Below are 142760 nucleotides of genomic sequence, written 5' to 3' on the forward strand. Positions count from 1 at the left end.
TAATGGAAAAACCCAGACCAGGTGCCTCGCCCAGCTGGCACTTCAAACAGGATGTCTATGGTCACCAGAGCAGTCATGGGACCCGGATACTTGTGTCTGTGATCACCAGAGCAGTTATAGGACCCGGATAATTGCTGAAGCGTGCCAGGGTCTTTCATGTGGTAATACCGGGAAACCTAGTCCTTAGCAACTACCCCTGCCCCCAAGATGAGACAATGAAATGCCTGTTGCTATGCTGATACTTATGTAACCATTAAAACTCTATAAATACTGTGCTCCCTGCAAGCCTGGTATGCTCTGCACCCATGTTGCAGTAGCATCTGCAGGCGCCTGTGTACTCTGTGTAGCGTTGGTTCCTGTCCTGGCACTCACTCTGTAGAAGCTGGCCTCAAACTCACAGAGATCCACCTGCCTCTGCCTCCCAAGTGCTGTGATTAAAGGCGTACACCACCAATGCCTGACCCCATTGATATTTCTTTATAGGATGAGAATTATTATAAGTAGGGACTGTGAAGGCAATTTTTCCCTGTCCTTTTCTTGTAAATGTAGAGTGAAGAAACAGTCTTAAATCAATCATTAAAATAGATCTTCCTTTTGGTAATAGAGAAGAAGAAGAGTTCCAAGCTGTAGAGTACCACGCCCGCTGCGCAGCCTGTATCCGAGAATATGGCGAGGGTGTCGGGATTGATGATACAGAAACAAGTCAACGATGTAAAGAAAACTTTAAGCAGACCCCAAAAAGGCTCAAGAAAACTTCCCAAGAAAGGCCTCCCTCCAGAGAAGCTTCTGCTCTCTCCTTACCCATGGCTGGTTCTGCCCTGACACCAGAAACTGACTTGGGTGTGTCAGAAGAGGCGGTTAGTCTTTGGAAAAGGTCGAGGTCAGGGCAGTTCCCGTGGGCCAGCCCTTTGCAGGCAATTATTGCCCCAGGCATTGTGTTGTTTTTAATAAACATGTTTTTAGTAAACATTGTCTTACAGCTGCCTACTCCCAGGGGAAGTGGGTCTCTGCCCAAGGTCTGGTATCCCCACAGTAGAGAACCCATGGGCTGAATCTCCTTGTTAATGGCTCTTAGATCTGTTACCACTCTCTATTATTCAGAGTTCTTTCTTTTTAGTAACAAATACAGGAGAACTCCAAGGATTGATAGATTCTTCAATATGTTGAGCATTTAGATGCTCCTGTAGCAGCTGTTCTAGGGCCTGTAATTTTTCTGATGGCAAAAACCATTGTTCCACTTGGACAGGGTTTGTCAGTTAATCATTTTAAAGATAGGACTTGACTGCTGGTAACTTCAAAAGATCAACAGCTATTGTGCCCATTTTTGTACAATATGAATCATCAGTAATTGCTAATTATAACATCTTCTAATATTTTCCCCAGAAGGATATGTCAGTTTATGGTTTATTACTGAGATTGGAGGAATGTTAATCTGGGTATTCCATTGCTGTAACAAATTACATCCCCGGACATTCATTGTTATGACTTCAATTTTCTTCCCTGTTCTTCTGGCCCTATGCATTCGACCCATCTCATGCTCTGTTTTACCTGAGATTCCAATACCTAAAAGTTGAACATTTATTCCCCAAAGAGGCTAATTTGAATGCCAAGATTCTGTTGAAATTATTGCTACATCTTTCCTTGTGTCTATAAAAACCTTCAATTACAATGGCATTTATTTGCATTTTTGGCTTTGGTCTTTGATGATTTATAGAAGTTTGCCAAAACATTTGCTTTATGACTTCTACTGAAAAATTTGTTTTATCTTCTAAAGCTATTCTATCATCCAGAGCAGTATGGTTTTTTTTTAAAATTATTTTCATTTTATGTTCTTTGAGGATTTGCTTGCATGTATGTCTGTGTGAAGGTGTCAGGTCCCTAGAACTGGAGTTACAGACAGTTGTGAGCCACCATGTGAGTGCTGGGAATTGCACTCAGGCTCTATAAAGAGAAGTCAGTGCTCTTAACCACAGAGCCATCTTTCCAGCCCCAGAAGTATGTTTTTTTTTGTTTACAAAAGGCATTAGGTCCTTTAACTGCTCTGTGGAGGAGTTTCCCCCACAGTGACAGAAAACAACTGGACCAAATTTGACATGGGGGCCTGTGAGAGGCTACCCGCCCCAAGGCATCTCCTGATGGCAAAGGGTTACCTTGTCTGTCCCTTGTTGACCTGCATTCATTGGTTCAATAATGGCCTTTACCAGACAATCTGCATATGGCACAAGGGAGGGTCCTTCTGTTTGGATTATTCCTAGAAAAAACTTTGTTTCTAGGAATGTCCTGACTACAATCCATTTTTAGGTGACCTTATTTGCCACAATTAAAACACCTGACATTGTGATTTTTCTTCAAGCCTCTGAAAATCACCTCTCCTGTCCAAGTATCATCATGGTTATGACATTCAATGTTGACTGTGTGCATGTGTGTGTGTGTGTGCGTGTGTGTGCGCCTGTGTGTGTGTGTTTGTCCGTGTGTTTGTCCGTGTGTTTGTCCGTGTGTGTGTGTGTGTGTGTGTGTGTGTGTGTGTGTATGTGATCCATCCCTCTGTGGGTGATGATCTTGCCTTTAAAGCCCTAAATTACCCTTTTTCATTGTAAATTAGCATTTCAAAAGCTAAATTTTCAATTATTTGTGTAGCCTCTGAATTTTGTATCATTCTATTTATAGCTGAAGTCAATGTTTGTAAACACACACACACACACACACACACACACACACACACACACACACAAACCCCAAAAACTAATGAAGGTTTCTTTTGGGCCCTATACAACTTTAGTAAACGACTCAGTTCTCTTTATGACTTCTTTAATTCTGTCACAAGCATTCAAAGCTACTGCACGGCATGGAGCCAGGGTGTGGTCATCACATACAGACTGTCTTTGTGCATCAGCATAAACGCCCTCTCCAAGAAGCTGATCTTGGGAAATTTCAGGACACCTAGTCTTACTTTATTGTTCAATGGTCCTACTTCATATTTCCACCAGGTCCTCCCCTGTCATTGGGGGCCAGGCTCCAATACTGCTGTACCCAAGTCTCTCCAGTCTTGTGGGACAATTCTGTTACTAGCTGACCAGGAATTTAACATCTGCTTCACAAAAGGTGAATGCACACCATATGAGATTATCAGTTTCTTACATCTCCTCAAATCCAACACTTCAGCAGGAATCCGGTCAGCCTTATACAGCCTTGGGGATGCCTGTCATTTGGCAGTTGTTCCTGTAAGGTGACTGGATAAATTAAGGTTGGTTGTTGATAACCTTGGGGTGCTCCTCTCTAATTCCATAATTCCTCTCTAAATTCCTGTGTGTCTGAATATCTCTAGTATCTGTTTAATAAGTTTTTGTAAGGCTTGTAACTGATCAGTCAAAATTCCATTATTTTCTTTAGTAATTAGTTGTAGGCATTGCATATTATCAGTAGTAACCTTTTCTAAGACCTGTATTATATGAATAACAAGTTTTTCTAAGGTTTGTATCTTAACAGGCATTTTCTCCTTTTGGCACTGATATCAACCAACTTTTTAAAGGGGAAAAACAGGAATTATTAAACTGTAATGATTATAATTGACATTATGTAAATCCTAGATAAGTTATTTTTCCCTCATTTAATTGTTCTCTTTTCAAACCATCCTAACCCCTCCATCATAATAGTGTTTCCCATTGTTTTTTGTTTTTTTGAGACAGGGTTTCTCTGTATTGTTTTGGAGGGCTGTCCTGGAACTCACTCTGTAGACCAGGCTGGCCTTGAACTCACAGAGATCCGCCTGCCTCTGCCTCCCGAGTGCTAGGATTACAGATGTGCGCCACCAACGCCTGGCTTGTTTCCCATTTTTTAACATGGGAGAAAAGTCTCTATCTATCTCCCCCCTCCCTCCCTCTGTCTCTATTTCTCCCTTTAAGAATTCTCAATTGTCTCATGAAATCTGCTGATGGTGATAGAGAGGTGTGTGGCTGACTCCTGCTGTATAGCATGTCTGAGCAGAGAACAGGTGATGCACAGCCTGTCTGAGGATAGCTGCAGCTCATTGTGTGACAGCAGCCTTCGGAGGGGGTCCAGGGAAAGCTTATAACCCACGGGGGCTGGTCAGGAGCCAAAGAGCCAGCCATCTTTATTGGGGAGGGTTTGATGTGTGAAAACATCATGTGTGAAGTAAAAACACAGAGCTTCCTAAAGGCAGAGCTGGCCAGTCGTGAGGGGTTAACTCTAGCAGCATTTGGAGCCCAGGTACATGTGCAGAGTGGCTGCAACAGAAAATTCCAAGACTTGCACAGAGCGCTTGGAGAAATGAAGGAAAACCAGCAGGCAGGGCAACGACATTGGCTGGAGTCTCTTCATGCAACTCTGGTGTGTGCGGTGGGGGGCGGGAGGGGGCGCGGGACTGCAAAGTCACGGGCAATTGGCTTTTTCACGAATTTGTGCCCCAAAAGCTGGACATCATATGAAGCATAAATCTAATCTTATCAATAAAAACCAGGATTCAGTTATAGGGGTAATAAACAGATAATTTGGAATTTAATCAGAACAACCTTCGAGACACATTTAATTCAATGTCCACTTAGCATTTATGGCTAAGATGGAGTCTAGCCAGGAGGAATTTTCCAAATTAGCAGGGTCAATTCAATCTGTGTCTGACAATAATGACCATCAAGCAGACCGAATATGTTTTCTGGAAGGAAAAATAGATGCCTTTGGAGTTTTTAGGGAGGATGGTATGAAAAGCTTGGAATCACGCTTAACTGAACAGTCCAAGGACTTGGAACAATTTTTAATGCAGGAAATTGAAGACCTCAGAGATGACATGGTCACAAAATTTCAATCTTTAGAACATACATAGTCTGAAACGTCAGACGCTGAGGCAACAGATGCTAGGCTACCAGGAAATGAAAGAAGCATAGCTACTAGACATCCAAGAGACCTTCCTAAGGTGGCCTTTCCAGTACCTATGACAGAAAGACCAGCATCGTGGAGGAACCAAACTGGTTCCACTACACATAAATGGGAACCTAGTCCCATGAAAGAAATGAAGGGGATAAAACAAGCTATGGTAGCTTATGGGGTCCACAGCCCTTATGTGAAACAGTTATTAAGCACATGGGCAACTGCTACTAAGATAACTCCCTCGGATTGGCATGATTTAATATCTGCGGTGCTTGACCAGTCTTCCCAAATACAGTGGAAAGCTTTGTGGAGACAGGGAGCCAAGGCCCTAGAACTTCAAGGTTTGAATGACAGCCTTGAAGCTTCCCAAAGTAAGATTATTGGGGAGGGAGAATTTGCTGACCCACAGGTGCAAGCTGGCTATGATGAGCATACATTTCATTTGTGCCAAACAGCCGTGCTGAATGCTGTTGAATGTTGAATAAGGTTCATGAACCAGGAGAAAAAGTTGAATCATATTCAAAAGTGATACAGGGTCCGAGAGAAAGATTCTCTGAATTCTTACAAAGATTATCCAGAGCAATAGACTTACAGATAACTGATCCTAATATGAGGCAACTTCTTACAGAATCTTTGGCGTATGAGAATGCAAACCCACAATACAAACAGATACTGTGGCCATTAAAGATCAGATCAGCGCCATTGGAGGAATGGGTCTTACATACAAGTAATATTGAGTATGACAATCCAGAGACAGGAACCTGGATAGGAGAGGCCATTTCTAAAGAAGAATCAAGATGAAAAATGGCCTAACCATGAGGAGATACAGACTTGAATTGGGGAAGCAATCTCCAGAAGTTTCAAAAGACATCAAAACCCTAGATGTTTTAATTGTGGTAAAACAGGGCATTTGAGTAGGAATTGTAGACAAAGCATTCCTAAAAATAATGCTTCTACAAGAAATACTTCACACAGAAGGCCTCAGCCTTCTGGTCTCTGCAAGAGATGTGGCAAAGGAAGACACTGGACCAAAGAACGCTGATCAACCACAGACAGACAAGGTAAGCCTTTGCAGCCAGGATACGCATCCAGGGGTCTCCCCATAGAGGCTCCCAGATCAAGGGTGATTTGGTCTTTCCCAGTAACAGTGGAGGACAGCCTCTCTCAGGACAATTAGAAAGTCCACAGCCTATTGTAAAGACTAATGGCACTGTGGATAACAGATTAGTTATTGAGGAGGAGCTAGTTGATACTGGAGGAAACAAAAAACCTATATTCTGGCAAACTTCTGTACAAGATCGTAGACCCAAATTAGCTGTAATAATGAAAATAAAGTATTTTATGGGGTCCTAGACATTGGAGAAGATGTAATAATGATAACTCAGAAAAACTGGCCTGTAGGTTGGTCCTCAAAAGAAGTAAATGTTCAATTTCTCTGAATTGGGACCTTATCTCATGTGAAACAAAGTGTTGGATGGATAGAATGTATTAGACCAGAAGGGCAGAGAGGAAGTTTGAGGCCATATGTCACAGATATTGCTATGAATCTCTGGGGTCGTGATATATTACAGCAATGGGATACCCAAATTAGCATTCCTCCTGTATCAGATATGAATCATAGACAAGCTCTTGATGGTAGAAAAATGTTGTAAGGCATTACAGAAAACAGATACCAAACATACAGGCTGTACAGAAACAGGATGCTAATGCCAAACCTACAGAGCAAACAAAAGCTCTACCCTTAAAATGGCTAACAGATGAACCTGTCTGGGTAGGTCAATGGCCTATGACATCTGAGAAGTTAGAGGCTTTAGAGAAGTTAGTTCAGGAACAGCTAGATGATGGACATATTGAAGAATCAACTAGTGCATGGAATTCACCTGTTTTTGTTATCAAGAAGTCTGGTAAGTGGAGAATGGTTACTGATCTTAGAACCATCAACAAGGAAATTCAGGCTATGGGCTCTTTACAACCTGGGATGATACTACCTTCTCTAATACCTAAGGATTGGCCAATTATAGTTATAGATTTGAAAGATTGCTTCTTCACTATACTATTACAAGAAAAAGACAGAGAAAGATTCACCTTCACTTTACCTACTTATAACAATTCTCAACCAGTATGGTGATTCCAGTGGAGGGTGTTGCCACAAGGTATGTTAAATAGCCCAACTTAGTGTCAATATTTTGTGCATAAACCTCTAGAAATAATTCATAAACAATTTCCACATTCGTTAATATATCATTATATGGATGACATTACTGTCTGATTCAAATAATGATACTTTGGAAAAGGTGTTTGAAGTAGTAAAGGAAAATTTACCTCGCTGGGGATTACAAATTGCCCCAGAAAAAATACAAAGAGGAGATTCTATTAATTATTTAGGTTATAAAATAGACTCTCAGAAAATTAGACCGCAAAAAGTACAGATCAGAAGAGATCGTTACCAGACTCTTAATGATCTTCAAAAACTACTGGGAGAAATCTCTCAATTACAGACAATTATTGGAGTAGAAGGGCATGATTTGAAACATCTGAAAATGGCCTTAAAAGGAGATAAGGACCTAAATAGTCCATGAGTACTATCAGCTGAAGCTGAAAAAGAATTAGAATGGGTAGAAAAGAGAATATTAGAAGCACATGTGGACCGTGTAGCTCCAAAACTGGACTGCATTCTAGTTATTTTACCATCTTGAGAAAACCCCTCAGGAATATTAATGCAGAGGGAAGACATCAAACTAGAATGGGTATTTCTGCCACATAAACAGAATAAAAAATTAAAAACATATATAGAAATGGTCTCCGATTTGATAGTAAAAGGTAAGTTAAGACTTCGTCAACTGACTGGGAGAGACCCAGCTGAAATTATTGTACCTTTAACTAATGAGGAAATTTGCTCCTTAGGGAAGGATAATGAGTATTGGCAAATAGCTTGCAGTGACTTTTTGGGAACTATTAGTAATTGTTAAGAGAAGCTTTTTCCTTGAGAGGAGCCTTCCGCCCGCCTGGTTCCAGAGCCGCTTTCCCGCCAGCCTGGTTCTAGAGCCGTATCAGTCCCAAATAAACACACAAGAGGCTATATTCATTATGAAGCTGTTGGCCGTTTGCTCCGTTTGCTTTTTTCTTACTGGCTAGCTCTGACTTAAGTATTTACCCCATAATTGTTAATCTAAGTATGTCTCTTACCGGAGAGGTTTCCGAGCTTCCTACCCCAATGGCGGTTACATCTCGACTCTCTTGTCTTTCTCCTTCCCAGAATCCTCCTGGATTCCTAGCCCCACCTATCTAGATTCCTATTGGCCAGACAGTGCTTTATTAGCATAAGACTTCCCCAACAAGTAATAACTATCCCAAAACAGAGAGAATCATATTCATAAAGAAAACAATTTGGATTCTCCCACATATCGTGAGACAAACACCTATTTCTGGAGTTCTTGCCTTCTACACAGATGCAAACAAATCAGGTAAGGCAGGGTATAAATCAGGAAATATAAGTAAAGTTGTTCAAAGCTCTTACAACTCTGTATAAAAGGCAGAGTTGTATTTCATTCTCATGGTACTTAAAGACTTCACAGAGCCTCTCAATATAGTCATGGATTCTCAGTATGCAGAGAGAGTTGTCTTGCACATTGAGACTGCAGAATTTGTTCATGATGGCACTGAGTTAACCTCATTGTTTTTACAACTACAGGAAACCATCAGAAACAGAACTCATCCTATGTATATAACACACATCAGATCCCATACGGGTCTGCCAGTTCATTTAGCACAAGGTAATGATGAAATTCATCATTTATTAATAGGTAATGTGTTGGAAGCTTCAGAATTTCATAAGAAATACCATGTTAACAGCAAAGGTTTAAAGAAGGATTTTCTATCACCTGGCAACAAGCCAAAGAAATAGTAAGAAATTGCCCCAGTTTCTCATTCGACAATCAAACTCCATTACCAGCAGGTTGTAATCCCAAAGGTATTCACAGAAATGAACTTTGGCAAATGGATGTATTTCACTTCCCAGAGTTTGGCAGTTTGAAATATGTACACCATACCATAGACACATTCTCAGGCTTCCAATGGGCTACTGCCCTCAGTTCTGAAAAGGCTGATTCTGTTATTACACACCTTTTAGAGGTGATGGCTGTTATGGATATACCTAAAACAATAAAAACTGACAATTCTCCAGCATATATCTCCAGCAAATTGGAACAGTTTTTCAAATATTATAATATAAAACATGTAACTGGAATACCTTACAATCCTACAGGACAAGCAGTAGTTGAACGATCTAACTGAACCTTGAAAGAAATACTTCATAAATAGCCAGGGGGAACAAAGACCCCCAAACACAGGTTACATAATGCTTTCCTAACGTTGAATTTTCTTAATGCTAATGAGAAAGGACAAACAGCTGCAGAAAGACACTGGACTACAGAGAGAACTTCTGAGCTGAACCAACCGGTGTATTTTAAAGATGTTATGACCTCAGTCTGGAAGCCAGGGTATGTGTTATGCTGGGAAAGAGGTTTTGCTTTTGTTTCAACAGGAGAAGAAAAACTTTGGATTCCATTAAAATTAATCAAGATTCGATCAGAACAGAAGACGTCTCAGGAGGAGGAAAGATGACAGCTCATCTACAAGGTCATATTCTACCAGGTACTGCTATGTGTAAGGAGACCTCATAAAAGGAAAGAGAAGTGTTCTATTTTGTCTTTACAGGAAAACTCAGCTCTGAACAGCGAAAAAATACTGGACATATGGATACCTGAAGAAGAAAGGATAGCAGGACCATCAAACATGTAATAATACAACACGTGGTATCAATGTCTGAATCTCTCTATTTTGTTATTATAATTTCCATTTCTCTTTGCTTCTTAATATGCCTTAGTCCCAATTCATCTAATTAATGCTGGCTTTGAGTTGGATTGGCTCTCCTGCTTTAAACCCAAGCATATTGTTAAAATACAATTCAGAATTTCTGTATTATATCAAAGAGCCATTGATATAAGACAGAAGAAAACAAAATTAGTGACTGTCATCTGTGTATACTTTGTTCTTTTTCTAAAATTCTAATCTCCTTCATGTTTATTATCTTCCTTAGGGTTGCCTTTCCAAGTATGCATACATATAAAAGTTAAAAATTTCTGTGCTAACATTAATGTTCGAGTTTTGCAGAGAACAAGGGATTTCCTGACAGCAATCTTCAACTGCTTCGGAAAGAGAATGGGGATCCTCTTCCTCGAATCTGCCTGATTAGAACATCTGAACTGTCCCACATCATTGACTCCACCTGACAAGCACCATCCTGAAACTCGACACAACTCCAGAATAAGGAACTGATACAATGCTTCTTCTACAATCTGACCAGAGCTTCGATAAGAGCATCAATCAAAATCAGAACTTCAATCAAGAACTTCAATCAAGCATCTCCTGCCAAACAGAGACCAATTAACCTACTTAAGACTCTAGTTACACTAACGTTTTCTTCCTACAGGTCCCCATGATTGTCATCGTCCCACTTCAGCAGGAAGTAAATTTGAGAATTCCACGTCCCTTCTCCCTACTATTGATGTTAGACTATAGTTTACACCTGTTAGTGTTAGTTTTCAATTATTTTAGGGTTGGCATTGGAAGGAGGTGTTCAGACTTGGGCATCCCTTTCAGATAAGTTTAGAATTTAGGTGGAATGGATATGTTTATCTTAGGATATAAGTAGATTATAACTTACTTATCACCCTCTATGTATATATGTTATATAACTTTGAGTTTGTATCGAATTTAAATCTTTAGCTTAAAAGGGGAAATGTAGGAGTGAACCCCACAAATCTATCCTCCCATGAGGGTGGGGACAAGTAAATTAGCACAGGTAGAGATAAAAGGAAGTGAAAGGATAAAGGACCCCCTCTTTTGGAAGCCGGCCATGCTTCTGATTCCCAGCTTGTGTGATTCTCTCTCTGGTAAATAAATTGTATTGTATTCCCTATTGCATTGACTATCATCATTACACACTCAGGATGGTTTTTTTCAGTTCTGACCCTTTGCCTGCAAATTTTAGGAAGCCATTGTTTCTTACCACTGAGAAATATTCCATTATGTAAATATACCATGTTTTCTTTATCCATCCTTCAGTTGAGGGGCATCAATACTGTTTCCAAAATCTTGTTATTACAAATAATATTGTTATGAACATAGCTGAGCAAATGACCTTATGATGTGAATGTGTCTCCATTGGGTATATGCCCAACAGTAGTATTTCTGGGTCTTGAGGTTAGTTGATCCCTAATTTTCTGAGAAATCGCCATACTGATTTTCCACAGCAGCTGTACAAGTTTGTACTCCCACCAGCAATGGAGGAGTGTTCCCCTATCTCCACATTCTTTCCAGCATATGCTCTTTTTATTTTTTATTTAAATTAGAAACATGAATGCTTCACATGTCAATCCCAGCTCCCTCTCCAACCCCTCCTCCCTAGTCCCTCCACCAACCCCCCAGCCCCCACCCAATCCCCACATCATTCCCCAGGGAGGGTGAGGCCCTCCTTGAGGGGAATCTCCAAAGTCTGTCATTTCATCCAGGGCAGGACCTAGGCCCTTTCCCATGTGTCCAGGCTGAGAGAGCATTCCTCTATTTGGAATGGGCTCCCAAAGATCATTCATAAACCATGATGAACACTGCTCTACTACCCAAGGCTCCAGTGATTTCTGTGGCCTCCTCACTGAGACCACATTCATGGAGTCTGGATCAGTCCCCTGTTGGCCTCTCAGGCGTCAGTCTGGGATTCAAGAGCTCCCCCTTATCCAGTCATCTGTCTTTGTGGGTTTCCCCATCATGGTCTTGACCCCTTTGCTCATCAGTGCTCCATCTCTGTCACTAGGTTTCAGGAGTGCAGTTCAGTGTTTAGCTGTGGGTATGTGTCTCTGTTTCCATCAGTCATTGGATGAAGGTTCTAGGATGGCATATAAGGTAGTCATCAACATTACCATCAAGGAGGGCCTATTAATGTATTCTCTCCACTATTGCGTAGTTTGCTAGTTGGTGTTATCCTTGTAGATCTCTGGAGATCTCACTAGCGTCAGCTCTCTCCTCAAGCCTATAATGACTCAATCTCTCATCCTGCTCTCCTCTATTCTTACCTCGACTCAACCTTCCTGCTCCTCCATACCTTCTTCTCATGTCCTCTTATCTCCCTCTCTTTTTCCTGGCTCCCTCTTCCCTCCCCTGATGTTCCCAATCTGCTCAGGAGATCTTGCCTCATTCCACTTCTCTGGGGTATCATGCATCTCTCTTAGGAACCTCGCTGTTTCCCAGACTCATAGGCACTGGGATTGTAGTTCGAGACTCCCCTGATCCATATCTAAAATCCATATATGAGTGAGTACATACCATGTTTGTCTTTTTGTGTCTGGGTTACCTCACTTAGGATGGTTTCCTCTAGTGCCATCCATTTGCCTGCAAATTTCAAGATTCCATTGTTTTTTTTTCCCACAGAGTAGTACTTCATTGTGTAAATGTACAACATTTTCTCTATCCACTCTTCAGTTGTGGGACATCTAGGTTGCTTCCAGGATCTAGCTATTACATATAATGCTACAATGAACATAGTTGGACAGACATCCTTGTTATGTGAAAGGGTGTCTTTTGGATACATGCCTAAGAGTGGAATTGCTGGGTCTTGTGGTAGACTGAGTACCATTTTCCTGAGGAATCTCCACACTGATTTCCATAGTGGCTGTACGAGTTGGCACTCCCACCAGCAGTGGAGGAGTGTTCCCGTTTCTCCACATCCTCTCCAGCACAAACTATCATTGGTGTTTTTGATTTTAGCCATTCTGACAGGAGTAAGATGATATCTCAGAGTTTCTTTGATTTCCATTTCCCTAATGGCTAATGATATTGAACACTTTCTCAAGTGTCTCTCTGCCATTTTATACTTCTCTATTGAGAATTCTCTATTTAGTTCAGTCCCCCATATGTTAATTGGATCTTCAGTGTTTTGGAGACTTACTTATTGAGTTCTTTGTAAATTTTGGAGATCAGCCCTCTGTCAGTTGTGGGGTTAGTGAATATCTTTTCCCAATCAGTGGGGTGTTGTTTTGTCTTGCTGACTATGTCTTTTGCCTTACAGAAGCTTCTCAGTTTCAGGAGGTCCTATTTGTTAATTGTCGATCTCAGTGTCTGTGCTACTGGTATTATGTTCAGGAAGCATTCTCCTGTACCAATTCATTCAAAGGTACCTCTCACTTTCTCTTCTAGCAGGTTCAGTGTGGCTGGATTTATGTTGAGGTCTTTGATCCATTTAGAATTAAGTTTTGTGCATGGCGATAGACATGTATCTATCTGCAGTCTTCTACATGCCAATATCCAGTTATGCCAGCACCATTTGTTGAAGATGCTTTTTTCCATTGTATAATTTTAGCTTCTTTGTTGAAAACCAGGTGTTCATAGGTTTGTGTATTAATCTCAGGGTTTTCAATTCGATTCCATTGGTCTACTTGTCTATTTTTGTGCCAATACCAAGCTGTTTTTTTAGGACTATAGCTCTATAATAGAGTTTGAAGTCAGGGATGGTGATACCTCCAGATGTTGCTTTATTGAGCAGGGTCGTCTTGGCTATTCTGGTTTTTTTGTTTTTCCATCTAAAGTTGAGAATTGTTCTTTCAAGGTCTGTGAAGAATTGTGCTGGGATTTTGGTGGGGGATTGCATTGAGTCTGTAGATTGCTTTTGGCAGTACTGCCACTTTTACTACATTGATCCTACCTATCCAAGATCATGGGAGATCTTTCCATTTCCTGGTGTCTCCTTTAATTTCTTTCTTTGAAGACTCAAAGTTCTTTTGATACAGGTCTTTCACTTTTTTAGTTAGTGTTACCCCAAGGTATTTTATGTTGTTTGTGGCAATTGTAAAGGGTGATGTTTCTCTGATTTCTTTCTCGGCCCTTTTATTGTCTGTATATAGCAGGGCTACTGATTTTCTTGGGTTAACATCTGCCACTTTGCTGAAGGTGTTTTGTGGAGTATAGCTTTTCAAAATATGACCTGATGATTCTCTGGATTTCCTCACTGTCCGTTGTTATGTCTCTGTTTAATTTCTGATTTTATTAATTTGCATGTTCAAACTCTGCCTTTTGGTAAGTTTGGACAAAGGTTTGTCTATCTTGTTGATTCTCTCCAAGAACCAACTCTTTGTTACATACATTGATTCTTTGTATTGTTTTCCTAGTTTCTACTTTATTGATTTCAGTCCTCAATTTAATTATTTCTTGGTGTCTGCTCCTCTGGGGTGAGTTTGCTTCCTTTTGTTCTAGAGCTTTAAGTTGTGCTGTTAATTCTCTAGTGTGACTATTCTCCAGTTTCTTCATGTGGGCACTTAGTGCTATGAACTTCCCTCGTAGCACTGCTTTCAAATTATCCCATCAGTTTGGCTATGTTGTTCATTCTCATTGAATTCTAGGAAGTCTTTAATTTCTTTTTTTATTTCTTCTTTGACCCAGGAATGGTGCAATTGTGTATTATTCAATTTCCATGGGTTTTCAGGGTTTCTGCAATTTGTGTTGTTGTTGAATTCTAACTTTAAGGCATGATGGTCTGATAAGATACATGGAGTTATTCCAATTTTTTTGTACCTGTTGAGGTTTGCTATGTTGCCAAGTATGTGGTTGATTTTTGAGAAGGTTCCGTGTGGAGCTGAGAAGAAGTTGTATTCTTTTGTGTTTGGATGGTGTGTTCTATAGATGTCTGTTAAATCCAATTGGGTCATAACATCTATTAGTTCCTTTGTATCCTTGTTAAATTTCTGACTTGTGGTCCTGTCTAGTGGTAAGAGTGGGGTGTTGAAGTCTCCCACTACAATTGTGTGAGGTTTTATATGTGCTTTGAGTTTTAGTAATGTTTCTTTTATGAACGTGGATAGCTTTGTATTTGGGGCATAGATGTTCAGAATTGAGACTTCATCGTGGTTGATTTCTCCTGTGATGAGTATGAAGTGGCCTCCTTCATCTCTTTTGATTGATTTTAGTTTAAAGTCTAATTTGTTAGATATTAGTATTGCTACCCCTGCTTGTTTCTTGGGTCCATTTGATTGGAAAATCTTTTCCCAACCCTTAATTCTGAAATAACGTCAGTCTTTGAAGCTGAGGTGTTTCCTGTATGCAGCAGAAGGATGGATTGTCTTCAAATCCATTCTGTTAACCTGTATCTTTTTATGAGTGAGTTAAGACCATTAATATTGAGGGAAATTAATGACCATTGATAGTTCATTCTTGTTTGTTTTGGAGTGGTTGTTGGTGGTGGAATTGTATGTGGATTTCCTCCACTTTTTCTTTTGCCTGTTGGTAAAGTGTGATTATCTATTGTCTAAGTTTTTCTGATTGTAGTTAACTTCCTTGGGTTGGAGGTTTCCTTCCAGAATTTTCTGTAGGGCTGGGTTAGTGGATATGTATTGTTTCACTCTGGTTTTGTCATGAAATATCCTCTTTTCTCCATCTATATTGATTAAAATTTTGCTGGACATAGCAGTCTTGGCTGTCATCCGTGGTCTCTTAATGTTAGTAGAATATCTGTCCAGGACCTTCTGGCTTTCATAGTTTCCATGGAGAAGTCAGGCATAATTCTGATAGGTTTGCCTTTATATGTAACTTGGCCTTTTTCCCTAGCTGCTCTTAATATTCTTTCTTTATTCTGTATGTTCCGGGTTTTTACTATTATGTGTTGAGGGGAGTTTTTGGGTCCACTCTATTTGGTGTTCTGTAAGCTTCTTGCACCTTCATTGGCATGTCTTTCTTCAGGCTGGGAAAGTTTTCTTCTATATTATTTTGTTGAATATGTTTTCTGGCCCTTTGAGGTGGGTTTCTTCACCTTCTATACCTATTATTCTTAGGTTTGGTCTTTTCACAGTGTCCCAAATTTCTTGGATATTTTGTGTTAGGGATCTGTTGAACTTAAGATTTTCTTTGGTTGATGAATCTAATTCTCCTAGTGTATCTTCAACACCTGAGATTCTCTCTTCCATCTCTTTTATTCTGTTGGTTATGCTTACATCTGTAGTTCCTGACCATTTTCCCAGTTTTTCTATTTCCAGAATTCCTTTAGACTGTGTGTTTTTTAATTGTTTCTGTTTCAGATTTCAGCCCTTGCACTGTTTGAATTGTTTCTTGCAATTTTTGCTTTGTCTTTTGCTCCATTTCTTGCATTTTTGGATTGTTTTTTCTTCCATCTCTTTAAGGGATTTTCTCATATCCTATTTGAGGGCCTCTGTCGTTTCCATGAAGTTGTTTTTTATGTCATTCTCTTCTGGTTCATTTGTGTTGGGGTGTTCCAGTCTTGTTGGTGTAGGGTCTCTGGATTCTGGTGGTGTCATATTGGTTTTTCTATTGCTCCTTTGTTGGGGGAAGTCCTGTTATTTGTCAATAAAGCACTGTCTTGCCAATAGGGAATCTAGATAGGTGGGACTAGGAGTCCAGGAGGACTCTGGGAAGGAGGAAACACAGGAAGTCGAGATGTAACTGCCATGGGGTAGGAAGCCCGGAACTATTCTCCGGTAAGAGAGATACTTAGATTAACAATTATGGGGTAAATACTCAAGTCAGAGCTAGCCAGTAAGAAACAAGCAAGGCCAACAGCTTCATAATTAATACAGCATCTTGTGTGTTATTTGGGGACTACAACACGGCAGAGCCCAGGTGACCTACGGGTGATAAACCAAAGCGGCTGGCAAGGAAAAGACTCTCTTTACACTCCTTGTGTTTTTGTATTGTCTCTTTCCCATCCATTCTTTCAGTGGGTTCCAGAGGGTGCTTCTTCCTCTCCTGGTGAGTGTGGGTCTGGGGTTCCCTTCTGGTAGGTGTAGGCAAGTTCACTGTTGTGGTAGCTCTCCCCTTCCTGGTCTCATGGATGGAGAAATGGACTAGGATGCTGGGGTGCTTTGGATCACACTGGGATGGATGGGGGCCCCAGTGGTATACCCCAGGCACAGGAGTGTGGCCTGGAGACAGGCCCTGATAGTCTTAGTCATGTGGGTGGAGCAGGAGACTAGGATGCTGGGGTGCATTGTTTCCTGCTGCTGGGATGGAAGATGCAGCGGTGGGCCCACGCGCAGGCAGCCAGTCTAGTCCTAGTTCCATGGGTGGAGCAGGAAACTATGGTACCTTGGCTCCTGCCTCCTCCGCTGGGATGGAAGCCTCAGTGGCAGAGCCCAGGTCCACAGCATATGCTCTTATCAGTGGTTTTGTTCAAAGCCATTCTGATTTGTGTAAGACAGAATCTCAGGGTCATTTTGATTTGCATTTCCATGATGACTAAGGATGTCGAGCATTTCCTTAAGTGCCTTTCCACTATTTGAGATTGTTTTGTTTAGAATTCTCTGTTTAGATCTGTGCTACATTTTTAAACTGCATTACTTGGTACTTAGATGTATAGTTTCTTGAGTTCTTCTACATTTTGGAGAGCAGCCCTCTGTCAGATGTGGGGTTGCTGAAGATCTTTTCCCATTCTGTTGGGAGCTGTTTTGTCTTATTGACCATGGTCTTTGCTTTACAGAAGATTCTTATTTTCACAGGTCCCATTTATTAATTGTTGCTCTCAGTGTGTGTGTTACTGGTGTTCTATTTAGGAAGTGGTCTACTATGCCTAATTTCTCTTATATGAGGTTCAGTGCAGCTGGATTTATAATGGGGTCTTTGATTTATTTGGACTTGAGTTTGTGTATGGGGATAGATATGGCTCTATCTGAATTCTTCTACATATTGATATCCAGTTATACCAGCACCATTTGTTGAATATGTTTTCTTTTTTCAATTTTACATTTTTAGCTTCTTTGTAAAAAATAAGTGTTCATGTGCTTATGGATTGATATCAGGGTCTTGGATCCTATTCTTTTGGTCTACCTGTATGTTTTTATGCCAGTACCAAGCTGTTTTCATTACTATAGCTCTCTATTAGAGATTAAAGTCTGGGATGGTGATGCTCCTAGATGATCCTTTAATGTACAGGATTGTTTTGGCTATCCTGGTTTTTTTGTTTTTCTGTATAAGATTGAATATTGTTCTTTCAAGGGCTGTAAAGAATTGTGCTGGGATTTTGATGGGGATTGAATTCAATCTGTAGGTTACTTTTGGTAGGATTTCCATGCTGATCCTACCTATCCAAGAGCATGGGTCATCTTTCCATTTTCTGGTATCTAATTTCTTTCTTTAAAGACTCGAAGTCCTTTTCATACAGGTCTTTCACTTGTTTGGTTAGAGTTACCCCAAGATATTTCATGTTATTTGTGGCTACTATAAAGAGTGACGTTTCTCTGATTTCCTTCTTAGCCCATTTGTCATCTGTATATAGAAGGATTACAGATTTTTTTATTATTTTTTTTCTTTTCTTTTTCTTTTTATTAATATTTTTTCCATTTTAAATTTAGATAAGAAACAAGGTTGCTTCACAAGTCAGTACGAGGTCCCTCTCCCTTTCCCTCCCCTCCTCCCGTGCCCTCCCCTCATCCCCCCCCCCCGTTATCCCCTCATTCCCCCAGGGAGGGTGAGGCCCTCCATGGGGGTGTCCATAGTCTGTCATTTCATATAGGGCAGGGCCTAGACCCTTCCCCAAGAGTTCAGGGTGAGAGTGCACCTCACATTGTTCTATGGGAGTCCAGAGACCGTTTGTATACTTGGGATGGGTACTGATCTGCTGTCCAAGGCTCAATAGATTACCTAGGCCTCCTCACTGACACCCAGATTCGGGGGGTCTTGATCAGTCCCATGCTGGATTCCCAGGCTGATGCCTGGGATTCAAGAGTTAACCTTTGTCTGGTCAGCTGTTTCTGGGGGTTCAACCAGCCCAGTCTTAATCCCTTTGATCATCAGTCCTCCCTCTCTGATACTGGCTTTCTTGAGTTCAGCTCAGTACTTAACCAGCCAGTAAATGAAGTTACTGTTTCCCAGACTCTCTGGCCATAGGATTGTAGGCTGGCACTCCCCAGATCTATGACTAAAATCCATATATGAGAGAGTACATGCCATGTTTCTCTTTTTGTGACTGGGTTACCTCACTCAGGATGGTTTCTTCTAGTGTCATCCATTTGCCTGCGAATCTCATGATTCCATTATTTTTTTCTGCTGAATAGTACTCCATTGTGTAGATGTACCACATTTTCTCTATCCACTCTTCGGGTGAGGGACATCTAGGTTGCTTCCAAGTTCTGGCTATTACAAATAAAGCTGCTATGAACATAGTTGAACAGACATCTTTGTTATATGAATGGGCATCTTTTGGATATATGCCTAAGAGTGCAGTTGCTGGGTCTTGTGGTAGGTTTATTCCCATTTTTCTGAGGAATCTCCATACTGCTTTCCAAAGTGGCTGAACCAGTTGGCACTCCCACCAGCAATGGAGGAGTGTCCCCCTTTCACCGCATCCTCTCCAGCATAAATTGTCATTGGTGTTTTTGATTTTAGCCATTCTGACAGGAGTGAGATGGTATCTCAGAGTTGCTTTGATTTGCATTTCCCGGATGGCTAAGGATGTTGAGCACTTTCTCAAGTGCCTCTCAGCCATTTTAGACTCCTCTATTGAAAACTCTCTATTTAGTTCTGCAGCCCACTTCTTAATTGGGTCCTTTGCTGTTTTGGAGACTTGCTTCTTGAGTTCTTTGTAAATTTTGGAGATCAACCCTCTGTCAGATGTGGGATTAGTGAATATTTTTTCCCATTCTGTGGGCTGCCTTTTTGTCTTGCTGACTGTGTCCTTTGCCTTACAGAAGCTTCTCAGTTTCAGTAGGTCCCATTTATTAATTGTTGATCTCACTGTCTGTGCTACTGGTGTTATGTTCAGGAAGCTGTCTCCTGTACCAATTCGTTCAAGGGTACCACCCACTTTCTCTTCTAAGAGGTTCAGTGTGGCTGGATTTATGTTGAGGTCTTTGATCCATTTGGACTTAAGTTTTGTGCATGGCGATAAACATGGATCGATCCGCATTCTTCTACATGCCAGTCTCCAATTATGCCAGCACCATTTGTTGAAGATGCTTTCTTTATTCCATTGTATATTTTTAGCTTCTTTGTCAAAGATCAGATGTTCGTACATGTGTGGGTTAATACCCGGATTTTCAATTCGATTCCATTGGTCTACCTGTCTATTTTTGTGCCAATACCAAGCTGTTTTCAGGACTATAGCTCTATAATAGAGCTTGAGGTCAGGGATAGTGATGCCTCCGGACGTTGCCTTGTTGAACAGGGTTGTTTTGGCTATCCTGGGTCTTTTGTTTTTCCATACAAAATTGATTATTGTTCTTTCAAGGTCTGTGAAGAATTGTGCTGGGATTTTAATGGGGATAGCATTGAATCTGTAGATTGCTTTTGGCAGGATTGCCATTTTTACTACATTGATCCTGCCTATCCAAGAGCATGGGAGATCTTTCCATTTTCTGAGGGCTTCTTTAATTTCTTTCTTTAAAGATTCAAAGTTCTTACGATACAGGTCTTTCACTTGTTTGGTTAGCATTACCCCAAGGTATTTTATGTTGTTTGTGGCAATTGTAAAGGGTGATGTTTCTCTGATTTCTCTTTCAGCCCTTTTATCATCTGTATATAGTAGGGCTACTGACTTTCTTGAGTTGATCTTGTAACCTGCCACTTTGCTGAAGGTGTTAATCAGCTGTAAGAGTTCCCTGGTAGAGTTCTTTGGGTCATTGATGTAAACTATCATATCGTCTGCAAACAGTGAAAGTTTGACCTCTTCCTTCCCAATTTGTATCCCCTTCACCCCCCTTTGTTGTCGTATGGCAATAGCTAGAACTTCAAGTACCATGTTGAAAAGGTATGCAGAGAGTGGACAGCCTTGTTTTGTTGCTGATTTTAGAGGAATTGCATTGAGTTTCTGTCCATTTAGTTTGATGTTGGCTGTTGGTTTACTGTATATGGCTTTTATTATGTTTAAGTATGTCCCTGTTATCCCAGATCTCTCCAAGACCTTTATCATGAAGGGGTGTTGGATTTTGTCAAAGGCTTTTTCAGCATCTAGTGAGATGATCATGTGATTTTTGTTTTTCAGCTTGTTTATATGGTGGATTACGTTGATGGATTTTCGTATGTTGAACCATCCCTGCATCCCTGGGATGAAACCTACTTGATCGTGGTGAATGATTGTTTTGATGTGTTCTTGGATCCGATTTGCCAGTATTTTATTGAGTATTTTTGCATCAATGTTCATGAGGGATATTGGTCTGAAGTTCTCTTTCTTGGTTGTATCCTTGTGTGGCTTGGGGATCAAGGTTATTGAAGCCTCATAGAAAGAGTTTGGCAAAGACCCTTCTGCTTCTATTGTGTGGAACACTTTGAGAAGAATTGGTATAAGCTGTTCTTTGAATTTGTGGTAGAATTCTGCACTGAGGCCATCTGGACCTGGACTTTTTTTGGTTGGGAGACTTTTGATGACAGCTTCTATTTCCATAGGGGTTATAGGTCTATTTAAATTGCTTATCTGTTCTTGATTTAGTTTTGGCAAATGATAGCTGTCCAGGAAGTCATCCATTTCCTTTAAGTTTTCGAATTTTGTGGAGTACAGATTTTCAAAGTATGACCTAATGATTCTCTGGATTTCCTCAGAGTCTGTTGTTATGTCCCCCTTTTCATTTCTGATTTTGTTAATTTGCGTGTTCACTCTCTGCTGTTTGGTAAGTTTGGACAAAGGTTTGTCTATCTTGTTGATTTTCTCAAAGAACCAACTCTTCGTTGCATTGATTCTTTGTATTGTTTTCCTGGTTTCTACTTTGTTGATTTCAGCCCTCAATTTGATTATTTCCTGGCGTCTACTCCTCCTGGGGAAGTTTGCTTCTTTGTGTTCTAGAGCTTTTAGCTGTGATGTTAATTCTCTGGTATAACTGTTTTCCTGTTTCTTCATGTGAGCACTTAGTGCTATGAACTTCCCCCGTAGCACTGCTTTCAAAGTGTCCCATAGGTTTGGGTATGTTGTGTCTTCATTCTCATTGAATTCGAGGAAGTCTTTAATTTCTTTTTTTATTTCCTCTTTGACCCTGGGATGGTGCAGTTGAACATTATTCAATTTCCATGAGTTTGTAGGCTTTCTGCAATTTGTGTTGTTGTTGAATTCTAATTTTAAGGCATGGTGGTCTGATAAGATGCATGAAGTTATTCCAATTTTTTTGTAGCTGCTGAGGTTTGATATGTTGCCAAGTATGTGGTCGATTTTTGAGAAGGTTCCATGTGGTGGTGAGAAGAAGGTATATTCTTTTTTATGTGGATGAAATGTTCTATAGATATCTGTTAATCCCAGTTGGGTCATTACAGATTTTTTTGTTGATCTTGTATCCTGCTACATTACTGAAGGTGCTTGTCAGTTGTAGGAGTTCTCTGGTAGAACTATTGGGGTCACTTATGTAAACATATCATCAGCAAATAGTGAGAGTTTGACTTTTTCTTTTCCAATTTGTATCCCTTTGAACTTCTTTTGCTATAGCTAGAAATTCAAGTACTATATTGAATAGATATGGAAAGAGTGGACAGCCTTGTCTTGTTCCTGATTTCAGTGGGATCTCTTTGAGTTTCTCTCCATTTAGCTTGATGTTGGCTGTTGGTTTACTGTATATTGCTTTTATTATGTTTAGGTATGTTCTTTGTACCCTTATTCTCTCCAAGACCTTTATCTTGAAGGGGTGTTGAATTTTGTCAAAGGCTTTTTCAGCATCTAGTAAGATGATCTTGTAGTTTTTCTTTTTTAGTTTGTTTATGTGGTAGATTACATGGATGAATTTTTGTATGTTGACCTATTCCAGCGTCTCTGTGATCAATCCTACTTGGTCATGGAGGATGATTTTTCTGATGTGTTCTTGGATTCCATTTGCCAATATTTTTGAGTATTTTTGCATCTATTCATGATGAAAATTGGTCTGTAGTTCCCTTTCTTAGTTGTGTTTTTGTGTGGTTTGGGTACCAGGGCAATTGTAGCCTCATAGAAAGGATTTTGGCCCTTCCAGACCCCACCCTCCAGCGTCCCCAGGTTCAGGTGAGCTTGGGTACTCCTGGGACCACCCCCCTGCCACCCATCACTCACTCCCTCAATCTTCTAATGGTGAGAGTGGAGTGTTGAAGTCTCCTACTACTAGTGTGTGAGATTTTATGTGCGGTTTGAGCTTTAGTAATGTTTCTTTCACGAATGTGGGTGCCTTTGTATTTGGGGCATAGATGTTCAAAACTGAGACTTCATCTTGATGACCTTTTTCTTTGATTAATATGAAATGTCCTTCTTCATCTCTTTTGATTGATTTTAATTTGAAGTCTAATTTGTTAGATATTAGGATTGCTACACCAGCTTGTTTCTTGGGTCTGTTTGATTGGAAAATCTTTTCTCAACCCTTTAGTCTGAGGCAATGTCTGTCTCTGTAGTTAAGGTATGTTTCTTGTATACAGCAGAAGGATGGATTGTGTTTTAATACCTACTCTGTTAGCCTGTGTCTTTTTATAGGTGAATTGAGTCCATTGGATATTAAGTGATATTAATGGCCAGTGATTGCTAGTTCCTGCTATTTTTTGTTTTTGTTGCTGTTGTTGGTATTTTGTGTGTATTTTCATTTTTTGGCATTTGCTGGTGTTGGATTATCTGTTGCCTGTGTTTTTGTGGCTATAACTAACTTCATTGGGTTGGAGTTTTCCCTTTAGTACATTCTGTAGGGCTAGGTTTGTGGATAGGTATTGTTTAAATCTGGGTTTGTTATGGAATATCTTATTTTCTCTGTTATGGTGACTGAAAGATTTGCTGGACATAATAGTATAGACTGGCATCTATGGTCTGTTAGTGTCTGCATAACATCTATCCATACCTTCTGGCTTTCAGAGTTTCCATTGAAAAGTCAGGGGTAATTCTGATAGGTCTGCCTTTATATGCTACTTGGCCATTTTGCTTTGAATTTCTTAATATTCTTTCTTTATTCTGTGTGTTTAATGTTTTGATTATTATATGGCAAGGGGACTTTTTTGGGGGTCCAGTCTATCTGGTGTTCTGTAAGCTTCTTGTACTTTCATAGGCATGTCCTTCTTTAGGTTGGGAAACTTTTCTTCTATGGTTTTGTTGAATATGTTTTCTGAACCCTTGAACTGGATTTCTTCACCTTCTCTATATCTATTATTCTTAGTTTTGGTCTTTTTTCAGTGTCCCAGATTTCCTGGATATTTTGTGTTAAGAGTTTGTTGATTTAACATTTTCTTCGGTTGATGAATCTATTTCCTCTATTGTATCTTCAACACCTGAGATTCTTTCATCCCTTGAATTCTGTTAGTTATGCTTGCATCTGTAGTTCCTGATTGTTTACCTAGATTTTCCATTTTCAAGTTCTTTTAGTTTGTGTTTTCTTTATTGCCTCTATTTTAGTTTTCAAGTCTTCAACCAATTCCTTCACCCATTTGAGTGCTTTTTCTTGAAGGGATTTGTTTATTTCTTCCATTTTTTTGTTTTCTTTTCCTCAATTTATTTAAGGGAATTTTTCATTTCCTCTTTAAGGGCATCAGTCATCTTCATAAGTTATTTTTAATATCATTTTATTCTATTTCATCTGCATTGGGATGTTCAGGTCTTTTGCTGTAGAACCACTCGTATCTGGTGGTGCTGTATTGCTCTTTGTGCTGTTGAGTGTGTTCTTACCCTGCTGTCTACCCGTGTTTTCCTCTATCAGTACAGGCGGAGCCTGTGCTTCAGGGGTATCTCTTCCTCCAATTGGTGTAGTTGGGGCCTGTGGCTCCATGGACTGCTCCTTCAGTTACAGGCGGGGCTGAGCCTCGGGTGATCACTCCTCCAGGTGTAGATGGTCCCAAGGCTCACAATGGTTGCCCCTCTCGGTACAGGTGGGCCCTCAATGTCGGCAGGCACTCTTCCAGGTATAGGCAGTGTCGAGGCTCCAGTGATCACTCTTTTAGATGTAGTCAGGACTGAGTGTGAGGCTCTGGTTTTCAGATAGTTCCAAGAGGTCACTGCTGCCACCCCATACTGCTGTGGTGCTGATGCTTTTCCCCAGGGCATCCGGGGCCCACCATAGCACTGATTGCTGTCAAACCTTTCAAAAGAAGGTGGTTCTGTCAATGTGATTACGTGAAAGAACCTAGAGGGCATGATGCTGAGTGAGAAAGCCATGCACAGAAAGACAGTGCCACATGAACCCACTCAGGAGAACTCAGAATGGCTGTGGAATAGAGAGAAGAATGACAGTTACCAGAGGCTGAGTGACAGCAAGAGGGAACGGGGAGTTGCTGGCCAAGGAACACAAGGTGTCAGATAGACCAGGGGGTTAAGTTTTGAGAGGTACTACACAGCAGGTGTATTATAGTCCACTCTAATGGATTGCAAAGAAATGAACAATTAATTTCAAATTTCTTAGCATAAAAAGGTAAGGGAAGTAACAGATGTGTTAATTAACTTGGTCTAACCATTCTAAATTGCATATAGATAATATTTCTCTTAAATGTATTTAATTGTGCTTCCAGGCCCCAAACTCCAGCCATCCCAGTCAGGTGAGCTTGGGTCCCCGGGGGGACACTCCCCATCCTCCGCCCGACACCCATCCCCTAGATCTTTCGGGCCACTCCTGGCATCCAGAAGACCTGCCCACACAGGAAAGACATCAGCCCTTCCAGGCCCCAAACTCCAGCAACCCCAGCCAGGCCTCAAACTCCGGCGATCCCAGCTTCAGCTTCAGGAAGGAAGGAGACCAGTGGAGACAGAAAGACCCCACCAGCACCCACTGGAAGAAGAGATGGGAAGAAGACAGAATAAGAGCTCACTCAGCAATAGAAAGACCAACATGACTCCACCAGAATCTAGGGAACCAACGCCAGCAAGACCTGAAAAGCACTACATAGATGAAGCAGAGGAAACAGACCTTAAAAATCATTTTATGAAGATGATAGTGGCCCTCAAAGAAGAAACGAGGAAATCCCTTAAGGAAATAGAGGAAAAAACAAACAAAAAATCCATGAAATGGGGGGGGGGAAATTCAAGAAATAAACAAATCTCTCAAAGAATCTAAAGAGTACCAAGAAAAAACAACCAAACAAATGAAGGAAACAACTCAAACAGTTGAAGGATTGAAAGCTGAAATAGAAACAATAAAGAAAACACAGAACGAGGGGATGCTGGAAATGGAAAAGCTGGGTAAATGATCAGGAACTACAGATGCAAGTATCACCAATAGAATACAAGAAATAGAAGAGAGAATCTCAGGTGTTGAAGACTCATTAGAGGATATAGAGTCGTCAACCAAAGAAAACCTCAAAACCAACAAATCCCTAACACAAAATATCCAGGAAATATGGGACACCGTGAAGAAGCCAAACCTGAGAATAACAGGTATAGAAGAAGGCGAAGAAATACAGCTCAAAGGCACAGAAAACATATTCAACAAAATCATAGAAGAAAACTTCCCTAACCTAAAAAAGGATATGCCTATGAAAATACAAGAATCTTACAGAACACCAAATAGGCTGGACCAGAAAAAGAAGTCACCTCGCCATATAATAATCAAAACATCAAACCTACAGAATAAAGAGAAAATATTAAGAGCAGCTAAAGAAAAAGGCCAAGTAACATATAAAGGCAGACCTATCTGAATTACACCTGACTTCTCAATGGAAATGATGAAAGCCAGAAGATCCTGGATGGATGTCCTATAAACGATAAGGGAACAAGGATGCCAACCCAGACTACTATATCCAGCAAAGCTTTCAATTACCATAGATGGAGAAAACAAAATATTCCATGACAAAGCCAGATTTAAACAATAGGTATCCATGAATCCAGCTCTACAGAACATGCTAGAAGGAAAACCTAGATCCAAGGAAGATAACTACACTCACAAAGACACAGGAAATATATAATACCACTTTACATAACACCAAAAGAAAAAGGGAGGAGAAACTACACAAAATAACTTCACTACCAATAAATCAAGCACAAACAAGAATCATCAATCAATGGTTATTGATATCCCTCAATGTCAATGGCCTCAACTTGCTGATAAAAAGAAACAGACTAGCAGAATGGATACGAAGACAGAACCCATCCTTCTGCTGCATACAAGAAACACATCTCAACATCAAAGACAGACGGTATCTCAAAGTAAAGGGTTGGGAAAAGATTTTCCAATCAAACGGACCCAAGAAACAAGCAGGTGTAGCAATCCTAACATCTAACAAACTAGACTTCAAATTAAAATCAATCAAAAGAGATAAAGAAGGACATTTCTTCTTCTTCTTTTTTTTTTTGGTTTTACGAGACATGGTTTCTCTGTATTGTTTTGGAGGCTGTTGGTCCAGCCCAGCCTTGAACTCACAGAGATCCACCTGCCTCTGCCTCCTGAGTGCTGGGATTAAAGGCATGCACCACCACCGCCCGGCTGAAGAAGGACATTTCATATTCATCAAAGGAAAAGTCCATCAAGATGAAGTCTCAGTTTTAAACATCTACACCCCAAATACAAAGGCACCTACTTTTGTGAAAGAAACACTACTAAAGCTCAAATTGCACATAAAATCTCACACACTAATAGTAGGAGGTTTCAACACTCCGCTCTCACCACTAGAAAGGACCTCAGACAGAAACTTAACAAAGAAACAAAAGAACTAATAGAAGTTATGACCCAACTGGGTTTAACAGACATCTATAGAACATTCCACCCAAACACAAAGGGATATACCTTCTTCTCGGCACCACATGGAACCTTCTCTAAAATTGACCACATAATAGGAAACATAGCAAGTCTCCATAGATACAAAAAATTGGAATAACTCTCTGTATCTTATCAGACCACCATGAATTAAAATTAGAATTCAACAATAACGCAAATCGCAGAAACCCTACAAATTCATGGAAATTGAACAATGCACCATCCCTGGGTAAAGGAAGAAATAATAAAGAAATTAAAGACTTCCTGGAATTCAATGAGAATGAAGACACAACATACGCAAACTTATGGGACTCATTGAAAGCAGTGCTGAGAGGAAAGTTCATAGCACTAAGTGCCCACATGAAGAAACTGGAGAACTGTCATACTAGAGAATTAATAGCACAGCTGAACGTTCTAGAACAAAAAGAAGCAAACTCACCCAGGAGGAGCAGACGCCAGGAAATAATCAAATCGAGGGCTGAAATCAATCAAGTATAAACCAGGAAAACATTGAGAAGAATCAATGAAACAAAGAGTTGGTTCTTTGAGAAAATCAACAAAATAGACAAACCTCCGTCCAAACTAACCAAAAGACAGTGAGCATGCTAATTAACAAAATCAGAAATGAAAAAGGGGACATAACAACAGACTCTAAGGAAATCCAGAGAATCATCAGGGCATACTTTGAAAATCTGTACTCCACAAAATTTGAAAATGTAAAGGAAATGGACAATTTCCTGGATAGATATCACTTGCCAAAACTAAATCAAGAGCAGATAAACAATCTAAACAGACCTATAACCCTTAATGAAATAGAAGCAGTCATCAAAAGTCTCCCAAACAAAAAAAGCCCAGGCCCAGATGGCTTCAGTGCACAGATGGGGAATATGGCGAGGGGTGGGGGGGAGGGGAGCTGGGAAATAGAGTGGGGGAGAAGAGGGAGAGAGTGTAGGTCGTGGAGGAACAGGAAGGTTGACTGGGGGGGTAGGATAAGGGGAAGAGGGAATCATAGGTTAGAAGACAGATCAGGCACCATTGTGACCTCTAGTGATCTAAAGGGATGACACCAATTGGCAAGCTAAGCAATAGTGGAGAGACCGCCTCGAATGCCCATTCCTGATAATGAACTTGATGTCTATAACCATCCGGGAGCCTTCATCCAGTGACTGATGGAAGCACAGGCAAACACCCACAGTTAAATACTGAACAGAACCCAAGGAACCCAGTGACAGAGAGAGAGGAGCGATGAGCAAATTGGCAAAGCATGGGCTGGCAAAACCAGCAGAGATAGCTGATCTGAACAGGGGAGAGCTCTTGGACCCCAGACCAACAGCTGGGAGGCCAGCATGGGACTGATCCAGACCCCCTGAATGTGAGAATCAGTGAGGAGGCCTGGGCAACCTATGGGACCCTGGGCAGTGGATCAGTGACTATCCCTGGAATACAGTCATCGTGTGCCCATAGCACAAAGAGGGATGCTCTCTCAGCCTGGACTCTTAGGGGAGTGCCTGGACCCTACCCTGAGTGAAATGACAGACTCTAGATATCCCCTATGTGGAAGGAAGTGGCGATAGGGTGGGAGGATGGGGAGGGATGGTGGAGGGGTGTGGGAGGAGGGGAGGGAGAGGGAACTGGGATTGACATGTAAAACAAGCTATTTAAAATTAAAATAATAAAAACATTTAAAAAACCAAGATGGCTCATTTGGTAAGAGTGCCTGCCATACTGCTCCCCAGTCCCTACCCCCAGATGCCACACACAAATAAATAAATGTACAACCAAATTTGGACCGGTCAAATGGCTTAGCAGATAAAGGGCTTGCTCATCCACCTAAATTCAACTCCCAGTCCCCAGAGACCTGGCTCCCACAAATGGTCCTCTGACTTCCACACATGGGCATGGACACGCACAGAAAGTGAATAAATAAGCAAATGTAGTAAGAAACTCAGTGCAGGTCCTTCCTAAGTATGGACTTTGTATTTATGGATCAAACAAACTACTTGGAAAAAATATGTTTGCTATGAAAAATGTTGTTTCCTCCTGTCCTTGTCCTGTATTTGACACAATAAGACTTGACTCTGCAGTATTCATATTAGGTGTTAGAAGTAATCTAAAGAAGACTTGAATGTTTGGGAAGGTGTGTAGACTAACATGAATGTTTGACTAGATTCTGAGAGTTGACTGTGTGTTCGACTCAGACCCTAAACTCTGAATCACTGTGTTTCCATTTGCTGCATTGGGATCTTTTGTTGTTATTGACAGGGTATCACAATGTAATCTGGGCTGGCCCTGTAATCCTGTTCCCTCTGCCTCTGCCTCTGCCTCTGCCTCTGTCTCTGTCTCTGTCTCTGTCTCTGTCTCTGTCTCTGCCTCTGCCTCTGCCTCTGTTTGTCTCTATGTCTCTCTGTCTGTCTCTGTCTCTGTCTCTGCCTCTGCCTCTGTCTGTCTCTGTCTCTCTGTCTCTCCCCCTGTCTATTTCTTTCTCATCAACAGGGTTCACTACGTAGCCCTGGCTAACCTGGAACTCACTACAGTGACACCAAGCTGTCTCTGCCCTGCTGTGCTGGGGTTAAAGGCATGCGGCACTATGCTCAGCTTGCTTGGGGTTTCATCATGAGATGAACATGCTTCCAGCACCACGCTGCCTGGATTTGCATCTTGAGCCATGTTTTTCTCCTTGTGACTTTTACCCATTTTGTACACTGTTGATAAAGAAATCATCTCATCCCAACACTACAGAGTAATAGGGGATTATGTCAAGCTGGATTGGATCACTCCTCTTGGAACTGACTGGATTGGAGACCTCACATTCATACTCCCCCGAATATTCCATCCTGAAATGGTCTATGCAGAGGGGCTGTTGTTCTCAGACAGCTTCATCCTGTACGTGAGCTTCAGATCCTTGCCATTGAAGAGCCAATGGATGAAGATCCCAATTTCGTTTGAGTCGCACGTCAGGGACACAGATTCCAGTTCTTTGAATGTGGTGTTGGTGACTTGGGTGGAGGGCGAGGTCACAGGCTCTGTGGATGAACAGTGGAGGGGACCAGCTGAGAGTCCTTCACCCTCAGAGATCTCCGCCAGCTCACAGGGCCCACAGAATGAAGTGGCCCTCTGCAAGATCGCATGATTGTGTTCAAGATATGGTCTGTAAGGAGGGAGCTGAATCTTCCTGCTACCCAGATCACCCACAGTGACCCCTGACTCGGGGCGTGTGTAGAGGCCACACTCGGAGCCTCTTCAGCCCACGTGTCCACAAATCTCATGGGGGATGTTTTTTTCCATTGATTTTTGTGCCAATTCTTGTCTCACACTTTGTGTGAGTGTGAACAGACAAATCCCTACATTATAAAATGGCTTTCTATTTCTTTTTCATTAAATAATTTGCCATGGGTTAAGATGGCCAAGCTAATCTTAGAGGTGTTAAAGCCTAGACCTCAGGACTGGGAGAAATCCTAAACTGAAGAATTTCAATCTGAAAATTTTTATTTCCTGCCCAATGAATGTGGATTAATACCACAGAGAAGAAATGCATGGCCTCAGTGTTGATAACAGCCAGCCACTATAATTCTTGAAACTGATTTTGTTTTTTTTGAGACAGGGAATCATTGTACAGTCCTGGCTATCCTGGAAGTTGCTGTGTAAACCAGGCTGGCCTGAAACTCACAAAATCTCCCTTGCTTTCCCTCCTTAGTGCGGGCAATAAAGGCACGCACTGCCAACATTTGTTTTTCATTTTTGTGCTTTCTTAACATGCATAGCCCAGGCTGGCTTGAAACTCATGATCCTCCTGCCTCAGCCTCAATCAGCAAATCCTGTCAGCTTGTGCCACCACAACTGGTAACATTTGCTTTTTAAACCTTGAGAAGAATAAGGGAAACAGCATCATCAAATTGTGAGTGACATGGTTCACCCTGACTCAGAGCAGGGCTCCCAGACACATTCTCCACCCACTCTTTCCATCCTATGGAGTCAGCTGAGCCAGACACCCAAGAGACAGGAGCTGAGTTGGGAGCAGAGCTCTGATCTGCTGTCCCCATCTGTGCAGAGTTTTCTCCTCACATTTGGAGAAAGAGAATGTGAGTATACTTGAAAGACCTGGGTGTTCCTTCTAGGTCATGGAGACCATAAGAAGAAAATGGAGGGGACAGGAGTGCTTGTGTTAGTGACAGAAAGGTATCTTGACCTTAAGACCCCTGGGAGGTCCCTCACCCGGGCTGAGGCTTTCCAAGGCTGGGAGAGCCCCCTCCTCACATTCCAAGCTCCATCCCTATCAGCCAGGGGAAGTCAGAGAAGCAGGAGACCATTAGACATAGGGATGGAGCAGGAATCTCGGGGAGGATTGAGTTTTGTCTATTCCAAAGACACAGTCTGGAAGTTAAATCCCTCTGCATCTTCCCAGAAAGCCAAAAGACTGCACTCCACACCTGGTGCTGACATTACAGAGATCCACTTACCAAGGACAGTAATGTTCTTGACTGTGGTCCTATTGAGGCCAGTGACAGAGTTATGGACGAGGCAGGTATAGGATCTGCTATTATTAGTAGTGATGTTGGGGATAAAGAGCTCTTGGGAGGATGCCTGGAGCTCTCCATTGACAGACCAGGAGTACTGTGCGGGTGGGTTAGAGGCTGCGTGACAGGAGAGGCTGAGGTTTGTCCTTGACTGGAAATGAGTATCTGAGGGGGATATGATGGGGACATCTGGACCATCTGGAGCAAACAGAAGAAAGCCACATGTGATGTCAGCAGAGGGAAGGGGAAATCCTGGTCTGCAGAAGGCCATGGAATCTCTTTAGCTGTGCTATAACATTAGATGAACAGCTACCACCCAGAGCTGGGTGTAGATTAGTCGAAGAGTATTCATGCAGCATGCACAAGCCCTGATCCACCCTAAGCACAACACACAGACAGCCCCACTGTACACTCGTGTGTGCACTGAGCCTGAGTCTGAGCTGTCCCCTGTCTCCATCACCCTGAGTCTCTCTAGGCAGAAGAAGTCCCTCCAGCTCCTTCTAGCTAATGCTAGGCCTAGCTGTATGTGCTTGGGCTAGCCAAGGATGCCCTGGCCAGCATAGGTGTATGTGTGGTGGGTCTGTGTTGTGAACCCAAGGGTCCTGAGTATCCTAGCTCTAGCCATCTGTATTTAGGTGTTGTAGCCAGGATGAAACAGGCAATACTCACAGGTAATGTTCAGAGTCAATGGGTCACTTCGGGAGGTGCTCACTAGATTCCGGGTTTCACACTCATAGGGTCCAGTGCCAGTCCTCACAACAGTGAGTAAAGTGAGAGTTCTGTTGTCGATGGACAGCTTCAGCCTGTCACCTTCTGAGAGGCTTTGGCCATTTATCCTCCACAGGTAGACTGTATTCTGAATCTCAGGCTCACATATTAAAGCTACCAAGTCCTCACCCTCCATGGGATTAGAATTGTTGCTTGTGATGTTGGGCTTGGGTAGCGGTGCTGTGCAGACAACAGAGAGAAGATTGCCCTGTCTGGTACCTCTGACTCTTGCAAGGGCCTGTCCCAACCAGAGACAGTCTCTTATCTCCATGCCTACCCAGATCCTTAAGGAATCAGGCAGGAAGCAAATGCCAGGCAGATGGAGTAGCTGAGAGCTCAGAGGTCATGGGGCCTCCTGAGATGTGTATGGGAGAGGCAAGGGCTTTCTCGTGAGGGAATTGAGTGCAGTGTGTGGGGATGGACAGACTCAAGCCTTGGAATCAGAGACCTCATTTTATCTCCTGGTCCTCACTGACCCATTGCAGGCCTTGAGACGCAATGTGTGAGTCCCTCCAGCTGCACTGACCTCCACTGCTCAGTGTAGACCAGTGTCCTCCAAGCCTCTGCTCTTCAGGGCTGTCCTACACATAGGTCATGATTAGTCTTCCCATTGAGCTTCCCTGAGAAACCTGACAGCCTGTCAGAGATCTCACACAGATCAGGATCTGGCTGGCATTCGGGTGGGGAGGAACAGAGGTGGACCATTCTTGTCAGTTGTTTGAGTCTACGAAATGATCTAGAAGACTGAAGGGCACCTACTAAGCTCTCCATGGTTGGGAGGCCAGAGATGTACTGTGGACAGGTAGCTTGTGCCACCCATGGCCTGTGTGACGCTGACTCAGTGACTGTGTTTCCTGTTCCATTTTCCCTATAATAGGACACAAGTTAAATGATCATTGCCATGCCTGCATGCTAACCTTAAATGTGAAGTGACCTGACCTTCCATCAAGCAGTATCTTCGACCATTTGCCTGCAGGAAATAATCCCTGGGATGGACCTGAGGAGGGCAAGGGGCTGCCATTCGTACACTTTTCCTCCTGTCTCTTCAGGGCTCTTGACCTTCCTGTGAGGTCTCAGAAGACCACAGAACAGCTGGCTGACTGCCTCTCACACCTCCCCACCTATGCTGAGCACCCTGAGATGCCCGGGGACCCACCTCAGACATGGCTCTCATAGGCTGACAGTCAGCAGGCCACCAGCCTACAATCAATCATTGTCCCCTGTCAGCTCCAAAGGGAGGTCAAACTCCAACCCAGTCTACAAGCTTCCCTGGGTTTCCAGTCCAGTCTGGGATGGAGGTCTGGAACAAAGCTTCCGGTGCTCATCTCTCTGTGAGACTCTGATGGTTTCCTCAGCCAGGCCCTGCCTGAGTCCTGAAGCATCTTTCTCAAAGCTGTGTTCATGATGAGCATCTAAGACCCTGGGCAGAGTCTGTCATGCCTGGGCTCAGGTACCTCACGCCTCTTCTCTGAGCGTGGATTCCAGAGAGCCATCCTGATTTATTGCTGTTTTCTCCCCTCTGTGTCCTTTACTAAATGATTGAACCACAATGTGGGGACCATAACACAGAGTCATCCAGGACTGACAACCCTGTGTGTGGAGTAGGATCATGTCCCCCCACTTCCCAGAGGTTACAGATAATTAAATTGAACTGCACGGGTTCTGTCGGATTATCAAAGTTTTCCATTAGCATACGTAATGTGTAGGTTCCTGTGTCATTCTTACTGACACCCTAGAAGAGCAAGAATCCATTCTGGTATGTTCTCTCTCTGCCTCTGTATGCAGGCCCTGCTTTATTTGTATTGAGAGGTATTAGAAATTGTGCAAAATCATTATTCACAACCAAATCCTTCCTCTTGTGCCAGGGGAAGAGGCTTTGAGAGTCGCTGGCAGATTGTGGACCTGTAGAAGAACGTTTGAGGAACTGCTTCAACCGTGACTTGGCCACTGACAGGAGAGTTCCAGTAGGTTAGAAGTGAGGCTAAGAGGGAAGAGAGAAAATCTATCAACCATAGGATCTTTGCATTTTCTAGAAATGTGAAACCAGCGTGCGCTCAACTCTCAGCCTTGGTGTGTGGGCGTCCTGTTGTGGGAGGTCAGCAGCATCACCTCCATCCCTCAGAACCCCCAAATCTGTCCCCTGAATGACAGTGTCTGCTCGGGTGTCTACACAGCTCACCACTCACTCCCTCAGATCCCTGCTCACACTCAGAATCTATGGGGAGTGTAGGCATGTCTTCTCTGACCTCCTCCTCTACAGACTCTCTGCCTTCATTTTCTGCCCTTTCCCTGCTCTGTTTCTTCTGAAGTGCTTGTCACCCCTGAGGCCACCTTCTAGATGTCCTTGCTGCTGTCTTCATGGCCAGTAGCACTAGGCCTTTGTGAGGAGGACTAGTCTGATTTTGGTTTAAACCCCACTGCCCGGAACATCTCAGACACCTGTGAGCAGTCAGTGTCCCAGAGCCTGGGGTTTATTTGCAGATTTCTCAGGGTCCTATGTCATGTTGCTGCTTACTGACCCCAGTTTGAATTTTACTTGGAGAGTCACCTGACAGAGTTGTGACCGTCAGTCTTCAGGACACAGGGGCCAGTGCTGATGAACTTACGAGGGGGAACAGCTGAGTTTCCCTCCCCACTTAGCAATTAACTTTCACTGTGAGCTTCCTGTTGCTCTCAGGCTCCAAGCAGAAGCCAGATGGCCCTTCTCAGGCTCTTTCTCTCTCCCAGGGACCCCACCCCGTCTCTGCTCTCCACCCCCAGGAATGTCTCCTCACCTGCCAGCAGGAGACCCCTCCAGGGGACCTGCCCTTTGTGGAGAGGGGCTGAGGTGAGCTCCATAGTCTCTGCTGCCTGTTAGCCCTTCCTCTGGAGAGGTTTGTCTCTCAGGCTGCTGTCAAGCCTGGCAGCTCTGCTGTCTGCTCTGCTTATCTTCCCAGGCCTGAGCCTCCTCCCCGAGGAGGCACCTCCTGGAGTCACATGGGCTGGGGTGGAGTCTGTGTAAGTTCTGCCTCCAGTCCTATTCCTTTCTGGTTCAGTGTTCTAGAACACACTTTGAGTCACAAGACTGAGAAGTGTCCCGTGTTCCTAGAAACAACAGCTCACACCAGGGCTGCCCTCTGCTGTGTCCTGACCTTGTCTGTCAGCACCAGAGGGAGTCCCTGCACTTCTACAGCCAAGAGTGTGTTTCCTTGTGATGCAGAGACCCAGTTGAGCCCAATCTGCCCTGTGTTCCCAAATCTCTGGGAAGGTGGGAGTTACTCTGGGCAGGGGGTGGAGTTGTCTCTAGTGATTGGAAAAGGTCTACTGAGTGATGACTGTTGAGGGCCCGGATCCATTGTCATTGGTGTCACCAGTCGCCAGTCTGATCCAGGCATACAAGTTCTGTCAGGGGTTGTATATCCTGGTGGGCAGGAGGAGGTGACCTGTGTGTCCTAGAAAGAGGACTGTGTGCTCCTGCTTCCTCTGGAGGGCACGGGGAGACACCCTCATCCCCCAGCCTCCTGTGATGACTGAATGTGATTCAGGTCTGCCCATGCCCTCCCTGACCTTTCTGGATACCTTGTTCTCGTTGCTGATTGCCCCGTGATCTCCCCTATTTCCTCACAGATGAGGTGAAGAGGGAGAGAACTACATGGGGTCCTCTTGCAGAATGGGCTTCTCAGAGACACAGGAAGTGATTATGTGAGGGAGCTCCAGCTGTTGGAATTGGGATGGAGACAAGTTTACAAGATAGCTTCCCACCTCAGGGAGAGTTTTCCCTGTTGACATGTGGTGTATTGCCGCCCCTGGTGTTCATGAGGAGACCTGCAGCTCACGTCTGGGCTGCACAAGGATGGCAGCCAAGCTCCAAATGCTGTCAGGAGCTGAGCATCAAGTTTCCCAGGAAAGGTCCCAGTGTGCAGCTGCCCTTGAGGATCTAGTAGATCTGTGCTGAGGTGAGACTGTAACAGTTGAGGTTTTATACCAACTGCCACTTGATCTGCAGCTCCACAGAGACTGGTGATGTTGAACCCCTTTCCAGTGTTTTATTAGATTTTAGTGCATTTAGTTCTTGGCCAGGAGTATCCAAGTCTTTGTTCACTCTAAAATAGTTTCATTCCAGCTTTTAGATTTTTTTTTGGTTTTTACGAGACAGGGTTTCTCTGTATTGTTTTGGAGGCTGTCGGTCCAGCCCGGCCTTGAACTCACAGAGATCCGCCTGCCTCTGCCTCCCGAGTGCTGGGATTAAAGGCGTGCGCCACCACCGCCCGGCTCCAGCTTTTAAATTTTAAAGCAAAGTATGTTCACTGACTAGCAAGAAGATATTTTAAACTAAAAGTTCATCAGTGTTAGATCTTGGACCCATTGCCAATGAACTCATATATTATCCCAGTCACACCATTGTCACCTGTATTCAGGGAGTCTAATTTGGTCTTATGCAGGTTCCCCATTTGTCAGACCTGAGTCAGTGATCTCTCACTAGCTCGGGTCAGCTGATTCTGTGGGTTTCCCCATCGTGGTCTTGACTCCTTTGTTCATATTATCTCTCTTCCCTCACTTCCATTGTACCCCAGGAGCTTGGCCCATTGGTTAGTTGTGGATTTCTGCATCTGCTTCCATCTGTTTCTGGATGAGGGCTCTACCTTCTCTGGGGTTGTGGATTGTAGGCTGGGAATCTTTTGCTTTATGTCTGTTATCCACCTATGTGTAAGTCCATACTATATTTGTCTTTCTGGTTTTGGGTTACCTCACTCAGGATGTTTTTTTCCAGTTCTGTCCCTTTGCCTGCAAGTTTTAGGATGTCATTGTTTCTTACCACTATGTAGTTCTCCATTGTGTAAACATACCACATTTTCTTTATCCATTCTTCAGTTGAGTGGTATCTAGACAGTTTCCAAAATCTGGCTCTTACAAATAATGTTGCTATGAACATAATTGAGCAAATGTCCTCATGGTGTGAATGTGTCTCCATTGGGTATATGCCCAACAGTAGTATTCTGGGTCTTGAGGTAAGTTGATCCCTAACTTTCTGAGAAATTTACATACTAATTTCCACAGCAGCTATACAAGTTTGTACTTCCACTAGCAATGGAGGAGTGTTCCCCTTTCTCCACAGAATATGCTGCCATTAGTGGTTTTGATAAGAGCCATTCTGATCTGTATAAGATGAAATCTCAGAGTCATTTTGATTTGCATTTCCATGATGGCTAAGGATGTTGAGCATTTCCTTAAGTGTCTTTCCAACATTTGAGATTGTTGAGAATTCTGTTTAGATCTGTACCCCATTTTTAAACTGTTATCTGGTACTTTGATGTGCTTGAGTTCTTTTATATTTTGGAGATCAGCCCTCTGTCAGATGTGGGGTTGCTGATGATCTTTTCCCATTCTGTTGGGAGCTGTTTTGTCTTGTTGACCATGGTCTTTGCTTTACAGAAGATTCTTATTTTCACAGGTCCCATTTAGTAATTGTTGCTCTCAGTGTCTGTGTTACTGGTTTTCTATTTAGGAAGTGGTCTACTGTGCCTATGTGTTCAAGTGCATTTCCTAATTTCTCTTCTATGCTGTTCAGTGCAGCTGGATTTATGAGGTCTTTGATCCATTTGGACTTGAGTTTTGTGCATGGGGATAGACATGGCTCTATCTGCATTCTTCTACATATTAACAGCCAGTTATACCAGCACCATTTGTTGAATATGTTTTCTTTTTTCAATTTTACGTTTTTAGCTTCTTTGCCAAAAAAATAGGTGTTTATATGTGTGTGGATTGATATCAGGGTCTTGGATCCTATTCCTTTGATCTACCTGTCTGTTTTTATGCCAATACCAAGCTGTTTTCATTACTATAGCTCTATAGTAGAGATTGAAGTCTGGGATGGTGCTCCTAGATGATCCCTTAATGTACAGGATTGTTTTGGCTGTCCCGGGTTTTTGTTTTTCCGTATAAAGTTGAATATTGTTCTTTCAAGTGCTGTAAAGAATTGTGCTGGGATTTTGATGGGGATTGCATTCAATCTGTAGATTACTTTTGTTAGGATTGCCATTTTTACTATGCTGATCCTACCTATCCAAGAGCATGGATTCCATTTTCTGGTATTTTCCTTGATTTCTTTCTTTAAAGACTTGAAGTCCTTGTCATACAGGTCTTTCACTTCTTTGGTTAGAGTTACTCAGATATTTTATATTATTTGTGGCTATTTTAAAGGGTGATGATTCTCTGACTTCTTTATCAGCCAATTTGTCATCTGTATATAGGAGGGCTACTGATTTTTTTTAGTTAATCTTGTATCCTGCTACATTACTAAAGGCGGTTATCAGTTGTAGGAGTTCTCTTGTAGAATTGTTGGGGTCACTTACATAAACTATTATATCATTAGCAAATAGTGAGAATTTGACTTCTTTTCCAATTTGTATCCCTTTGATCTTTTGTTGTATTAATGCTATAGCTAGAACTTCAAATACTATGTTGAATAGATACGGAGAGAATGGACAACTGTGTCCTGTTCCTGATTTTGGTAGGATTTCCTTGAGTTTCTCTCCATTTAGTTTGATGTTGGGTGTCAGTTTACAGTATATTGCCTTTACTATGTTTGGGTATGTTCCTTCTATCCCTATTCTCTCCATGAACTTTATACTGAAATGTTGAATTTCGTCGAAGGCTTTTTCAGCATGTGGTTTTTCTTTTTCAGCTTGTTTATATGGTAGATTACACTGATGGATTTTCATATGTTGAACCATCCCTGCATCTCTGTGATGAATCCTGCTTGGTCATGGTGGATGGTCTTGGATTCAGTTTGCCAGTACTTTTTGAGTATTTTTGCATCTATGTTCATGAGGAAATTGGTTTGTAATTCTTTCACAGTTACGTCTTTTTTTTGGGTATCAGAGTAATTGTAGCCTCATTAAAAGAGTTTGTCAATGTTCCTTCTATTTTTATTGTGTGGGAAAATATGAGGAGTGTTGGTATTAGATCTTCTTTGAATTTCTGGTAGAATTCTGTACTGAATCCATGTGGGCCTGGGCTTCTTTTGATTGGGAGACTATTGATAACTATTTCTATTTCCTTAGGTGTTATAGGTGTATTTAAGTTGTTTATCTGTTCTTGGTTTAATTTTGGTAGGTGATATCTGTCCAGAAAATTGTCCATTTCCCATAAATTTTCCACTTTGTAGAGTACAGGTTTTCAAAGTATGAGGAAGGGTAATTTTAAAGAGACAATCTTTCCTAATAAGCTCACATACATGCTGTACTTTGTATGGGTCCTCTGAATGCTCTCTCAACATGTAACAGAGTTTTCATGTAAAACGGGTCCTTAGCTATTTCCACATGTGACTCTATGCTACCACCTCTCTGGGAGGCCCAAAGGTGAAGACTTGGTTTCATCGTTTAAATGTCCCTGTACAAGGCAGTTCTTGTAAGTATTGCCAACGTAGGGTGCATTATTATTAAAACAAGAATTCTACCTATAGAAATTATAGCGAGGAAGGCCAGAGCTTTAGGCATGGAGCAGTGTCAAGGCAGCCAGGAGCCTCAGGCCCCCAGCAGCAACGAAAGCTGGTCCAGCTTCAGGCCCCCAGCAGCATCGAAAGCTGGTCCAGCTTCAGGCCCCCAGCAGCATCGAAAGCTGGTCCAGCTTCAGGCCCCCAGCAGCATCGAAAGCTGGTCCAGCTTCAGGCTCCCAGCAGCATCGAAAGCTGGTCCAGCTTCAGGCTCCCAGCAGCATCGAAAGCTGGTCCAGCTTCAGGCTCCCAGCAGCATCAAGGGAGCTAGGAGCTCCAGACCTGGGAACAGTGTCAGAGGAGGTCACAGCCTTACAGAGCAGATCTCATCTTCCCAGCCTCTAGTTGGAATTTTCTTTGGGACACCAACCAGCTCCCAAATAAAGACATGGAGACTCATTCGTTATGAATGCTCGGCCTCAGCCTAGCTTGTCCCACTAACTCCGTTACCTTGATGTAACTGTTTCTATTCATCTATGTTTTGCCTCAGGGATTTTTACCTTTCTTTCATCCTGTATCTCCTATTTCCCTGCTTCCTCCCTGTCTGTCTGTCTGTCTGGCCCACGGCATCTCCTTGGTGTCTCTCTTTCTTTCCCGAGGCTAAATTCCCCCTCCCACTTTCTCTCCCTGCCCAGAAGCCCCAGCTACACCTCCTCCCTTGCTATTGGCCACTCAGCTTTTTATTAGCCCAATCAGGTATCTTGGTCAGGCAAGCTAAAACAGCAACACATCTTTACATAGTTCAACAAATAATTGCGCAACACCAGCCTTCAGGTCTGTAGGTCTTCACCGCCTTCCCAGCCACGGGAGACCAAGCCAGTGCTGAAGGGAGACTCAGTCCACCTAGGCTAGACTGGCCTGAGGGAACCACGTGTCCAGGAGTAAGTTCCTCACACTAATGCCTTCCTCAATACATGTGAAGGTTGTGGTCTTTCATCCTCCCTTTCGAGACTCTCTGCTGCATGTGTGCCATGGGCCACTGTGCTCCTCCTTGTCATAGGAGCATGTCACTGATAAACACCACTGAGGAGAGGATAATCAAGGCTGTGTGAACCGGGAGATCTCCTGAACTGAATAATCCAGGTCTCTGTCCTTGTTGCCTCTCCTCCTGTCCTAAGCACCTATGTCTGCAAAGCAGACTCTGTAGGAGGCAAATCCTCTAACTGGCCATGGGCATCACCCGCTCAACTCCACCCCACATCGGCCACCACCTCCTGCCACCTCCTTCAGCTGCAAATCAAAGTCTTAGATCACTTTGCACTTCTGTGTCCTGGTGACACTTCTCTGGCTTCCCCAGGTCATAGCAAGCCCTCCCCGTCTGTGTCCTTAGTTCCCTGGGGCAGACGAGGGCTTCCCCTCTTTCACCCTTAGCCTGCTCACCTGCATCTGCCCACTACAGAGTCTAAAGGTGTGGAGGAGCTCACCACTGTGTAGCTCCCAGCACAGACCAAAGGAGGAGGAGCCACGCCCTCTCCCTTGTGTCTCATGTCAGCCTGCTCTGGCCTTCAAAGGAAGGACTCCATTCTGATCAGTCTTCTCAGGTCTAACCTTTTCAAAGTGTTAGCTCCTGTTGGTAGAGTTGAAGGCATATGGCTGGGAAAACTCTTAAGTCTCCTCTAGAAAACAGTGAATAGATCATGCAAAACAATGTGCCAAAAATGCACCATGGAGTTTTGGATATTGCCTTCTTAAGACATACAGGAAATGTGGAGGTGGTGGCCCACACCCTTAATCAGAGCACTTGGGAGGCAGAGGCAGGCAAATCACAATGAGTTTAAGGCCAGCCTGGTCTACAAAGCCAATTCCAGGATAACCAAAGCTGTTACACAGAAAATCCATCTTGAATCTCCCCCCCCCCAGAAAAACCCTACATAAAACAGGAAATACTTTGGCTTTTTATCCTGTGGTAATACAGCCATGCTGGAGTCTCTCAATTCCATGATCCCATTAGGGATACTGGAAGATGAAATTAAAACAGAAAAAACTGGGAGAAGAGGACTGGGATGTGGGCCTGACTCCTGTGACCCAGAAAGTCCTAGGACTGCAGTAATCCTCTGAGGGCACAGTGATACTGGCAAATATTTCCATGATGTCACTAACCAAGATGAGGGCCACGTCACATGAGTACTAGGTGACCAACTGAAGTGCTGTCATTTGGATCTTCATTTGATCTCTCAGCTCTTAGGTAGAAGGTAGGATCCACAGTCCCTCTGTAGGACATTTCTTAGCAGTCATTTCTATGTTTATATATGCTTCCTGCCTTTGTCTCTCTATACCTGTGGTGTGCATGCCTGCGTGTGTGTGTGTGTGCGCGTGTGTGTGTGAGTGTGTGTGTGTGTGTGGTGATGGAGGTGGTAGTGGTGATTGGTGGTGGTTTGCCAGCATTTATGTCTGTACATCATGTCTGTCTGGTACCCACTGAGACCTGAAGATGGCATCAGATCCCCTGAGACTGGTTACAAAAGGTTGTGAGCTGTGTGGTTGATGGGGATCCGAGTCCTCTGGAAGAGCGTCCAGTGCTTGTATCCACAGAACCACGTCTCCAGCCCCATCCCTGGCCCCTCTCCAGCCCCAGCCCTGGTCCCTCTCCAGCCCCATCCCTGGCGTCTGTTGAGTACTCTCCACTGTATGAAGTCAGGTGGGGACGGACTTGGAGTCTTTTTGCTGATGCAGCCTTTTCTGTCTCTGCTCTCCCGCACAGGGGTGAGGCGGAAGTGTCCAGGAAGACAGACAGAGTGAGAGTGGAGGATGACACAGATGGGTGGTGACAAAGGGGGAAGTGGGATCAAGAGGAGAATCTGGAGTGTGACAGGACCCTGGACAGCTCCAGGGAGCTGAGGTGGCAGTAGTCCCTGCAAGGGAGACCTGGGAACAGAGTGGGCAAACATCGAGGACGGCTTCATGTGCTTGCTGAAGGCCTGGCCACCTAGCTTTGTGGGACTAGGGAACAAGTCACAGCTGAGAGGTGACCTGGAATCCCCCATGGACATGCATTGGAGCTTGTAGCTCTCCACCATGGACCTGCAGCTGTGACCAACCAGGACGGTACCTGTTGGCAGGACCTTGGCTTTCATGGCCTGCATTTTGTACAGCAGAAATGCCATGACAGGAAACAGGTGCAGAGTGGCTCCGACTGGACTCCTGAAACTGTACACAAGCCTATCTACATTGTCACCCTTCTGGTGGCAGAGACCACATGCCGGGAACTGCACACGTGGTCGTCTAACTGTCAGAGGACTTTCCGCAGTGGAGGCCACCCCCTACCACAGCCCGTTATTCTCGACACTGGCAGTTTTCTGGTTCCCCTGCTACAGTGGACTCCATAAACTACTCTTGCTGCTGTGGTCTAAAGGTGCGGTCCTTCACCCACAATCCCTTCCCTGTATCCCCGGCCACCGAGTCCGTTATCTGCCTTTCTCTCTGCTGACTCTGAGGCCTGGGGCTGCAGGGTTGTGTCAGTGAGGTTATCTCCTCCTCCACCCCCCTAGGGAGGGTCAGGAGACTGGGAATAGATGAGCAGCACAGCTTCCGGGACGCGTCCCATCCATGTGTTTTTACTTTGGAAGACGGTTGCTGTTGCTGGAGGAGATGGGGAGCCTGAAGTTAGTGCTTTGGGTTGCCAGGCATTGATCTTCAGGAAATAATATGAAGCTTCATCCATCTGAAAAATATGATCGTTACAGCCAGTCTGAAAGACAAAGTGAGAGACAGACAGACAGACAGACAGACAGACAGACAGACAGAACACGTGTGCATCTCAAGGACAGCATGCAGCCCGGGTCTGGGTCTCTTCTTTGACCTCTGGATCCCTGGATGCAATCAGGGATCACATTTGTAAACTGCGCTTTACCCACTAATCTGTCTCATCCACCTGAATCCAGGTTTTTGTGTTTGTTTGTGTGAACCAGCTCCCATGTAGGCCCATGGCACACATGCAGCAGAGAGTCTCGAAAGGGAGAATGAAAGACTACAACCTTCACATGTATCAGGGAAGGCATTAGGGTGAGGAACTTATTCCTGGACATGTGGTTCCCTCAGGCCAGTCTAGCCTAGGTGGACTGAGTCTCCCTTCAGCACTGGCTTGGTCTCCCGTGGCTGGGAAGGCGGTGAAGACCTACAGACCTGAAGGCTGGTGTTGCGCAATTATTTGTTGAACTATGTAAAGATGTGTTGCTGTTTTAGCTTGCCTGACCAAGATACCTGATTGGGCTAATAAAAAGCTGAGTGGCCAATAGCAAGGGAGGAGGTGTAGCTGGGGCTTCTGGGCAGGGAGAGAAAGTGGGAGGGGGAATTTAGCCTCGGGAAAGAAAGAAAAAGAGACACCAAGGAGATGCCGTGGGCCAGACAGACAGACAGACAGGGAGGAAGCAGGGAAATAGGAGATACAGGATGAAAGAAAGGTAAAAATCCCTGAGGCAAAACATAGATGAATAGAAACAGTTACATCAAGGTAACGGAGTTAGTGGGACAAGCTAGGCTGAGGCCGAGCATTCATAACGAATGAGTCTCCATGTCTTTATTTGGGAGCTGGTTGGTGTCCCAAAGAAAATTCCAACTAGAGGCTGGGAAGATGCGATCTGCTCTGTAAGTCAGACAGGAGACAGTGGCTGGTGTTCAGGATGCCAGGGAAGGACAGGTAGGTGGTGGAACCTTCTGGCTTCCCTAGGGTCAGTGCCTTTACTTACTGTGAGTGGACGGTGTCCGATTGTCCTCACTGAGAATGTTCTTACATCTGGTTCTAAATGAAGAGGAGAGACTGTCACCTGTGTTTGGTTCTGAGTTGGGAAGGACCCTGGGAGCCGATGATAACTGGGAGCCGCGAGGTGTCCTTGCTGTGTGTTCACACCATGGCTGCCACTCCTCTCTTACTGCTGCCTCCTTTCCCAGTCTCACGGGGCCCCTCCTAGTGTCTGATCCTCTCACCCTGTCGTGTCTGCTGTCTTCCTGACTGGTGCTGGGGGTCCCACGGGGGAGTGGGACATCCCGAGTCCAGACATCTCTTCTTTTCAGTGCTCGGCACATTCTGTCTTCACACCATACCCCCTTTGTCTCCCACTGGCAGGAACTTTTTTCTCACTGGTTGTCCCTGGGGATCCTGAGCCTTCTGCCTCCACTAGGCTGCCTCAGTCTGTCCCTCCACCCTGTTGCTGTGTTCACAAAATATAGAGAGCTTACCTTCTTCTTAGCCTGTTCCACTTTGTGGGTGTCTTTGTGGGTGTCTTTGTGGGTGTCTTTGGGGGTGTCTTTGACGTTGCTTGGCTTATCATCTGCTTGTTTTATGTCATCCTTCATTTGATTTACGTTTTCCTCTTTACCCGGCTTCCTGTTGAAACAGGAAGACAATGCATTTTTAACCTTCTCAGGGAAAGGAGTGACCATGACCCACAGACAGTGGTGTAGAGGACACAGGAAGGCGGTGATGTGAGGACCATAGACATGACTGAGAAGCAGACAGCAAAGAGAAGAAGATGGGGCCCTTAGGGCAGGGGGAGGAAGCCCTTCACTCTCCCAAGCATGGAGGACATGCAGGTATAGCTAGAAGAGTGTAAGTCCCTGTACCTGCCACGACTGGTTGTTGACAGGAAAACCACGAGAATTATTAGCGCAGCCAGTGCCAGCAAACATTGAGCAACAATGCCAATGGTACTCCCCAAGGAGAGCTGAAATTTCTTTTTTTGAGGTTTATCTATCATGGAGAGAAAAGATAAAAGCATCACAATAAATCCATCCTCACTGGGCCCCTGGAAAAGAACTCTGTGATGTTGTGAGGTATCTGTGTGCTCCTTTGGGGATGCACTTCCTATAAGAAGTTAGCTTAGGAGAGGAGAGGCAATCAGCAGGGTTTGCTCTCCCTGTTTTCTCATAAGTACTGGGTTTCTAGGTTGTCCTTGCCTGTGGAGGGAGAAGGAGGGTGCGTTAGCCTGCAGCCTAAGTCACGTCTAGTCTGGCAGTTCTTGGAGCCCCTCAAGATGGGGGAAATCCATATAGCTTTTTATGTCAATATTAGTGTTTTTAAGTGTGCTAATCATTTTCTCATTGTCCTCATTGTGGTGGATGTGAGTAGTCATCTTTCTGGTTTCTTGTGGCCAGGAGTTAATTGACAGAATGTCAAGACTGAGTGTACTCTAAATGACCACCTTTTCCTCTCAGGGACTCTGTCTTAGTTACTGTCTCTGTTGAGGTGATAAAATGCCACAATCCAGGACCACCTCCCCAGGCTTGGCAGTATTGCCAGGGAGGTGGACCCATCCACATCAGTCCTTTGAAGGAAATGTCCCCAGGTTTTCCACAGGTCAGTCTGGTGGAAGGCAGCATCTTCTCAACAGAGGTTTCATGTCCCCAAATGAGTTAGTTTGAGTCAAGTTGATATACAGCTTGCCAATACAGACCCCCAACTCCCAGAGCTTTCAGCCAGGGGTATGAAGACAAACCTTCTATGGTGGGTGACTCTCATTCCTGACTGGAAAAGACTGTTAGGCCTGTATTGCAACAGATACCACACTCCCTTCACAGGCCTCAGAGCTGTGGATACAACCTAGGGATTCTCCAGGCTCCTCCCACCAGTGAATAATCACTAAATAGATACCGTATATAAAACTACGAAATATGATGCCATCTGTGGGGTTCCATGCCTGTAACCCCAGGAGTTGAAGGACGGAGACAAGAGGATTGCTATGAGCTAAGGATCAGGCTAGACTACTGAGTGAGTTCCAAGGCAGACTGGGTCACATAGTAACACCCCAGCTCAAAAACAACCACCAGCAGCAAAACCCAGCACAGCCACAACAAGAAAGGGCACAGAGTCAGAACATCCCTCGGTCCAGCTCTCTATGGCCAAATGATCTTTGACAAGTACGCTAAGAGTTGAGCAGTACAGCAGATGAGGAGGGAAAGGGTTGTCCGTGCCCAAGTCCCATTCTTCAACACGTTTTACAAACATTGACTCTAAGTGGTTCCAAGTCCTAAATGTAAGAAGTATCATTATAAAACGTCCAGAAGAGAGTCTGTGCTGTAAGGTCCGTGACATTGGATTTGGCAGTGACACTCTGGACTGTGACACAAAAGCAGAGGTGGCAACAACGGGCAGACAACACATTTGACCTCATGAAAAGTGAATTTTCCTGTGCATCAAAGGCATTGCCAGCTGTGTCATCCAGCTGTCCCCCTCCAGGATGTAGACAGAGCAAAATCTACATCAATCCTTTCTTTATCACTTGAAGAAGGAAGACATGGAATGTTAAGTGTCCATCAGTGGATGAGTAGTAAAAGAAATCTGACATAGAAACACACTGTAACACAACTGAGCTTTTAAAGGAGTAAATTCTGCATTTTGACACCATGATGGACATGGAGGATAATATGCTAAGTGAACTAAGAAAAATCAACACCTCATGATGTCAGGTCAGTGGGGGATGGTATTGTGTGACTTTTCCTAGGAGATGTGAAGAAACAGCTTTCACCACTGTCCTGGGGTTTTCATTGCTGTGAAGAGACACAATGACCTCTGCAGCTCTTATGAAGAAAACATTTAACGGGGTGGCTTGCTTGAAGTTTCAGGGGTCCAGACCATGAGTGCTGTGATCGGGAGCATGGGGGTGTGCCAGAAACATGGGGCTGGAGCTGAGAGTCCTGCATCTGCAGACAACAGGAAGTCAGCTGAGACACTCAGCAGTCGCCCTGACATCAGAAACCTGAAAGCCCACCCCACAGTTACACATTTTCTCCAGGGCCACACCCACTCCAACAGAGCCACACCTAATAGTGCCACTCCCTATGAGACTATGGGGTCTTTTACTTCCAAACTACCTCAACCACACAGGTGGCAACTATGAGACACCAAAGACAGTTAAAGCCTAGTCTAGCTTAGTGAACCTTAGTGAGCATAACAGTGTGGGTGACTCACAGGCAGCAGCATGGTTGTAAAGCCCATGTCAGAATGTGTTACAACTCATGAAAGACCAGAGAGACCAGCAAAGTCCCTAACGTCCTACATCAGACCCTAGACCCCAGCAGTCTCTTTCTTAACATTACTGTGAATATGGTCTTGTTGGCCTTGTGAACTAAAATTAAAAAGTTTTCTCAGGGATGTCTCTCTGTCTGTCTTTCCTGTTTTCTTCCAGGCTGTAATATTAATGGGTGAAGTTAACAGTGTCCCTAATAGCTCAAATCAGCCAATCAATCCCAGACTGCTTTCTGCCATAGTCCCTCAGGTTACAGAGTCTTGACTCAGGACAGATGGGTGGTTACATTGCTCGGTGTAGCTGACAGATGAAAAGATTACCTAATTTGTTCTAGTCGAATAAAAGCTTGTGAGTCAGACCTGCAAAATCCAAGGAAAGCAGAGTGATTTGACTGCCTGACCCTATCTCCACATTCTGAACTCCAGCACCAGAAATTCCCCCAAACTTCTCCTGAGTCTCTTCCTGTCCTCTCTAGCTACCCTGAAGTACTTTAAGGCTAATCCTGGTCAGCCAATTGCTGACTCCATCCTAGATTCAATGTGGCTTTATTGACACAGTGGATTGGCTGTAAGGACAATTCTCCTGCAACATTTTTTCCTTTTATCTACATAAAAAGGAAAGGCTTCAACTCTAACAATACAAAACTATATACAATAAGAACAGTTACCAAGTAAGAAATACATTTATAATGTCCAGTTCATTAGTATTTAGCAAATTTAAAGAAAATATTCTATTATCTATCCTCCCTTGATGAGTTCAAAGTTTTGTACCTAATTTACTTTCTATCGTGACTAAGGGAAACTGTAAGTATAACTATCTAGTCCTCAACTCCATCAGAGACCCGGGAAGTATATAACATTACCTGAGTAAGCCCGAAGTGCAGAGCAAGAAATTTCCAAAACTATAGAAACGACAGAGACATCTGTTCCTCTGCAACATTGGGCATCCATCTTCAGCTTCCAGACCTAGAATATCTGACAGACTTTTCTGTGAAGCAGGAATGTTTTTAAAGAACTGCCCTGCTCTGAGGCAGACTCTTGTTTCCTGTCTGTCCAGTTTGGACAGCATTCTGTCAGAAGTTGAGGCAAGGGCAGTTTCTTGCCCAAATTTCTAGCTTTTGCCATGAAGAAAACAGACTCCATATGGAGGTTCTTCAGTTATCATTTTATGAAGTGGATTAGTGCTGCCAGGAGCAGACATGTCTCACCATCATGGAAATCCCTGTTACTAAAACATTAAAACATCTTGTTCTGAGTCAGGCAGTGGCGGCACACCCCTTTAATCATAGCTCTCAGGAGGCAGAGGCAGAGGCAGAGGCAGAGAGGCAGAGGCAGAGAGACACAGACAGAGGCAGAGAGGCAGAGGCAGAGGCAGAGGGATTCCTGTGAGTTCGAGGCCAGCCTGGACGACAGAGTGAGTTCCAGGACAGTTGGGGCTACACAGAGAAACTCTATCTCAAAATAACAGTTGTAATCTGTAGGTCTCTAAAATGTTTGAAGACCATCTGTCTACTTAAAATATGTCTCAGTTTGACCTTGAAAACATACTTAGCATGACTGTAAGTTTGATTGTTATATATGTCTAGCAATTAACCTGTATTTCTTTATTATCCTAAATAGTTTTCAAGGACTAGAACTTTACATTTACAAATTAGCACCATTGTTTAAGGTACAATACCTTAAACAAGAAATAGAAACATATAATACAGTCTAACAAAAATAGGGTTAAATTTGTATCAATATACAAAATACCTTACATGAGTAAAAACATATATACAGAATAACAAAAATAATTAAATTTGTATCAGTATATGAAAATCCATACCAATGTAAAATATTTTAGACTAGTGGTTTTTTTAGTTTGAAAGTAGATATAATAATCTACATTTTTATCTTTTTGGGTAAATGCTCAAGAGTAATGTCACTGGGTCTAAAAACGATCATACTGATTTCCAAAATGTCTGTACAAGTTTGCATTCTCTCAAGTAGTTGAGGTGTGTTCCCCTGACTTCTCATCCTCTCCAGTATAAGCTGTCATCAGTATTTTTGATCTTACCATTCTGATAGGTGTGTAAGATATTATCTCAGAGTCATTTTGATTTACATTTCCCTGATAACTAAGGATGTTGAGCACTTCCTTAAATGTCTTTTGGACCATTTGAGATTCTTCTGGTGAGAATTCTGTTTAGCTCTGAACCCCATTTTTCAATTGGATTATTTTCTATTTTGATGTCTAATTTCTTGAGTTCTTTATAAATTTTGGAGATCAGCCCTCTGTCGGATGAGAAGTTGGTGATGATCTTTTCCCATTCTGTAGGCTGTCGTTTTGTCCTATTGACAGTGTCCTTTGCCTTACAGAAGCTTCTCAGTTTCAGGAGGTCCCATTTATTGATTGTTGCTTTCAGTGTCTGTGCTTCTGGTGTTAGATTTAGAAAGTGGTCTCCTGTGCCAATCATTCCAGGCCACTTCCCACTTTCTCCTCTATCAGGTTCAATGTAGCTGGGTTTATGTTGAAGTCCTTGATCCACTTGGATTTGAGTTTTGTGTATGGCAATAGACACGGTTCTAATTGCAATCTTCTGCATGTTAACATCCAGTTATGCCTGCATCATTTCTTAAAGAGCTTTTCCTTTTTCCATTTCACCATTTTGGCTTCTTTGTCAAAGATCAGGTATTCATAGATGTGTGAATTGATATCAGGGTCTTTAATTAGATGCCATTGATCCGCCTTTCAGTTTTTATGCCAATACCAAGCTGCTTTTATTACTATAGCTCTATAGTAGAGTTTAAAGTCAGGGGTGGTGGTGCAGCTAGAAGTTCCTTTATCGTACAGGGTTGTTTTGGCTATTCTGTGTTTTTTTTCCATTTGAGGTTGAGTATTGTTCTTTCAATGTCTGTGAAGAATTGTGCTGGTATTTAAATTGTTCATGTGGTCTTGATTTAGTCTTGGTACATAGAACCTATCCAGAAAACTGTCCATTTCTTTGAAATTTTCCAACTTTATGGAGTATAGGTTTTTGAAGTATGATCTGATGCTTTTCTGGATTTCCTCAGTGTCTGTTTGTCCCCCCTTTTCATTTCTGATTATGTGAATTTTGATATTCTTTCTCTGCATTTGGTTAGTTTGGATAAGTTTGTCTATCTTGTTGATTTGTTCAATGAACCAACTCTTTGTTTTATGATTCTTTCTGTTGTTCTCCTTGTTTCCCTTTTATTGCTTTCAGCCCTCAATCTGATTATTTTTGTCATCTACTCCTGCTGGGTGAGTTTCTTGTTTGTGTTCTAGTGCTTTCAGGTGTTTTGTTGACTCGCTAGTGTGGGATTTCTCTGACTTCGTTATGTGGGCATTTAGTGCTATGAACTTTCCTCTTAGCACTGCTTTCTTAGTGTCCCATAAATTTGGGTATGTTGTACATTCATTTTCATTGAATTCTAAGAAATCTTTAATGTCTTTATTTCTTTGTTGACCGAGGGGTGATTCAGTTGGGCATTATGACGTTTCCATGAGTTTGTAGGCTTTCTAGAATTTGAGTTATTGCTGAATTCTACCTTTTGGCCATGGTGACCCAATAAAATACAGGGTGTTATTCCATTTTTTTTGTATCTGGTGAGATTTTCTCTGAGTATTGTAGGGAGAGATTTTATGTATTGGTAGTGCTAACCACTCCCATTTGATTGAAAAATCTTTTCCCAACCCTTCGCTCTCAGGAAATACCTCTCTTTGAAATTGAGGTGTGTTTCCTGTATGCAGCAGAAGGAAGGATCCTGTTTGTGTATCCATCCTATTAGCCTGTGTCTTTTTATAGATGAGTTGAGTCCATTGATATTAAGGGATGCCAATTCCTGTTATTTTTTGGTGGTGATATATGTGTGTTTCCTTTCTTTCAGATTTGCTTATGTGGGATGACTTATTGCCTGTGCTTTCCTAGGGACCTCTAATCTCCTTGGAGGTAGAGTTTTCCTTCTAGTGCTTTCTGTAGGAATGGATTTGTGGATAGGTAATCTTTAAATCTGGTTTTTATCATGTTATATCATCTATCAGGGAATATTAAGCTACACAAGGTACACAGGGAAGGGATGTCTTATGATACTTTATTAGGGAGAAGTCAGTTAATGAGAAGCCGAGAACCTGAGGTCAGCACTCTGCTGGTCTCTGAGACTCGTCCAGAACCCCCAAGAGAGCTCACGTCTCCTTTCCCCCAGCTCTTATCGCTCTTCCCTACAAAGTGCCTATGACCACGCCCAAGTGGGCATTGTCAGCAGGACAGGTGCCTAAGATCTCTCCGTAAAATCTTGTTTTCTCTGTCAGGGGTCTCCAGCCATCAGCCAGCTACGGCTGCCTCACATGCTCATAGAAAAGTCGTGACTCAACCCTCATAGAGAGTACATGACTTTGGACCACCCTGCAACCTCTGCTAAATTCCAGAAACAGGCCTGCAGCTTAACTATCCATTAAAGATTAGCTCAACAGAAAGCCCCCAAGTCTGCCAGAAGATAGGTTTAGACAATAGGGAAAGATTGAGATAGATAAAGTAAGGACCTACAGTCAGGTTACCTAGCAACACAGCAGGTTCTACCCCCGACCTTTTGCCCTGCGGATTAGGCAACACAGAGGGCTACCTCTCCCACTGACCTTTTGCCCTGACAACTTCCTTGAAGCTGCTCCTCTTCACTTCCTCCTCCTAGCCCTTAAATATACCTTGGAAAGAATAAAGTTTTGTCGCCTTGATCAGAATTCTGTCTTGGCATCTTTTCTCATCCCTCATCTTTCTCCTAGGTGCCCTCCAGCCCCCACGTTGAGTGTCCTGCAGGTTGGGGCATTTTTGGCACCAAACAGAGCCCTACATGGCCAGGGGAAAGATGCACAGATCTTATGACCAAAGTAAGGGATGGGATGGGAAATTTCTTGGCAAAGTCTCCTTATTTCTGGGCTCAAAGAAGCCCTCAAGATACAAGGAACACAGGTTAAAAAACAAAGGTTTAAAGAGGTTGTAACTTATATTGGAGATGTTTGTCCCTAGAGAGGAAGATAAAAAAAAAGGTGACGACCGCCTTCAAGCTTATTAAGAAAATGTATAAGACAGAATTATTGGCCAGATGATCGTATATTTACTTGTGTGTGTTTTGATAGCCAGGAGAGCTAAAATGAAGCAAAACCGCAGAGGATTTTAGAGTTTAAGAGTTTTGAGGGGATCCTGCCCCCTTGCAGAGGCCACAGCAACTGTATCGGAGCTGCACTGGAGCTTGGGGCAAGGGAAGGTGTGGCCGCACATACGAGAGGGAACAGCTGCCCCTGAAGTGGTCAGCGGAGACCCCCATACCTACTGAGGAGTGGCCAGATCAAAAAGTACATACAGGGCAGAGAGATTGGGAACTAGAAATACAGAGAGGCAAAAACCTAGTGGTGAAGTTCAGCAAAAGCCAAGAGGCTTGAAAGATTTAGCAAAATCACTCTCACGGGAGATAAGAACTTTTCAAGTTTCCTCAGATCAGAGAAGGGTTCCTTTGTCTAAGGCAGCCTAGGGGCAGTCACCCCTCGGGTCATGGCCGGCAGCCGCGGCAGGTCCAGTGTCTCCAGTGCAGGTTAGTGTTGGAGAAGGGGAGAGAGAGAGAGAGAGAGAGAGAGAGAGAGAGAGAGAGAGAGAGAGAGAGAGAGAGAGAGAGAGAGAGAGAGAGAGAGAGAGAGAGAGAGAGAGAGAGAGCCCAAAACCTTCCTGTTTGTTATAAAGGGCTCGCTAGGAAGGACAATACAAAGATATAGATCAGCAGTTAACTTTGACAGCAGTGTATGGGCAGTTTGGACCAGCAGCCAGGAGAACTCCGAACATGCTTTCAGCCACCAGGACATGGGCTGGAGGCTTTGGAAAGAGCAGGCAAGGACCTGAGGAGTTATTTCAGAATTTTGTCTCTAGGCTAATGCAAACATCATCCAAAATAAGGGGAGACATGGATGTTAACCTTTTGATTGAGACAACTAGCCTGTGAGAATGCTAATGCAGCATGCCAAGCCATGCTAAGACCTTGTAGAAAGGAAGGCGGCACAAATGAGTCTATTAAAGGTTTGTGCAGATGTCAGACCGGCAGGAACTTAAAAAAGCCCAGGATGCAGGAGAGAGAAAAATGGCCACAGGTAACCTACAGGCTAACCCAGGCCCAAAGGACAGGGGCAAGGAAGGCCCGGGCCGGAGCCTAGGGGGCTCGCAGCCTTGAGAGCTGCTGCCGTGGCTGACGCCCAGACAAACATATAGAAAATGTTATTAATACAGCCAGTCAGAGACTGTTTTAAGACCTTATTAAAAAAACAAAAACAAAAACAAAAATAAAAGACAACATAGATAAATTTGGATTTGTTCAGATTTTGGATGCTCAAGGGTTGACTATAGCTGTTGTGTTACAAGAGACTTCAATTAAGGATGTTTCATTTTAACTAACTAATCATAACCTGGGCAAGAGGAGACATGAGAGATCTGTGTATGGTCTGTGTGTATAGGTGTGTGTGTATAGGTGTGTGTGAAGTATAAATGCGTGAATGTTGGTGAAAGCAACTGTTCTAATTGCCTTGGATATGATTAAAAGGATACTTGAATCACTTTGGATATAGTTAAAAAGCTGCCATCTTTCTCCTAGGTGCCTTCCAGCCCCCATGTTAAATGTCCCGTGGGTCGGGGCATTTCTCTGTTTATAGTGATTGAAAGCTTTGCTGGGTATAATAATCTGGGCTGGTATCCATGAGCTCTTAGTGTCTGCATAACACCTGGCCAGCACCTTCTGGCTTTCGTTGTTTCCATTGAGAAGTTGGGTGTAATTCTGTTAGGTCTGCATTTATATGTTTCTTGGCCTTTTTCCTATGCAACTCTTAATATTCTTTCTTTATTCTGCATATTTTGTGTTGGGAATACTGTGAAGCAAGAGGACTTTTTTGGTTTAGTCTGTTTGGTGTTCTGTAAGCTTCTTTAGGTTGGGAAAGTTTTCTTCTGTGATTTTGTTGAATATATTGTCTGTGCATTTGAGCTGGTATTCTCCTTTTACCCCTATTATTCTTAGGTTTGGTCTTTTCATGGTGTCCCTGATTTCCTGGACATTTTATATTATGATTGTTGTCTTTAATGCTTTCTTTGACCGATGAATCTAGTTTCTCTGTGTTAACTTCAGTGCCTGAAATTCTCTCTGTCGTCTGTTGCGTTCTGTAGGTTATGCTTGCATCTGTAGTTCCTGTTCTTTTACCCAGATTTTCCATTTCCAGAATTCCCTCCGTTTGTGTTTTCTTTATTGCCTCCATTTCAATTTTCAAATCTTGGACTTGTTTTTCCTATTTTTCGTTTTTTGGTTTTCTGGGCTTTCTTTAAGGGAATATTTCTTCCAATTATTTGTTTCCTCCATTTCTCTAAGGGATTTTTTAATTCCTTCTTTAAGGGCATCCATCACCTTGATCAGTTATTTTTAAGGCCATTTTCTCCTGCTTCTTCTGTGATGGGATGTTCAGGCCTTCCTGATGATGGACCAGTAAGTTCTAGTGTTGCCATATTGCTCTTATGTTGTTGGATGTATTCTTGTATTGACATCGACCCATGTCTTCTTCCTGTTGGTGCAGGCAGTGTTGTCACCCCTTGATCCAATCCTCTCAGTCCCCTCTCTCAGCCCTTTCTCTGCAGTAGATGGCGGTGTTCCAGGAAGATGCTCTGAGTCCTTTCTGTCAGTAGATGTCAGTGCCCCAGAGAGATGCTCTGAGTCCTCTCTGTCAGTAGATGTTGGTATCCCAGGAAGATGCTCTGAGTCCTCTCTGTCAGTAGATGTTGGTGTCCCAGAGGGATGCTCTGAGTCCTCTCTGTCAGTAGATGTTGGTGTCCCAGGAGGATGCTCTGAGTCCTCTCTGTCAGTAGATGTTGGTGTCCCAGGGAGATGCTCTGAGTCCTCTCTGTCAGTAGATGTTGATATCCCAGGAAGATGCTCTGAGTCCTCTCTGTCAGTAGATGGCAGTGTCCCAGGGAGATGCTCTGAGTCCGCTCTGTCAGTTCTCTCTGTGCTGTAAATGCTGTATCCCAGGGATCTGCTGAGGTTGTAGGGAATGAGGGGATTTGGGGCGGGGTGGGATTTGTAGGTTACAGGGTCCTGGGGGGCTGTTGGTGTAGTGTGCCTGTAGGAGTCCTTCCTGCTTGCCTGCTAGTGTGTCTGAGATGGGTGGATAAATGGCCTGGAGTTTTTGCCCTGGGGACTAGGGCCTAGAGGCTGTGTGGTCCAGATGGGAAGCTGGTCACTCACCTCTCAGTTCTGTCTGTGCAGCAGATCTCCTTTCTGTTTTTTAAGCATTTCTTTTAACATGCAATTAGACCTTTCTATAACTGTTTGTCCTGTAGGTGTGGTACACCTGTAATGTGTTTAACGTTGTAGTATGCAGAAAACTGTTTCATTTTACTGGATCATTCCAGTATTAATTTACACAAGTATTCCCATAATGGCCACAACCTCTAATGTGAAATTACAGAGTCAGCTTTTTCAGAACTCAGAACAGTTGCCCATTGAAACCTGAATATGAATCCATGGTCTGGTGTACATACAGCAATTTTCCAAATACTCCTAAATGAAACATGTCCATCTGCCAGATTTCATTTCCTTGAGTACCTTAGGTACTCAAGTAGTGGAGTTTGGTTGTATGAAGGACAAGTAGGACATTTCCTTATAATTTCCTTGGGTCATTACAAAGTGGTAGAAAAATCTTCCTTCAAACCGTTGCTATCAACATGCGCTGTTTATGAAAATCTGAGGGCTCTAGCACAATTCATACCAACATCTGATCATTTTCATCATTACCTTGTGCTAGAGGGCCTGGTAGACCCATATGGGATTTGAGATGTGTGTATACAAGGGTGACTTTTATTTCTAATTAATTCTTGTAATTAAATAAGTAGCAAATTTAATTCTGAATCATCTGGAATAAGTCCAGGTGGTTCAATATATAAGACAAATCTTTCTGAATATTAAGAATCAGTAATTATATTAAGAGGTTCTGGGAAAGCTAATAATACCATGAGAATAGCATATAATTCTGGATTTTGAACAGATTCATAAGGGCTTTAAGCCAGGATATTTAAATTTCTGGAATTATAACCTGCCTTTCTTGATTTATTTGCATCAGTATAGAATGTAGGGGCTCTAGAAATTGATGTCTCTTTTAATATATGAGGGAGAATCCAATTAGTTATTTTCATTAAACTGAAGTCTCTTGCTTTTGGGATATTTGTTGATAATCTCTAACAAAAAATTCCTGCAAGCTCTTTGCCAATGTTCCATTTCTGCCCACAATGAGTAAATTTCAGCACTAGTAAAAAGTACTACAATTTCTGTGGGGTCTATTCCTGTTATGTGACAAAGTCTCAATTTTCCTTTGAGATTAAATTTGGAAACCTTTTCTACATAGGTTTTTTACTCTGTTTATGTGGCAAAAATACCCACTGTAGGATCTTCTGTCTGCATAGGAACTCCTGTAGGAGACTGTGGGGGTACAATTAAGCTCTGGATCCAAGTGACCCATGTGCATCCTGTAGTTTCTATTCTACCAAAGCCAATTCTCTCTCAGTCTCACTGACCATTTTCTTGGACTCTTTAAGTCTTTATCACCTCATAAGGTTTGAAATAAATTACTTAGTTCTTGAGTTGTCAATCCACTTGTTGGCCACAGACAGTTAATACATCCCAGCAATTTCTGAAAATCATTAAGAGTTTATAATTTCTCTCTCCTGATTTGTACCTTTTGTGGTTGCAGTTTTGTGAGACCAACTTATATCCTAGGTGATTAATTGAATCTCTTCTGTGTATTTTTTCAGGAGCAATTTGTAATCCCAAGGAAGGCAAAATTTTCTTTGTTTTTGTAAACATTAATCAGCTAATAAGGTGTCATCCATATAATGGTAAATTATAGATTGAAGACACTTTACAAATTATTTCCAATGGCTGTTGTACAAAATATTGACACAAGGTAGGGTTGTTTAACATTCTTTGTGGAAGGATTTTTATAAATAGACTGAGAATTATTATAAGTAGGTACCATGAAGGCAAATTTTTCTCTGTCCTGTTCTTGTAAAGGTATAGTAAAAGAGCAATCTTTTAAATCAACCACTATAATAGGCCACACTTTAGGTAGTAGAGAAGGCAAGGAAATTCCAGGCTTTAAAGAGCCAATTGGCTGAATCACCTCATTTATGACTCCTAAATATATTTTTTATTATTTATTACAGATGTTTAAAATTAGAAGCAAGCTTACTTCACATGTCAATTCCAGCTCCCTCTCCCTTGCCTCCTCTCACTTCCCCCAACAACCCCCCCAGCCTCCCACCCTATCCCCACTCCCTTCCCCATAGGGATATCCAGAGTCTGTCATTTCGTTTAGGGCAGGGTCCAGCACTCCCTCAAGAGTTCAGGCTGAGAGAGCATCCCTCATTGTGGGATGGGCACCCAAAGTCCATTTGTATGCCAAGGATAAGCATTGATATACTGCCCAGGACCCCATAGATTGTCCAAGACTCTTCACTGACACCCACATTCAGCGGGTCTGGGTCAGTCCCATGCTGGTCTCCCAGCTGTCAGTCTGGGAAGAGCCCCCCTTGTTCAAGTCAGATGTTTATGTTGGTTTCACCAAGCCCATTCTTTACCACTTTGCTCAATACTCCTCCCTCTCTGTCACTAGGTTCCAGTGGTTCAGTTCAGTGTTTAGCTGTGGGCATTTGCCTCTGCTTCCATCAGTCACTGGATGAAGGTTCTAGGATGGCATATAAGGTAGTCGTCAAACTCATTATCAGGGATGGGCCTTTAAGGTAATCTCTCCACTATTGCTTAGTTTGCCAGTTGGTGTCATCCTTGTAGATTGCTAGAGATCTCACTGGTGCCAGATCTCTTCTCAACCTATAATGACTCCCTCTATTATGGTATTTCTCATCCTGATCTCCCCTATTCTTCCTCCTTGCTCCCCCATGACATTCTCTCCTCCTCTTCTCCCCCTCCCCTCTCCCCCCTGCTCCCAATCTGCTCTTGAAAGCTTGCCTCATTCCACCCTCTGTGGGGTATCATGCATATCTCTCTTAGGTTCTTCCCTGTTTCCCAGACTCTCTATCAGTGGAAGTGCAGACTGGCACTATCCTGATCCATGTCTAAAACCCATATATGAGAGATTACATCCCATGTTTGTCTTTTTGTGACTGGGTTACCTCACTCAGGATGGTTTCTTCTAGTGCCATCCATTTGCCTGCAAATATCAAGATTCCATTGTTCTTTTTCCACTGAATAGTACTCCACTGTGTAAATGTACCACATTTTCTCTACACACTCTTCAGTTGTGGGGCATCTAGGTATCTTCCAGTTTCTGGCTATTACAAATAATGCTGCTATGAACATAGTAGAACAGACATCCTTATATGAATGTGCATCTTTTGGGTATATGCCTAAGAGTGGAATTGCTGGGTCTTGTGGTAGACTGATTTCCATTTTCCCGAGGAATCTCCACAATGATTTCCAAAGTGGCTGTACAAATTGGCACTCCCACCAGCAGTGAAGGAATGTTCCCCTTTCTCCATAGCATAAACTGTCATTAGTGTTTTTGATTTTAGCCATTCTGACAGGAATAAGATGATATCTCAGAGTTGTTTTGATTTGCATTTCCCAGGGATGTTGAGCACTTTAAGTGTCTTTCAGTCATTTTAGACTCCTGTACTGAGAATTCTCTATACATCATACTAGAATGGGTATTTCTGTCACAGAAACAGAATAAAAAATTGAAAACATATATAGAAAAGATCTCCAATTTGATATTAAAAGGTAAGTTAAGGCTTTGTCAACTGACAGGGAAAGACCCAGCTGAAATTATTGTACCTTTAACTAATGATGAAATTTCCTCCTTATGGAAGGATAATGAGTATTGGCAAATAGCTTGCAGTGACTTTTTGGGAACTATTAGTAATAACTATCCCAAAACAGAGAGAATCAAATTCATAAAGAAAAAAATTTGGATTCTTCCAAGTATCGTGAGACAAACACCTATTTCTGGAGTTCTTACCTTCTACACGGATGCAAACAAATCAGGTAAGGCAGGGTATAAATCAGGAAATATAAGTAAAGTAGTTCAATGCCCTTACAACTCTGTACAAAAGGCAGAATTATATGCCATTCTCATGGTACTTAAAGACTTTACAGAGCCTCTCAATATAGTCACGGATTCTCAGTATGCAGAGAGAGTTGTCTTGCACATTGAGACCGCAGAATTTGTTCCTGATAGTACAGAATTAACCTCATTGTTTTTACAATTACAGGAAACCATCAGAAACAGGACCCATCATACATATATCACACATCAGATCCCACACAGGTCTGCCAGGTCCTCTGGCACAAGGCAATGATGAAATTGATCATTTATTAATAGGTAATGTGTTGGAAGCTTCAGAATTCCATAAGAAGCATCATGTTAACAGCAAAGGTTTAAAGAAGGATTTTTCTATCACCTGGCAACAAGCCAAAGAAATAGTAAGAAAGTGCCCCAGTTGCTCATTCTACAATCAAACTCCACTACCAGCAGGTTGTAATCCTAAAGGTATTCACAGAAATGAACTTTTGCAAATGGATGTATTTCACTTCCCAGAATTTGGCAGTTTGAAATATGTACACCATACCATAGACACGTTCTCAGGCTTCCAATGGGCTACTGCCCTCAGCTCTGTAAAAGCTGATTCTGTTATTACACACCTCTTAGAGGTGATGGCTGTTATGGATATACCTAAAACAATAAAACTGACAATGCTCCAGCATATGTCTCCAGTAAATTGGAACAATTTTTCCAATATTATAATATAAAACATGTAACTGGTATAGCTTACAATCCCACAGGACAAGCAGTGATTGAAAAATCTAACCGAACCTTAAAAGAGATGCTTCATAAACAGCCAGGGGCGACAAAGACCCCCAAACACAGGTTATATAATGCTTTACTAACATTGAATATTCTTAATGCTGATGAAAAAGGACAAACTGCAGCAGAAAGACACTGGACTACAGAGAAGACTTCTGAACTAAACCAACCTGTGTATTTTAAGGATGTTATGACCTCAGTCTGGAAACCAGGATATGTGTTATGTTGGGGAAGGGGTTTTGCTTTTGTTTCCACAGGAGAAGAAAAGCTTTGGGTCCTATCTAAATTAATGAAGATTCGATCAGAACAGAAAACGTCTCAGGAGGAGGAAAGATGACGGCTCATCTACAAGGTCTGCTATGTATAAGGAGACCTCATCAAAGGAAAGAGAAGTGTTCTGTTTGTGTCGTTACAGGAAAAATTAGTTCTGAACAGTGAAAAAATACTAGGTATATGGACACCTAAAGAAGAAAGGATAGCTACCCAGAGGACCACCAAACATGCAATAATACGATGTGTTATCAATGTCAGATGTGGGATTAGTGAACATTCTGTGGGCTGCCTTTTTGTCTTGCTGACTGTGTCCTTTGCCTTACAGAAGCTTCTCAGTTTCAGGAGGTCCCATTTATTAATTGTTGATCTCACTGTCTGTGCTACTGATGTTATGTTCAGGAAGCTATCTACTGTACCAATTCGTTCAAGGGTACCTCCCACTTTCTCTTCTAAGAGGTACAGTGTGCCTGGATTTATGTTGAGGTCTTTGATCCATTTGGATTTAAGTTTTGTGCATGGTGATAGACATGGATCTATCTGCAGTCTTCTACATGTCAATATCCAGTTATGCCAGCACCATTTGTTGAAGATGCTTCCTTTTTTTCCATTGAATAATTTTAGCTTCTTTGTCAAAGATCAGGTGTTCATACATGTATGTATTGATGTTGGGTGTTCAATTTGATTCCATTGGTCTATCTGTCTATTTTTGTGCCAATACCAACCTGTTTTCAGGACTATAGCCCTGAAATAGAGTTTGAACTCAGGGATGGTGATGCCTCTGAAGGTTGCCTTGATGAACAGGGTTGTTTTGGATATCCTGTGTCTTTCGTTTTTCCATATAAATCTGAGTATTGTTCTTTCAATGTCTGCGAAGAATTGTGCTGGGGTTTTATTAGGGATTGTGTTAAATCTGTATATTGCTTTCGGTAAGATTGCCATTTTTACTATGTTGATCCTACCTATCCAAGATCATGAGAGATCTTTCCATTTTATGGTATCTTCTTTAATTTCTTTCTTTAAAGACTCAAAGTTCTTGCTGTATAGGTCTTTCACTTGTTTGGTTAGCGTTACCCCAAGGTATTTTATGTTGTTTGTGACTATTGTAAAGGGCAATGTTTCTCTGATTTATTTCTTGGCCCTTTTATCATCTGTATATTGTAGGGCTACTGATTTTCTTGAGTTGATCTTGTATCCTGTCACTTTGCTGAAGGTATCTATCAGCTGTAGGAGTTCCCTGGCAGAGTTTTTTGGGTCCCTTATGTAAACTATCATATGATCTGCAAATAATGAAAGTTTGACCTCTTCCTTTCCAATTTGTATACCCTTGATCTCCTTTTGTTGTTGTATTGCTCTAGCTAGAACTTTAAGTACAATAATTAAGAGGTATGGAGAGAGTGGACAGCCTTGTCTTGTTCCTGATTTTAGAGGAATTGCATTGAGTTTCTGTCCATTCAGTTTGATGTTGGCTGTTGGTTTGCTGTATATAGCTTTTATTATGTTAAGGTAAGTTCCTGTTATCCTGGATCTCTCCAAGACCTTTATCATGAAAGGGTGTTGGATTTGTCAAAGGCTTTTTCAACATCTAGTCGATGATCATGTGATTTTTGTTTTTCAGCTTGTTTATTTAGTAGATTTTCATATGTTGAACCATCCCTGCATCCCTGGGATGAAGCCTACTTGGTCATGGTGTATGAGTTTTCTGATGTGTTCTTGGATCCGATTTGCCAGTATTTTATTGAGTATTTTTGCATCAGTGTTCATGAGAGATATTAGTCTGAAGTTCTCTTTCTTAGTTGTGTCTTTGTGTGATTCTATTATGTGGAATACTTTGAGAACAATTGGTATAAGCTGTTCTTTGAATTTCTGGTAGAATTCTGCACTGAGGCCATCTGGACCTGGGCTTTATTTGGTTGGGAGACTTTTGATGACTGCTTCTATTTCCTTATTGGTTATAGGTCTATTTAAAGTGCTTATCTGTTCTTGATTTAATTTTGGTAAGTGATAGCTATCCAGAAAATTGTTCATTTCCTTTAGATTTTCAAATTTTGTGGAGTACAGGTTTTCAAAGTATGACCTGTATTTCCTCAGTGTCTGTTGTATGTCCCCCTTTTCATTTCTGATTTTGTTAATTTGCATATTCACCCTCTGCCATTTGGTAGATAAAGGTTTGTCTATCTTGTTGATTTTCTCAAAGAACCAACTCTTCGTTACATTGATTCTTTGTATGGTTTTCCTAGTTTCTGCTTTATTGATTTCAGCCCTCAATTTGATTATTTCCTGGTGTCTACTCCTCCTGGGTGAGTTTGCCTCTTCGTGTTCTAGAGCTTTCAGTTATGCTGTTAATTCTCTAGTATAACTATTCTCCAGTTTCTTCATGTGGGCACTTAGTGCTATGAAATTCCCTCGTAGCACTGCTTTCAAAGTGTCCCATAAGTTTGGGTATGTTGCATCTTCGTTCTCATTGAATTCTAGGAAGTCTTTAATTTCTTTTTTGAGCTGTATTTCTTCACCTTCTTCTATACTTATTATTCTCAGGTTTGACCTCTTCACGGTGTCCCATATTTCCTGGATATTTAGTGTTGGGGATTTGCTGGACTTGAGATTTTCTTTGGTCGATGACTGTATATCCTCTAATGAGTCTTCAACACCTGAGATTCTCTCTTCTCATTTTTATTTATTTACTTTTTTCCTTTTTTAAAATTTAAGTTAGAAACAAATTTGTTTCACCTGTCAATCCCAGCTCCCTCCCCTTCTGAGATTCTCTCTTCCATCTCTATTGGTTATCCTTTCATCTGTAGTTCCTGATCGTTTACCCAGCTTTTCTATTCCCAGAATCCCCTCATTCTGTGTTTTCTTTGTTTCTATTTCAGTTTTCAAGGCTTGGACTACTTGGGTTATTTCCTTCACTTGTTTGTTTGTTTTTTTCTTGGTTGTCTTTAGATTCTTTAAGGGATTTGTTTATTTCTTCAATTTTTTGGTTTGTTTTTTCTTCTATTTCTTTAAGGGATTTTCTCATTTCCTCTTTGAGGGTCTCTATCATCTTCATAAAATAAATTTAAGGTCTGTCTCTTCTGTTTCATCTATGTTGTGTTTTTCAGGTCTTGCTGGTACAGTCTCTAGATTCTGGTGGAATCATACTGGTCTTTCTATTGCTGAGTGTGTTCTTTTACTGTCGTCTTCCCATCCCTTCTTTGAGTGGGTGCAGGTGGGGTCCCTTTGTCTCCCTGAAACCAGGCTCACAAGTATGGGGAGACCCGAGGGTGGGGTCTGGCAGGACTCACTTCCCTCCTCTCTGGGCAGGTCCACTCCATGCCAGGAGAGGGCCCCCAGAAGATCAAGAGAGCGGGTGATGGGTGGAGAATGGGTCCCCAGGAGAAGCCACGCTCACCTGAAGCCAGGTGTGCAGGTGTGGGGAGAACCCTCCTAAATCGGTTTTAACATTCTCCATTTTCCAGATTTCTTTTTAATGACAAATAGAGAATTCCAAGGACTGGTCGATTCCTCACTATGTTGAACATTTAATTACTCCTGTACCAGCTGTTCCAGTGCCTTTAATTTTTATGGTGTCAGACATCGATGTTCTACCCATACAGGGTTGTCAGTCAACCATTTAAAGAGAGGGCTGTTGGTACCGTTGAAAGACCAACAGCTGGTGTGCCCTGTGCATGTACAACTTGAGCAGTTTGTCACCGTTCTTGATAATACCTCTTAATATTTCTTACAGAAGCATTCTTTATTTTATGGTTTGTTTTTAGATTGGGAAAATGTTAATCTGTCTTTTCCATTGCTGCGACAAATCATGTCCCCATAAATTAATGACTACATTACTCATATACGACTTTACTTTTCCTATATGTCCTTCTGGCCGTATACACTTAACCCATTTTGCCCTTTGATTTCCTAAGATAAAATTCCAATCCCTAGAGGCTGAATATTTATCTCCTGAAGAAGACAATTTGGATTTGAATTAACTTCTGCATAGCCTTGGGGGCATCTGTTATCTGGTCGTCCATCATGTATGGTAACTGAACAAATTAAGATTGGTTTCCTAATAACCTTATGCTACTCATCTTCAGTACATAATGCAATGGTTTGGTATGCTCTAAATTCCTTTGTCTGTATCTCAGTATTTTCCTTAGTTTTATTAAAAGGTATTTCTAAAGCTTGTTATTAATAGTAAGTTTTTCTAAAGCTTGGATCTTCTCAATAGTAAGTTTTCTAAGGCTTGTATCTTGCTAATAGTAAATCTTTCTAAGGCTTTATCTTATTAGCCAAATTATCATATTTTGGCATAGTTATCAAACCATCTTAAGGATAAAATATTAATTACCAAGCTGGTAATAATTGTGATCGACATTATGTCAATCCCAGCTAAGTGATTTATCCCTTGTTATTGTTTTCCATTTGTAAGTCATCCATAGCAGCAGTCACAAGGTTCTAACTCCCTGCATTATGATTTTCCTGATTCTTAACATGGGAAAGATTTGCTTCCCCCTGTTTTTATGTCTATCCTAATTCCCCATTTGAAAATTCCCCAGTATTACCACATCTGATGATGCTGACAGCATAGGAGGAAAGATGTGGGTGTGGGTAGCCAGCTGTAGCAGCAGCACTGTGGGGTAGGGAGTGGGAGTGTAGGGTGCCCCAAGCTGTGCTAACTGCACCCTTGAACTGGAGGCCAATGTAGCTGCTCACGTGCCGTGTGGGGAGGGGCATGAACTGTCTGAAGATAAGGAAACCAGTGAGAGACATCCATTAGCGGCAGAGGGCAGGAACCGGTGTGAGAGAGAAATCCGCACCGCTGGAAAACAGCGCGGGACAGGACCGTCCTGTCCGCAGTTTGTTGCGGTGCGCTGGCTGACCAGGCGTCTGCTCGGCTCGCTGTCACTGCGCTGCAAGGCTGGGCATGAGTGGGGCCCTTGGCAGCGTCGTGGCAGTGGCACCAGCAGTCAGAGTCTCCGTCCTGAGCAGGTCTCAGGGTGACTGAGCTGGCCTGGATCGGCAGTGCAGGAAGGGAGGCACAGGCGATGGGACGTGAGAGCACGGGTCAGGGGTGGGGCGACTAACCCCGGCAGTTTTGTGCCTGGGGCGGGCAGCGCTGAAGGCTTCTATAGAAAAGCTGCAACAGAAAAAGCCCTGGGGTGGAAAAAACAGGCGCGGAGGCCACTGGGAAGGGAGGAAAAGCCAGCCGCTAGCACAGCGGTGGCAGCGGCCTGGCATGGTTTAATAATGCCACGCAGATGAAATGATTACCTAATTCGTTCTAGCATCATAAAAACTTGGGAGTCAGACATTGAGATAAAGACCTGAAAAATCCAAGGAAAGCGGAGCGATCGGGTGAAATCGGAGCGGTTGACTGACCCTGTCTCCACGTGGTCCCGAATCTCTAACTCCTCTGTAGTCTCTTCCGGTCCTCTCTAGCTGCCCTGCAAAGTCCTCCAAGAACTTTGTGGCTAATCCTAGTCAGTCAATCACTGACTCCCTCCTGGATCAAGGTTGCTTTATTAACACTGGATTTGGTACATACGCAATTCTCCTACAACAGCTCAGTTTCTCCTCTGCCCTGGTCCTCAGGCCGATCCCTACATACTCAGACCAGAGTCCTCGTGACCCAGGCTCTGGTTGGCGCTTTGGCTGTTTGTTTAGAAGCCTTTTCCAGTTCAAGCAGTTCAGGGGCAGAGTGTACAGTGGTCATCATCGTTTCTTGTATTGAACTCTGTGAAGTCTCCTCCTGTGTGCTGAAACATGCGATGCCCTGTGTTTCAGGACAGACCTGCGGGGTCGATCGCTTCCACCATGCTCTCTTCCCCTTCTGTGCTCCCATGGTCCTCAGTGAGGCTGTGAGCTCCAAAAAACTTTCTTCTGTAGTTGCCTTGGCCACTGAGTCTTCACAGCAATGGAAAAGTGACTACAACACCATCCCATACCAAGAAGAAAAAGATGGCTGCTCTGGGATTCTGCCAAATGGACATGCCGTTCTCAGGGTGCTTGGTTTTGGTTTTCCTGCCTATCGCATGGAATGTCACTGGCACATCAAACGGGTGTGCCATCCCATGTCCCATGAGGAAAGGTAGGCATCATGTTAATGCTTCACTGACATTCCATCCTTACAGTGGTCAGCCTTGGTTGTCCATCTTGATAGTCCTTTCTGAGGCCTCTTACAGCCTCTTACAGTTATCATCTCTCCTCAACTCATCTTCGGTTCTGTCAAACCCTGCTCAGATGCCAACCATGTTGTGTGGCTTCTCCAGAGGACCAAACCTGACCAAACTATTTCCTCAAGTCTGGCTTACTGAGATGGAGTTTTTTAGGGTTACTTTTAGGAACATGGATGACTGGAAGACAGCCGCATCACAGACAAGCTCATTCAGCATGGGTAACAGATCATGAAGCTGCATGCCCAGGGCTTCCTGTGCCACTCACAGGCAGCTTGGCAGTTGGGAAAGCCTACTGTCCCAGACACAGTTACTCTATGCAACCTCAGGGAGAGGTGAGTGGGTACTGTTAGTTTCAGGAGCTTCCTGAGCCTTGTGAGTTTGCTTTCCTTCTGACCTCAACCAAATGTTTATCTCAGAAGAAACAGCTGCCCAGCTAAAGAGCTGAACTTCTACCCAGAAAGAAGACTGAACAGTGCTCACCAGGAACTGGCTGTGGGGAAGAAACAGTGAGGAACTGTGGGTAGCAGGATATAGATTTCACATAGGAAAAGGAGCAGGTTAGAGAACTGTAGTCAATGGAGTGTATCTCTCAGAGCAGCCAAGATGAATTTCAATGTCTCACCATAACAAATGGGAGATGACTGAGGTAATGGATGTCAAATAGCTTGACTTAGCCATTTTGTATTGTACACAGACATCAAAGATCACATTCTACTTCTCCAGACTATGTACAGTTAAAGCACTATCAACCAGTAATAGACCGAGTATCAAGAAAGTGGAAAGACCATTTTCAAGTGCTAAAAAATGTTACATATTGTACATCTGAATGTGTGCCAAAATATATAAAGAACTCTCACAGTTCAACAACAGTAACAATAAAAACCACAAGCAGCTCACTAAAGAGGGAAAGGATCTGACTTTTTTAAATAAAGAGAAACAGATGGCTAATAAAGACATGCTGCTTAGTTTTGGTTATTTGACAGACAAAATTCATGTGAAAAGAGAAAACTTCAATTGAGGTATCCCCTCTGTTACGTTGGCCAGTATTCCTTAGCTATTATTCTGAGGAGGAGGACCCAGTGCCATCCCCTTGCAGGTGGCCCCCTTCTCATGGGTTCTATGAGAAAGGCAGCTGAGCAAGTTGGGGGAGCAAGCCAGGAAACCTTCCCCATGGCTCCTGGCTGTATGTCTCTCAGTGACACACTCTGACCAGGACCTTCATGCCAAACAAACCCCTAACTGCCGGGTTGGTTTGGGTTAGGGTGTTTTGTCACAGTAACTGGAAAGCTAACTAGAACAGCACATAAGGAAATGCTATGGGGCCATGCATAGCGGCCCACACTTTAATCCCAGGATTCGGGAGACAGAGGCAGGCGGAGCTCTTTGAGTTCCAGGGCAGCCTGGTCTATAATACGAGTTCCAGGAAGGCCTGGTCTACACAGAGAAACCTTGTCTCAAAAACACAAAAAAAGAAAAGAAGCCTATGGGCCGGGCATGGTGGTGCTCACCTTCAATCCCAGCACTCTTGGAATTCTAGGCTACTCAGCCAGGGTTATATGGTGAGACACTGTCTCACAAACACGCTTAACACCTGTAGTCATTGTAAAAATGCACACGATACTACTCAAAGCAACAATGAAACCAAACAATGACTCTTAGGAAGGGGGTGTTTGAAGTCCAGTCATTGTAGGTATGGATGGAAGGTCAACAAGACATTAAACTCTTGGTATTGCAGGTTCTTTTTTAAAAAAGTTTTGTTGTGTTATTTTTAATTACGTGTAGGTGTGTGTGTGTTGGCTTATGGGTGTGTCCATGTAAATGTGACTACCACAGACATGAGAGGCATCCCTTCTCCACAGATGTTTGAGAGCCACCATGTAGCTACTAGAACTGAACTTGGGTCCCCTGGAAGAGCAGTCAGTGCTCTGAACTCACTGGGCCATCTCTCTAATCCTAATGTAGGTTCTTATTTTTAAAAAACATCTGTGGGGTCAGGTCTCAGGCCTATAATCCTAATACTCGGGAAGCTGAAGCAGGAGGATTACTGTGGGTTCAAGGCTAGCCTGAGCTATATAGTTCCATAATATCCAGAATGAGACCACGTCCATAAAAACCAACCCACCAAGCCACTATTAGATACAGTAATTGTATGTGTGGATATAGGACCAGAAGAAACAGTGCAGTGAGCCCAGGAAATATTTGCTTCCCAATCTACAGAGCAGCCATGTTCACAACAGCAAAGGCACAAACAGCCCAAAGCCCATTGATGGTTCAATGAATAACAAAAATATAGTTTATCCATATACTGAGACAATCTTAGAGTGGTTTTTTAATAAAAATGAGAAGCCAATCATGGTGGCTGATGTCTAGAGTGCCAACATTGAAGCGAAGCTGAAACAGGAGGATAGGGACTTAGGATTTCAAGACTAGACAAAACATACTCTAGTCTTCATGGTTAAAAAGGTGGGACCTGACACATTGCAGCATGGAAGAGCTCTGAGATGATGTGATGTGATGTAAACCAGATTTAAGGACTGATTTCTTTTTCCCCTTACGTGAAAGGATCAGGGGAGTCAAATAAGCAGGAAGTAGATTTGTTGTTCCGGGGGCTGGAGGGTGCAAATGGGGCAATGTTGTCTACGTGTGTGTGTCTGGGTGTGTGTGCTCATGTGTGCATGTGGGGTGACGCAGGAGCACACACATGCAGAGGCCAGGACTCGGTGTCGGGGATCTTCCTCAATAGCTTCCCCACCTTCTTCTGGGAGAGGAGATCTCTGTAACCGCACAGCTGGCTACATTCCCTGCCTGTTAGCTCCAGGGCTATTCTCTCTCCATCTTGTCCTCTCTGAGTACAGACATGTGCTTCCGTGTTACATAGATGGTTGGGATCTGAACTCAGGTCCTCATAGCTGCTCAGTAAGGACTTTACCAGATGATCCACTGTCCTGGACCCACAAATATTTTTAAATAGAGCTATAGATTTGTATGTTAAAATGATAAAGTTTTGGACATCGATAGTGAGTGTGGCTATACAACACTGAATATATGTAATGTCAGTGAACCGTATGCTTCAAAATAGCTAAAGTAGAATATATATACATACATATATATATAAATATATGTATGTATGTGTGTATCCTGTGTGTGTGTGTGTGTGTGTGCACAAAGGCACACACACAAGAGAATCTTGCTCAAGGTCGCACTGTAAATGGCAGACACACAATAGGAAACAATGCCTTCTCCATTTATAGCTTTCTTCTCCCTGGATTCAATTAAACTCAGGTCAGGAGTATTGGGAGGAATCCAGATGTGGCGTGCACACCTGTAGGAGCAGCACCTGGGGGGTGGAGGCAGGAGGATCAACAGTTCAAACAACCACCACCTACACACTGTGAGGATGCCTGGGCTGCGTGGGACACTGTCCCCCCAAACCAAAAAGACCCCCACAAAACAAAACATTGCAGAACAACTGTCTCTGCACTGAAAACTGCGCAGACGTGTCCTGGCATCGTTTCTCACTAACAGTTGCGTTCTTTGCCTGGTGGTGGCGCTGTATCCCGTGCTGGAATCTGAGCACGACATACAGTGTGTGGGATAGCATGCACACTCACACGGAGACACTGACATCTGTGCAAGGAGCTAGAGCATCCTTCCAAAGGTTCTCATACCCGTGGGCTTCCTGGAACCAGTTACCATGGATACCAACGACCACATCCTGACTCAGAGCTTAACCCTTAACCACTTGGTAAATGGGTTTACAGTCTTGCTTGTATTTGCATTGAAACAATTTAGAGACACGGTCTTGCTCTGTAGTCCAGGCTGGCCTTATGCTCCATTCCCCTGCATCAGCCTCCCAAGTGTCGGGTAATAGGTGAATGGCACTATGCCTCACTATTTTGTACAGCATTGGTAAAAACCAAATTCCCCCAGTAAGGATCCTGGGAAATGGTACAGCAGGTACAAGAGCTTAATGCACAATACAGATGATCTGAGTTCAATCCTCCAAACCCAGGCAGAGGTGGAAGAAGAGCACCGACTTCCTATGGCTGTCATGTGACCTACACACATGCTCCATAGCTCTCACGCCACCCTGAAATAAAACAGCTTTGTAAACATTCAGCCATGTAAAATGCAGGAGGTCACTCACCTAACACGTTCAGGTGGAATGGGTCACTCTGGCTGTAAGTTAACTCATTGCGGATCTCACACTGATATGTGCCAGCATCCTCCTTTTGAAGGCTGTGTATGACAATCAGTCTGTTACTTTGCAACATTGAAATCTTGGCTGAGCGAGCAATTTTCATTGGTTTTCCATTGTAGAGCCATGTGACTTGGGTTCCCTCCTCTTTTCCAAGACAGGTCATGTTCATGTCATCCTCTTCCTTATAAGTCAGGTTGGCAACTATGAGTTGAGGTTTTGCCAGTGGCTCTGTGGACAGAGAACAGGGACAACTAAGCAAGCCCTTTCTCACAAATGTCAGCAATTCTTGGGGCCCAGTGTGCAACATGTAAATGTCAAGGTTGTCCCTAACTCTCAGAGACCGTGAGTCTCAGTCCAGGGGACAGCCTATGGGGACTTTGAGGCCCAGGTCACTCAGGGTGTACACTAATTAAATCTGGAATTTGTTGGAATCTGTCTCTTCCGTGCCCAGGTGTCCAGCATCTGCCCCATGAGATATTTCCCCCACTGACTGGTTTATGCTTATCACTGTTAAATTTTCATGAACACGATAGGATTCATCACGGCATTTCAGTGTGCACGACTGCTCTCTGCTCGCCTTCTTCCGTCTTTACTGTCACTCGCCACCCACGCTCTTTCCTGTCCACTCTGTCTGGCAAATGTGCCCCTCTGCATTTACCTCATATATACATACACACACGCATACATGCATTCACACATACATACACACATATACACACATACATACATACATGCATACATACATACACACACACATACACACATACATACACACACATACACACATGCATACATGCATTCACACATACATACACATACACACATGCATACATGCATTCACACATACATACATACACATACACACATGCATACATGCATTCACACATACATACACATACACACATGCATACATGCATTCACACATACATACACATACACACATGCATACACATACACACATGCATACATGCATTCACACATACATACACATACACATACATACATGCATGCATACACACATACACACATGCATACATACACATACACACACATACACACATACATACACACATACATACACATGCATACATGCATGCATACACACATACACGCATACATACACATGCATACATACATGCATACACATACACACACACGCATCGATGTGTCTCCTCAGTAGTGCCACGGTGAACACGGGTGTGTGGGTAACTGTGATGTGCTGGCTTAGATGCTTCTGACAGCTGGGTCATGTGGTTGCTATGGACTTCGTTGCTGGGGCCCTCGGTGCTGATGGACAGGCTACGGTAACAGACACGCCCACGTGCGGTGCACCCCGCTTCTTCTCACCCCGCATCCTCACCTGTACTCACCGTGTGTCCTCGGCAGCCAGTCTGGCTGGGACGCCCTGCGATCTCCACACAGTTTTCCCTGCATTTGCTCCTGACCGAGGCTTGGCCGTTTCCCCGTGTGCTTTTATGGCTGTTTCTATTGCTTCAGGAGAACACTATCTGCTTAAGACACTGACCCATTTACTGGTTGGAGTATTTGTTTTTGCTTATGTTTGTCAGGTCTTTGTTACATTGCGTGTGCTCTTGTGGACTCGCCTGTGTGTGGTTGCATGTGGAGGCGTGCTCAGATGCACAGTTGAGCTGTCGTGTGATAGTCTGGAGTCAGAGCTCAGGTCCTCAAGTTGAGTAGGAAGCACCTTCTCCGCTGAACCATCCCCTGGGCCTTGAGTTCTTTCTCTGTCCTTAGTGTTAGTCTGCTGTCGGGAGCACAGAGTCTTCTCCCACTCTGGCGGCTGGTGGTTTGCTCTGATGGTTGCTGTGAGGAAGCTTTGGGAGCGGCATGGAAGCCCATGTCACCTTTGGCTGTGACTCTGACTGTACCACTCATTCTCAGAATGCCTTTGCTGGGTGCACACTGTGAACTCTTGTGGTTTCCTCCCGCTCTTTCAGTTCCATGTCTTCTTGAAGCAGGGTTGGTTTCTATAATCATACATTTCCTGGCCTGACTGCCTGTTCCCAAATGCCCAGCCCCTGCTTCCCAAATTACCATATATTAGTTATAAATGCTCGGCAGATGGCTGAGGCTTGTTATTAGCTAGATCTTACATTTACATTAACAGACTTCTGCTCGTGTCCGTATGGCCCTGAGGCTCCTGGCATTTACCGTATCCCTTGTGTGTGTCTGACTGCTTCTCTCTCTGCTGGCGACTCCCCTCAGTCTGCCCCGCCTCATCCCGCCATTCTCTGTGGCTCTCCCACAGAACTTTATCCTGCTCAGCTATTGGTCAGCCAGCTTGCTCATTAAACCAGCCATAGCAACGAATCTGCGCAGTGTGCAGAAGGATTTCCACAGCAGGTTCCATGGAGCCCAGGCTGGCTCAGACTGGTTATGTTGGCAAGGATGAGCGTGAGTTCTGATCCTCTCCCTTCTCCACCTCCCAAGCACTGGGAGCACGTGTGTGCACGCTGCACCTGATCCGTGCACTGCTGGGGTCAAAGCCAGGGCTCCGTGGATGACAGACAAGCAGGCTGCTGACTGAGGGCTGTCCCAGACCCCTGACCTGATTTCTGTCCCGCTGACGGATGGGCTGTCATTCCTCTTCCCCATGTGATATGCAGATTTCCCACCCCCATTTGTTGGGAGGACGTCATTTCTCCAGTGTCTGCTTTGACAACTTCACTGCCAAGCAGGTGGCTGTAGCTGTCTGGGTTCATTCCTAGCCCCTCCCCTAGGCCAAGACTTCTTAAATGTTTTCCAGTTGTGTCCCCTTTCTCCACAGACTGTGTGTGAGTGTGTGAGAGTGTGAGTGTATGTGTGAGTGTATGTGTGAGTGTATGTGTGTGTAAGTGTGTGACTGTGTTTGTGTATGTGAGTGTTGTGTGTGTTACTGTGTGAGAGTGTTTGTGTGTGTGAGAGTGTGAGTGTGTGTTTGTGTGAGTGTATGTGTAAGTATGTGAGTGTGTGAGTGTGTTACTGTGTGAGTGTGTGAGTGTATGTATGTGAGTGTGTGTTTGTGTGAGTGTATGTGTATGAGTGTGCGCGTGTTTGTATGAGTGTGTTTGAGTGTGAGTGTGTGGGTGTGTTTGTGTGATTGTGTGTGAGTCTGTGTAAGTGTATGTGTATGAGTGAGTGTGAGTGTGTTTGAGTGTGAGTGTGTGGATGTGTTTGTGTGTTTGTGTGATTGTGTGTGAGTCTGTGGGTGTGTGTCATGTACACGCCTTGTACACGAGCAGACGTGTGTATGGAAACAGAAGAGGGCGTCAAGTGTGCTCTGCTGCTGTTACAGTTGGCTGTGCGCTGACCAGCAGGGCCTTGGGAACTGAACTTGGGTCCTCAGCCAGGGCTCCATCACCTATCTGTTGGCCACTGAGCCCTGTGTCCCAGGCCTTAGATTCTCTTTACATGTCTGTAGAACTCCAGACTTGGGCTTCTGTGGGGAGATTTCAGTTACAGTTTCACTGTGATTACACATTCTTGAGTTACCGTTTTGGCTGCTGTGTGTGAAGGGATTTACCCCTTCTCCTCTCCCAGCCTTTTAGTGTGTACATCTTCAGCACATTTCTGTTATATATTTATATGATTTTTCATTTAAATTGTGTTTGTTTTACATACCAACCAGTTTCCCTCCCTCCCCTTCTCTTGCTTCTTCCCACCCCCACCTCCCTCCATCCACTCCTCAGAGGGGGTGGAGCCTCCCTTGAGGAGTCAACAAAGTCTGGTAGACCAAGTTGAAGCAGGACCCAGCCCCTCCCGCATCCAGGTTGAGCAAGGCATCCCACCGTAGGGAATGGGCTCCAAAAAGCCAGTTCATGCACCAAGGATAAGTCCTGGTCCCACTGCCAGGGGCCCCACAAACAGACCAAGCTACACAACTGTCACCCACAATCAGAGGACCTAGTTCAGTCCCCTGCAGGTTCTCCAGCTGTCAGGCCAGAGTCGGTGAGCTCCCCCTAGCTCGGGTCAGCTGTCTCCGTGGTTTTCCCCATCATGATTTTGACACGCCCCCCTTTGCTCATATAATCCCTTTTCCCTCTCTTCAGCTGACCTCCAGGAGCTCAGCCCAGCACTTGGCTGTGGATCTCTGCACCTGTTTCCATTAGTTACTGGATGTGGGTTCTATGATGACAGTCAGGGTAGTCTCCAGTCTCATCACAGGAGAAGGCCAGTTTCAGCACCCTCTCCACTACTGCTAAGAGGCTTAACTGGGTGTGTCCTTGTGGATTACTGGGAATTTCCTTAGTACCAGGTTTGTCCCTGACCCCATAATAGCTCTCCCTATCCATATCTCTTTCACTGCTCTCTCCCTCCCTCTCTCCCCCATCTCATCAATCGTGATTCCTCATGTTCCCATCCCCCACACGTTCCCCTCTGTGCCCCTTCTCCCAGTTTACCCAGGGGATCCGAACTATTTCCCCTTCCTGGGATGATACTTGATACATGTGTCCCTCTAGGGCTCCTCCTTTTTAGCCTGCCTGGGGTTGTGCATTGCAGCCTGGTTACCCCTTGTTTTGCATCTAATATCCGCTTCTGAGTGAGGACACACCATGCTTGTCTTTCTGGGTCTGGGTTATCTCACTCAGGATGATTTTTCTAGTTCCATCATTTGCCTACAAAGTTCATGATGCCATTGTGTTTTATTGCTGAGTCGTTCTCCATTGTGTAAATGCACCACATTTTCTTGATCCATTCTTCAGTTGAGGGGCGACTAGGTTGTTTCTGGCTACTATGAATAATGCTGCTATGAACATGCGTGAGCAGATGTCCTTGCGGTTTGGTTGAGCATCTTTTAGGTATATACTCAAGAGCAGTATTCAGCACATTTCTTAACAGTCCTCTCCGCGTCCTTGGTGTCTCTTGTAATGCCATTGCTCTTTTGTGATTATTTGTTACTTTCCAGCAATCCTGTATTGTACCAAGGTAATTTTTGCATTCCCTCTGATACTTTCTTGTTTTTGCTGAGGCAGTGTTTCCGATAGCTGAGGCTGGCTGTAACTTGCTGTGTGTCTGAAGATGACTTGGAATCCTGCTCTTCCTTCCTCTGCATCCCCAGAGCGTGGGCGGTGGCACGGTTGTGTCTCTCCATCTTAAGGAAGGGTGTGCCTGGGCTTCATGTGCAGGGGTGCAGGCCAGCCTAGACGGGAAGATGTGGCCGTCAGGAGCAGGAGGCTGGCCACATGTGTCCAGTTAGGAATCAGAGCAGCTTTCTCCTTTTGACGCAGCCCTGGGATCCAGTCCACATTTAGCATGGGCCCTTCCTCCACAGTCAGCCCATCTCCATAATCCCTACAGACCAGGCCAGGTACTTCTGTCTTCAGGAATGCCAGGTCTGATCACATGGACACCATTAACCATCACAGCTACAATCAAAGTCCTTATATACAATCTGTTAGTTGTGTGTGTGTGTGTGTGTGTGTGTGTGTGTGTGTGTGTGTGTGTGTGACACGGGTGTGCATCCATGTCATATGACGGCATGAGTGTGGACACTGCGGGTCAATACCAGGTGTCTTTCTCAGTGGCTCTCCACCCTATGTCTTTAACTGTCTTTCACTAAGCCTGCAGAGACAAGTCAGGGGGTCTGGGAGAGTGTCTCCTGAATCAGGAGTCACACAGGAGGACTGGGATTTGTGTGTGACTGTGGACACAAGCTATGGAGTTCATTCATTCCTCCACATTCTTTACAGAAAACCAGCAACCACCACAGAGACTGGCCCTGATGGTTCAGACATCCACTTACCATAGATTGTAAGTTGCTTAGCTGTGGAATTCGTCAAGTTATTTGCAGGATTAAAAGCAGTGCAGGCATATATTCCATTATGGATTTTGGTGGCATTGTTGATACTGAGCACTTTGGAATCAATCCTGGGCTTCCCATTGAAAGTCCAGGAATAGTTTGCTTTTGGGTGAGAGACTGACACACAGGATATCCTTATATTTGATCCCTCCGGGAATGAACTGTCTTTTGGAAACAATATGGGGACATCTGGGCCATCTGGAGGAAAGAGAGATACGTGATGACACGAGAGAGTAAAGAAAGTTCTTGTCCTGTAGAAGGGTCACTGCATCCCTGAGTCAGGTGGGAGCGTTTTATAAGATGTCCCAAGCAGAGCTGGCAATGCCCCTCCTCACCCTGTGTCCTTAAAGTGCAACGTCCTCTGCTTCCCGTCACTGTAATCCCAAGCCTCTCACACAAAAGCACCCTCTCCCATCTCTGTCTAAGGGCTTGGGCTGCTAGGATGTGTGTGAACAGATGGCGTTGCCAGCCTGGGAGTTCCGGATCGAGAACTGGTGACCTGGGCCTGCGCTCTGTGTGGTATGGTCACAGAGCATGGGTGTCTGGGCAGCGGGGATCATGGGAAATGGACGTTACTCACAGATAACTTCCAGGGACAGTGCTTGGCTCTTAAGGCTGCTTGCTGGGTTCTTGGCTTCACAAAAATAGGTTCCACAGGAATGCCTTTTGACCTTTGGTAAAGTGAGAATTGTGAAATTCGCAGACAGGATGGCATCGCTATCAGCTGTAATGCTCCTACCATTGAGCTTCCATATGTACTTAGTGAGTGAATACTGAGGCTCACATTTGAACTCAATGGTGGTCTGATACTCCACAGCTATGGTACCATTGCTTGTACAATTGAGACTCTTGACCTGTGCTGTGTAGACAACAGGAAAGAGTGATCAGTGTGGTTCTGGAGACCCAGAAGTGCTCTGTCTACAAGGGTGGGTCTCACTGGCCACAGACGGATGCCCAGGGCCCTGAGCACTCAGCCCCTGGGTCAGCTGCACAGGGGGAGAAGGGGGAAAATGGAGTGTCGTGTTAGTACGTTTCAAGGCGTGGATGTCCACAGCTGCCGTGGAGAGTCAGGGAGAGTGCATGGGAGCCAATAAATCCATGGGAAATGCTTCCTCCCTTTCCTCTTGGATCCGGAAATCACAACTGGAGCTGCATCAAATCCCCCAAAGGGGGCAAAGTTAGAATTGGCATCACCTTCAGTATGCTACCATCTGAGGGGACCACTTAGTTACACCAGGGACATCCCGAACACCAGTTAGATGTGGAGGAGGATAAGGCCATCTCGGCACTGGTTGGACCAGCTCCCTATTGAACGTCCTAGGAACCAGGGGAGGAGCGTGGACCTCCTTTCCTGGAGGAGGTTGCTGTCCCAGTCAGTAGCAAAGTCGGGGAGGAGCCTGGGCCTTTGTGGCCTGCAGGCCTGGCCTTGTGCCTCAGACCCCATGCCTCTCATGTCCTGTCTTGTGACCTGCTTCACATGTCAGCCACACAAGAGCCCTAGGTCAGGCACGGCAACTGCTGGACCATCGGCTCCTAACGGAAACTCACAGGAGCCCCTGCTTCTACTCACAGGAGTCCCTGGCTCGGGGTCAGTGACTAAGAATGGATGCTCTGCCGTAGACTGCAGGGAAGGGCAAGGTAGGCAGGGACACCTCTGCCTGGATCGAGGGAAGAGGACGTGAGAGGCAGGGAAGTGGCAGAGAGGCAGGGGTCTCACATGACTTCCAAGTCCACACAGACCATGAACTCCACTGACTCATCCAAGCTAAGGCAGCAGAAGACGTGAGTGGTAAAGGCACTGTCCCAAGGCTGATGACCTGAGTCAGTCGCCGGAGCCACCAGTTGTCCAGTGGGTTCTACAGGCACTGCTGCCTGTGTGTCCCATCCCCTCCCTCCAATGAATAAAGGAAACTAAATAAAAATACAGGGCCAAACGAGAATATTCCTGAGAACCTCCCTACATCCCAGCAGCCTTAGAGGCAACCTGTGACTAGTTTCTGAGCCAGGGGACCCTAGGAGCAGGGGTCAGAGGTTGGAAGAAGGTCTCAACCTCCAGGAGGGCCAGGAGCAGGTGTTGTCAGAATATCCCAGGTTCTGTTTGACTTGCGGTTTCTGAAAGGTTCCAGGACATAGTTTTGTCCATTCCTGCATCCACACGTTCACTGCTCATTCTCCTGCTTCGTGTGATTCTGTTGCAGAATGAAAAGGCTGTGTGTGTGCTCTAACCCACACAGAAGGAAAAGGCTGTGTATGTGCTCTAGACCACACAGAAGGAAAAGGCTGTGTGTGTGCTCTAGACCACACAGAAGGAAAAGGCTGTGTATGTGCTCTAGACCACACAGAAGGAAAAGGCTGTGTATGTGCTCTAGACCACACAGAAGGAAAAGGCTGTGTGTGTGTGTGCTCTAGACCACACAGAAGGAAAAGGCTGTGTATGTGCTCTAGACCACACAGAAGGAAAAGGCTGTGTATGTGCTCTAGCCCACACAGAAGGAAAAGGCTGTGTGTGTGTGTGCTCTAGACCACACAGAAGGAAAAGGCTGTGTATGTGCTCTAGACCACACAGAAGGAAAAGGCTGTGTGTGTGCTCTAGACCACACAGAAGGAAAAGGCTGTGTGTGTGCTCTAGCCCACACAGAAGGAAAAGGCTGTGTATGTGCTCTAGACCACACAGCAGTCTCTCTCCCGAGCTTCCTGTCTGTGAGGAAAGCACCTGACCCAGCAGCTCCACGGGTGCCTCAGAAGAAACCCAGTCATAGACAGGACTGTCCTGCAGGCAGACATGGCGTCCTCTGCCCAGCACGCATGCCCCGTGTGGCCCAGAATCAGCAGCGGCACTTCCCAGAGCTTTGGTTTCCTTTCTGCAGGGTAGCTGTTGTGGGGATTACTACCTGGTCTATAGACCCTCACAGTCACCTGATCTTGGTAGAAAGACCTCCTTTGTGAGGACCCAGGGCCCTCAACCAGTCCTCGCCTGAGCCCTCAGGACCTGCCGCGGAGCCATGGTTCCAGGGACAGGGACAGGTGTGGGGCAGACTCCCTTCACACTAGCCTGCTGTCTGCACCCTGGATACAGGGGAGGAGTCTCCCCTCTTCAGGTCTGTTTCCACCGTGTGTGTCCTCCACTAAGTGCTCAAAGCCTAGTAAGGGACCGCGATGTACAGAAGATGAGGCCCGGTCCACACTAAAGCCTGAATGTGTGTGTGTGCACACGCGTGTGCATGTGTGTGAAAGAGACAGAGAGAGAGAGACAGAGAGAGAGAGAAACAGAGACAGAGACAGACAGACAGTTAGAGAGATGCAGTGAACCCCACTCAGCTGCTAGAGACCACAGGGAGTCACTTACGGTATATGACAAGATTTGTCTTTGTGGTAAATCGTTTTTGAAGGTTGTCAACTAACAGTGCGTGGTATGGTCCTGAGTAGTTCCTGCCCATACCCTGCATCCTCAGGGTTCCATTGCTGTACATCTTCTCTCTTCCGGTGTTTGCCCCTCCTTGTTTGTGAGTGTTATCTGTATACCCACACACGAGGCCGCTATCAGAATAATTTTCTGATCTATACCAGTTATAAGTGACGATATTCGGTGGTTTATCCCGTAAATGTAGGAAAACAATCCCATCTTCCAAAACAGCAGGTGGCACTTGTTCAATAAACAGTCCCATAGTTGGGGATGGGCTCCAGAAGGTTAAAACCGAGGCTAGGGAGGGAGAGAGAGAAACGCATCAATGTGAGACTTTATTACGAGATGAAAGATGGGGGCTCTATGTCATGAGATGGCTTGTGTGTGTGTGAGTGTGTGAGTGTGTGTATGTGTGTATATGTGTGTGTGAGTGTGTGTATGTGTGTGAGTGTGTGTGAGTGTGTGTATGTGTGTATATGTGTGTGTGAGTGTGTGTATGTGTGTGAGTGTGTGTGAGTGCGTGTATATGTATATATGTGTGTGAGTGTGTGTATGTGTGTATATGTGTGTGAGTGTGTGTATGTGTGTATGTGTGTGTGAGTGTGTGTGTATATGTGTGTGTGAGAGTGTGTGTATATATGTATGTGAGTGTGTATGTGTGTATATGTGTGTGTGAGTGTGTGTGAGTGTGTGAGTGTGTGTATGTGTGTGTGTGTGTGTGTGTGTGTGTGTGTGTGTGTGTGTATGTGTGTGTCTTCCTGCTCAGGAGACCCGGGCTCATCTCTTTCTGGCCTTTCCTGCTCTCTTTCCCCCATGCTTACTGTCAAACTCTGACCTCTACTAGCTGTCTGTGTTGATCTCTCTCTGCTCTCTGTGATGATGTCCCCGTGAGGACAGAGACTAAAATGATCTTGTTGCAGCCCTGATATCAGAAAAAGGCTTACACCCCTGAGCAGGTATGAGTGTATGCCCCAAAACCTTTATGTCAAGAGTTTGATCACCCCAGTTTTCCTTGTGTGTGGAGAGTCACCCCATGTGGTTACAGCCCCAGTCTTAAGCACGTGGTGGAAAGTGAGAACTGTTGTTGGAACAGGGAGCCTTGAGTGTTCTAATTGTTAATTCTACAAGGCTTCCTATTTTGAGCATCTGTGCGGCTTCCTGTCCTCTCCTACACACAAGCAGATGCCCTGGTGCCTCTCTCAGTCCTGCTCTCCCCAGAGACCCTCACTCACTCCTGCTCACCCTCCCCCCATCCCCCAGCCCCAGGGTTGGCTCCCTCACCTGTGAGCAGGAAGCCCTGCCAGAGGGTGTTCCCTGTGGGGGGCGGGGCTGAGAGGAGCTGCATGGTCTCTGCTGCTGGCTCTGTTGCCCTCTGAGGAGAAGAGCTTCAGCCCCAGCCCTGCCCTCAGGCCCGCAGCCGCTGTCAGCTCTGCTGCTCTTCTGGCTGAGCTCAGGCTCCTTCCAGGTGAGAGTCCCTCCCAGGGTCACATGAGCTGTGGGGTCAGGCCTGCCGTCAGGACTCCTCCAGTTTTCAGCCCCCCATGTCCCACTTTGAACAAGACCGATGGGGACCCCTGTCTCCTAGGAGGACATCCACCCACCCTAGCAATGACCTCTGCTATGTTCTGTCCTTGGAACTGTCATCACAAAGAGAGGCCCTGGAGTCCCCAACGAGGGCTTGCTTCTTTTTGTGACACAGCTGGCTGCCTAGTTTTCCCAGTGTCTGATGCTCACTCTCGGACGTAGGAGCCAGGGAGGTGACTCTGCAGGATGCTAAAGGACCATTTGCGTCACAACTGATTGGAGGACTGTCCCATATGCACACCACTGTCACATGGGTAGGATCACTAGCCTCAGAAGAATCTTCCTGAGCATGGAAGAGGAGGTAACATGTGTGTCCTGGGAACTGTGGGGTCTCGTCAGGTGAGAGGTTGGGCGGCCATGAGCTTCAGTCTTCAGGAGGAGGTTCAGGAAGACACTCTGTCTGCTGTGGGCAGATCTGTGGCTCAGGTCTGCTCCTGTCCTGGCTAACCCTTACGGGAAGATTCTGTCCTCTCCCCAGGTCACTCTCTTGCAGTCTTTCGCATTTATCTGTGAGAGATGCTTGAAGGGAAGGGAATGTACAGGGAGCACCGGCAGAGCTGGCCCAGGACTGGGCAGTCAAGGCTCAGCAGGCACCTGGAGGAACTGCTAGGATCTGTGGACACAAAGGCTGGCAAACAGGCTGTGTCTCCAAGATTTAACTTGAGGAGTGTCTGTGCTGTGCCCTGATGTGGCCCCTGGAAGACAGGCATGGAGGGCCCACTGTAGAGAGAAGCCTTCCTGCCAGCCTGGTTCCAGAGCCGCATCAGTCCCAAATGAACACACAGGAGGCTATATTAATTATGAAGCTGTTGGCAGTTTGCTTGGTTTCTTACTGGCTAGCTCTGACTTAAGTATCTACTCCATAATTGTTAATCTAAGTATTTCTCTTACCGGAGAAAGGATCTGGATTTCTTACCCCTATGGCGGCTACATCATGACTCCCTGTGTTTCTCCTTCCCAGAATCCTCCTCGACTCCTACTCCCACCTATCTTGCTTCCCTATTGGCCAACAGTGCTTTATTCAACAGCCAATGAGAGACAGATTTACAGAGTGGCATCTCCCATCAGCCCACCTCTCCTTGGCGCACTGGGCCAGTGTCTGTTGAAGCCCCATTAAGCCTTGAAATCAGTACTACTATTAATAAAAAGCTTTATCATGAGTTTGCTTCCTGTATATGGGTAAGAATATTGGGGGGACAATGGTCAGTTTGACTCACCAGTTGCCAGCTTTAAGGCCCTTCTGGGTGTCAGTCAAATCGACACCTGAACAGACCTTGTGGGAGCACCCGTCACTTGGACGCTCACAGATGCTCCAGTACAGTGAGGCGTGCACCTGGCACCCTGTATCAAAAGCTCTCCCCGCACTTCCCCTGCAATATTCCCACAGAGGTGGGGCCTACATTCCCATGAGGGTCTGCTGTGGCTGCTCCACACATCACTCTCTGAATGTGTGAGCCATCTCTTTGTTTCAAGATTTTAAGATGCTGGGAGAAAGGCCCCTACACTGCATCCCCTTCCCTCCCCTACTCTCCCCTGCCCTCCTCTGCCCTCCTCAGCTGTGGCGTCTGCACCACAAACAAGTCTGAGGTATCAGGAAATGAAAGGCAAGACGTCCAACCGTTTGGGCTAAGAGAATGCGTCTGCAGCTTTTGCCCAGAGAATGCGTGTGTGAATGTCTCCCTATTGCAAGTGCTAAGATCTCTCTCTCTCTCTCTCTCTCTCTCTCTCTCTCTCTCTCTCTCTCTCTCTCTCTCTCTCTCTCTCTCTCTCTCTCTGTCTGTCTCTCTCTCTCTCTGTCTCTGTCTCTTGTAGATTGGGAACAGCTTTATATACAGACTTACAGGACAGTGGAAAAACCCCAGGTGGAAGAGAGCGTGTTTTCCTCCTGCTAGATGTTGATGTCAGTGGGGTAATGCGGGGGCAGTAATCCAGGACTAGAAAACAGGATGCACCTGTGGCTATCAGCTGACAAGCAACTCAGAGACCCTGTGGGGGCTAGGACCCAACACTCAGCTATGCCCTGCTCACCCCTGCTGTCCCTCCCCTGCTGTCCCTCCCCTGCTGCCCCTCCCCTGCTGTCCCTCCCCTGCCCTCCCCTGCTGTCCCTCCCCTGCTGTCCCTCCCCTGCTGTCCCTCCCCTGCTGTCCCCTGCTGTCCTTCCCCTGCTGTCCCTCCCCTGATCTCTGCTGCTCTTTGAGTTTTACCCAGGAGAGGCGTCTTGAGAGCATCCTCCTCTTGCCTACTTTTAGTAGTTTGGGTTCAGTTGGTGTGGTGGTTTGAAAGAAAATGGTCCCCCCAAAAGTGGCACTATTAGAAGGTGTGGCCTTATTGAAGCAGGTGTGGCCTTGTTGGAGGAAGTGTGTCACCATGGGGACAGGCTTTGGGGTCTCTTTGGCTTAAGCTTCACTCAGTGTCACGGTCAACTTCCTGTTGCCTGTGAGATGCAGGACTCTCAGCTCCTTCTCCAGCACCATGTCTGTCTGCACGCCGCCATGTCCCACCATGACTGTAGTGGAGTGAACCTCCTAACGGTAAGCCACCTTATTAAATGTTTCCTTTTATAAGAGATGCCATGTCATGGTGTTCTTCACAGCAATAGAAACCCTAAGACAGAAGTTGGTACCAGGGTACTGATGTGGTAGGCCGGAAGATGTTTCTGTTGGGAGGAATGTGGACTTTGGTACTTTGGGTGGGGGAAGCAGTGAAATGCTGTAAGCACTGCTTAATGGGCCGTTCTAGTAGGAGCACAGAAGTCAGCGGTGCTGATAATGACGTGCACTGTCCGAGGCTGGATCAAGGGATTTCAGAGGAGCCGAATTTAACATGTTGGCTAGAAATCATCCTTGTGATATTTTGGTGAAGAAAGTAACTGCTTTTTGCCCTTGTCAAAATAATCTGCCTGAGGCTAAAGTGAAGAGTTTTGGATTAATTCTGTTGGCAGAGGAAATCTCAAAACAGCCTAGTGCAGACTCTGTCGTGTGGTTATTAGTGATAACTCTCATACTTATCCTAATGAAAAGGGCAAGCTGAGCAGGGAAATCTATTTCAGAAGGAAAGGAGGAGCACCAGGAAGTGGAATGGAGCTAAATCCTATATAAACAGATAAAGAAATAACATAAAGAGAGTGGTGACCTCAGGGCAAAATCCCACCCAGCTAAATTTCCAATTTGTGAAAAGGAATTAAAGGTTTAGGCAAAGCAGTGGTGGCGCATGCCTTTAATCCCAGCACTCGGGAGGCAGAGGCAGGCAGATCTCTGTGAGTTCGAGGCCAGCCTGGTCTATAGAGTAAGTTCCGGACAGCCTCCAAAACAATATAGAGAAACCCTGTCTCGAAAATCCAAATAATAATAATAATAATTAATAATAATGATGATGATGATGATGATGTAAAAGAACAGAAAGCTGGTGTAGATGTAATTGTAGGAAGGGGCCATGTCCCATCCCCAGCAAGCAGCGGAATTTGGCAGCTTTGGCCACGTGCTTCTGACTTCAGAGTCAAGGGTAGAAGAAATGGGCTATAGAACTTGTCTCTGCACCTACAGAATGCCGCTGAGGCCAGCCATGTGTCAGGGGTGTCCCTGAATGGAGGCCAAGTACAGAGGCTAGTTCGTGAAGCTGTGAAGGTGAAGCCTGGTTTGTCTTGGAGAACCCAGGATGTCAGAGATGCCAGAGGCGTGGGATACCTGCCAAGGAGAGCTGCTAACAGGGAGTGAACCAGCCCAAGGGGAAGAAGTATGTTGCAGTCCACAAAGTGAAAGGAGCTGGAGATCTGAAGAGCTCTTTGACATCAGACAGGAGATGCAGAGTTTGGGGTTGCCCAGATGGTTTTCAGTCTTGCTCTGGTCCAGTATTTCCTCACTGTGCTCCCGTCCCTACATTTTGGAGCAGTAATGTGTATCCTGCTTTATTATATGTTGGAAGTGTGTGATCTGTTTTTTGATTTTGATTTTACAGGTGACTACAGTTAAGGGATTGCAAGAATTTCAGAAGACACTTTGGACTTTTAAACAGTTGAGATTGTGATGGACTATGGGGATTTTGAATGTGGACTAAATATATTTGGCATTATGATATTGTTACAAGGTTATAGGAGCCAGGGAGTGCAATGTGGTAGTTTGAATGTAATCTGCCCCATAATCTCATAGGGAGTGACACTGTTAGGAGGTGTGGCCTTGTTGAAGTGGGTGTGGCCTTGGAGGAAGTGTGTCACTGCTCCCTCGGCCAGCTCTACAGAGGAGACTAGAAGAAATGCCTTGGTCTGAAGAGAATAGTAAACACACCCAATAGGATCTAAAGAATAAATAGTCCCAGAAAAACTGAGCAAAAAAGATCTAAGAGGACACCATAAAAGAAAGTAAAGGGAGCAGAGATTATCTGTTGGGGAAGTCCTGTGTATATGTCAATAAAGCGCTGTTGGCCAATAGGGAAGCAAGATAGGTGGGACTAGGAGTCCAGGAGGACTCCGGGTAGGAGAAACACAGAGAGTCAAGATGTAACGCCATGGGGTAGGAAGCCCGGAAAGTTCTCCGGTAAGAGAAATATTTAGATTAACAGTTATGGGGTAATTACTTAAGTCAGAGCTAGCCCGTAAAAAACAAGCAAGGCCAACAGCTTCATAATTAATACAGCGTCTTGTGTGTTATTTGGGGACTACAATGTGGAAGAGCCCAGGCGACTAGCAAGGAAAAGCCGCCCTTCACAATTATCCAATAGCTGTTTCTGCAGTTGCCTTCCAGCCAGGTCCTGCTGCCCTCAGCCCCAAATAATCACACAGAGGTGCTATATTAATTATGAAAATGTTGGCCAATGGCTAGGGCTTCTTATTGGCTTGCTCTGTCTTTATTACTAACCCATTACTATTAATCTGTATGTTTCCACGTGGTCTTATCTTACCGGAGAATGCCTGAACCTGTTACTCCGTTGTGGACTATGTGGCGTCTCCCTGCGGTGCCTCTCTGACTACCTTTCCCAGAATTCTCCTTGTCTCCTAGTCCCACCTATCTTCCTGCCTCTATTGGCCACACAGTATTTTATTCATCAACCAATAAGAGAAACATATACAGAAGAACACCCCCCTTCATCTCCTCTTTCCTGTCTAAATAAAAAGAAAGGTTTTAACTTTAACATAGTAAAATTATATATAGCAAAACAGTTATCAAGTAAGAACTATAGTTAACAATATTTAATCCATTAACATTTAGCAAAATTTAAAGAAAATATTCTGTCAGCCGGACATTGGTGACACATGTCTTTAATCCCAGCACTCGGCAGGCAGAGGCAGGTGGATCTCTGTGAGTTCAAGGCCAGCCTGGTTTACAGAGGGAGTTCCAGGACATACTCCAAAACAATACAGAGAAACACTGTCTCCAAAAAAAAGAAATATTCTGTCATCCATCCTATCTTTGTGAGTCTAAAGTCTTATATGTAACTTATCTTCTATCATAACTAAGGAAAACCATAGCCATAACTATCTGTCTTCAACTCCATCAAAGACCTCAGAAAGGTAATATATAAACTTTAGAATTCATAGAGACATCTCGCTGTGTTGAGTTAGGACTAAGGCTTGAATTATTGTTTGTGAATGTAGGGCCCAAAGGTTGGGAGGCCCATAAGAGTAGAGACTAGTGTAGCGAACCAGGGGGATTTATTAAACCAACCCTCATACCAGTATTGTTGGGATTTAAATTTTTTCTGATGAACAGTGAGCCTCTCCTTGAGTTTATCCAGAGTTTCGGGTACTACCCCAGTCTTGTCTGCATAAAAAAATTCCTCTTTGAGAGTGGCACATATGTCTCCCTCTCTTATTATACTGTTCCCTATGTAAGGGAATTTCTTTTTCTTTTGACTTAGCATCTCAACCAGGGAAAAGAGGACGATGTATTTCTTTCCATGCTACTTCTTGCTGACTTTGGGACGAAGTTAGGGGACCCAAGAAGGCTGAAATGCAAGTCAAAAGCAAAAAGGGAATTTAGGCAATGGGATATCTATCCAGGAGCAGCTGATTGGCAGACTGTGTTGAAGAGACAGGGGGTGTCCACATCAGCTGAACTGGTTCACATCCACAGCAAGTCTAGGGCTCGCAGTCTTTAGGAGCAGGCTGTGGTCAGCAACTGATGTTCAGATGTGTTTGCCAGAAGTGGAAACCTGTTTAAGACATGTTTAAAACTGCGAACAGAAGTTAAAACTTATGTATTTAATTGGAACACTTTAGACCCATAGTATTAGTGATCAGGAAGGCCAGGAATCCCATGACCAGGAGAGAAAATCTTATTCTCAGGAACAGACAGGTGGGATAACTGGCTGCACTTATCTGGAGTCCTCTTTGACCTGTGAGAAGTGGATTCAAGCTGTATGACTTTTGATCCTCTGAAGCCTATATAAATTTTGTTATATAAAAGGACATAAAGTTTATAGGTACATTAGCATTATCAACTGGTAATGAAATCTACATTGTAGAAAAAGCAGATATCTGGGTATCTGTATTTTGTCCTAGCAGAAACTACAGATTTGGGCTAGTAGTGTACATTTGTCTTCTGTCCAGGGAGCCAAGTATGAATTGGACAGAGGTATCTTTGGCCTGATGAAAAGCCCTTTAAGTTTATACTTAGATGATAACCAAAATAAACCTAAAAACCTTGAGCTTGTGATTGAACAAGTATTTACATCCTTTGATCCTTATTGAGACATATTAAGGCTTGATTTTTACATAAATAAAATGAGCAACCAGGCTGACTATAGTCTTGTGGATTTGGCTGCCTGATGCTGTCAACCTGACAACCATTAATACTTTCAGAGATCTGAGAAGGATAAATTTTATACAGTCTCCAAATCTATTAAAAAGTGCCAGGTACCAGTCCATATACAGCCATACCCAAGTCTCCTCTATTAGCACTGGAGGCACAAGTGTCAGGAACAGCATCAATCTTTACCAGGCCTGTAAGGTGAGTTTTCTTTCTCTCTGTGGAAGAGGGACATGGAAAAGACTGACCTTGTTTTGTCTCGGCAAAAGGGGTGCAATCAATTTTCCAGTGTCCAGCAGCTTTGTCCACATTCTGAGCCAGGTCCTGGCAGCAGCAGGTGTCACCTTTGGGCATCTTGCTCACTGGTCAGAGTTAACAATCCAGGTGTAGGGACCAGGGTGCCTCATAATCTTCTTTGGAGACTTTGGGTCACTGTTAGGATCTGGCAGTCTGTCTGATATTACAAACTTTTAAATTAACATTTTAAATGCCATGTTCTTCAGGTCTCTGAAGTATTAGAGGTTTGTCTGCCTTAAGCTTAACTGTTGAAAGTATAAACTTTATTAACCTTTATAAAACTAGAACTATATATTGTTAGGTCTAACTTTAAACATTTTAACAGTATAAATATCTTATAACCTTATAAATTGAAAACATTTTAAAAACTGTTCTGAAATTCCTTAATGTTTTTTAATATTGAAAATTAAAGACCTTTAAAACCATTATTATCTGGGTGACTGTTAAATTATAAAACTTAGCATTCCTGTGTGTAAAAGCTTGTTGACAAGACTGGGGTAGTACCCGAAACTCTGGATAAACTCAAGGAGAGGCTCACTGTTCGTCAGAAAAAATTTAAATCCCAACAATACTGGTATGAGGGTTGGTTTAATAAATCCCCCTGGTTCGCTACACTAGTCTCTACTCTTATGGGCCTCCCAACCTTTGGGCCCTACATTCACAAACAATAATTCAAGCCTTAGTCCTAACTCAACAATACCATGCCCTCAAAACAGATGGAACCATAAGTAAACCTTAAGTAGAGAGGGCTGGACAATAGGTAAAAGATTCTACCTATGCACAAGAACAAGGGGGGAATGAAAGACCCCTACCCAGGACCCCCTAGGAAAAGAAAAGCAAGGCCAGGCCGTTGCCTAATGAAAGAAACCCAGACCAGGTGTCTCACCCTCAAAACAGGATGTCTGTGATCACTATAGCAGTCATGGGACCCGGATAATAATTGCTGAAGCGTGCTGGGAACTTTCATATGACAATACTAGAAAACCTAGTCCTTGGCAACTACCCTGGCCCCCAATTGTGTCTGATCACTATAGCAATCATGGGACCCGGATAATAATTACTGAAGCGTGCTGGGAACTTTCATATGACAATACCAGGACACCTAGTCCTTGGCAACTACCCTTGCCCCCAGTTGTGTCTATGATCACCATAGTAGTCATGGGACCAGGATAATAATTGCTGAAGTATGCCTGGGTCTTTCATAAAGTAATACCAGGAAACTTAGTCCGTGGGAACTACCCCTGCCCCCAAGATGAGCCAATGAAATGCCTGTTACTTATGTAACCATTGAAACTCTATAAATATTGTGCTCCCTGCAAGCCCGGTATGCTCTGCACCCGAGTTGCAGTAGCATCCGCAGGCGCCTGTGTACTCAATAAATCACCTCTTGCATTTGCAGCCAGTGGTCTGGCCCCGGTTCTTGGGCAGACGGTTCGTTTCAGTGCCCGGCGCTTTGATGCCGAGATTTTTCAGCTGCCTGGACAGTCACCCAACATTCTTCTGTAATGTTGGGGCATCCATCTTCAGTCCATAGGCCAAGAGTGTCTGGCGGACTTCTCAGCGAAGCAGGAAATTTGAAAATGTCCCACCTGTATTGGCAGATTAGCAGTTTGTCAGTCATTTTTCTCTGTGTCCTGAAGAATGTCTGGCAAACTCTTCCATGAAGCAGGAACCCTGAAGGAATGTCCCATCTTCTTTTTACAAGTTCAGCAGTCACTTTCCTGTGGGTCCTGTATGTCCAGTTTGGACAGCATAGAGTCAGACTGTCCAGGCAAGAACAGTTTCTTGCCCAAATGGCTATTTCTGCCATGTTGAAGGCAAATTCTATAGCAAGTTTCTTTGATGCCCATCTTCCTCTCTGATGTAACTGGTATTGCCAGGAACAGTTGTGTCTCATTGTCACTAAAAACCCTAAACCATTTTAAATGTAGGTCATATTCTGTAGGTCTTTGCAAGGTTTGAAGAATATCAATCCATTTGAAATATAACTATATATATAGAAAATTTAGCTAACTTCATAAGTTTTGACTATCATAGGTGACTATAATCTGTATTGAATTATACATTACATTTTTAAATGAGCTGTATAAACACAATACCTAAACAAAAGGAGAAATATACATATCAAAAAATTGATCTTAAATTTTATCAATAAACCAAAATTCATACCAATGCAAAGTATTCATTTTGATATCATATTCCTTTTTCCTTTAGAAAGAAGTTGGTTTTGACCATTTTCCATTATAACCAATCACATTTAAATGAAAAAAATTCATAAACAATATTTGAAAATTTGGGCATCGTTCTCTCCAAATTGCTTGCCGCTGTTTGGGGGTACTATCAATACCATGGGGATCCTGAGAAAACCTAGAACCCTGTCCAAATCCTGCCTGTAGTAGTCTGTAGGCTGCATTGTCTCAGCTGTCTTGGATGTTATATCACCTGGGCCACTGCTTCAGGGGGTCTCGCTTGACCAAACCATACTAGTCTGGAAAGAATCCACAGCACAGCTTTTCATTTTCTGTGGAAACAGAAATAAAATCTCTTTTCCAAAGTATCATGTCCTTGGACTTAAATTTAGAATTATAGGCTTTTAAAAAATATGTAAGCTGGATTAATCCAGCAGCATTTATAATCAAATGTCTGTTAGCAACTGTTGCGTTTCCTCGGCAATCAAACAATTCAAAGACAACACAATAACAGACAGCATCCAGACTCTCTGCATTTTCCATCTTTACATGGCTTTTTAAAATTATTACTCTATTTATTTTACCTTTATTTTTCATTTTTTGAGACAGGGTTTCTCTGTGTAACTTTGGCTGTCCTTGAACTCGCTCTGTAGACTGGGCTGGCCTTGAACTCACAGAGATCCGCCTGTCTCTGCTTTCCTAGTGCTGGATTAAAGGCGTGCGCCACCACACCCAGCCACTCAGTTTCTTTTTTAACCACTTTTTCTTTTCTCTCCCAAGCCTAAGAGTATCTTTAAACACATTGTAAACCCTTTGGAGGTTTTTCTTCATCTGACTATGTCTTTACTGTATGTCTCTATCTTTTTCTGGCCACCAGTCTTTTATCTGCCAAACAGCATGGCTAAAATTAAAGTGGATGCTTTAGCTGCTGGCTTTCCAACATGGTGGGTGTAAGTTTACCGCCAGCACTGGGAACTGTGCTGACCGCCTTCGCCTTGACTCTTGTCGATGCGGCCATCAAGCTCATGCTCACTAAATCCACCAAGAAGACATCCCAGTTCCCTACAGTGGTGCGCCAAACACAGGAGCACTGGCTTTCAATGAGAATACTATTAACTCTACAGCCACAGATTGCCCAACACAAGGATAATGGGTGACTTGTTCACCCCACTGTCATCCAGGCACAGAGAACCTCTGGGATAAAACAACACCACAAATCAGTGAGCCTGCAAACATCTGCAAAGCTCTCTGCTCACACTCTTCTCAGCAGGGCCTGGAACAAATCCAATGCTGTCAGCTCCTTTCCTTTAACTGAGGAAAAGGGCGGGGAAATTACGTTAGGTGTGGACAACTGAAAGGGCATTCATCCCTTCCACCACATGAATGGCACCGAGTCGGGCAGTGATGAGAAGGTTCTAGCAGGTTAAAGAGGAGTCTGGGGTTGGGAGGAAAGAGAGATCTAAGACTGTAAATCACGATTTGGTGGGAAGATGAGTCCTTATGTCCTAAACATGTATATTCACCTCTCAGTCTTGGTGTTTGTGTGTGGGGAGGTGGGTGTGGGTGTGTGTGTGTTGTTAAAGAATCTAGGATTCCTGCATGCTAGTAGCAACTGTGCCCTAGTCACACCCCCAGTCCCTCACTGGGGGATTCTAGGCAGGGGCTCTACCACTGAGCCACGCCCTCAGCCCTTCACTGGGGAATTCTAGGCAGGGGCTCTACCACTGAGCCACACCCCTAACCCCTCACTGGGGGATTCTAGGCAGGGGCTCTACCACTGAGCCACGCCCCCAGCCCCTCACTGGGGAATTCTAGGCAGGGGCTCTACCACTGAGCCACGCCCCCAGCCCCTCACTGGGGAATTCTAGGCAGGGGCTCTACCACTGAGTCACACCCCAGCCCCTCACTGGGGGATTCTAGGCAGGGGCTCTACCACTGAGCCACACCCCAGCCCCTCACTGGGGGATTCTAGGCAGGGCCTCTACTACTGAGCCATACTTTCAGCATGAATTAATGGAGATTAACAGCACTACCTGCATTCTGTGAACTTTCCTTCTATCTGTCTGGGTGTCTTGGATATCTGCACAGCTCACCCCTCACCGCACTTAGGTCCCTGCTAACCCTCAGTTGTCTGTGGTGTGTGAGGCTAGGGGCTGCCTTCCCCGACCTCCTCTAGAAACCCCGGGGGCTTTTATCCTGACCTTTCCCTGCTGTTCCCACCTTGATTTTCTCAGCCCCTGGCCTCACCCTCTAGATGTCCCTCCTGTCCCATCTTCCTGTGTCCTGGATCTCTGGCTCTGTGAGGAGAGGACTCATCTGGACCAGGCTCAGACACCTGTGGGTGAATGAGTGTCCACTTCTTACAGGTCCAGAGCTTTATTTATGAGATGTCTGGTTGGGAGCTAAGGACAATCTGCTCTGCTGTCTGCTCTGCTTTTCACCCAGGCCTGAGCCTCCTCCCAGAGGAGGGCACCTCCTGGAGTCACATGGGCTGGGGTGGAGTCTGTGTAAGTTCTGCCTCCAGTCCTATTCCTTTCTGGTTCAGTGTTCTAGAACACACTTTGAGTCACAAGACTGAGAAGTGTCCCGTGTTCCTAGAAACAACAGCTCACACCAGCGCTGCCCTCTGCTGTGTCCTGACCTTGCCTGTCAGCACCAGAGGGAGTCCCTGCACTTCTACAGCCAAGAGTGTGTTTCCTTGTGACACAGAGCTGAGCCCAGTCTGCCCTGTGTTCCCAAAGCTCTGGGAAGGTGGGAGTTACTCTGGGCAGGGGTGGAGTTGTCTCTAGTGACTGGAAAAGGTCTACTGAGCGATGACTGTGGAGGGCCCGGATCCATTGTCATTGGTGTCACCAGTCGCCAGTCTGATCCAGGCATACAAGTTCTGTCAGGGGTTGTATATCCTGGTGGGCAGGAGGAGGTGACCTGTGTGTCCTAGAAAGAGGACTGTGTGCTCCAGCTTCCTCTGGAGGGCACGGGGAGACACCCTCATCCCCCAGCCTCCTGAGATGACTGAATGTGATTCAGGTCTGCCCATGCCCTCCCTGACCTTTCTGCACACCTTTGTTCTCTTTGCTGATTGCCCCGTGATCTCCCCTATTTCCTCACGGATGAGGTGATGAGGGAGAGAACTACATGGGGTCCTCTTGCAGAATGAGCTTCTCAGAGACACAGGAAGTGATTGTGTGAGGGAGCTCCAGCTCTGTTGGAATTGGGATGGAGACAAGTTTACAAGATAGCTTCTGATCTCAGGGAGAGTTTTCCCTGTTGACATGTGGTATATTGCCGCCCCCTGGTGTTCATGAGGAGACCTGCAGCTCACGTCTGGGCTGCACAAGGATGGCAGCCAAGCTCCAAATGCTGTCAGGAGCTGAGCATCAAGTTTCCCAGGAAAGGTCCCAGTGTGCAGCTGCCCTTGAGGATCTAGTAGATCTGTGCTGAGGTGAGACTGTAACAGCTGAGGTTTTATAACAACTGCCACTTGATCTGCAGTTCCACAGAGACTGGTGATGTTGACCTCTTTTCCCATGTTTTATTAGATTTTAGTACATGTTGTTCAGGGGAAGGAATATCCAAGTCTGTTACTCACACTAAAATAATTTTATTCTGACATTCACATTTTAAAGCAAAGTACATGCATTCACTTATAATAATGTGTTTTAGAATTATAAAATGCAAACCAAACCAAACACTACTAGCTTCTCAGTGTTGAATTCCACCATGGTGTGTTCATCTTTGAGATTCAGAGTCAGCAAGCCAGCATGCCCAGGAATTTTCAAAAACTCCCCAATTATGATGATTTAATCATACTCTGACAGTCTTCACTGTATAATTTTTACAGGTGGAATTCTTGTTCAAAGAATTGTGCACCCCAAGTTAGGAGTACTTACAAGCACTGCAATACACAGGGATATTAAAACAATGAACACCATGCCTGCACATTTGGGCCACTCAGAGAGGTGCCAGCATAGAGTCACATGTGGAAACTGCTGGCTAAGGACCCATTTTACATCAAAACCATTTTACACGTAGAGCATTCAGGGGACCCACACAAAGGACAGCATGTATGTGAACTCATCAGGGAGTATTTTGTCTCTTTAAAATCACCCTTTCATGTTCTCCTTGCTTATAGTTGTACCATACCTCCAATATTTAATTACATCTATACATACATACCAGGCTAGGATCCACGAACAAGAAAGAACATGTGTTTTATCCCCCCCGTAGGCTGGGTGATCTCATTTAACATCATGCGTTCTAAGTCTATCCTCTTTGGTGTAAAATGTGTGATTTCATTTTTCTCTAGCGATGAATAGCATTTCATTTGGTATATGCGCTAGACTTGCGTCATCCATTCATCTGTTGATGGACATTTAGGTCGGTTCCCTCTCTGTTGCGGCCATCTGTATTAGCCCCACATTGTGGGACCGTACGTTGTGGACTGGTGTTTGTGTGGCTGCCGTCGGGACCAGTCAATCAGCCCCAGTGTGCTCCTGATTGGGGATGTGTGGATGAAGGAAAGGGTATTTATACACGTTAAATGAAAGACAGAAGCTTAGGATAGCTTCAAGAGGGCAGCCTCAGTCCCTACTGAATGCACCCCTGTTTATTCATTCATCATCTTGAGCAGCCAACCAAAGGTGAGGACAATGGCCGAAGACTTCTATTATCATGAAGAAGGAGCAAATGGCAATTACTTCCCTTAATAATAAAGACACTCCATAGCTGCATGTACTACTTGGCCCCAAGGCACTTCATGGCTGCAAGTGTCACCCAGCCTTCAGGATGAGTGTAAACTTGTCTGGGCCCAAGTCTATTGTTTTTCTGATAGGAGCCATCCACCACCAAGGCATCCTGCAGACTAGCCATAAAGCTAATGTCTTATGGACAATGGGAGTGAGTTGAGCTCTCTGAACTTGTGGCAGGACTGAATGAATTTCCATATATAGGTCCCCACGCATTTCCTTGCTATATTGAATAGAGGAGCAGTAATCACGGGGGTGCAAACATCTCTATGGTAGGGTAGAAGATCTCTGGGTGTATGCCCAGTGAAATAACTGAGTCATTTGGTATTTCTAATGTTTTGAGGGACTCTCTCGCTTTATACAGCAACTGGATTAATTTGCCTGCCCAGCAGCAGTGAATAAATGTCCCTTTTCTCCACATCCTCTGCAAGATTTGTTGTCAGTTAATTCGATTATATTCATTGTAACTTGGTTCTCACAGTAGTTTTAATTTGTATTTCCCTGATAAATAGGTATCACTCTTTCCTGAGATGTACCCATTATTTATTGTTACCACAAAATCCATATCATATATATGACTTACACCTTTTACTGTTCTGTAGATTGTCTTTTCGGTATATAGTTTTAATTAAACTTACTATGTTAGATTGACTATCGCTGTGATGAAACTCATGATTTGGGGGAGGAAAGGGTGTATTTAGCTTACACTTCCATATCATTGTTCATCACTGAAGAAGTCAGAGCAGGAACTCAAACAGGGCAGGAACCTCGGGGCAGGAGCTGATGCAGAGGCCATGGAGAGGGCTGCTGACTGGCCTGCTCCTCGTGACATGCTCCACCTGCTTTCTTATAGAACCTAGGACTCTCGAGCCCAGGGGTGGTTCCACCCACAATGGGGTTGGCCTTCCCCGTTTATCACTTATTAAGAAAATGTATTTCAGGCTTGCCTATGGCCCCATCTTATGGAGGCTTTTTCTCAGTTGGTGACCTCACATGTCTCTACCCTGTGTCAAGTCGATGTAAAATTATCCAATAAATTTGACTAAACCATGAGAATTTAAAAGAAAATTAATTTCTCATATTTGAAGATCTTAAAAAAATTATGTCCTTTAAATCTTTTAAAATACCGTTGTGTCCTTTTGCTTCTCAGAAAGCTATTGGAAGGTAGACAAGTTCTCTATTCTGTTTTCTTTCCTTTTCATGGTTTTAAAAGGAGGGCCAGGGAAGGCAATTTTGTGTTCTAAGTACAATTTCTTTTCTTCAAATTGGGAAGAGAGTTGGAACCACTTATTTTACAAAGTATTTAAAATTCATTATTTGAAAATTCCATACCAGTACAGGTGTGCACACACATATAAATGTATTTTGGTCATATACAGTCCTGTTACTCCTGCAGAACCCCTCTTCTAAAAATGTTTCCCTACTATGTTGCATGTTTGCATATGTGGTAATGTTATTGTTTCATGTATTCTTGTGTGTGTGTGTGTGTGTGTGTGTGTGTGTGTGTTTATCTTGTCAAAATATTCCATCTACTGGTACATAAATCTATAGGAAGTCAGGAGGATGATTTCATTTGGTGTATAATCTTGATATATAGAATTTATACTGTGTTGAGTGAAGCCTTTTCCTTGCCAGCTGCTTTGGTTTCGTGGTCTACATCAGCTTAGCTGTCTTAATTGTTGGAACACCTGGCCCTCTGCCTCCGGGGGTCTTGGTTCATCAAACCACAGAAGCCTAGAAGGAATCCACAGCTTTCTATTTTCTATGGAAACACAAATAAAATATCTTTTCCAAAGTAACATATCCTTATACTTACATTTTGAAGTCAAGGCATTTTCAAAAGATATGAATTGAATTAATTTATAATCAAGTGTACTTTAGCAGTTGTTCCTTTAACAATCAAAAACTGAAAAACACAATAGCATACAATATCCAGACTCTGTGTATTTTCCATCTTTATGTGGCTTATTTATTTATGTTTTATTATTACTCCATTTCTTTTACTTTTATTTATTTATTCATTTCTCTGAGACAGGGTTTGTCTGGAAATCTGCCTGCCTCTGCCTCTGGAGCAAATCCTACCGGCGTGCGCCACCACAGCCGGCTTCTCTGTTTATTTACCACTATGCCGTTTCTTTTTCTCTCTCAATCCTATGTATATTTTTAAACATACTGTAAACCTTTATAGGTTTTTCTTCATCTGAATCTGACTTTACTGTAAATCTTTATGTTTTTCTGGCCACGTATCTTATCTGCTAAAACCCATGGCTGTTTAAACTTCAGTTTTTCCAAGACTTGAGCTCACCGCCTCAGTCTATGATGACATCCAGCAGAAGCTGCCGGCTTGGAGATGTGGTCACTGCCACTTTCAGCTGTACATACACACCTTTCAATTGTTATCAGAGCCTCTTTAAAAAAAACCTTGCTTTTTAATGCTGAATCAGGAAGACTCCCTTAAGTGAGCCATGTGAGTCTCTGCTTGTCGATAGTAAAACAGAGCCCACCTGAGAAAATGCTGCTACCAAGAAGCTATGCTTCTCTCTGTTTTTTGTTTCTAAAATTCCTTTAAAGCTTTTGCCATTCTATGTGGAAATTCAATCACACTTCTGACACCATATGTTGATTGAAGCCTTTTCCTTGCCTGCCATTTTGGTTTTTCCACGCCAGCCGCTTGGGCTCTGCCACAGTTGCAGTCCCCAAATGATACACAAGGTACTGTATTAATTATGAAGCTGTTGGCCGTTTGCTTGGTTTCTTACTGGCTAGCTCTGACTTAAGTATTTACTCCATAATTGTTAATGTAAGTATTTCTCTTACCGGAGAAAAGGTCCGGACTTCTTACCCCTATGGCAGCTACATCTTGACTCCCTGTGTTTCTCCTTCCCAGAATCCTCCTGGACTCCTAGTCCCACCTATCTTGCTTCCCTATTGGCCTACAGTGCTTTATTGACATATACACAGGACTTCCCCATGAATACTGGGTGCCTTGTGTTCGCAAACTGTCCCCAGAGAAAGGACTCCTTCTCTCCCAGACATCAGCAGTAAGAGATGTAGCATCTCACACTGCACAGCCTGAGTTTTCCCCCTTTGATTTAGTGCCCTGATGTCCCCTTTGATCAGTTAACATCTGGCCCACATGTCATCTGCTTTTCCTTCCACAGCCTATACAGTTTGCCATGGTTACTGCAATGCTGCCGCATTCCCAGCTGCAGAAAACAACAAGAAGAAGAAAAGCCAGGACACAGAAGCCCAGAGCTACACTGTCTCCTCCCCTCCTTGTTCTCTATATTTATCAATTACAAACTCCTAGTTTAACTACCCACAAAACTTTAGTTTTACGGACTAACACCCTTCCTCCCTTCTTTAGCGATCCTAGCCCCTGCCACCTCCTAAGTTTGCTCACACATCTCCTCTGAGACCTGAAGCACCTGCTCTGTCAGATCTTACCTGGTTTTCTTGACCCTGAGATACACTTGCCCTGTATCCTTGCCACTGTCAGAAAGTTGCTAAATGTATCGGTATTGGGTATATAAACTGGAAGCCTTGTGGGACTGGAGGAACTGAATATTTTTTTGAGAATAAATAGCCATGGGAGGAATGTGTGTGTGGGATAGCCTTCATGGATGTCTAGACCAGGAAGGAAGGAGAACCATCCGTGGACTGTGGAGCTGACTCCCTGATCCTGGACTTCCCAGGATGCTCTCAATCCACACTGCCAGCTCCGCCCTAACCAGCTGGATCCTGTGATGTTTCCTCAATGGCTTCCTTACAGATAATTTAGGCAAAAGTAGGGACCTCTGATGGCTCTGTCCTGGTGCCCAACATGCACACAGCAGACCTGCAGCGTCCTGGGAGGTTGTCAGTGCTCAGCATCTGGAGTCCCCAGTGTTTCTTTCAATCCATCTCTTCAGGAATGATTTGCACCCAGGCCCTGAGCATGGTGCTGGCTGAGGTTCCTAGAAGGACTGGGTGTGCCTGGACAGGCAGGTGGGGAGCTGCTCACATGAGCAGCATCTGTTACTATTACATGCAGGAGAGAACTCCCTAGGCTGGACCCTGAGGACAAGGAGCTGCCTGGAGAACTGCAGGGTCTTCTGTCCTTCCCTGTGGGGACCTGGCATTCCTGTGAAGTCTCCTAAGCCCACTAGAAGAGTTTGCTTATGTCCTGGCCCCTGTGCACTGAGACTCAGGGGAAGCAGTTGCTCAGGTGACCTCCAAACTACAGCTGTCACGGCAGTATACCCTGGTTCCACACTCTAAGGGACTTGGACAGTCAGGAAAGCCTTGTTCCCTGTCAGCTCTGACAGGGAGTCAAATCCTAGCCCTGGAGACAAGCTCTCCATGGTCACCTGGAGTTGTGTATGGAACAGAATTCTGGAGCCAGGCCTTCCTTCCCACCAACTATCTCTCTAATAAAATACCGGGGTCTCCTCAGCCAGACCCTGCCCGAGGCCCACAGGATCTTCCTCAGGCCATGCTGGTGGGGAGAACCCCAAGAGTCGGGGCTGAAGATAGTCTCCCTTTTGAGTTACCCTTCCACAGGTCCTCCTCTTGCTAGGATAGATTCTGGTGGGGATCTGACTTTTCTGTTTGTCTGCTGTGTGTCCCACACTGTCCTGGAGTGTGTGGCCCTGGGAAAAGACCACAGACTCAGTCTAGTTATAATTAAAATATGTACTCATTAGCTGCTAGCAGGACAGCAATCTCTGAGCCAGACTACAGATTGCCATGAGAAGGGGGTGAGACAGGATTTTTAAAGGTGAAAAGCAGAAGACCTTCAACACCTACTCAGCAAACAAATTTACTGGTGTCCCATTTGGATGATGTCACTAACCAAGATAATGGCCAAGTCACACGGCCACCTCCATCTTAATGAAGTCACCAGCCAACATGGGACCAAAGCCCTTGGATCCTGTTTTGCTACGTGATGAGCTCAGCTCCGTGATACATGAGCTCCCATCTCAGCAGGACATGAGTCCATGGGGAATCTAGTAATGTGGGTGGTCACCCCTTATTTCTCAAACATTCATCTGAGTTAGATGAGCATGGACATAACAGAAGGAAGCACCCCAAAGAGTACTGGTATGTGGGCCCCAAAGAGCAAAGTAAGGAACAGAGGAAGGACTTCCACGGTCTTGACCCAAGACACAGGGTCTGCATGTGTCAGCCCAGAGGTAACTGTGTCTGTGAAGTGCTGTCATTTGGATCACCATTGGATCTCACTCAGCTCCTAGGTAGAAGCTAGGATCCACAAGGCCCCCTATAGGAAATTTACTTAGTGGTCGGTCACGTCTCTGTGTTTGTAAATACTCCCTTCCTTTCTCTCTCCATAGGTGTGTGTGTGTGTGTGTGTGTATGTGTGTGTGTGTGTGTGTGTGTGTGTATGTGTTTCTGTGTTGGTTGTAATCTTGATGGTGGTATTGGCGTTCCTAGTAGTCATAGTGGTCGTGCTGTTGGTAGTGGTAGATGTTGGGGAAGTCCTGTGTATATGTCAATAAGGCACTGTTGGCCAATAGGGAAGCAAGATAGGTGGGACTAGGAGTCCAGGAGGACTCTGCGTAGGAGAAACACAGGGAGTCATCATGTAGCCCGCTAGAGAAGTAAGATGTCCATCCGGTAAGAGAAATACTTAGATGGGTTAAATGCTTAAGTCAGAGCTAGCCAGTAAGAAACAAGCAAGACCAACAGCTTCATAATTAATACAGCATCTTTGGTGTTATTTGGGGACTACAACATGGCAGAGCCCAGGAGACAGGTGGAGAAAAACCGAAGCGCCTGTTAAGGAAAACACTTCACTCAACATAATGGTATCAGCATGTGAGATTGAATTTCCACATAGAACGACAAAAGCTTTAAAGGAATCTTAGAAACAAAAGAACGGAGAAAAGCATGGGTTCTTGGTAGCAGTATTTTTCTCAGGTGGGCTCTGTTTTGCTAGCGACAAGCAGAGACTCACTCAGCTCACTTAAGGGAGTCTTCCCGACTCAACATAAGAAAAAAAAAAAGCAAGGTTCTTTTAAGAGGCTCTGCTAATGATTGAAAGGTGTGTACGTACAGCTGGAAGTGGCAGTTACCACATCTCCAAGCCGACAGCTTTTGCTGGATGTCAGCATAGACTGACATGGTGAGCTGGGGTCAGGCTTAAGCCCGCCATCTTGGAAAAACTGCAGTTTAAACAGCCTCAGTTTTAACAGATAAGACACGTGGCCAGAAAAACATAATGATTTACAGTAAAGTCAGACTTGCATGAAGAAAAACCTCTAAAGGTTTACAGTGTGTTTAAAAACCGTACGTAAGATTGAGAGAGAAAAAGAAATGACATGGTGGTAAATAAATAGAGAAGCTGGCTGTGGTGGTGCATGCTGGTAGGATTTTCTCCAGAGGCAGAGGCAGGCAGATTTCCAGAGAAACCCTGTCTCAGAGAAATAAATAGATAAAGAAAAGTAAAAGAAATAGAGTAATAATAATAGATAAATGAATAAGCCACGTAAAGATGGAAAATACACAGAGAGTCTGGATACTGTACGCTATTGTGTTTTTCAGTTTTTTGATTGCTCAGGAAGGAACAACTACTAAAGTACACTTGATTATAAATGCTGCTAAATTAATTCAACTTATATCTTTTAAAAATGCCTTGACTTCAAAATTTAAGTATAAGGCTATGTTACTTTGGAAAAGAGTTTTTGTTTATGTTTTCACAGAAAATGAAGAGCTGAGAATTCCTTCCAGGCTTCTGTGGTTTGATCAACCAAGACCCCCGGAAGCAGTGGACCAGGTTTTCCAACAATTGAAACAGCTAAGATGATGCTGTCTTACAGACTCCGAAAATAAGGACTTATTCAGGTTTCTGAGTTTTGTCATGATCCCCATGGTATGAACAGCGCCCCCTTCCAACAAGAAGCAGTTTGGAATGAGCGAGGTCCAAATCCCCATATTGTTTATAAATCTTTGTTTTCATTTGAATGAAGTTGCTTATAATTGGTTAATGATCACAACCAATCTCTTTTTAAAGGAAAAAGGGGACTATAGTCTGGAAATGAGTAGTTTGTATTGGTATGATTTTTCATTTATTGATACAAATTCAAGGTCAATTTTGTGATGTGTATATTTCTCCTCTTGATTAAGTATTGTCATACTGATCTCTTAAAATATGCATAATTAAATACAGATTATAGATAGTTACTTATAATAGTCAGAACTTATAGTTAGGTTAGTTAGGTTTTCTAGATATACAGAGATGGATTTGAGATAGATAGACAGTCTTCAAACCTTTCAAAGACTTTCAGAAAATGGCATTTAAAATGGTTTAGGGTTTTTCTTGACAATGAGAAATGTGTGCTCCTGGCATCACCAATTATGTCTGAGAGGAAGATGAGCATCGAAGACACTTGTTATGGAGTTTGCTTTCAACATGGCAAGATTAGCCATTTGGGCAAGAAACTGCTCTTGCCTGGACTGCTTGACTGTTGCTGTATAAACTAGACATGCAGGACCCACAGGAAAGTGACTACTGAACTCAAACAGTCCTTCAGGGTTCCTGCTTCATGGAAGAGTCTACGAGACTTTCTACAGGACACAGAAAAATGACTGACAGACTACTGATGCAGATGGACAGTTTGAAATTTCCTACTTTTCTGAGAAGTCTTCTGGACACACTGTGGCCTATGGGCTGAAGATGGATGCCCCAACATTACAGAGGAACTTCAGGTGACTGTCCAGGCAGCAAGATGTCTCTGTCAATCCTAGTGTTTATATATTATCCTTCTGTAGTCTTTGATAGAGTTGAAGGCAGATAGTTATAATTATACTTTTCCTTAGTTATGACAAAAGATAAGCTACATATAGAACTTTGGACTCACAAGGATAGGATGGATGATATTTTCTTTAAATATTGCTAAATGTTGATAGACAAAATATTGTAACTGTGTTCTTATTTGATAACTGTTCTGTTACATATAATTTGACTTTGTTAAAGTTAAGACCTTTCTTATTGTTTAGACATAAAAGAGATGTTGGGGAAGTCCTGTGTATATGTCAATAAAGCACTGTTGGCCAATAGGGAAGTAAGATAGGTGGGACTAGGTGTCCAGGAAGACTCTGGGTAGGAGAAACACAGGGAGTCATCATGTAGGCTGCCAGAGAAGTAAGATGTTTGTCTGGTAAGAGAAATACTTAGATGGGTTAAATGCTTAAGTCAGAGCTAGCCAGTAAGAAACAAGTGAGGCCAACAGCTTCATAATTAATACAGCGTCTTGTGTGTTATTTGGGGACTACAACTTGGCAGAGCCCAGGTGACTGGTGGGGAAAAACCAAAGCAGCTGACAAGGAAAAGGCTTCACTTTACAGGGAGATAGTTGTGGTAGAGGTGGTTGCAGTGCTTGTGGTCATAGTGGTGGTGGTAGAGGTGGAGGCGTTGGTGGTGGTGGCAGTCATAGTGGTGGTTTTGTTGGTGGTTGGAGAGCTGTTGTAATGCTGGTGGTGGTAGTGGCGGTGATCGTGTTAACTGTGGTAGTGGTAATGGTGGTGGTGCTTGTCATCATAGTGCCAATAGTGGAGGTGGTAGTGTTGTTGTTTGTAGATGGAAGTTTCTGTCCCACAGGCATTCAGTCCCAAATAAGCACACAGAGGCTTACATTAATTATAAACTGTTGGCCTATTGCTCAGGCTTATTACTAACTAGCTTGTACAACTTAAATTCACCTATAATCCTTATCTATTTTAGCCACGCGGCTTGGCACCTTTTCTCAGTAAGGCATTCTCATCTTGCTTCCTCTGCATCTGGTTGGTGACTGTGTCTCTGCCTTTCCTCTTCCCAGAATTCTCCTAGTCTGGTTGCCCCACCTGTTGCCTGCCTGGCCACTGGCCAATTAGTGATGTATTAAACCAATACTAGTGAGAAATCTTTACAGTTTTAGAAGAGCTTTATGCCACAGAATTTCCCCTTTTTTCTTGTCAAAACAAGAACCCTGACTATTATCTGTAACAACTTGTAACCAACACACTAAACAAAGACAAACATCCACAATCCATTTTTGGAAAAATGTGGGCATAGTTTTCTAGGCTACTACCTGATGATTGGAGGTGCTGGTAATCTTACAGGGACCCAAAGGAAATTTAGGATTATGGTCTAGTGCTGACTGGAGCAATCTGTGAGGCTGGATGATCTCAGCCAGCAGCCTTGAAGCAGCTCTGGATACAGAGCTCAGAAGAAAGTGCAACAGAGGTGCTCTGAAATATAGAGTCATCTGGGCCATCTGTTCCTATTGGAGATTTTTCAAGGGATCTTCCTTGATCAAACCTTACTTTTGTTAACCCAGAATGAATCCAGATCCTGTCATTTCCTGTGGAAACAAAAGCAAAACCTCTTCTTCAAAGTAACATACCGTTCGACTTAAATTTTGAAGTCAAGGTACTTTCAAAATATATGTGTTGGGTTAATCCAGCAACATTTGCAATGAAATGTCTGTTAGCAGCAGCTGCTCCTTCCGCAGCAGTCAAACTATTAGAAGACAACACAATAACATACAGCATCCAGACTCTCTGTGTATTTTTCCATCTTTAAGTGGCTTTGTTTTTAAATCATTCTATTTCTTTTCAAGGACTTTCTCTATCTGTTGTCTATTCTCTCCCAAGCCTATGTATATTTTTAAGCATGCTGTAAATCATTCAGAAGTTTGTTTTTTTAAATCTGAATATGTCTTCACTGTATATCTCTAGGACATTTGCTTAGCAGTCACTTCTCTGTGTTTGTATATACTTCCTGCCTCTGTTTCCCTGTCTATACCTGTGTGTGTGTGTGTGTGTGTGTGTGTGTGTGTATGTGTGTGTGTGATCTTGGTGGTGGTTGTGTGGTATCGGTGTTAGTGGTAGTGGCTGTAGTGGTGATGGTTTTATTTGTGATGGTACTTGTGGGGGTGCTGGTGGTGGTAGTGGTGGTTGTAATGGTTGTAGTGCAGGTATTGTTGTGGTGGTGGTGGAAGTGGAAGTGGTGGTCATGATAGTGATATTGGCTGCGGTACTGTTGTTGGTAATGGTGATTGTGGTGGTGGTGTTGGCAGTGGTAGTATTTGTCATGGTGGTAGTGATGTAGATGTGAAAGATTCAGGCATTATGCTGGCCTGCCCCGTCACCTGGCAGAATGCACTCAGGCGGTCCTCTGGTCAGCCCTGGGTTCCATGAGTACTAATCTGCACGCAGGTGCAAAGGACCCCTCTAAAGACAGACCCCGCCCACTTACGCACTCTCTTCTCCTTCTCTTCTCTCACCTTCTTCGTCTCTTCTCGTCTCTCCTCCTCTTGCTCTCCCCCTTCCCCTTTAATAAACTCTATGGTTAATATGTCTCCTACTCCATGCTCCATCTAGCACATTCTTAAACAAAAGAACAACAGGTTGTACTAGTGGTGATGGTTGTGGTGGCACTGTTGGTGGTTATTTTAGTGGTGGTGGCGGCAGCGGTAGTGGTAATGGTGGTGGTGGTGCTGGTGGTTAAGCTATCGGTAGTGGTTGGTGTTGCTGATGGTTGTCATCATAGTGGCAATAATGCTGGTTGTAGTAACAGTGGTTTTGGTGGTTGTGTTAGTGGTGCTAGTTTTCAGGTTGGTAGTGGTAGTGTTGGTATTGGTTGTGTTGGTAGTGATAGTGGTAGTTGTGCTGCTGGTCATGGTAGTCGTGGTGGTGGTGGTGGAGGAAGAGGCAGTATTGGTGGTGTTGGTCATGCTGGTGTTACTTCTCATGGCGATACTGGTGGTAGTTCTGCTGGTGGTGATGATAGCACTGGTGGTGTTGGTAGTGGTTGTTGTTATGGTGATGGTGATGGCGGTGGAGGTAGCAGTGGTGTTGCTGGTAGTGAGAGAGGTGGCAGTTGTAGGGTAAAAGGTCAGTGAAAGAAACCCACCCTGGATCTGAAGTCAGAGCTAGTGAAGGAAACCCACCCTGGATCTGAAGTCAGAGCTAGTGAAGGAAACCCACCCCAGTTCTGGAACCAGAGTCAGTGAAAGACCTGAGCTGAGCAGAGCAGAAGAAGCATAGCTGTGCTTAGATGTTCGGTTAGGGGATGGAGCAGGGATCAGCTGTAATTGATCTCTCTAGGAGAGGAGCAGGATTGCTATGTCCTGCGGGGAGACCATCCCCCACCTCACTCCAGCTTCAGGTATCTCCTGGTTTCTCAACAAGTCAGGGTACCTTTTTCCTCCAGAGCTGTCCCTTTGCAGCTCCACGTGTAGCCTGATTTTCCAACAAGTCATGATACATTTCCCCCCTGAGCTGTAACACTCGCAGCATGCAGAACACCTCCTAGTAGCATGAACACTAAGTCTGTAAGAGTGAAGTTTCTAGTTAGGCACCAGCTCTGTTCTTGTCTAATGAGATATATAAATGCTGTCTTCAGCTATAAGGCCTTGCCATCAGTTTGGAGAGCAACCAATAGCCTTGGCAATAGCCTGAGAGATTTGTGGTTTCCATGGGGCCCCTTTGGCCTAAGAGTGGTATAACTGGATCTTGAGGTAGATTGATTCCCAATTTTATAAGAAATCTCCACCATCGCCAGTGGAGGAGTGTTTCCTTTGCTCTACATCCTTGCCAGCATAAGCTGTCATTAGTGTTTTTGTTCTTAGCCGTTCTGACTGGTGTAAGATGGAACCTCAGAGTCATTTTGATTTGCATTTCCCTGATGGCTAAGGATATTGAGCAATTTTTAAATGTTTCATGGCCATTTGAGATTCTGTTGAGAATTCTCTGTTTAGATCTGTGCCCCCTTTTAATTGGATTGTCTTTTTGATGTCTAGTTTCTGCCACTGTCTATGTCCAATTGACAGTGCCCTTTGTCTTACAGAAACTTTTCAGTTTCGTGAGGTTTATTTGTTTTTGATCATAGTGTTTACAATGGTGTTTTACTTAAAAACTTGTCTCTTGTGTCAATGATTTCAATGCTACTCCCCCTGTTCTCTTTGAAGTAAGTCCTTGATCCATTTGCAGTTGAGTTTTGTGCAGAGTCATAGATATGGATCTATTTGCATTCTTCTATATGCCAACATCCAGTTTGACTACCACCATTAGTTGAAGATGCTTTCTTTTTTCCAGTGTGTAGTTCTGGCTTCTTTAGAAAAAATCAGGTGCCCGTAGGTGTGCAGATCTATGTCTAGGTTGTGCCCGTAGGTGTGCAGATCTATGTCTGCTTTTGCGCCAGTACCATGTGGTTCTCATTTCTTTAGCCCTGTAATACAACTTGAAATCAGGGATGGTGGTACTTCCAACAGTTCTTTTATTGTTTTAGCCATCCTGTGTTTTTGATTTTCCACTTGAAGATGAGAATTATCCTTTAATTGTGTTGGAATTTTGATGGAAATTGCTTTGAATATGAATTTGATAGGATGGCCATATTTTAGTAGGATGGCCGTGTTAATCCTACTGATCCAAGAGCATGGGAGATCTTTCCATCTTCTGATATCTTCTCTAATTGCTTCAAAGACTTGTTCTTTTTCCCTCCTTTCTTTCTTTCTTTCTTTCTTTCTTTCTTTCTTTCTTTCTTTCCTTCCTTCCTTCTTTCCTTCCTTCCTTCTTTCTTTCTTAAAGTTTCTCACTAATTTTACATCCCAACTGTAACTTCTCCTTCCCCTCCCATTCCCTTCCCTCACTTCCTCTCCACACCCTCCCCAATCCACTCCTTCTCCACCTCTTTTCAGAAAGGAGCAGGCTTCCCGTGGGTGTCAACAAAGCATGGCATATCAAGTTGAGGTAGGACTAAGCTCTTCTCCTTGTATTAAGGTTAGGTAAGACAACCCAGCATGAGGAACAGGCTCCCAAAAGCCAGTCAAAGCATTAAGGCATTCCTCCCAGTGCCAGGAGATCCACAAGTAGACCACACCACACAACTGTCACACATAGGGCCTAGGCTAGTCCATACAAATCCCCTACTGTGAGCTCCCACGAGCAGGCAAGTTGCTTCTGTGGGTTCCCTGACTGCCCCCCAGCTCAAACAATCCTTCATTGCTCTCCCCAACAGGATTCCCTGGGCCTGGCCCAGTTTCAATCTGTTACTGGATAAATACTCTCCAACGACAATTGGGTAGTTACCAATCTGATGGCAGGAGATGGCCAGTTCAGGCTACCTATTCACTATTGCTAGTCTTAGCTGGGGTCATCAAGAATTGTTCAACATTTGTAGCCACTGGGGGGAATGCATATAAAAAAAACCTCTGAGATTCCATCTTACACCAGTCAGAATGACTAAGATCAAAAACATCAATGACAGCCTGTGTTTGCAAGGACGTGGAACGAGGGGAACACTCAAACTTGTACAGCCACTATGGAAATCAATATGGTTTTTTTCTCAGGAAATTGGGAATCAATCTACCTAAAGATCTAGCTATACTACTCTTGAGCATATACCCAAAGGAAGCTCAATCCTACCACAAGGACAGTTGCTCAACAATGTTCATCGTAGCTTTACTGATAATAGCCAGAAAATGGAAACAATCTAGATGCCGTTCAGTCAAAGAATTGTTAAAGAAAATGTGGTGCATTTACACAATGGAGTTATTATTCAGCTGCTAAAAAGTCACATCATAAATTTTGCAGGCAAATGGATGCAACTAGAAAAAATTATCCTGAGTGCCGTAACCTAGACCCAGAAAGACAAATATGTTATGTACTCACTTATAAATGTACATTAGCTGTAAAGTAAAGGACAATCAAGCTACAGCCCACAGTCCCAGAGAGGCTAGGTAACGAGTAGGGGCCAAAGGGGGATGCATGAAATTCCCTGGGAAGGGGAAATAGAAGGGATCTCCTGGGTAGACTGGGGGAGGGTAGAGATGGGTATATGAAGGGTGAGATTCAGGGGTGGATTGAGGGAGAGAGTAATGACAGAAATGATGTGATAAGGGACATTTCAGTTGAAAACTGATGCAAGGGAAACTCCACAAATCTACACAACTTGAAGTTTTGTCATACATGTCTTTCCCTTGCTTGGTTAAAGTTACCACAAAACATTTTAGATTGTTTGAGGCTATTGTAAAGAGTGTTGTTTCCCTGATTTCTCAGTCTGTTTGTCATTTGTATATAGAAGGGCTACTGATGTTTAGAGTTAATCTTATTTCCAGGCACTTCTCTGAAACTGTTATCAGTTGTAAGAGTTCTCTGATGTGATTCTTAGAGTCCCTTATGTATACTATCATATCATCTGGGTATAACGAAACTTGGATTATTTCCAATTTGTATCTCTTTGATCTCCTTCAGTTGTCTTATTTCTCTTGATAGAACTTCGGGTACTATTTTGAATAAGATACAGAAAGAGTGGATAACCTTGTCTTGTTCCTGATTTTAGTGGAATTGCTTTGAGTTTCTCACCATTTAATTTGATGTTGGCTGTAGACTTGTTGTAAATTGTCACTATTATGTTTAGGTGTGGCCCTTGTATCCCTAATCTCTCTAGGGCTTTTTTATTGTCATTCATTCATTCATTCATTCATTCATTCATTCGTCTGTTGGTTTTTACATCCCTCCTCTCCTTCCAGCTCCCTCCCCTCCCTCCCCACCCCTCCCCACTCCTCCTCCATTTCCCTTCAGAAAACTTCAAGCCTCCCATGAGTATCAACCAGCTACGACATTTCACTATGCAATAAGACTAGGCACCTCTTCTCCTATTAAGGCTGGACAAGGCAACCTGGTAGGAGGAAAAGGTCTCAAAAGCAGGCAACAGAGTCAGAGACAGCCCCTGATCCCTCTGTTAAGAGCCCCACAGAAAGACCAAGCTACACAGCTGTCTCATATATGCAGAGGGCCTAGATCAGTCCAGTGTAGGCTCCCTGGCTGTCAGTTCAGCCTCTGCCAGCTCCTGTGAGCCCAGGTTGGATGGTGCTGTGGGCTTTCTTGTGGTGTCCTTGACCCTTCTGCCTCCTACAATCCTTCCTTCCCCTTTTCTGCAGGATTCCCCAGTCTCCCCTTATGTCTGGCTGTGGGTCTCTGCATCTGTTTCCATCAGCTACTGGATGAAGCCTCTCTGATGACAATTGGGCTAGGCACCAATCTATGAATATAGCAGCAGCCTATCATTAGGAATCCTTTCGTTGACTTTTTTTTTTGCCAGTCATGCTTGGTCCTGTCCTAGGTCTCTGGGCTCTCCCACCACTGGGTTCTGTCGCTCCAGGCAGTTTCAGGAATGGCCTCCCTCTCATAGTATGGTTCTCAAGCTGGGCCATCCATTGGTTTGCTACTCCCGCAATTCCTGCACCACCTTTATAGCAACACCTCTCTCAGGCAGGGCAAATTGTAGGCCAGTGGTTTTGTAAATAGGTTGGTGTCTCAACCTATCCACTGGAAGTCTTGCCTTGTTACAAGTGGTGGCTGCTTCAGGCTCCATATCTCCTAATTGCTAGGAGTCTTAGCTAGGCTCACATAGCTAGGCTCACATAGATTCCCGGGAGTTTCTGTTGCTCTAGGTTTCCAGCTAGATATCCCAGTTGTCTCCCCCAATACTCCCTTCATCCTCCCCCACCTGATCCCCCAGTTCCCATCCTCACCCCCATTCAGACCCCTCCCACTGTCTAGTGGTGATGTCTATTCTATTTCCCTTTCTAGGGAGATCTGTGGTGGTCTGATAAGATGCAGGAGGTTATTTCAATTTTCTTGTATCTGTGGAAACTTGTTTTGTGCCTGAGTATGTGGTCCATTTGGGAGAAAGTTCCATGAAGTGCTGAGAAAAAGCACTTTTCTCTTGTGTTTGAGTGAAGTGTTCTGTAAATACCTTTTAGGACCATTTGGTTTACAGTGTCTGTTGGCTCCAGTATTTCGCTGTTAAGTTTTTGTCGGGATGACCTGTCCATGGTGAGAGTGGAGCACTGAAATCTCCCATTATCGGTGTGTGGAGGTCAATAATGGATTTCAGCTGTAGCAGTTTTTCTTTTAAACACTTAGGTGCCCTTGTGTTTGGGCATCTATGTTAAGGAGGGAAATGTCATCTTGGTGGATTTTTCTTTGATGGGTATGAAGTGTTCTTCCCTCTCTCTTTTTTATCAGCTTTAGTTTGAAGCCTATTTTTCTAGATATTAAAATGCTACATAAGCTGCTTTTTAGGTCCATTTGCTTGGAATATCTTTTTCCAACCTTTTACCTTGAGGTAATATTCACCCTTGATCTTAAGGTGTGTTTCTTGGATGCAGCAGAAGGATGGACCCTGTTTTCACATCTGTTCTGTCAGCCTGTGTCTTTTTATTGGGGAATTGAGACCATTGATATTGAGAGATATCAATGACCAATGATTGTTGATCCCTGCTATTTTATTGTTGTTGTTGTTGTTGGTGGTGGTGGTGGTGGTGGTGGTGTGTGTGTGTGTGTGTGTGTGTGTGTGAATGAGTGTGTTTGTATGTCACTTCTTTTGGTTTTGGTGTGAGATTATATTTCCTGTGTTTCCAAGGGCATAGTTAACCTCTTTGAGTTGGCATTTTCCTTCTAGCACCTTCAGTAGGGCTGGATTTGTAGCTGGATGTTGTTTAAATTTGACCTTATCATGGAATACTGTGTTCTCTCCATCTATGGTGATTGAAAGTTTTGCTGGGTATAGTAGTCTGGGCTGGCACCTCAGTTTTCTTAGAGTCTGCAGAACATCTGTCCAGGCCTTTAATAGGTCTGCCTTTATATGTTACTTGGTCTTTTTCCCTTGCAGCTTTTAATATTCTTTCTTTGTTTTGTATGTTTACTGTTTTGATTATTATGTGATGAGAGCACTTTCTTTTCTAATCTAATCTATTTGATGTTCTGTGTGCTTCTTGTACCTTTTGTTTGTTTGCTTTGTTTTTGGTTTTTTTAGACAGGGTTTCTCTGTGTAGTTTTGTCTGTCCTGGAACTCACTGAGATCTACCTGCCTCTGCCTCCAGAGTTCTGGGATTAAAGGTGTGCACTACCTACCTGGCACTTTTTGTACCTTTATAGGCACCTCCTTAAAAGTTAGGAAATTTTCTTCTATGACTTTGTTAACAACATTTTCTGGGCCTTTAAGCTGGGATTCTTCTCCTTTTTCTATTTCTTTTATTCATAGGTTCAGTCTTTCCACAGTGCCCCAGATTTTCTGGATGTTTTCTTTCAGGAATATTTAAATTGAACATTTTCTTTGACAAGCTGTATCCATCTCTCCTGTTGTATCTGTAAGAGAGTGGGAGTGCCGGGTTTAGGACCAAAATGTGAGTGAGTGCGTGTGTTACAGCTCTGGAGCTGCAAAGGTATCCCGACTTATCTGGAAGCCAGGCTACCTAGGACAGCTCTGGGGTCTGGAGCCCTGTTAGACAGCTTGTCTTCCCTGGAGAGAAAGGTGTCTTCACTTATTAGGAAGCCAGGCTACCTGAAGCTGGGGTGTGGTGGGGGATGGTCTCCCCGCAGGATATAGCAATCCTGTTCCTCTCCTAGAGAAAGCCATTACAGCTCTGCTCTGTTCCCGTAAGGGAACATCCTGCTTTCTTCACATACAGTCTGCTAAACCGGAAGCCTCTGTAAAAATGTAGCAATCTCCTCCAGCTCTGGCTAATAGTTGTTACTTTTTCTGCTACAGGCTTGCTCAGTCCCCCTAAGAGCATGTACCAGCAAATTTCTCCTGTTCTTCTGAGCCTTGCTCGGCCCTCTAAGGGAATATCTTCTATTCTGTACTGGTGAATGTAGGTCTTCACCCAAGACTCTTTTGAGAAAGAGGTTTGTTAGGGAAGGAGGAATCCAGGAGAGTGACTGCCTCTGCCATGTTGGGAAAGGACAGCCAGCAACTCAACAGGCAGCGAGCTTATACAGGGCTTCTTAGGGGTGGAGTTTTCCCAGGGAGAAGATTTTCTGCTCAGGGATTGATTAATTTTCCTATTTAGGGATTGGTTGAATCTGTGTTTCAGTTGGTTAGGGGCAGAGATGGCTCCCATTTCAAGGCCAAACTGGAAACTGGCCCCCCCTTTTTTTTCCTTTTGGCTCTCATTTTAGGGCCAAGGCATATTTCTTTCACTGGTTCTGATTCTAGGGACAAAGTATGTTGTTTCTTTGGCACAGGTTTCAACATCAGGATGTTTTTCTTTGGTTCTGGGTTCGGGGATAAAGTCTGTCCTTCCCTGGCTCAGATTCTGAGTGTGTTCCTTTCACTGGCTCTGGGTTCAGAGTCAGGCTGCTCAGGGATTGGTTGGTTTGGTGTTTCTGTTGGTCACGGGCATAGTTGGTTCTGGTGTCAGGGCCAAAGTGGGTTTCTTTGGCAGGCCTTTTACCCAAGGTATGTCTTCTATCTCTTATACTCTGTTGGCGAGGTTCACCTCTGTAGTTCCTGTTTGGATTTCTAAAATTTTATTCCCAGAACTCCCTCAGTTGGTGTTTTCTTTATAGCTTCTATTTCCATTTTCAGGTCTTGCACGGTTTTATTTTGTTTCCTTCAACTGTTTGTTTTCCCTCGGGTTCCTTGAAGGGATTTATCCATTTCCTCCAATTGTCTGTGTTTTCCTGGGTTTCTTTGAGGGACTTAATTCGTTTCCTCTTTAAGGACCTTTATCATCTTCATAAAGTTCATTTTAATGTCTTTTTCTTGTGCTTCCACAGTGTTGGAATATTCATGACCTTCAATAGTGAGTTTCAAGATAAACAGGGCTACATAACCAGACCCTGTTGCAGAGGAGGTTAAAAAAAAAAGGAAGACATAATTTTCACATATGAGAGACAACATGTGATATTGTCTTTCTGAGTCTGGTTTATTTGCTTAACACAATGCCTTCCAGTTTTTGCTGCAAAACATTTCTTCTCATCCATTCATTTTTGCTGCAAATGACAGGGTCTCCTTGATATTCATGGTTGAATACTACTCCCCGTGGATATAAGACATGCAAATTGATTCCTGCTGCTGTGGGCATGTGGGCATCTGCTGTGGGATATTTTAATCACATTCTGATAATAAGGTTGGCTTTGAATCAGATCTGGCTGACCAAAAGTCACCATAGAGATTTTGGAGGACTGAGGACAGATAGGAGACAGGAAGTAGTATGGTGGGTCAGAGTGAGGATCTCAGTCCTTTTTGGATGGAGGAACAGAAGAGATAGGAGGTCACTGTTGGCTTCACCACAGCTTCTCTGATCATTAAGGTTCTTACCCCAGATTTATTGATGAAGAATAATTAGGTAAATCCTTCAGGCGTCTCTTTTGTGTGTTGCCTTTACTACATAGACTCTGTACAGAAGGGTGGACTTTTGGTGTATTCAGCAGTAGGGCACTTGCCTAGCCTGTGTGAGGCCATGAGTTATGAGAGGAGAAAGCTCCTGGAGACGTGACACTGAAGACTGAGAAGGTTCAGGTTGGTAGTGTGGGAAGCAGCCTTTCAGACTGAATAGCATCTGGGAATCCTGATGTTAGGCTCTTTAGTGTCCAAGTGTGAAATGCACAGAAGACTTAGGGTTTTAGGTTGAGGTCTGGGCTTGGCCAAGACAGGGTCGGGAACCAGTTGTGAGAAGATGTCAAGGTCCGGTTCAGAATGACATAAGGCCTGACAAGATGGCGCATGGATTAAAGGTGATGTAAGCAAGCGTGAGTCCAGTCACCGGAACCCGCATGGTAAAAGGAAAAAACAAAAACATAATCCCCCAAAAGATACCTGGAAGTATATGGTGGGGTGTGTGCAAGCCTGTATTCAATCCTGGTTTGTGTAAGTATGCGAGAGTGTGTGTATATATGTGTGTGTGAGAGTATATGTGAGTGTGTATGTGACTATGTGTATGTGTGTATGTAGGTATGTATTGTGTATATGTGTGTGTGTGTGTTAAGCTAGCTCATGATTCTGTAAATAAAGCAAATCTGCACCCTAATATTTTCTCCTCTGAGAGTAGCCCAGTATTTGTTAATTTATTTAGCAATAGGTTAGTCATTTGCAATAGATTTCTCTAACCCTGTCATCCCTAGTTTCACAAGTACAATGGGGAAAACACTTCTTGCAAGAGGAAATAAGTCTTGGCTGGTGCTGAGGTGGAATCAGATGTTGACAGGTGTGAACATCAGGTCAGAGGTGACGAACAGACACTGTGAGAAAGAGCAACAGATTGTACAGAAGATGAAGCATTGGAATCAAACACGCTTTCACCAACACTCACCATAGTGCCTCTGCCAAACTCTTCTCGCTGGGACTGTATTCCTCTAACTGGCCCTTGGCTGGGCGTGTAGGAGCCAGTGAGTGACAGCCAGATGTGTTGTACACACCTGCATCCTAGCATTTGGAAGGCTGAGGCAGGAGCATCTCAAGCTGAGGGCTAGCCTGGGATACATCGTAAGGCAGCAGGGGAGGAGCCTTACATTTAACAGTGCTTCTTAGATGCTCCATCAGGACAGTCACAGTGCTGAACTATGGGCCTGAGGTGAAAAGAAATTGTGTCTGCTGAAAAAAAAAAAACACCAGTTTCTTATCTGGAAGGGCATTCCTGGCTGTGACTGGGCCCGGGGAATCAGTGTCCTGGACCACAAAAGACCAGGGGCGTCATGATTTGACCTGAACATCCTGTGGCAGGTGCCGTCTGAGCACGAAACCCTGATGCTGTGGGCATGCACCCGCTTCCATCCCCCAGGTGAAAGATGCTAGGGGGTCTGACTCCAGGGACTTGGAGGACTCGGGTGAGAGGACACCTGCTCCTCCTGCTAAGTGTTGTTTGGGTGTTCCGCTCACACAGGTCTGTGGAAGAATTGATGTCACTCTACGATGAACTCTAGCCTTCACAGCTGCTGGGGAGTCAGCCGCCTCTGGCGAACTGACTGACTGTAGCTTTGCAAAAGGCTTTTTTATATCTTAGCAAGTCATTTGCCACATTCCAATACCATCGGAAGCTCCCCAAAGAGACAAAGCCGAAGCAATTCCCAGTCACGGGGCATCTCAGTTTTCTGAGTTCCCCCCATGATCGAGTTTTGCACAGGCTTTGAGCCTTTAGGAAATTTGCAGATAAGATTTGCATACTTCAAACAGAAGACAGGGGACACAAAAGGCCAGGCACAAACACTCCAGCATCAAACCAGATGCCTGAGCTCTGCACTCTGCGAGAAATCTCCCTAAAGCTAAGGACTGAAAAGAAAAAAAAAATAGAAATGGGAACGGAGAGGCGTGCGGATGGCTGGCTGGAGAAGGATACAGAGTGAGAGCCAGCGTGCCCCACGACACGCCCTCGAGAGACACATGCCAGGGAGGTGGTGGTCCTGGGGGTTGGGTGGGCAGTGTCCGTCAGCATCTCCACAGATCCGTGGGAAGGGCACATCACCAGAGAAGGGGCCACACTAGCCACACTGCACTGACCCCCAGGAAGGAGACTTTGCTGGGAGATTCTTTTTTAAGATTTATTTATTATGTATACAGTGTTCTGCTTGTATGTGTGCCTGCAGGCCAGAAGAGGACACCAGATCTCATTACAGATGGTTGTGACCAGCCGGGCGGTGGTGGCGCATGCCTTTAATCCCAGCACTCAGGAGGCAGAGGCAGGTGGATCTCTGTGAGTTCGAGACCAAGCCTGGTCTACCAAGCGAGTTCCAGGACAGCCTCCAAAACAATACAGAGAAACCCTGTCTCGAAAAACCAAAACAAACAAACAAACAAAAAACAAAAAAACAAACAAAAAAACAAAAAAACAGATGGTTGTGAGACACCCTGTGGTTGCTGGGAATTGAACTCAGAACCTCAGAAGAGCCATCTCTCCAGGTCTGCCGGGAGATTCTTAAAGAGGTTTCCATATGTAGTGAGGAAGAAAGCACCACAAGGTTGCCTCTCAAGGCTACAGTTTGGCAGCTGCAGAATTGGGCTGAGGACTGCAAACCCAGTTTCTCAGCCTTCCCAGAGTGATTCCCTCTGCCCCAGACAACTTCAGTATCTTTTCCGGTGAGATTTTTTCTCCTAGCCAGACTGACGCGGGTTTGATGTCCTGATTTGTTGGTCGGAGGCTGCGTCATTGTTTTAGGGGCTCTGACGGGGGCCGGGGGGATAGTGATGATAGGTGGTACCGACGCCCAAGACACACCTCCATAGCTTCATCCAGCTGCCGTAAGGAAATGTCTCAGACTGCTCTCTGTCGCGCTATGCGCGTGCTGCGACACACCACGGAGGACGGAGGACGGCTCATGGAATCTGTTGTCACCTCCCACCACGTGTGTCTTCAGGCTCGGTGACAAGCGCCTTTCCCACTGCTGCCCCCGCCCACTCTGTTTGTCTCCCTCTTAAGCAAGGGATTGGCCCCCAGAGCCTTCTGCATGCTCTGCAGACACTCATCAATGAGCCACACTTCCAGCCCTTCGCGAGTGGATTCCAGGCAGGTGTTCCACTCCCACGCATACCTCCAGCTCTTTTTAAAAACAAAAAACATGCGGGGCGGTGGTGGCGCACGCCTTTAATCCCAGCACTCGGGAGGCAGAGGCAGGCGGATCTCTGTGAGTTCAAGACAAGCCTGGTCTACAGAGCGAGTTCCAAGACAGCCTCCAAAGCCACAGAGAAACCCTGTCTCGAAAAAAAAAAAAACATTAAAAAACCAAAGACAAAATCATTTTACTTTGAGACAGGGTCTCATTGCATCTTCCTGGTTAGCCTTGAATTTAAAATCTGCCGGCATCAGCTTCCCAGATAGCTGAGATTGTAGGCCTGGGCCGCTGGGTTCTCCGAGGCTAATCTTGCCTTGACTCTTTTTGTTCAAATATACTGGGGCCGAGAAGAACAGAAAGAATTTGTGCATAACATATCAGGAAGATACTGGATCTTAAATTCACTTATCTCTGTAAATGCGCACAGCACAAATATCCCATGGAGGTAACTGATTTACAGAAACATGCTTCGAAGTATCCTGGAAGCCATGACTTTGCATCCTACAACAGAAAATTTTAATGTTTGGGATGTCCGTGAAGTGTGCCAACTGCTCTTTTTTCTTCCCTTCCTGTGTGTGTGTGTGTGTGTGTGAGTGTGTGTGTGGTGTGTATGTGAGTATGCGTGTGTGTGAGTGTGTGTGATTGTGTTATTGTGTATGTGCGTGATTGTGTGTGTGTGGTGTGTATGTGTGTGTGTGTGGTGTCTGTATGTGAGTTTGTGTGATTGTGTGTGTGCTGTGTGTATGTGAGTGTGTGAGAGTGTGTGTGAGAGTGTGTGGTGTGTGTATGTGAGTGTGTGAGTGTGTGTGTGATTGTGTGTGTGGTGTGTATGTATATGTGATTGTGTGGTGTGTGTGGTGTGTATGTGAGTGTGTGTGATTGTGTGTGTGGTGTGTATGTATATGTGATTGTGTGGTGTGTATGTGAGTGTGTGTGATTGTGTGTGTGGTATGTGTGTGTGTGTGAATGTGTGTGAGTGTGTGTGTTATGCACACTCACGTGGGGGGACATGCACCTGTGTGAACATGTACAGAAGCCAAAGGATGATGTCAGGTTCCATGGAGACGGGTTTCTCACTGAACCTGGAGCTAGACTGGTGGCCAACTGGTGGCTAGCCATCCTCCTGCCTCTGCCTATCACAACACTGGGGTAAGAGGCGCATGCCCCCACTCCCGGCTTTTTACGTGAGTTCCAGGGATTAAAACCAAGTCACTGAGCTTGCTCAGAAATCACTCTTCCCCCCTGAGCTACCTCCCCAGCCCAGGTCGTTTCCTCTTTACGTTTTGATTCCAATAGTCGTCACAAGATTCTACCATGCATCAGGTACTGAGGGACCAAGGTTAGTAGACATTATTATTGCTGGTCTCCAACTGTTTATTTGACAAGTTTTTTATTTGTTTGCTTGTTTGTTTTGAGACCGGGTCTTTCTGTGTAACCCAGCCGACCCCGTACTTGTGTCAAGGCTAGCCTCAGACTCACAGTTTTCTGAGTGCTGAGAATAAAGACCTGCAGGACCACACTTAGAAACACCTGGCGCTTCCACAGAATCGACTAACCCGGCCTCACAGGGGCCCACAGAGACTGAGCCACCAACCAGGGAGCCTGCAGGGGACTGCCCATGTGTTACAACTGTGTAGTTTGGTCTTCCTGTGGGACTCCTACGGGTGGGAGCAGGGCTGTCTTTGACTGTCATCTGCGTTTGGGACCCTTTCCTCATACGGGGCTGCCTTGTCCAGCCTCAATAGGAGAGGAGGTGCCCAGTCTCATTGCAACTTGACGGAACATGGTTAGTTGACATCCATAGGAGGCCTGCCCTTTTTTAAAGGGAAATGGAGGAGGAGGAGTGGATGGGGGAAGGGAGATGGGGGGAGGGACTGGGAAGAAAAGAGGGAGAGGAAACTGCCCTTGGGATGTAAAAACAAACAAACAAACAAATACAGAAGAAAGGAAGGAGGGAGGGAGGGAAAGAAGGAAGGAAAGAGAGAGAGGAGAGCGGAAAGGAAGGGCTGGCTTCAGAAAGCATTAAAGATGATTTTGGATTCAGTCCTTCATTATCTTCCCTGAGTAATTCCTATAATGCAGCTACAACCTGGCATTAACGTGGGGGTCGGGGATCTGAACTCTGGTTCTCAGGCTTGTGAAACGAACACCTTAACCTCTGAGGAATCTCCCATTCTCTCCTCTGATATGTTTGTGCTTAAAGACAGAGTCTCTCATGGGGACTTGGGGCTTGAAGATTAGGTCAGGCTGTCTGTGAAAGTACTCCAGAGTCCTCGGGCCTCTGCTTCCCCAATGCTGGGGTCCAGGATATAGAAATATAAAATTGCAAGCCAGAACACATTTTGGAAGAAAGAAAGGAAGGAAGGAAGGAAGGAAGGAAGGAAGGAAGGAAGAAAGAAAGAAAGAAAGAAAGAAAGAAAGAAAGAAAGAAAGAAAGAAAGAAAGCTGGCAGTCACTGTTAACTTTTTTTTTAGAGTTTCTCTGTGTAGCTCTGTAGACCAGGCTGGCCTCGAACTCACAGAGATCTGCCTGTCCCTGCCTCCCGAGTGCTGGGATTAAAGGTGTGCGCCACCACTGCCAGGCTATTGTTAACCTCTTTCTGCCTTAAGAGGGGATATCCTGGCAACCACTGTGTACAGAGATAAACGTGTAACAGTTGTCTCCCCCCTCCTAGCTTCCCAGCAAAGGGTAGCTTCTAAACCACTGTATCTATGGGACCCTTAGTTACTTTTTAACTGTCCTCATATGTGGCTCTACTCTCTGCCTTGCATTCTTTCAGGGGCAGTGGAAAGGGGCTGTGTTAGCCACAGGCTTTCGCAAACATCCTGACATCCTATAACCAAAACTTGTAAAACTTAAAATGTAGCAGGCGGTGGTGGCGCACACCTTTACTCCCAGCACTTGGGAGGCCAAGGCAGGAGGATGTCTGTGAGTTCAAAGCCAGTCTGGTCTACAGAGCGAGTTCCAGGACAGTCAGGACTGTAACACAGAGAAACTCTGTCTCAAAAAAACAAAGGGGGGGATAACAAAAAACTTAAAACATAATGTGACTTTAAGCCTGACCTCGAGGTTGTAAAAGCTCTTGGATGAACCCCCGGTGTTTGATTTTACTATAAGAAGTCCACATGGCCACAGCTTTGGAAGTTCCATGCCTGGCTGTGGTCCCAGCTAACTAGTAAGCTTTTTGTGTCCTTTGTGCCCCATGGTGATTTATTAAAACTAAAGTTTGCCTCTGCTTCAGACTTCGGTGGCCTGTCCCCACACACACCCTTTGTGCCCCTGGACCCAACAGCCACTCACCGTGCCTGGCTTTTTTGCGTGGCTTCTGGGGCTTGAACTCAAGTCCTCCTGCCAAGCACTGTGCAGACATAAGTATGTCCCTTCATCATGTGTGCTTCAACCCAAATGTCAGCCTCTGTGCCAAGTGCATAACTTTCACTTTCCCTGAGAGCACTAGGCAGGTGAAGAGATTCGAAATGGATCATTCAAGCGGCTTGCATATCTGAGCAGCGGAAACGGTGATAAATGACAGCGGTCCTGCTGGTGGCCACCATTTCCTGGCTTTGTGAACCAAGCCTTCACTTCTCTTTTTCTCTCTCTCTCTATTTTTTATTTAAAACGTGTGTATCCGTGTCTATGTGGGTATGTATATGCATGTGCACGAGTCCTTGGAGGCCAAAAGATGGGATTGGACAGCCCCTCCAGAGCTAGTTACAGGCAGCGGTGAACCGCCCAGCATGGGTGCTGAGAACAGAACTCCAGTCTGCTGCAGAAAGCCCTCTTAATGCTGAGCCGTCTCCTCCACCCCTCTTCCTTTCTTTTCTCTTCTTGTTGGGACACAAGTCCCCCTACTTAGCCTAGGCTGGCCTTGAACTTGGGGTCCTCCAGGTTCAGCCCCCAGAGTGCTGGGATTACAGGGGTGCTGGAGCTGAGGATCAAACCCAAGGCTTTGCTCATCCTAAGGAAGCCCTTGTTTGCTCACCCAACGCCCCCAGAGTGCTCTAGGTACCAACAATTCACCTGCTAGGAGGCAGGCTGTAGAAAAGCAATCAGATCGGGGCTGGGGCTGTAGCAGATCGGGGCTGGGGCTGTAGCAGAGGGCTTTGACAAGCACCTGTGAGGCTTTAGGCCCCGCCTCTAGCAACGATAATAATACTAATACGTTAATAAGGGAAGAGAGGATCATGCCTTGGGCAGTTCTGAACATGAGCATAGTGGGAGACCCTTGTCACTCCACTGGCCCTGAGCATCGAGAGGCCTCATGCAGGGCCCTGCTTAGGATGATGGAGGAAGTCACACCCCAGGAAGATTAGGGGTATGACAGGTACCAAGGCCTGAGCCGGGGGAATCCCAGAGGGAAAGTGCTTCCTTCTCATGCCAGTAAGGAAATCTGGGAAGGTGTTTTGTGGCATCGTTATCTCTAAGGAAGTGTCTGGAGGATAAGGTATAGAATTGCACCAGTCTCCATGGAGACGTCTCCACTCAAGTGCTCAGGAGTCTGGCTCAAATCTCTGGGTAAACATCTGGTGCACGTTCTAACACGACCGGGCCCCCTCACAGCAGGTGAGCCTCTCTGCCTGCAGACAAGGAGAAATCAGGTGACTCAGCCAGACTGTGGGCTGAGGGCCCAGCACTGGTTCTAGGCTGAACACAGCGACTGACCTCCAACGGCCCCCTCCCCACACCCCGCATTTTCAGGGTCCCTCTAAGACAAAGAACTGGCGTTTTTGCCATCTTGGCACCTGCTGGACAGGCCCGTCCCCCCCAGCTAGATTGCCGCTGTCTTTCTGAATCCAGCTGTGCCCACTTACAAAACATCGCCACAGCTGGGCTTGCTGACTCTTGATCATTCCCTGGTGCAGCTGTAGTGGGAGGGGCGGGAGGGGGGTCGTGTGACCGTCACTAGAGGCTGCGGCCCAGCCTCCCAACAGGTGTGCGAGATGCCGCCCCAGTTACAAGTGGCCTCAGGGACAGGCCCGAAGCACCTAGGCTGGGAAAGACTAGGGGCGGGGCTCACCTATGTGGCTTTAAGGGGGGCCTCAGCCATCTTCCAGTGTAGTAGCTTTAAGGCCCCCGCCCAGGACCTCCATTGCTCAGTCCATAAGCCTAACAAAGCCATTGCCTCCCAAGGGTGAACTTGGTGGAACTGTATCTTGGCTTGTCCTTGGGACCTTTGCAGGAGGTGTAGACGTTATGTCTCCCCCCAGGGAATGAATGTTAGCAATGACTTCTAATGAGAAAAGAAAGGAGGGATGGGGCATGGTCTAGGTGATAAAGTGCTTGCCTCCTGTGCATGAAGCCCAGGGTTCCCGGCCAGCATTGCAAACACTTGAGTGTTGCCAGCGGATGCATGATAACTCCCAAACCAGGTCAGCATTTATGGATGCCGGTTTTCTAGATGGTGACGATGATGGTGACGATGATGGTGACGTTGATGGTGATTTTCTAGCTTTCCACTTCTTAAGTCCTTTGGGACAAGGAGATTTTGCATTGTCAAGAAATATCTTTTTGGATCTCTTTTCCCTTTATGTGCACACGTGTTTTGCCTTCAGGCGTGTATGTGTATTATGTGCATACCCAGGGAGGAAAAAGGCTGAAGAGCCACCGTGTGGGTGCCGGGTTCTGAACCCCGGGGTTTCCATAAGGGCAGCCATTCCCCTTCACCACTGAGTCACCGTCTCTCCCGCCCCTCAGGAAATCTGCTCCCTCTCACGGGAATTCAACCACTGCCACGGCCTTGTTCAGCTCCTTCCCATGTTGGGGGGGGGGGAGTGAAGACTCCGGGACCTATATTGTTCTGTGAGGAGAAGAACAGAGGAACGGCTCTAAAGATGGAGGAACAGATAGAAAAGCAATGTAGAAATGACAAAAAAAAAAGGAGATATAGCTCACCAGTGGGGGACAGAAAGGAGATATGAAGGGCTGAGGTACATTTTGCAATATCCTCATAGGCAGAGGCCCTGTTTCCCCACCTGGCTAGAAGGTAGCAGAGTAGCCCCGAGATGAAGAAATGGGATTGCTGTAGTACCTGGGAACATGGTAGGGGTCACAGGGGTAGCTCAAAAGGTAAGAACCACAGGGTCATTGGGGACCAGGATAACTCCAGTTCTTCTTGTAGGAGGATCTCTGTCTGAGGGAGGAGGCTGGGCCTGGAGCCCTGGGTCTGAGGGAGGAGGCTGGGCCTGGACCCCTGGGTCTGAGGAAGGAGGCTGGGCCTGGAGTCCTGGGTCTGAGGGAGGAGGCTGGGCCTGGGGTCCTGGGTCTGAGGGAGGAGGCTGGGCCTGGACCCTGGGTCTGAGGGAGGAGGCTGGGCCTGGGGTCCTGGGTCTGAGGGAGGAGGCTGGGCCTGGAGCCCTGGGTCTGAGGGAGGAGGCTGGGCCTGGGGTCCTGGGTCTGGGGGAGGAGGCTGGGCCTGGGGTCCTGGGTCTGAGGGAGGAGGCCTGGGGCTGGGGTCCTGGGTCTGAGGGAAGAGGGCTTAGGAGCTGGAGCCCTGGTTCTAAAGTGTGAAGCTGGGTCTGTCCTCTTCAGTCTGGGGGAAGGGACTATTCAAACAGTCTAGCCTTTCAAGTAGTGGATTCAGGGTGGGGCGCTGGTCTGGTGTCTATTGCAAGGCAGTACTTTCCATTTCCTGGGCTGCCTTGGGTAACCCTGGTATGTATAAAAGGGTTGCATTTCCTGCATAAGGCACACTGGAGTCATCTCCAGCCACGGACTGGAATCATGAACCTTACGCCGGTGCTGATCCTCCTGGGAGTCACTGCTCTGCTACCCTGTATGTGAGAAATCCTGCCTGGAAGGGGACATCGTCTCAGGAGGTGGCCCAGGGTCACCGGCTGAGATGGAGCGGGACTTCTCTTGGCAGGTGTGCCAGCTCTGAGCTGCCACAGGGGGGTAATAGAGGCTGTGCGAAATGCCTCGGAGCTGCCCCTTGAGTGGAAGACCGGGGTGAAAACCTGTGAGGTCGGCGAGGGTTGCCAAGACCTGGTGATGCTCCTGGAGAATGGTAAGAAACCCCCCCCCGAGGAACCCCACGCCCCCTCCCCCGGCATCCTGCATCCCTGGGAGGGCCCCTTCCTCGCCAGCAGGTGCAATCCATGCGTGTCCGGTCCCTTCCCCCGTAGCACCTCACCGGCCTCGGGATGCCCAAACTCACTCCTGGACCCCGGAATCCCAATCCCCGCCTCCACCCGCTTTCCCTCCTCCATCCAGGACCCCTAATAAACTTGGTGATCATCAAGGACTGTGTTAAGGCTGAGGACCAAGAGCCCCGGGTTTCCTGGCTCAGGACGGGTCCTGGGCTCTCCATCGTCTCCTACACCCGTGTGTGTCGCCATAGCGACTTCTGCAATGATGTATCCAGCACTGAGGTTCTTGGGGACCTACCGTCACCCACAGGTGCCACAGGGAGAAAGAATGGCAGGAGAGGAGGGAGATGTTCTCACAAGCAAGGGGATGGGCTCCGGGAGATAAGCCGACGCACAGGGTTATTGATTTACACACACTCCGCGGCCGACGGAGGTTTGGCAGGCTCACTGGTTCCGTCTCACCCCTGTGTGCACCTCTGCTCTTTTCCTCTCTTACTTCCCCCCTTCTCTTCCCACCCTCTCCTCCCTGCGTCCCACCTCAGAACACTCCTGCCAGCCTTTTACAACAGGGATGCAGTTCGGAGCTAGCAGCCATATTTTCTGATGCGGCACCCCCAGCCTTCACGGCTGGCACTTGTCGGATCCCTGCTCCTCTGGCATAGCCCTTCCCTCTGTGTGGCTGGGATCCCGTCACTGGCGGCTCTCATACAGGGTTTCCCTGTTTCCTTTCCCTAAGGGGCACTGGGCCTCCAACCTTGTTGGTTGGTTGGTTGGTTGTATGAGGATGTGGGTGTACCAGTGTGCTCACGCGTGTGCAGCTGAGTGTGTGTGCTCGTGTGTTAGTGTAAGCACACGTGCACATGCACACAAGAGTGTGTGAGGGGTGCATATTTGTGTGAATATGTGTAGAAGCCAGAGTCCAACTTGGGGTGCTCTTCCCAGAAACAATCTAGCTAGTGTCTTTGGGATAATCTTTTTTTCCTTGGAACCTGGAGCAGGCTCACAGATTAGGCTAGGCTGGCTAATCAGCAAACCCCAGGGACACAGTTGCCTCCGCCTCATAAGTGTTGGGTTCAGCCGTGGGCCAGGGCACCTAGTTATATACATGGGTCCTGGGAATTGAACACAGGTCCTCATGTTCCCAAGGCATGTGTCCCCAGCCCTGGCCTAGAACTTCCCGTTGTTACGAGACATTTGGGGCAGTGGTGCGCTGGAAGATTTGCTGAGTAAATGTTTATTTTCTTCACTGTCTAGCAGAAGTTGTGGGTGAAAGCAAGGGTTCGCTCTAGGGCAGCCTCCTTTCCTTCGTCTAATCTGTGTCTCTGTCCTGTCTCAAAGGCCATCCTTCCCCAGGCCCAGAGTCATTCTGACCTCAGCCCCAGGGCCTCTGCTCATCTCCCCAAGCCCTTTGTCCTTGGTCCCCCAACTAGACCACAGCCTGAATCCCTGCAGCTGGGCCTGTATGAGGGGACCCTCAGGAGGGAGTGCTGGGTAACAAAGTGGGAGGAGGCCTCCCACTGCCCCTCACCCCATCTGTCACCTGCAGTCCCAGGGACCCTGCGCTGCCCACTCTGCCTTTCCAAAGACGGCTGTGAGGACACGCCCCAGCAGGTCTGCCCCGCAGGCAGCTCCCACTGCTACAATGGAGTCCTCAGACTCAGGGAAGGTAAGCCTGGACACGGGGATCCCGGGAGAAGGGGCTCGGCAGGCACTGGAGAACAAGGGTAAACTGAGGTGGGCATCGAACCCACAAGAAAGTGGGAGCTGGGTCTCCTGGGACTTAGAAGGCTGTGTCAGCTTTCTCTCTCCCCCACCCCCACCCCCCATCCTCTTTCCCTTGCCTAGCCGACGTCACCACCAATCTGAGGGTCCAGGGCTGCATGCCCCAGCCAGATTGCAACCTGCTCAATGGCACCAAGGCCATCGGGACCTTGGATTTGCGTGAAAACTGTGAGCTTCCGTTGGGTGAGTAGGGCAACGAGGCCGGGCCTCGGATCGAGATGATCATTGTAAAAGTGCGGAACACCCCAAAGCCCCAGCCAAGGCCAGCCATTCCCAAGAAATCCAGAGGCTTATTTATCATTCAAGATAGGAGGGGAGGGCTCTTCCAGAGAGCGGCTGGAGGGCTAGATAGACCCTGCAAGAGATGTCCAGCTGCAGGCGAGAAGAGAGGGGGCATTGTCAGGTTGGAGCTAAAGGACAGACACAAGGACAGATGTCTCCGCTGACGTTGAACTCACTGGGGCTGTGCTGAATGGAACAGGAGGAGGGTGAGGAGGAGGGTGAGGAGGAGGGTGAGGAGGAGGGTGAGGAGGAGGGTGAGGAGGAAGGTGAGGAGGAGGGTGAGGAGAGGGGATTCCTCTGTGAGGTTTTGCAACAGTCAGTTCAGGACCACCTGCTGGGGCTCATTTAGGAGTGATGACTGCCTATTGCCTGGCCCTGGAAAAGCCTAGGTCTCCTGGCAGTTTTCCTTTTAGTGGGTGTGTCTGGGTGCATGTTAGGTGTGTTCAGGTGTGTGTGTGTGTGTGTCCATGCGCAAGTGGGTGTGTAGGTCAGAGGACAGCCTCAGACATCACCCTCAGGAACTCCATCCACCTCCCTTTGAGATGGTGTGTGTGTGTGCGCGCGTGCGTGCGAGCGCGTGCGCGTGTGTGTGTTGGAGGTGTGAAATTTGCCAATTAGGACAGACTTGATAGTCAGTGAACTCCAAGAATCCACCTGCCTCTGCTTCCTCAGCACTGGGGTCACAGGCATATGCCGTACACCCAGCTTTTGAAAAGATTTCTTTCACTGTGTGTTCGTGTGTGCAGGTTCCCAGAGAGGCCAGGAAAAGGGTGTCCCTGGAGCTGGTGTTACAGGTGGTCACGAGCTGTCCGATGTGGGCGCTGGGATCCAAACTCAGGTCCTCTGCAAGAGGAGCCACCTCAGCAGCCCAGCACACACCCAGCTTTCCCGTGACTCCTGCGACTCAGGCTTTCACGCTTGCGTAGCAAAGGCTATAGCACTGAGCCACATCTCCCCAGCTCCGTGTTGATGTTTTTACACAAGTAAAATGGAAAATTCGGGAGATGTAGGCTGGATGTCACCAAGGATTCCTGCCTCGAGTAGCACAAGAGATGGCCCTCAAAAAGACCCAACCTTTAGTGTTTATGATAGGTGTCCCACCAGGAAGGGGTTTCCTGGGACACGGAGCTGGAGAAGCCCCTGAGGTGGATACGATCTCCCTGTCCAGGTCCACAGGCTCTGGACTGCAACAGTGTGGCCTTAGACACTGTTCGGAATGTATCAGATCTGCACCTGCGCTGGACAACTGGCTGGAGTACCTGTGAGGCTGGCCAGGGGTGCCAGGAAACATTGATACTAATACAGAATGGTAAGAGGAGGCCCCGCCCTTAACACTAGCCCCTCCCACCATCCCCTGGGAAAGAGTCCATAACCCGCCTGCATGGCACTGGAATCTAGGTCTCCTTCACGAGCGGGTGAACCCCTCCTGTGTCTGCTCCCTTCCTTGCTGCCTCTACACCACCTCCCGAGAGGACACCGGATGTCTGTGCTCATGCCAGCATGCCTCTCCTTCCAGGACAGGAACTTCACATGGTTCTCACTAAGGGATGTACTAGTGATGCAGACAGAGAGCCTAGAATCACCAGGCAGAGAACAGGGCCCGGAATCTCCATCACCACCTACGTGCATGTGTGCCGCCACCGGGACTTCTGTAACGACCTGTCTACAACTAGAAATCTTTGGACTCCACCCCCGGACACAGGTACTGGAGTAGGCAGATCCCTAGAGAAGGGAAGGAGTCGTCTGGAGGAAAGACAGGGCTGTGGGGTAGAAATAGGTACACAGGGGCTATTTATCTTACTATTGTTTTACTTTTTTTTACTTTTTGTGGTACTAGATTTGGGATCCAGGGCCTTGTACAAGCTAGGCAAGGGCTCTACCACTGAGCCACACCCCAGCCCCTCACTGGGAGACTCTAGGCAGGGGCTCTACCACTGAGCCACACCCCAGCCCCTCACTGGGAGACTCTAGGCAGGGGCTCTACCACTGAGCCACACCCCAGCCCCTCACTGGGAGACTCTAGGCAAGGACCACTGAGTGACATCCCCACCCTTGGGGCTGTTTAAAACCACCACCCCAATGCTGCTGGCTGGCAGCCTGCTAGCTCCCTCCTGCATCTCTTCCGTGGCTGCGGCCTGTGTCTCCCTGCTGGCCTCGTCTATATGCGCCTCACGACCTCCCATGTTGGATTTTCTGTTGCTGAACCACCAACCTCAGGGAGGCCTTGCTCTCACCTGCCTCCCTCTGCTTCCTCTCAGGCTGATGTGGAGCCCCAATGTCACCTTTAGTGTCTTTTGCACTTCCCTTTTTATTGAATTTTAGTCTAGAACATTCCCTTCTTGTCTCCTGTGCTTGAGAACAGGACAGCTGTCTTGCCCTTGGTTATTTGACAGATGCTGGGAGCCGATGGAGGGAGTGGAGAGATGGCTCAGCTGTTAGGGACCTATTGCTCTCCTAAGGACCCAGGTCCAGTTCCCCGCACTCCCCTTGGGTGCTCACAACAGCCTCTAACTCTGGCTTTCAGACCCTGAAGCCTGGGCACCTACGCACGCATGGAAACCCACCCCCACCCCCACACAGATACAAATGATTAAAAGTAATAAAGATAAATTCTTTTTTTTAAGATTTATTTTTTATTATGTACACAGTGTTCTTCCTGCATGTATGCCTGCAGGCCAGAAGAGGGCGCCAGATCTCATTATAGATGGTTGTGAGCCACCGTGTGGTTGCTGGGAGTTGAACCTCTTGAAGATTAGTCAGTGCTCTTAACCTCTGAGCTACCTCTCCAGCCCGATAAATTCTTTTTTAAAGAGAGGTTTGGAGTAAAGTCAGTGGCCCCTTTGGGGGTACCCCGACTCTTCCTATAAAAGTTCCTGTCTCATGTCCAACCTCAGAACCTCCCTGCAGACCCCACCCAGGAAACCAGCGCCTCTGGTGTTCTTGGACAGAGGGTCTCCCCAGAACTCTCTACACCGTTGCTCCCCTGCTAGGCCACAGTCCAAATCCCCTGCATCGGGGCCTTTACAGAGAGACTGAGGTTTCCTGGGGGAATGAGTTGGGGGTCCCCTGACCCAAATCCAAAACCTCCCTCTGTCCCTCACTGATCTGCTGCTGCTTCCAGGCCCAGGCACCCTGAGCTGTCCACACTGCCTTTCAACGCGTGGCTGTGAGAATCCACCCCAGCAGGTCTGCCCCGAAGGCAGCTCCCACTGCTACAATGGAGTCCTCAGATTCAGGGGAGGTAAGCCTGGACACGGGGACCCAGCAGAGGGGAAGAGGAGGACGGGAAGTTAAGATTTAGTGTCTGGGAAGGGAGGGTAAACAGAGACAGGGTCTAAGACCCAGAGGGGAGCAGGGCTGGCCTCCTGGAGCAGGGCTGGCCTCTTGGAGCTGGGCTGGCCTCTGAGGCCTCCATGATCCTCATGCCCCGTCTCTGTCTTTCCATCTCCTTCTTTCCTAGAGGACATCGCTGTCAATCTGAGGGTGCAGGGCTGCATGCCACAGTCAGGCTGCAACCTGTTGGATGGCACCAAGGCCATTGGACCCATACTTGTGAGAGAGAACTGCAGCCCCCAGTCAGGTAGGAAAAGGAGGTGAATCCCCTGCACCGTAGCTGTGACAAGATGGTCCTTGTGGGGTGTGGGACGCCCAAAGCCATCCACCAAGGCTGGCCAGGGCAGAGCATCACTCTCAGATGTGTAAGCCAGGGGGGAGGGAGATTCTCCAGGGAGGCTGTGGCAGCAGCATAGAAAGATGTCCACTTAAAGGAGACAGGGAGTGTGACCCAGGAGACAAAAGCATTGAGGAGCTTTGAGTAATTCTGGGACAAGTGAGCTTGTGTGGCCTCTCCTTGTGCAAGGACAGGCTCGGGGAAAGTGCCAGGTGCACAGCCAGCTTCTTCCCCCTCCCCATGCACCCAGACCTGGCATCAGCCTGGGTCTCGGGGCTCATTTTAGCCACCTCCAGTCTCTCCATCACCTTCTCCCAACCTCATCTATGATACCCAGCAGTCTCCTCCATTGGAAAGAAAATCAGAGAGAGAACCAAGTGGGGTTCGGTTATGACAGAGAATTCGGGAATCAAGCGGGGAATCCGGAAGTGTCCCTACTTGTGCCTTCACAAGGGCACGCACTTGGCAGACGGGGTGGTCGTAGAGTTCCCCAGAAGGGTTGCAAGGGAGAGAGAAGTTATAGCAGAGATGGAAAATGGACTAGGAGCCTTACCTTCCCTAAAAGTGCGGTCTCGTCAGTCCCTGCCTCAGTTTCCTAATGTGCCTGTGTGGTCTTAACCCTCAGAGCTTCAAGGGGCCTGGGGAGGTGGCTCAGCAGGGAAAGCACTTGCCACACAGCATGACGTCTAGGACTTGAAAGCCCAGCAGGCATGTAAAACTGAGCATAGCAGCACACACCAAAACCCTAGCAGTGGTGCTGGGAGACGGGAGGGGAGAAACCGATGAATTCCCAGAGCCCCTGGCTGGCCAATCGGTGAGGTCTGGGTTCAGTGAGGCTCTGGGTCTCAAAGGATAAGCTGGGAGATACCTCTGGCCTCCACATACGTATTCACATACCAAGCACACACACATCTGCAAACATACAAGCACGCACATGCATGCACACACACCTGCACACACACATGCATGCTCACACACATGCATGCTCACACACCTGCACACAGACACACTTACTCACACACAGGCATGCATGCACAAATAAAAACTTCAGAGATTTGAGTGCATTCTTCAAATGTTCCATTTTTTATTTTTAGTACATTTACTTAGTTATATGTGTGTGTGTGTGTATGTGTTGGTGTGCACACACGTAGTCATGCTGTGTTAGTGGAGGTAAGAGAAAAACTTCCACTGCGTGAGTTCTGGGGACCGAACTCAGGACTCAGGTTGTCAAGCTTGTGTATTAACCCCCTGTGCCATGTTGGCCCTGTTTGAGTTTTAATCTGTTTGCCCACATCAGTTGACTTAAGGACTTGAATTCGGTGTCAGAGAGCCTGCTTAGGGAGGCTAGCCAGTATCCCCGGAATTCAATCTGGGAGACCCTCCATTATGAGTTTACTCCTCCTCACCCAGGCGCTCAGCCTCTAGAATGCAGGAGTGGGCAGACAGAAGCCCTAAGGAAAGTGTCGTCGCTGCCCCTGGACTGGACAACCGGCTGGCAGACCTGTAAAATCGGCGAGGGGTGCCAGGAAACTGTCTTGCTCTTACTGAATGGTGAGTGCCCAGCCCCCACCCACCATCTGACCACCAGCCGCCCTCCCAGAGCCCCGAGGCACGAACGACATCCCTCCACGACCCCACTCATCCCCACCCTCCGTCTCCCTCTCTCCTTCCAGGACCCGATTTGCACTTGGTGCTCTCCAAAGGTTGCACAGCGAACGAAGACCACAAGCCCCGAGTCACCCGGCACCGGACAGGCCCCGGCCTCTCCATCATCTCTTATACCCACGTGTGCCGCCACTGGGACTTCTGCAATGACCTGTCCTCCACCCATGCTCTCGGGGTCCCACCACCTGCCACAGGTGCTGGGGGCGGGGTCACAGGAGTAGGAGAAGGGACGGCAGAATGAAGGACCTAGCTGTGTGATTCTACAGAGAACGCTAAGGGTGTTGATTTACAAGCTGTCCCTTGTTGTACCCTGCCCCCTCCCCCCTACACCCATTCCCCCCTACCTCCCTCCTCCCACCTGGACCTTGGCTCCCTGCCCCCCCCAGCTTCATCCATTCCTTTCTCCTCCCGCATACCCTGACATCTAAGTCTCTGCGGCCCTTCTCATAGTCACAGAGCAGTGAACTGGGTGACTTTTCCTGTGTGTGTGTGCGCGTGCAAAAGTGTGAAGGCCAAAGGACACAGGTGGCATGCCTCAGAAGCCATATGCCTGATTGATGATCGATGATGGATCGATTGATCAATTGATCGATTGGTCGATTGATCTAGAGACAGCGTCTTCTATTGACCCGGAGCTCACCCATTAGTGGAGCCCCAGGGACCAGCTCACCACAACCTCCCCAGCCCTGGCACTGTGTATGAGTCCACCCGTGGGGCACTAGAGCCTCTTCCCTGCACACTGGGTGGCTTTTCTGATGTTAAATCACCTCAGAGTTCATGAGTCTCACCCTGCTCCTCCTGAGTGTCCCTTTCTCTAAGCTGGGTCGTTCCCTAATGCCTCCTTTGTGTTTGTCACATTTTTTCTCCCCTAAGGGCATGGCCTGGACCTTCCCACTGTCCTTACCTGGTGCTGGCTAAGCAGACTCTGAGATTTGTCTTCCCTGGGATATTGGCCCCTGTCCTCCTTGACCATTTAATAGACTTTGAAGTCACCGGTACCTTCCAGAATCCCCCTGCCATCCTTGACCAGTCACGCAGAAAAGACACTGCTGGTCTGCAGGCTCCAGCACTAGGCCCGGGGTCTCTACGGGGCTTCCCTGCCTTCAGGCATGGTGCCCCTCAGGACGCAGAATTCCTGTCCTTGAGCCCCCACGAGACCCAGAGGGCACTGAGTAACCTCATTCTTAGGACCACTGGGTCCCTCCCACCGCCCTCACTGTGACTGTCATCTCTAGGTCCGGGGAACCTGAGCTGCCCACTCTGCCTTTCTAAAGATGGCTGCCCGCAGAATGCCCCGGAGCAGGTCTGCCCTGCAGGCAGCACACACTGCTACCGCGGACTCCTCAGCATCAGGGGAAGTAAGCCTTGCTGTTATTTTGCACCAGTGTTAGCACAAAGCTGGAGGGTGGGGGTCCTGCGTGGGGGACCATAGGGTGATGGGGGGACACGATGGGGACGACAAGCAGGCAGACAAGCTTAAGTGAGAAGTTTTATTAGAAAGGGGGGAAGGAGCCGGGCGGTGGTGGCGCACGCCTTTAATCCCAGCACTCGGGAGGCAGAGGCAGGCGGATCTCTGTGAGTTCGAGGCCAGGCTGGACCGACAGCCTCCAAAACAGAGAAACCCTGTCTCGTAAAACCAAAAAGAAAAAAAAAAAAAAGAAAGGGGGGGAAGGAAAGAGAAAAGAGGTGAAGAGACACAGAGACAGAGGGGACAGAAGAGGAGAGGGAGACAGGAAAAGTCCTGTCTGCCCCAGGGGAACAGCCTGAAAGAGAGTGGGAAGAGAACTGGAAGGGAGGGGCAGGAAAAAGAGTGTAAGTGGGCGGGGTCTGTCTTCTAAAGGGTCCTTTGCACCTGCGTGCAGACTGTACTCATGGAACCCTGGGCTGACCAAAGTACTGCCTGAGTGCTTTCTGCCAGGTGACAGGGCAGGCCAGCAAAATGCCTGAATCCTTACAAGCCTGGACACGGGGACTCCGGGAGACTGAATATGGACGCTGGGAGTAGAGATCTGGGTGTCTGGGAGGAAGGGTAAACTGAGTGAAGGAATGAGCTCCCAGGAGTGTGGGGCCAGCCTCCCAGAGCTGGGCTTGCCTCTGAGGCTCTCACGATCCGTGTGTGAGCATCTCTGTCTCTCCCCTCTCTCCTATCTTAGGAGGGCTCACCTCTGAGCTGAAGGTGCAGGGTTGCATGTCCCAGCCTGGCTGCAACCTGCTCAATGGCACCCAGACAATTGGACCCATAGGTGTGCATGAGGACTGCAATTTTCAATTAGGTGAGTCGTATGTGGGAAACCAACCCTGTCCTGCCGCCTCCATGCAAAACGATACTTGTGGGATACCCCGAACCGTCATCAGAGGCTGTCCACAGCAGCCACTTAAATGAGGTCTCTCTCTAGTGTGTACTAGAATCTCCAGAGAGGATGCTGGGGGCTGGGAGGTGGAGGACCACGGAGAGACTGACCTAGGGGACGAGGGGCCAGTGATTGGTGAGGTGGCTTAGTGGGTGTAAACCCTGCTGACCTGAGTTCTGTCCCTGAGATCCACGTGGTGGAAGGAGAGAATCCAGAAAGTTGTCCTCTGATCCCCACAGTGTGCCGTGACGTGCGCATGCCCACAGCACACAAGCAAGTAATAAATGCGTGATCCTGCCCCGGGTGAGCCCGTGTGTGCTGGAGACGAGGGGTGATTGGAAGGAAAGTCAGGGGGCAAGGTGCTCACTCTGCACGGGATCCCATGCTGTGGACAGTGCAGTGACACCCAGCGGGGTTCATTCCTGAGAGCAAGAGCTTCTTTCTGATTGTACCTCAGTTTAGTTTGACATTGTCATGTTTTTCATTGTGCAGAGTGGTGGCTTTCATCGTGGCATTTTCTTTTTCTTTTCTTGTCTTTTTTTTTTTTTTTTGAGACAGGGTTTCTCTGTATTATTTTGGAGACTGTCCTGGAACTCGCTCTGTAGACCAGGCTGGTCTCGAACTCACAGAGATCCGCCTGCCTCTGCCTCCCGAGTGCTGGGATTAAAGGCGTGCCCCACCAACGCCCGGCTCCTCTTACTTTTATAGTAAGCACTCATTCATGAAGCTTTGGGCTTCGCCCCCAGTACTAAGTAACCCAGCAATGGTAGCACACACCTGTCATACAGACACTTGAGAGGTAGAGGCAGGGGGATCAGGTATTCAAGATTACCCCTAGCTATACGGAAAGCCTGAAGCCAGCCTGAGCTACGTGAGACCCGGTCTAAAAGGAAAACAACTCCACGGTGTGTATGCCATCTATTTCCACAAGCCAGGCTTGGGGTAACCTTGGGTCTCCAACATCTACTTGATAAACTCCTGTTCCCTCCCCCATCTTCAGCCATCCACACCCATAGCTCTGGAGACTCAGTGGCCTTGCTTCATAGAAATGAAAAGCAGAGAGAATCAAGGGGCCTTTAGGTGTGGTGCAGAAGGCAAGAGTTAAGTTGGGACCTACAGCGTCCCCATGATGTACATAAGTGTGCTGCCTGTTACACACAGGACAGAGGGCCATGGGTGGCCTCACTAATCACAGCAAGGCACCAGGGAGCCATGGTAGGGAAAGAAGATCCAGTAGGCATCCCGGCTCATCTGGAAGTGTGACTGAGACGCCAAAACCAGGGCCATTTTAGGAAACAGGGCGGGAAACGGAATACGGGAACCTCACCCATGACCTGTGAAGACGGACTCACATCACCCACCCAGTTAACAGATAGGCACGCAGGGCCCTGACTCCGGCAGGAAGAACAGATACCCCAGGTTAATCAACAGAGTTGCCAAACGACTTTTATGGGTACATTTGCACCAAAGATTAGCCTATAGAAATTCCCCAAGTTCCTCTAGACACCCCAACCACACTCAGCTTTGAACCTGTACCCCTCACCCTATGTTGTGGTTTTAGCCTTATAAACCCCTTGCTTACAAGACAGGGGACCTTCGCCTGCAGATGCTCTGCCTCAGTCTGTGGGACGTGTAATTCAGTAAGCCTTGAGCTTGCATTCGGGGAGTCGGCTGCTTGCTGGTCTCTCTGGAGGTCCTGTGGACTGGGTGTCCAGTGACCTCTGACCCTGCCTCCGTTCCCTTTCCTGCCTGTGTCTCTAACTTTAGACCTTCAAGAGGGGACTGAGTGAGCACAACCAGCATTAATCTCCTTCGCCCACAGCTAGATCTGGGCACTTGGGGGCATGGGCAGGATGTCATGGGCACTTTCTTCGGCACGAGAGAAGATACTGGGAGGGACCATTTGTTTCTGCCTGTGAGTGAGGTCCCACGAGGCAGAGTCAATTTGATACTGAGAGGGATTTGCTCTCTCTCTCTCTCCTCTTTCTAGCTGCAGAGGCTCTGAAGTGCCAGCATGGGTATTTGGAGATCACAAGGGATGTATCGCAGCTGCCTCTGCAGTGGACAGCCGGCCAGACAACCTGTGATGTCGGTGAAGGCTGCCAAGACACCCTGATGATGATAGAGAATGGTGAGAGGGTCTCTCTGGGTACAGACACCCCCTTTGACACCCCCCTTTGACTCGGCCCTGCTCTCTTAGATCTGTTGGGCACCCTAACCTGCCCTCTCTGTCCGTCCAGGAGAGCAGGTGTACTTGGCTCTCACGAAAGGCTGCACAAGCACTGAGGACCAAGAGGCCAAGGTCACGGAGCACAGGACTGGCCCGGGGCTGTCTGTCACCTCCTATACCCGAGTGTGCCGCCGAGGAGACCTCTGCAATGACCTGTCCACCACAGCCCCTCTCTGGGCTCCACCCCCTGCCACAGGTGCTTGAGGGCTTCAGGGGAAGCTGGCTGCTGGGGAGGAAGGAAGGCAAGTTCCAGCTGCTGATGGTGTGTCCTGAGGGAGGTTCATTCCCAGCTCTCCCTTGCTGGAGAGCAGCTAGCCAGCTCACTTCCTCCGTTTGCCCTTGTTTTCTCCACAGCCCACTGCCCTCGTCCCTCCCCTCCCCATCCCTCCCTCCCCGCCCCTCCCCTCCCTAGCCCTTCCCCTCCACGTCTTCTGCATCCTCTCCTCTGCACCTTCCCTGAGACCCACAGAGTCTAGACTCCCCTGGCTGACCTCTTCCAGTATCCCTGAATGGGGTGTGTGTGTGTGTGTGTGTGTGTGTGTGTGTGTGTGTGTGTGTGTGTGTACAGGTGCCTGCAGAGACCAGAAGAAGGCATTGGATCCCCCAGAGGGGGAGTTACAAATTGTTGTGAGCCTCCCAAAGAGGTGCTAGGAGCCATACTTTGTGTTATATTTTTTTTTAATTTATTTTATATCCCGGCTGAAGTTTCTGCTGCCTCCTCTACTCCAGCCCCTCTCCCCCACCTCCCCTCACCCCCACACCCCAATCAATTCCTCCTCTATTCCTGCTCAGGAAAGAGCCAGCCTCCCATGGAAATCAACAACACATGGCAACTTTCTCAAGTTGCAGTCAGGCTAAGCTCCTCCCCTTGTGCTAAGCTCCTCCCCTTGGCTAAGCTCCTCCCCTTGGCTAAGCTCCTCCCCTTGTGCTAAGACTGGGCAAGGTGACTCAGCGTGAGGAGTAGAGTACCAAAATCCAGGAAGAGAGTGAGAGACAGCCCCTGCTCCCCATTCTTTTTTATTAATTTGGTTTTATATTCCAACCCCAGTTGCCCCTCCCTCCTCTCTTTTTGCTCCCCCCTTCCCCCCACCCCACTCCCATCTGCTCCTGGGAGAGGGAGTCTGTCCCATCATCCTATTCATGCAGGACCAAGACACCTCCCCCCAACACACACCGTGTCTTGGCTGGGCAAGGTTAGGGTTAGATCTCTCCATATAGCATGGGCTCCACTAAGTCAGTTTGTGCATTAGAGTTAGATCTTGGACCCACTGCCAGTGGACTCATATATTGTCCCAGCCACACCACTGTCACCTATATTAAGGGAGTCTCGTTCAGTCTTCTGCAGGTTCCCCATTTGTCAGACTGGAGTCAGTGATCTCTCTCTAGCTCGGGTCAGCTAGCTGATTCTGTGGGTTTCCCGATCATGGTCTTGACTCCTTTGTTCATGTCATTGCTCCTCCCTCACTTTGATTGTACCCTGGGAGCTTGGCCCATTGGTTAGTTGTGGATTTCTGCATCTGCTTCCATCTGTTTCTGGAAGAGGGTTCAAGCTTCTCTGGGGTTGTGGGTTGTAGACTGGGTATCTTTTGCTTTATTTCTGGTAGCCACTTATGAGTGAAGACATACTACATTTGTCTTTCTGGGTCTGGGTTACCTCACTCGGGATGATTGTTTTCTAGTTCTCTCCATTTGCCTGCAAATTTTAGGATGTCATTGTTTTTTTCTGCCGAGTAGTACTCCATTGTGTAAATGTACCACATTTTCTTTATCCGTTCTTCATTTGAGGGTCATCTAGGTTGTTTCCAAGATCTGACTATTATGAATAATGTTGCTATGAACATAGTTGAGCAGATGTCCTTGTGGTGTGAGTGTGCCTTCTTTGGGTATGTGCCCAAAAGAAGTACTGCAGGGTCTTGAGGTAGATTGAATCCTAATTTTCTGAGAAATAACCATACTGATTTCCACAGCGGCTGTACAAGTTTTCAGTCCCACCAGCAGTGGAGGAGTGTTCCCCTTTCTCCACATCCTCTCCAGCATAAGCCGTCATTAGCATTTTTTGATCTCAGCCCTTCTGACCGGTGTAAGATGGTATCTCACAGTTGTTTTGATTTGTATTTCCCTGATGACCAAGGATGTTGTATTTCCCTGATGACCAAGGATGTTGCTGCTCCCCGTTCTTTTTTTTTTTTTTTTTTTTTTTGGTTTTATGAGACAGGGTTTCTCTGATTGTTTTGGAGGTTGTCGGTCCAGCCTGGCCTCGAACTCACGGAGATCTGCCTGCCTCTGCCTCCCGAGTGCTGGGATTAAAGGCGTGCGCCACCACCAGCTGCTGCTCCCCGTTCTTAACTGCTCAGCTATCTCTCTGGCTCTGGTTGTTTTTGACTTTTTCTTTTCATTTTTTTTATTATGAGTAGGGGTTGCCTGTGGGCCCCAGTGGAATCTGCTGCTCTGTCCTCCAACATGTAGGTCCCGGGGATTGAACTCCAGATGTCCAGATTGGTGGCAGGTGTTTCACCTGCTGAGTCAACTCACTGACCCATCCCCTGGGTGGGTTTTCTGACAACCCCCAGCCTCCCACTCTGGCGCTGAGCAGCCCTGTATTTCCATATGGCTGGCTTTGGTTCACTGGCCTCTCCTTTGGGGCTTTTGCATTTCTCCCTACTGGACACTGGGTTGGGACTTTCCACTACCCTTGTCTGGTGTTAAACTGGCAGGCTTCATGTTTCTGTGTTCTAGAATATTTGTGAGGAGGGGGTTTTTTCTCAACTATTTAGTAAAAGTTGTGAGTAAAGCCACTGGCTGCTTCCATGGTCCCTCCTTCCTTTACTCAGCAAAGTCTGTGTGTGGCCCAAAGGTTCCCACAGACTCTCCCTAAGCACACAGCCCCAGGGTCTCTGCAGGCTTTCCCTGCTCTCCTAACCATAGCCCCAGTTCCCTGTAGTCAGACCTGCCTGAGAGGCGCTCTGGAGGGAGCTAGGGAGACTGAGGCATGTTGGAGAAGTAAGGAGGAGTAACTGATTCAAACCCAGAGCCTCCGACTGCCCCTCACCCCATCTGTTGCTTCCCAGCCCTAGGGACCCTACGCTGCCCACTCTGCTTTTCCAAAGACGACTGTGAGAATCCACCCCAGCAGGTCTGCCCTGCAGGCAGCACACACTGCTACAAAGGAGTCCTCAGGCTCAGGGGAGGTAAGCCTGGACACGGGGACCCTGGGGATTGAACACGGTAGGCTTGCAGGGGGAGATCTGAGTGTCTGGGGAGGAAAGGGAGCCAGGAAAGGAGCCTCAAGGAGTGTGGAACCAGCCTCCCAGAGCTGGGCTTGCTGTCTGCATGTGTGAGCCCTGTGTGTGTGAGCATCTCTGTCTCTCCCCTCTCCTCCCGTCCTAGGGGAGATCACCTCCAATCTGAAGGTGCAGGGCTGCATGCCCCAGCCAGGCTGCAACCTACTCAACGGCACCCAGAAAATTGGACCCGTGGATGTGCGTGAGGATTGCAGTCCTCGGATAAGTGAGAGGGACGTGGGGAAAAGTAAGTGTCCTACCGTGCACTGTGACCTCAAAGCAAGGTGAACCTCATGGGGTGTGGGACCCTGAAAGTTATCATTTGCACCAGCCACCAATGCCGTTTAAATGAGCATCACTCACTCAGTCGTGTGCACACAAAGTGATTTTTCCAAGGTTGGGGGAGGTTGGGAGATGGGGGGGGCAAAGGGAGGTGTCCAGTTGAAAGAGAACGGGAGGGAGTGTGGCCCAAGGCCAGGAGACAAGAGCCCATTGAGGAGAGCTTTAAAGAAGTTTGAGGAACAGGGAGCCTGGGTGACCTGCCCCGGTGGGAGGTGAGATGTAAGAGGGAGGACATTTGGGGTGCACAGTGGCCACCTTGCTGCTGTCAACATCCTGGCACCTGGCCCTGTTCTTCTGGAACACACGTGTTTATTTCTGATTACATGTTCACGTACCCTGACCTCTGGTCTCCCCAGATATCCAACTTCACATAGATGAACCCCCCATCCCTCCAACTCTTCTTTTGTTCCCATTCATGAAGCTGGAGAATCCTAGTGACCTTGCTCCGTGGGAAAGAAAAGCATAGAAAGAATGCTTGGGTCTAGTTGGAACTTTCTTTGGGTTGTCAACCAGCTCCCAAATAAAGACATGGAGACTTAATATTAGTTATGAATGCTCCGTCTTAGCTTCAGCTTGTCCCACTAGCTCTTATAACTTAATTAACCTGTTTGTATTCATCTACATTTTGCCTTGGGGCTTTTATTTTCTTTCTCTCTGTTATGTCCTACTTTCCTGTGTGGCTGTCTGGCCCCTGGTGTCTCCCTGGCATCTCTTTTCCCCACCCCACCCCACCAAGCCTAAATTCCTCCTCCTACTTACTCTCCCTGCCCATACCCCCTCCCTTGCTGTTGGCTTTTTATTCGATCAGGTGCCTTCTTTACACATCTTTGCATAGTTAAATATTCCGAGCATAAACAAGTGCAACACATCTACGGGGCTTCCTGGGCTGGGTGGAGGAGACACCTCATCTCAGCTCAGTCATTCTGAGCTGTGGCAGTACAGAATGGGGCTCACAACTGTCAGAGAAGGTGTTAAAGAGAGCTTCATCAAGGAGGTGAGCCCTCTCCCGCCCTGTCTTAGGTTCCTGGTAGAAATGGCTTGTCGGGGACCCAGGTGAGTGTAGATGGACTTTTCTCTTTGTGCTGCCAGCTCACAGACAATGACATGGAGACTTACTATAAATTGTGAACGCTCGGCTTTAGCTCAGGCTTGTTCCTAAATAGCTCTTATAACTTGAATTAACCCATACTTTTTGAATCTACATTCTTCCATGAACTCGTTGTTTCCTCTCTC

At 45.7% G+C, this 142760-nt stretch overlaps 3 protein-coding genes and 1 long non-coding RNA gene across 8 annotated transcripts in view; 2 read left to right on the plus strand and 2 right to left on the minus strand.

Moving 5' to 3' along the window:
* Nucleotides 1–30222: 30222 nt before the first annotated feature.
* LOC121135469 (carcinoembryonic antigen-related cell adhesion molecule 1-like) lies at nucleotides 30223–35805 on the minus strand. Its single transcript, XM_040734252.1, is given in 6 exon segments — nucleotides 30223–30383; nucleotides 30386–30550; nucleotides 31985–32239; nucleotides 32711–33047; nucleotides 34645–34790; nucleotides 35584–35805. Coding segments are annotated over 6 exon segments (1101 nt in total). The 5' UTR covers nucleotides 35648–35805; the 3' UTR covers nucleotides 30223–30249.
* A 4514-nt stretch (nucleotides 35806–40319) lies between these two features.
* On the minus strand, nucleotides 40320–82569 carry LOC121135554 (carcinoembryonic antigen-related cell adhesion molecule 1-like). Of its 5 annotated transcripts, none has more exons than XM_040734585.1 (9): nucleotides 82249–82569; nucleotides 80911–81264; nucleotides 78145–78423; nucleotides 77508–77762; nucleotides 71711–71992; nucleotides 45843–45969; nucleotides 45459–45606; nucleotides 44969–45021; nucleotides 40320–40565 (listed from the first exon to the last, which is right to left on the minus strand). In XM_040734585.1, the coding sequence occupies exons 1-8, from the start codon at nucleotides 82310–82312 to the stop codon at nucleotides 45010–45012; spliced, it is 1521 nt and encodes a 506-aa protein (XP_040590519.1). In that variant the 5' UTR covers nucleotides 82313–82569; the 3' UTR covers nucleotides 40320–40565; nucleotides 44969–45009. The 5 variants fall into 5 exon arrangements, with proteins under 5 accessions (XP_040590519.1, XP_040590516.1, XP_040590517.1 ...); XM_040734582.1 differs by lacking the exon at nucleotides 40320–40565 and adding an exon at nucleotides 43822–43944; XM_040734583.1 differs by lacking the exon at nucleotides 40320–40565 and adding an exon at nucleotides 43822–43971.
* Nucleotides 82570–82645: 76 nt separating this feature from the next.
* On the plus strand, nucleotides 82646–100078 carry LOC121135563. Its single transcript, XR_005872662.1, has 2 exons — nucleotides 82646–82852; nucleotides 99684–100078. It is a non-coding gene; the product is annotated as an uncharacterized LOC121135563 (long non-coding RNA).
* A 25375-nt stretch (nucleotides 100079–125453) lies between these two features.
* Nucleotides 125454–142760, plus strand: part of LOC101826588 (CD177 antigen) — a 23753-nt gene continuing 6446 nt past the window's right edge. Inside the window, exons 1-17 of the mRNA XM_040734360.1 lie at nucleotides 125454–125611; nucleotides 125702–125842; nucleotides 126049–126234; nucleotides 127471–127590; nucleotides 127770–127889; nucleotides 129157–129297; nucleotides 129505–129690; nucleotides 131110–131229; nucleotides 131449–131568; nucleotides 133069–133209; nucleotides 133332–133517; nucleotides 134559–134681; nucleotides 135477–135596; nucleotides 137665–137805; nucleotides 137915–138100; nucleotides 140973–141092; nucleotides 141292–141432. Of these exons, the coding sequence (XP_040590294.1) occupies nucleotides 125560–125611; nucleotides 125702–125842; nucleotides 126049–126234; nucleotides 127471–127590; nucleotides 127770–127889; nucleotides 129157–129297; nucleotides 129505–129690; nucleotides 131110–131229; nucleotides 131449–131568; nucleotides 133069–133209; nucleotides 133332–133517; nucleotides 134559–134681; nucleotides 135477–135596; nucleotides 137665–137805; nucleotides 137915–138100; nucleotides 140973–141092; nucleotides 141292–141432 (2344 nt within the window). The 5' untranslated portion in view covers nucleotides 125454–125559. The remainder of the gene's footprint in view (nucleotides 125612–125701; nucleotides 125843–126048; nucleotides 126235–127470; nucleotides 127591–127769; nucleotides 127890–129156; nucleotides 129298–129504; nucleotides 129691–131109; nucleotides 131230–131448; nucleotides 131569–133068; nucleotides 133210–133331; nucleotides 133518–134558; nucleotides 134682–135476; nucleotides 135597–137664; nucleotides 137806–137914; nucleotides 138101–140972; nucleotides 141093–141291; nucleotides 141433–142760) is intronic.

This window comes from Mesocricetus auratus, unplaced genomic scaffold (assembly GCF_017639785.1).
Source record: "Mesocricetus auratus isolate SY011 unplaced genomic scaffold, BCM_Maur_2.0 Super-Scaffold_100038, whole genome shotgun sequence".
Lineage (NCBI taxonomy): Eukaryota > Metazoa > Chordata > Mammalia > Rodentia > Cricetidae > Mesocricetus > Mesocricetus auratus.

Coding starts and splice junctions, on each gene's coding strand:
- LOC121135554 (XM_040734585.1), bottom strand. CDS start 82,312: ATGCAGCTCCTCTCAGCCCCGCCCCCCACAGGGAACACCCTCTGGCAG. Junction 45,970..71,710: donor ATTCCACCTGAACGTGTTAG/GTGAGTGACCTC, acceptor TCTCCATGATAG/ATAAACCTCAAAAAAAGAAA. Junction 45,607..45,842: donor TCAACAACCAGTCGTGGCAG/GTACAGGGACTT, acceptor CTGTTTCAACAG/GAAGCCGGGTAAAGAGGAAA.